We start from the raw sequence: 144,179 nt of genomic DNA, 5'->3' as shown, positions 1-144,179 counted from the left end.
TCTCCTTATCTTAGTTTTGTGCATTGTTGTGCCAAGTAAAGTCTTTGATAGTAAGGTTCATACTAGATTTGGATTCTTGCGCGAGAAACAGATTTCTTTCTTCGTCACGAATCTGGGCCTAATTCTCTGTAGGTAACTCAGAAAATTATGCCAATTTACGTGAGTGATCCTCAGATATGTACGCAACTTTCATTAAATTTGAGCATTTTCATCTGAGAAAGTCCGGTGCCTCAATAAAATTCGTCTTTACGAACTGTTACTGTTTTGACAGATTCTGCCTTTTATTTCGCATTGCCTGTTTTGCTATGCTTGATGGATTTTTCTATTCCATTGACTTTCGGTAGCTTTGTGCGGTGTCCGGAAGTGTTAAGAATGATTATGTCACCTCTGAACATGTAAATTTTAATTTTGCACTAACCCTCTAATGAGTTGTTTTGAGTTTGGTGTGGAGGAAGTTTTCAAGGATCAAGAGAGGAGGATGATACAATATGATCAAGGAGAGTGAAAGCTCTAAGCTTGGGGATGCCCCGGTGGTTCACCCCTGCATATTTTAAGAAGACTCAAGCGTCTAAGCTTGGGGATGCCCAAGGCATCCCCTTCTTCATCGACAACATTATCAGGTTCCTCCCCTGAAACTATATTTTTATTCCATCACATCTTATGTACTTTACTTGGAGCGTCTGTATGTTTTTGTTTTTGTTTGAATAAATTCATGCTTGTGTGGGAGAGAGACACGCTCCGCTGGTTCATATGAACACATGTGTTCTTCGCTTTATCTATAATGTTCATGGCGAAGGTTGAACTGCTTCGTTAATTGTTATATGGTTGGAAACGGGAAATGCTACATGTGGTAATTGATAAAATGTCTTGGATAATTTGATACTTGGCAATTGTTGTGCTCATGTTTAATCTCTTGCATCATATACTTTGCACCTATTAATGAAGAAATACATAGAGCTTGCTAAAATTTGGTTTGCATAATTGGTCTCTCTAAAGTCTAGATAATTTCTAGTATTGAGTTTGAACAACAAGGAAGACGGTGTAGAGTCTTATAATGTTTACAATATGTCTTTTATGTGAGTTTTGCTGCACCGGTTCATCCTTGTGTTTGTATCAAATAACCTTGCTAGCCTAAGCCTTGTATCGAGAGGGAATACTTCTCATGCATCCAAAATCCTTGAGCCAATAACCATGCCATTTGTGTCCACCATACCTACCTACTACATGGTATTTCTCCGCCATTCCAAAGTAAATTGCTTGAGTGCTACCTTTAAAATTTCCATTCTTTACATTTGCAATATATAGCTCATGGGACAAATAGCTTAAAAACTATTGTGGTATTGAATATGTACTTATGCACTTTATCTCCTATTAAGTTGCTTGTTGTGGGATAACCATGTTCCTGGGGACGCCATCAACTACTCTTTGTTGAATATCATGTGAGTTGTTATGCATGTCCGTCTTGTCTGAAGTAAGGGAGATTTACCACTCGTTTAATGCTTAGAGCATGCATAATGTTAGAGAAGAACATTGGGCCGCTAACTAAAGCCATGATCCATGGTGGAAGTTTCAGTTTTGGACATATATCCTCAATCTCATATGAGAACATTAATTGTTGCTACATGCTTATGCATTAAAGACGAGTCCATTATCTGTTGTCTATGTTGTCCCGGTATGGATGTCTAAGTTGAGAATAATCAAAAGCGAGAAATCCAATGCGAGCTTTCTCCTTAGACCTTTTGTACAGGCGGCATAGAGGTACCCCTTTGTGACACTTGGTTAAAACATGTGTATTGCGATGATAATCCCGGTAATCCAAGCTAATTAGGACAAGGTGCGGGCACTATTAGTATACTATGCATGAGGCTTGCAACTTGTAAGATATAATTTACATAACACATATGCTTTATTACTACCGTTGACAAAATTGTTTCTTGTTTTCAAAACCAAAGCTCTAGCACAAATATAGCAATCAATGCTTCCCTCTGCGAAGGGCCTTTCTTTTACTTTTATGTTGAGTCAGTTCACCTATCTCTCTCCACCTCAAGAAGCAAACACTTGTGTGAACTGTGCATTGATTCCTACATACTTGCATATTGCACTTGTTATATTACATTACATTGACAATATCCATGAGATATACATGTTATAAGTTGAAAGCAACCGCTGAAACTTAATCTTACTTTGTGTTGCTTCAATACCTTTACTTTGATTTATTGCTTTATGAGTTAACTCTTATGCAAGACTTATTGATGCTTGTCTTGAAAGTACTATTCATAAAAAGTCTTTGCTTTATGATTCATTTGTTTACTCATGTCATTACCATTGTTTTGATCGCTGCATTCATTACATATGCTTACAATAGTATGATCAAGGTTATGATGGCATGTCACTCCGGAAATTATCTTTGTTATCGTTTACACCGCTCGGGACGAGCAGGAACTAAGCTTGGGGATGCCGATACGTCTCCGACGTATCGATAATTTCTTATGTTCCATGCCACATTATTGATGATATCTACATGTTTTATGCATACTTTATGTCATATTTATGCATTTTCCGGCACTAACCTATTAACGAGATGCCGAAGAGCCGATTCTTGTTTTCTGCTGTTTTGGTTTCAGAAATCCTAGTAAGGAAATATTCTCGGAATTGGACGAAATCAATGCCCGGGGGCCTATTTTTACACGAAGCTTCCGGAGGACCGGAGGACTTACGAAGTGGGGCCACGAGGCGCCGCCACAACGAGGCGGCGCGGCCCGAGTGCCGGCCGCGCGGCCTCGGCGTGTGGGGCCCTCGTGTGGCCCCCGACCTACCCTTCCGCCTACATATAGTCTTCGTCGCGAAACCCCCGATGCGAGAGCCACGATACGGAAAACCTTCCGGAGACGCCGCCGCCGCCAATCCCATCTCGGGGGATTCGGGAGATCGCCTCCGGCACCCTGCCGGAGAGGGGAATCATCTCCCGGAGGACTCTTCACCGCCATGGTCGCCTCCGGAGTGATGAGTGAGTAGTTCACCCCTGGACTATGGGTCCATAGCGATAGCTAGATGGTCGTCTTCTCCTTATGTGCTTCACTCGTCGGATCTTGTGAGCTGCCTAACATGATCAAGATCATCTATACTGTAATGCTATATGTTGTGTTTGTTGGGATCCGATGGATAGAGAATATTATGTTATGTTGATTATCAATCTATTACCTATGTGTTGTTTATGATCTTGCATGCTCTCCGTTATTAGTAGAGGCTCGGCCAAGTTTTTACTCTTAACTCCAAGAGGGAGTATTTATGCTCGATAGTGGGTTCATGCCTCCATTAAATGCGGGACGGTGACGAGAAAGTTCTAAGGTTGTGGATGTGCTGTTGCCACTAGGGGTAAAACATTGATGCTATGTCCGAGGATGTAGTTATTGATTACATTACGCACCATATTTAATGCAATTGTCCGTTGTTTGCAACTTAATACTGGAAGGGGTTCGGATGATAACCTGAAGGTGGACTTTTTAGGCATAAATGCATGCTTGGATAGCGGTCTATGTACTTTGTCGTAATGCCCAATTAAATCTCACTATACTCATTATATCATGTATGTGCATGGTCATGCCCTCTCTATTTGTCAATTGCCCAACTGTAATTTGTTCACCCAACATGCTATTTATCTTATGGGAGAGACACCTCTAGTGAGATGTGGACCCCGGTCCATTCTTTTACATCGAATACAATCTACTGCAATACTTGTTCTACTGTTTTCTGCAAACAATTATCATCCACACTATACATCTAATCCTTTGTTACAGCAAGCCGGTTAGATTGACAACCTCACTGTTTCGTTGGGGCAAAGTACTTTGGTTGTGTTGTGCAGGTTCCACATTGGCGTCGGAATCCCTGGTGTTGCGCCGCACTACATCCCGGCGCCATCAACCTTCGACGTGCTTCTTGGCTCCTACTGGTTCGATAACCTTGGTTTCTTACTGAGGGAAAACTTGCTGCTGTGCGCATCACACCTTCCTCTTGGGGTTCCCAACGGACGTGTCATCTACGCGCATCACTTGGCCCTTACATCGGCACACAAGTAATAGAAGGAGGAGCGTACAGGATAAAGGACAAGAAGAAGGGGGCTCCCGAGAAAAACCCCTGGAACGTGGCACAACTCAGGCGTTTTTATGCCTAGAGTCGAAATATAGTCATCCTTGTAAAAATAGAATGTACTGAAACGCCCGCGAGTTTTCAGACGCACTCTTTTCCTTTTTCAGGGCACCGCGTGGGGCTGGAAAAGGTTTTTAATGAGGCGGGCTCGCGGTGCTGCAATATAGTAAAGATAGTGGAGATATATATCTTTTTCTTCGACAAGCTCGGGGGCTTGTGCCCAAGAGTTACAATATATATTACCGAAAATATTTCGCCTTGGTGCAAAACACCTCGCAAAATAAACGAAGATACAAAATAGCGATCAGCAAAAAAGACCCGGGGGATCGTACCCGCAAATATAGTATACTCAATATAATTTATTGGCCTTGGTTTAAACCTCGCATACACAATAAAGAAATTCGCCACCGAAACACTCGGAGGTTCGACAAAAATTTAAGGAAAATATATCCAGAGGCTTTACAATATAGATTATGTTTACAATATACAAGATACAACTATTGAGAAAATTCGACAAGATAAAGGCAAAATTATCAATTGATGCCTAGTATGTTATCTATGGTTATTCGCTCATTATTTGCAGCACGAGTACTAAGTTCAGCATAGTTACCCTTCACGAAGAACTCAGCGTCCATCCGAAGCAGTTCATCCATCATATCTTCTGCTACAGGGGTTACAGCTTCATCGATTTTGTCAATATTTCTTTTCCTCTTCGCCATTTTGACCAGGCACCTGGCAACAATCCGACTCATGTCCAACTTCGGATAGCAGATTTTTATCATAATCATAGCAAACCTTGCACCGGCAGACATTTGGGCCCGTACAAATCCATGGATTCGAGGTGCATCCCAAAATTTATCCATCAAAGCAGGAAGGGTTTCTGGCATCTTGTCGCGCGGGAACATGGTGCGGTAAACTAAGGACAACGTCCTTGTGCAGAAGTCGAGAAAATCGCGGACTTGACTCGCGCGCTCCTGGAATCTGACAATTTGTTGGGTACGCTCCGGAGTAGCCCAGAAAAGAACTCCATGGTCAAGTCCCAGGTTGACAAGCAAATTGGATCTTGTGTCAACTCTTTGGTTTTCGGCGTCAGCATCCAAGAAGGAACCTATTTGGCGATAGTATACCAGTTGGACGCAGAATACATGCAAAGGAAAAAAGGAGAGGGATCAGTTTTAGGAACATACCCGCCATATCCAAGCTTGCTTCGATCATCAACTCAAGCATGGTATTTTCTCGAGAAGCAGCCTGCGCAGCTTCAGCAACAGCGGTTTCTTTAGCAGCTATAGCCTCCTGAGCTTGTTGAAGCGCAATCTTTTCCTTCTCCGAGGATTTTCGAGATTGCTCCATTATTATAAGTGCCTGCTTCTTCATAGATTGAAGCTGTTGACGAAGTTCTGCCAAGTCTTGTGTTGAACCCCTACTCGAGGAATCTTCGGCAAATTCATCATCGACAGGCATTTTCTTCGAGTAGGATGAGGTGGGAAAAGCATCGGCAGGACAAGGAGTTGAAGTGTAGTTGTCAAAAATCAACTGGAATGAAAGTCTCGACATCAATCATCAAGCAAAATAGATTTCCATTGATTCTCAAAATATTTACAAGTCATTACATAAGAAGGATATCCTATCGAACTAATGAGATAGGTGTCGCCAAAGCTATTTTGGCGACAACATCAAAAGAAAAGAGAAAACAAAAGAAAGAAAGGGTGGTCTACTTGACCTCCGGCTTCGATGAGCTGGGAGCAGGAGTTGGCTTGCATCCGAGGTAGGCAAGGATTTTCTTCGCATTAGGACATGGCAGCCTTGATCAATGATTGCCACCTCTTCGTCTCCATCGCTGTTGTGTCGCCAACTCTCGTCCAGTCGACATCTTGTTGGCTGTCAGTGACCAAGGCGATAGTGCCTTCGACGCCAACTTTCAAACCTTCTTGGCGAAGTTTGAGCCCAAGGTCTTCTTGAGACTTGAAGCATTTGGCGAGAGCAACAAAAGTGTTGGGCTCTTCCTTCTTCGGGAAGAAGTAGGGAAAAAGCTGCGACAGACCTACTCTGGCATCGGTAAGGCCTTCGCGCGCCTCGTCCCCATGGATCTCAAGGAGAGAAAGCGCGTCGAGAAGGCAATCACCTTCAGGATTGTCTAGCTCATATTCCTGCTGCGTCCTCCCTGAATGAATAACAAAAAGCATATCAAGAAAAGGCAAGCAAGGACAAAGATGAGGACCCGAAGAAATAGCAAGGATATAAGTACTTACTAACAAAACGTCGACTCTGCGACTCCAGGCGAGTAAGGATCTCTTTCTCGCGAGCAGCCTGCTGAGCCATGTTCTCGCTCAATGAAGTTTCCGCGTCATGAAGTCTTTTTCGAAGATCTTCGACAGCGGAGGCATCTTTTTCAGCTTTTTTGCGAGCTTTTTCGCTTTGCTCTAACTTGGTAGTAAAAGCGCCAGCGCGATTGTTAGCTTCAGCAAGGGATGCTGGCAAAATAAGCGACAGTAAAATGTCATGACAAAAGAAATGAAGGAGTGCGATCGACAAAAGAAGCAGGAAAAAAGAGTACCTTCAAGCTTGGTGGCATAATCACGATACCCGATAAATTGGGTACCGAGGCGGATAAATTCCTTCATGGAAGGCTGACGAGAAAACCACAGAAAAAAGAAATCAACATAGGAAGCAAAAGCTCGACAACACCAAGCAAAGATCGGGAAGGAGTCCAAAGCAATGCAATGGTAAAAGTATATAAAAAGAGAGAGAAAAGATAACTTACATCATCCATTAAAGGAGCCGTGGAACTGACAGTCAGCAAGGAAGGTTCCTTGCCTACCTCGACCCTAGCCCTCTTTGGAGAAGGGGCACGGGGGCTTGGAACTGGAGTTGGATGCTCGACGTTTTGCTGAGGAGGCGAGGTTTCCTCCACGTCAGGTTGAGCATCCGAAACAACTAAAGTACGCGGCGTACTCGTTTGAGCAGCCGCGTCAACAGGTGGATCTTCTTCCTCGTCACCACTACAATAATACGTCGACAGTATAAGAAATAACACAGACAAAATATCGAGAGCAAGCAAAAAGAGTAGCAAAGACTTACGAGCTGACAAGGGCATCCAAGTAAGGGTTGAAAGTTGTCCTTTCTTCAGTAGGAGCAACTTCTTCGGCATGAGGTGCGCCGGTGTTGGAGGTGCCGGAATCGGCAACTTCGTCCCGTTTTCTCTTGTTCCTTGGAGAAACAGCAGAGGGAAGGGAGTGTGCCGATTCGGAAGCCTCAGAATCAACTTCTTTTTCAGAGGAAGCCGCAGATTTTTGAGAACCTGCGACTTCACTCTCAGGGTGAGAAGTACCCTGGTTGTCTTCGGTGACAACAGTCCGTTCTTCGACTTCTCCACCTTCAGGAAGAGGAGGAAGAGAAGCTAGAACTTGGTGGTTCTACAAAAAAACAATAAGTGCCGACAAAAAGTTATGAACGCCAGCAAGATAGTAGTCGATAAATATTGAAAAATCGAGAGGACAAGACAGTAGTCGAGGGAAAAAATTACCTCGGGGAGGGGGTTGGTGCTACTATATGGTTTCACGCGGCAAGAGGATGGAATAGTATCCTTCTTGCTAAGCGATGAAATTTTTCGGATTAGCTTCTCCAAGTCCTTTACAGGAAGATCTTTGGAGAGCCTTTCGACATCTTCTTCCCCAGCATACATCCAAAGGGGATTTTTGCGAGCTTGTAAAGGCTGCACTCTAATCCTAAGGAAGTAGGCTGTGATCTGGATACCCGACAACTCCTTGCCACGGGTGTTCTGAAGCTCACGAATGCGAGTCATCAGCGCCTCTGTCGCCGATTTCTCTTCTTCGGTGGCTTCAGCATCCCAAGATCGGCGGCGAAGAATCTTGGCTCCTCCATCAAAAGGAGCAATGTTGTAATCCACCGAGTCGGAGCTTTCTTCATGTACATAGAGCCACTTTTTGCGCCACCCCTGGACGGAGTCGGGGAATTGGACGTCGAAGTACTCGACATCAGGGCGAACGCAAATGACAACGCCGCCTATGTTGTAGGCGACGTTGTGATGGCCATTGCGGCGGCAGTAGAAGATGCGCTTCCACAGAGCCCAATTGGGATGGACTCCAAGGAAGCACTCACAGAGAGTGATGAAGATAGAGATGTGGAGGATGGAATTGGGCGTTAGCTGATGCAGCTGAAGCCCATAGACAAAAAGAAGACCTCGAAGAAACTCGTGGATAGGGGAGAAAGACCGCGGATGAGATGGTCAACGAAACTGACCTGGTACTCGATTGGAGGCGATGGATAGCTCTCCTCCTTGGGGAAGCGCAGCGCGTTCTCCTTCTTGGTGAACCCAAGCTTCTTCAGCAGGTTCATATCCTGATTCGAGATCTTGGATCTCTCCCACTCCAGATCTTCGGTGGCCATCTTGGATTCAGGAGTGCTATGCCTGGTCAGACGCGCGCGTGGTGGCATCAATGAGCGTGGAGGAGAAAGGTGTGAGCGTGGTTGAGCGCAAGAGGCAATGGGAGCAGTGGAGGATTTTGCAGAGAAGAAGCAGAGGTGCGGCGCGAGCGAAAGTTTACAAGGAGGAAGACGATGACCTTAAATAGAGGTGCGGTGAATCGACGCACCGTTGGATGAAGAGATTGCGGCATAGATGGTGTACACGTGGACAAGGGGTAAAAAGTAATTTCATTCAGATGAGAAAGAACAGGAGCTACAGTACGTGCGCCAGGAAAAGTGGAGGACGTGTGTCCCCCACTTGCACGACGTGTTAACTTGATGAGAAATTTGGGCCCGCAATGTAGCGAGAGAGCAGTTCTCGCGTTTTCCCGATGCAGCGGTCGTGGCTGTCGTCAGCAATGATGTCACCTTGGCAAGAGAAAAATTCGGCTAAGCAGCTTCATAATAATGGCGACAGCAGAAGATTGATGATTATTTCGAGAGCCTTTGGTCAAATACAAGTTTTTGATCAAATGCTCGGGGGCTACTTTGGAACAATGAAAACCTCGAGAGTGACAAAATAGAAATGGCGAGAGCCTATGATCAAATACAAGCATTTGTTCATAGCCTCGGGGGCTACTCCCATCGGGAGCGCTGGTCGTGCACCCGATAGATATGAAAACTTCGAGAAAGAAGGAAAATATAGCAACATAAGGCGTTGAGCCTACACCCAAGCACAAGTCCTTGGCTGTAGCCTCGGGGGCTACTCCCATCGGGAACGCTGTTCGCGTGCCCGATGAAATTATGATACAAAAGAGAGAGAAGGAAGAACAAGTGAGCATATTTCGAGTTATATAAGTAACTCTACATATACTCCCATCGGGAAGGCAATATAAGTCATCCATTGACTCAATAAAATGTGCTATTCCAGCAGCCGAAAAAGCACTCGACAATATATTCTCAGAACGCCGAAGTTGCGAACAATTTCTGAATGCCGCAAAACTTTGCGAAGGTAAGACCCAGATCCGTTCGTGTGGCGTGGCGCCGTCTCGACGTCGGTTTGCTACTTTTTTCCGTATCAACGAGATACGAAGAAAAATCCTAACGGACGCGTTAGGTACCCGATAAAATATAACTGGGACTCGACAGAATGGTAAGACCTTAAGCGGCACATGTCGAAGTTTACACCAGTATCCCGAGATCATGTCCAGGGACGTGATCTTGAAGTAGGTTTTTGCGGATTGCCACTAGAGCAGTTAACTAGTACCTGATCCGTTAGATGAACTAGCCCCAACTACCATTATCCCTGTACAATATATAATTACGTATCCAAAGATATGTGATAAAGTTCGGCAGAGCTATTGAATGAATATAAAGTTGGAGATTTTCCCTGATTCTGCGATTCAAGCAAAATCTCGGGGGCTACTGACATAGGCATCCCCAATGGACCTGCCGAAGATGGTACCCGGGGTTTAATGAAGGCCCATGACTCGAAGGATAAGGAGAATCGGAAGCCCAAATTACTATTAAGGAAAGCTAGAGTTGTATTAGGAAATAATACTTGTAATCTTGCGGGATGGGTTAGAAACCCTCCCGGACTCTGTAACTTGTGTATTACGAATCCCTCGGCTCCGCCTCCTATATAAGAGGGAGTCGAGGGACAAATAAAGCATCAATTCATTGTCTCACAAAACCCTAGTTTTCATATCGTCGAGCACTTTTCGGCTGAAACCTTCGAGATCTACTTGCCCTCTACTTCCGACTAAAACCGTAGTCTACAACTTGTAGGCATTGATAAGTTAATCCCTTGTCAGGTGTTGTACGCCGAACTGGTCGACGCGGAGCAGGCGCCGCACACCCCTAGGCGGGTTATTGGGCCGGCCGAACATTTTCAATCCTTTATTTTTTAACTTTTTTGTTTTTTCTGTTCTATTTTTCTTTTTACGTTTTTTAAAAGCTGATTCTTTTTAGACCTGATTTTTAAAATTATTTTAGTTTTTTCTGAAATTTAAATATTTTCAAAATTTGAATATTTTTCAGATTTGAATAATTTTTAAATTGGAACAATTTTTAAATTGAAACAAATTATCAAAATTTATTATTTTTATATATATGAACAACTTTCAAATTTGAAAAAAATCATATTTAAACAATTTTCGTATTTGAACAATTTTTATACTTGAACAATTTTCGCATTTGAACAATGTTTATACTTGAACAATTTTCGAATTTGAATTTTTTTTCAAATATTTGAGATTGAACATTTTATATTTAAAAATTAAATCTTAAGAACGAAAAAAAAGAAACAGAAAAAAACAGGAAAAAACAGAAACAGAAAAGAAAAAGAAACAGAAAAGAAAAATAAAACAAAAAACAAAAAACAAAAAATATCACGAACTGAGCCGGCCTGGCTGGCCCATACCGCGCGCACGGTGGTGTGCGGCGCGCGGTAGCCACCGACCTGATCGGCATATAGGATTTGCATGTTTCAACACGCTGGCCATCTAATGGGATCACTATTTTTAATGAAGAGGCCCAAACCATCAGGTAGACGAAAACATGGCCGGCCAATATATCAAGAAGTCACGGAAAATTCTAGAAAAAGGCTGACTTTCGCGAAGGAAAGACAACTCGCTTCGCACGCGACAACTAGCGCGTTGTGGTGCCAGAAAATCCTTAGGAAGTGGTCTCCCTGCTCGACACGTGTCGCAAGGGGAAGCAAGGTGGGGATGAGGGAGGAGAGAGAAGACTCGGTTGTGTCAGTTTTCCTTTTTTCTTCTAGATTCGTTTTTCAAAATGAAATATCTTGAGAACCGTAAGTTCAAATTGCGAACCGTTTTTTACTTTTGAGTTCCTCGCGTCGAGATCTTCAAAACTAGATCCCATGTTGATAGGTTTGGAGATACTTTTTTTTCCGTACTTCCAATGATATTACGATTGTACCTGTGGTGTGTACCTAACTGTACTCGTGTTTTAACTGATAAGTACTTCTGTTTTTAGTGTATTTGGTGTAATTTTTTCCTTTACTCGCTAACTGTACTCGCCCATGTGCGGGACTGTACCTGTACTTACGCGACTGTACCTGCTCGTGTGCTCCACTGTACTTCTGTACATGTACTTGCTCGTGTTCACGACTGTACCTGCTCGTATGTGTGTTTGTACCTACTCGTGTGCGTGACTGTACTTGTACTCGCTCATGTGTTCAACTGTACTCGTGTGTTGTGCGTGATTGTACCTGCTCGTATGCGCGACTGTACCTGCTCGTGTGTGCGATTGTACTTCTGTACATGTACTTGCTCATGTGCACGACTGTACCTACTTGTATGCGCGACTGTACCTGCTCATGTACGTGACTATACTTGTACTCGTGTGTTTGCATAACTATACTCGTGTGCATGTTTTTACTTGCGACACAATGCATATACATGCTAGCGTATTTGTGCGCGCGGCAATGGACAAACTGTTCAATTTGGAAAAGAAGAACTCCTGGCTCGCTAAATGTAATGCGTGACGCAACTGTACTTATTGTTAACTGAGCTATACCTGCACGTGCTACTCAATTTTCACTTGTAGTTGCACTTGTGTGTATTTTTCTTGTACCCGCGGCCGCGGAGCGAACATTCACGTACGTACGTGTAGTACTCCCGCGTTCGTCGCGTGCGTCAGGGAGAGGTACGTGCGCGCGGGCCGTTGCTGGTTGTACTCATACGCGAGCCACCACGTGTCGACCAACGATCGCTTGCCGCGACGCGAAGTGATCTTCGGGAAGGTTTCCCTTTAGGTAGTACCCAGAAGTCACGCTTCCCGTACTAGGATTCCCACTCTTGGATTTGCGCTTGCGTCGATCTTCTCCATCAAATTCATGGGCAAAATAAATCACTACCTCTAAATATAAATTAGCAAGTTCTATTTTTCTAAGATGATCGGTCAACTCAAGCATTGAGTTTGCGAAGGTTATGGTGTCTGGCTCGGACAAGGCAGTATCGGGCGTTTTCTCGGCCGGCCGACTAGGTGATATCAGGCGAACATTGCATTTGTACATTTTTCTTCCAACACTCGTGATTCATCATGAATGTACTCTTGACTTTCTGACGGCCGGAGTAGGTATTAATTTTCAACAAATACTGCTCTAACATTGATTATGATACAGCAAATATAGGTATTACAAAGAATAGGTATTAGTTTGAAATAAGAATGAACCTACATTCCATTCCAGCATAGGTATTTTTGTTGCTTTACAAAAAAGTATGTGTAAGTTTTGAAATCTAAAAATCATGCACATATATTGAGTTGAAACTTAGCGAAATAAATTTTCTTGAAACAATTTTCTATTTTTGAAAAAAATATATATTGAGTTGAAAGTTCAGATTTTTTATTTACGTGCAGAAGTTTTGGATTCTCTTGAGAGTAATTAAGCTATTAATAATACATAAAAAAACATGTACCTCTATGTATCTTCCAAGTTACATGGTATCTACTGAAACTCCACCTGATGTTCTCCAGTAAATCACCAATTCATGCCTTACTCTCTTTATGAACTTATTAAATTATTAAAAGTCATACTTTATTGAATACATGTATCTTACTATTCAATCTCAATGGTTCCTAATCCTTTAAAGTTTAAAACAATGTGTCACTACAGTAAAAAATAAAAAATCTCATTACGATACATATGGTATGTTTTCCAAGTTGACGCATTCATGTCGAATGAAATGTAAAATACGTGTGAATGAGAACATATTTTAAGAGTGGCAAGAGGGGCTAGGAGGGATAAAGTTACAACAAAGAGAAAGAAATAATTGTTGGTTTGTTTTAAAATAGATGATGTTCTAAAGACGCGCAACCAAACTTACCAATTATTGATCACCGATATATGAATATATTAGAAAAACACGCCAAAATAATATAAGATCATTAAATTTGTGCTGAAAAACAATTTAGGATTTTATTAGGATTTAATTTATTGTGACATATTCATATAAAATAAAATTTAAAGCTTCGTCTTGATACCACCCGTGCCCAAAATTTCACATGTTTCTCATTGGATTGAGAACATTACATTTTAAAGCAGAGGAAATAAATAACAAGTACACCGATCCACTGAAAGAAAATGGAAAAAAATACAGTTTGTATGGCCTAACTCTCAATTAGGAACATTTATTTTTCTATTATAAAAATCGTCTAGCCCTTGCTTAGGTGAACCTTACTTATAATTGTTAAGTGGAGCAAACTATAAAAAGGGTGCAAATGACTTAATATTATTCACTTCAAAATTAAAGATGATTAAGAAGTTTGTTAAAGCACAACATTTTATATAAGCAATTATGTTATATTATTTCTTGCATAGTCCATAAAATGGTAAAATAAATATTTAAATATTTTTTAGAGAGAGTGGCCAAATGGCTCCTGAGCTACATGTAGCTCGTTTTTTAAATATTCGGAAATGAAATTTGTTCCAAAAAAACTAGGACAGAAATTCTTGATGTAGATAATAATAAAGTCTACTAGTGTGCAGAAAATCTGTCAGAAATTCATTGTATTTTTGTCTCAGCAAAAATGACAAATGCATGGATCTGGGTGTGTTGAACAGTACACAATTTGAAAAGTTTTTATTTTTGTGTAGCCTAGAATATAACGAATTGTTAATCGAGATTTTTCACAGTGGTAGAGTTCAACAATGTCTACACCAAAAATTTTGTTTCCAATTTTTTTGAAACTTACAAATGCCATGTACACTACTAGGAAAACCCTAATATGTGGCGCACGTTTTTGACTTTCTGTGGCGCATAATCCGTGCGCCACATAAGTCACGCCACTAAATTTTATTTCTGTGGCGCATATCTACATGCGCCACCGAAATTTCAAACTTCCGTGGCGCACCAGACATGCATGCACACTAAAAATATTGCCCTCGCATTTGCGAGGGCCACCGTGCTAGTTATTTGATGACAGTAGTATGTGGGAAGATCTAGAAACAATTGAGTAACGAATGCAAAAGACTCCCTAAAGTGAATGAAAGACACTATAACGTGCCAAATATCATTGAACACGAATTTATTATTGCGTGATGCATACATATCCGCATCCCGCATCTGATGGGGGATCATTGCTGAGTTAAACAACGCGACACCACGATGAACGAAAATGAAGGGAAATACTTTGGTAGAGGGCTGCTTTAGTGCTTACACATACGATGGAGATAACTGGAAGACAGTTAATAAGGACGGGAAATTAATACAAGTTAATAAGGACGGGAAATAAAGGTACTGGAACAACGAAGTAGACTGTAGACACACCATGCATGGTGAGGTACTGAGGTGCATGCTCGTATCTCCCACGCTCGCGCATGTGGTGTTCCTCCTTGTCCGGCGCCTCAGATCCAGGTGAGCTTGATCTGGCATACGCCAAAGGCGTAAACGTTGCACTGCACAAATAATGTGGGAAACTCGTAGCAGAATGCATACTGAACGCCGAAGCACCCGTCCTTGCATCGGAAGCCTGGAATGGTATTACATATACTCGCGTCCATCGGCACAGACCCGTATGCCGCCGCCGGCGTCGCCATCAGCAGCTGTACAGTGAACAGGGCTAGCACGAGGACGGCGGCCATCTTAAGCACGGAGCTGGAAGCCATTGCAAGAGCTAGCGGATGGAAGCTCTAGCGAACTGGAAGTGTTTGCTGCTGGCTAGCTAGCTTACGTTGAGGTTGTTGCAGCTAAACTAGCTGGGGGTCCTATTTATAGGCACAAGGAGGCATTAACTAGTCCATCTCCTTTGCCAGGCTTGATCTCACATCTAACTAGATTTAGATGTGCGCCTTGGCGCACGACCCCGTAGAATTCGCACCAACTTATACTATGATTAAAATTAGATGGGAAATGATAATATATGAAAATTTTGAATTACCAATTTCAAAGTCCTTAGCTTGTGAAGTTCAACACAGACTAAGCATTGGGTGGTATATTGAAACCAGATGCATACGCGTGTAAGATTTGACTAACAAAAATCACAATCTGTTTCTCATATAAGTATATAATGTCATAGGTTCATAGCTACCTATTAGATACACTTTTCTAGGTAACTAAGCCGCAACCATAAACTGGAGGTTCATAAGAATGAGAAAATTTTAGGAATAGTTAGGCCTTTGCTAGAAAGAATAGAAATAATCGAGCACAAAAGAATGGAAAAAAGAACAGCACATAAGTAGCACACGGGGACTGTTGCAGAACCTGGTCAATCATCATCACAAAAGAAATACATGATCCTTTGTAGATCACTACAATACATAGTTTTGTAGATCACTACATTGATGATGACGAAAATCTATTATAAGCAAGCAGCATAGACCTGCCGGTTCACAACATAACACTTTCTTTTGAAATGACAACAATCATTTGATATACTTTAAATCACAAACTTTATTTCTTTTAACTAACTGGGAACAAGTAAATAAGAGGGAATTAGATCTCTAGGATGAAGTACAAATTTCTAAGAGGGGTATGCAAAATGTACATGGTGGCCTAGATCGGGCTCCAGCAAGCCAAGTCGCAAGGCAAACCACAATTGTCGGCTCGCGCCACCCAGCGAACGGAGTGCCGCCCTCCAAGGTGCACACCACCACAACACTGTCCGCCAAGCCACCACTGAACATGCCATACCATGGTGCCTGGCAACCATGCCGTGCCAGGCCCGAGGTGGTCGTCCCGCACCGACGATCTGCACAGCTGGAGCATCATCAAATTGTAGCTCAAGTAAAATTACAACTTGCAGCAATGATGGGTCTCAGTTAAGCTCAGTCTTGAGGAACACATGAGATCATCATAACAAGTACTTGCAATATTATGTTAGTTAAAGTTTAGTAGAAAACACAAAATATATCTTAACAATGACTATTGTACTTGCGTAAGGATAGCGGTAGCACGAGAAACCAATGTTTAGCAGCTAATTAGTGGTACATAACAACATGGGAGTATTGTATTTTGTTACTGAACCTTCCACAAACTGGTTGTCATCCGTTGAATCTTCAGACGACAAATCTAATACAGAAACATAACAGTCAGGGATGTAGCATTATAGATTGGGACATGGAAGAAGTAATCTACATCAGATGGCAAAACACCCGGAAGAAATAATGTCCAGCAAGCGTGCAGCTGTGCTCACTATCAATTTACAAAAATTGAATGATTAGGTGGAGCGGAAACCTGAACATTACATGCCAACTTTACTTTCAGATATTTAGGAGAAGATAGAAATTCTCCTAGACAATAAGGAGTATGAAAGGAGTATATAAGAAGTATAATATGATCTAACCTGTTCTTATAAAACTCGAAGAACTAATGTAGTGAAGCTCTTAAATCAACAGTTATCTCCAGCAGTATAGAACCACTGAAAAAAGGCGCATATGAAGCTGAACGAAGAGAACTTGTACAATGCATTTACTTGCTTCCTGCAAATATCATACTCAAATCTTGTCAGTTGGAAAAAACACCAGCGAGTGTTCAAATCAAACATAGATGCAGATAGACAGTAAAATGCAGACAAAAGGTATGTGCCAATGTTTTGAAGTGCAGCATGATAAATATGCAGTTTTTCAGTACTACCAAAGTACTCAGAACAAACAACACGAGCAATTTGGGAGTAAGTCATAGTAGATTAATGCAGTTGAATCATGCAGTGACGGTAAATCTACCTACTAAGCATGCCCCGAGAAAGAACAATCAATATAAATTACTCTAGAGTAGATACTACTGTATTCCAAATAGACAAACAAAAAATGGTGTAGACATGATGCATGCAGTAGGCACTCAAACTCATGTATCGATTCGGACGGCGTGTACCACTCCTAACATGGACACACATGAGTAGGCATACTGCATCAACATTCGTTGTGTGCATATAGTAGATAATCTTGCAAGTTAATAGCTGGTACATGGATAAGAACTTACAATGGTTAAGACTACCTTGCATATAGATCTGTGTTGGATATACCATAAATAAATAAGATGAGAAACATCAAACCTTGGTAAAAAAAAGACAATAATCCTAGGGAAATAACATAAAGAGCATAGAAACTTACTGTGGTTTTGTCTCTCTACACTTGCACGTAGTAGACATGATCTTTCAACAGTTGTAACCACCAAATGTGACATTCGACATCCCTAGACAGGGCAAATATTGTTTAGCACCTGAAAATCCAAAACAGAGCCACAACATAGAAAAGTTTAGAAAGTTAATTCAAGAACCCGATTATGAAGGATGCACATAAATAAGCACTAAAGCATAGGTTAGTTGCCTATTTTTTCTGGCCTACTGTAATGCTAAATTTAATTTGCATCAACAAACTTAGTAAGTTCAGTCTAGAAGTATAAATAGTGGAAACATTCTAACTACATGACAGAACAACTTATATAATGCCCAGTTGCCCAGAAAAATTGGTTGGGAGGAAGAAATCAGAGGAAAAAAACATTACCAGACAACTCTTGTACATCCCAACAAAATACAAAATTCAGTACAAAGAATTACATTTTGTAATAGAAATACAAAATTCAGTCTTAAGAAACTATATACACATATAAATCAAGAACTACATTTTGTAATAGAAATTCTTTCCGTTAGAACACTGCAGTGGTCTAGCAGATTCAAGATGTGCTTCGACCATTAATAGAAACTTCAAATATAGATTGGTACAATGCATCAACGTCAACCAAAAACTATATTTATGTTCACTGAGAACTTCAAGTTTGGAATATAGAGGTTTATCTAACCACCCGACTCACAAATAGATTATTACTTTCTTATTTACATGTGGTAATATACATAAGCAATATCAAGCATATCACCCACGTCCATCAGAGCTCAAAGTCGGATCGCACACAAAAAATCAAAGGAGAGTAAATGAGAGAATGGGCAGACCATCAATACACCCTCAGATCCAATGCAACAACATTGGTGGATTGAGAGGCCATTACCAATAACTTCATATAATTCTGGATCAACCAATTTAAAGGCATAGAAAGTGAAGTGCAACTTAAATTGATCACGGTCCATTTTGATGTGCGCAATGCATAAAATATCATAAAATTTTCAAGTCTTATGAACTTTTCTAGCTAACACAAACCCAGATCCGTTTAGTAACCTAGGTGTAGATTTCAGTTTTTCTAGTGCCTGAAGTCAAATAGTTTGTGACAAAATAAAGGTGGATTCACAAAAATACATTTTAACACATTAGTAAATCTAACCAGTGATATCTTTATAATGTCCTATTAATTATTGAAGAACGATGGTGGGTCAGAAACCTGGCAAATCGTCAAACTACCATCAGATGAACCATAAGCAAGCACATCTGAAATGGCACGATCAAGTTTCAGTATTGTAACTGCCAAGAGTAAAATCAATAATGGATGAGTATACTAACTCAGGAGTATGAGAAAACTTCATCTTTAACAGAGAACAAAATATATAACTATCATAAAATAACCTGATGTTTTGCAGTTATCGAAGATGCAATGCATTCGAACAAAAGACATGGCACCCACGTTCACTGCTTTGAACTGACACTTACGGTGCGGCTTAACACACCGTCGTTACTTCTGAGGTCCTGCAGCAAAGAAGTTACATGTATCGGCCTTCACACCAACATCCGTATTGTACTGTAATTTTAGAGCTCAACACATTAGGCACACCTTGGAACTAAGATGATTATAGAAGTGTATGCAAAACAAGGTTCAGTTCAGTAAACCTGTTCATTTATGCTGACATTCATTTCTTCACAGTGCTAATGCAAATGCGTTCCTCTCTGTAAAAAATGATAATTTGTTAGGCATCACATAAACGCATGTATAATGAAAAAGTAGCATAACCCGTAGAGGGCTTGGTGAAATGTACCTCGTTCTCAAACACATGAAAGTTAAGTCAGCAAGAGACCTCCTAGGATTGTTCCGCTGCCTTGGTCCACAAGGAGATAACGTTAGGCACCACAATAGCCGTGATGGGCTCGAAATAGTCTACCAAATTGTGACAAACCCCATGAGTATTGTATATCTCATTCATGTAACTTGATCTACATACCATCACGTCATTCTTACATCACTCGTGAGAAATGAAACAAACTCCAACAGAGGGATGAAGCCTTACATGTTGTTAATCTCGATCTACTCTAGGAAGACAAATAGGTTCTTGAGAAGAGTCATATTGTGCTGCAAATCAAGCAAAAATAAAAAAAAATTAACAGGTGATAAGAAGGCCTCGTACCATGGCTATCTACTGCAGAAATAAGGGGATCCACACAAACAAAGACATAGAAGAAGAGAGAGGAACCTGGCCATTGATGGATGGAGATGTGGCTAAGAGGATTGAAGAGCAGCTGCAGCAACAGCGCCACCAGGGGACCGTGCTTCTGGCCAATACCACGCATCCCCGCGCCGGTCGCCATCTCCCCGCGTGGTCCGCCTCCTCATCCATGACATCTTTCTTCCCTTTTCCTCTCCCAGCTTCAGCCATGGAGACAACCAGGAGGTGGTGACGAGAAAAGGGGAAGAACACATGGGAGAGGGGGTTGTCGTTGGGGGCTGGTGGGGGAGAAGAGGAGGTGAGATGGGTCGGGCAGGGAGGAGGAGAAAGGCGGGCGGCGGCCAGGGAGCCGGAACGGCGCCGCTGGAGGAGGAAATTGGGGAGCACAAGCACGGGAGGGATTGGGGCCGCTTCTATTTCTGCTCCAGCCATGGAGATGACCAGAAGATAGGGTGACGGAGGAGAAGGGGATTGGTGCATGAGGGGCTTGGGGGATTGGAGGGGCTTGAGAGATTCCACCAGTTGGGGATTGGGGAGAGAGACGAAGAGGGGATTGGGGGAGAGGAGAAGGTGGGAGACGCGAGCAGAGGAGCATCGCGCGAGGCGGCGGCTAGCTTTTGTGCTGCCCTGGAGCCTGCGGGCGCGGAGCGGAGGCGGCGGCTGGGAGCGGAGGAGGAAGGGGCGCGACGGGAGAGTCTGGGCCGAGCGGGCTTCACAGGACCCGTGGATAAAATGCGGGTCTGCGGAAGGGCCTCGCGCTCTGGATGGAATGGCTGGCCGAGATCGCGCCACATCAGCTCGATCGGACGGCCCAAAATCCAAACGCCTGTGAGAGCCCCATGGGGGTGCAGCAATCATACCGTGAGATACTTACTTTACTGAGTATCATACTAACATGATAATGCACTACTAATATTATTAATCCTCGAAGGCATCCATGATAGTGGACTTTGGAGTTTTCCCATGCACGCATGCATGTAAGTATGTAACATATCTCAAGCCAGCTAGCTAGCTGCATGCATGCTATAGTCATACTCGACTTAAGTACCAATAGGCAATAGATAACCATCTCCGTGTGCCATGAAGTGAGTTTAAAATGGTACATCAAGATTCAAGAAGATTTCCGCCGGATTGCATCAGTACAGAAGAAACAGTAGAGTGTTCAAGCCTTAAAGGACGTGACGGACTTACTAAGGAAGATCGCACATACTCCCTCTATTGGATCACTAACTGGTTTGATCATAAGTAATCTTTTGCCCTTCTCTAACTACGTATATCGGTATATGCATCCTGAAGAAAATGGCTGCTGGCAGGAGCTACTATAATGCTCTGTTTTGATCATAAGTAATCCTTTTTTTAGATGTCATAAGTAATCCTTGTGTGAGTGAATGGCCTGCAAAAGTCTCCTTGGAAAAACAACTTATTATGTACTGTTTCAAATTTCTAAGAATTTAAAGGTTGCTATTGGATCACTAGTTTAAATTTGTTATACTAAATTACATAGGCAAGAGCTTCGCGAATGGGATACCAACGCTGACAAATACTGACGCAACCTTTTTGGGTAATCCTCGGTACACAACCTCTCACATTTATCAGGAACAACAGAAACTGGTAGCACATTAGATTATGCAATTCCCATGTTTTGTTACTTCCATTTTTCTGCCACGAGCCTCTTGCAAGATCTATGTGGTATACTTCGGTATATATCTAGGTAAAAATACATGTGTCAAAATTTTCAGTTGTACACATAATAAGGGCACAAAGCAACCCCTTGTGAACATCTGCATATATCCATTGTTTTCTAGACAAAATGCAACTTCCCAGCAATTAATGATGGGCACGCTATAAGTACAACAAAAAATGAACATATACCAAGAATAATCCAGCATACTGAGACAACGTAGGTACTTATATACGGCCGCAAATCACTGATATGCTGGATCTCCGTGTGCTCCGGTTGTATACGGCCGCAAATCACTGTGATATGCTGGATCTCCGTGTGCTCCGGTTGTATGGGAATTAGTTTACCACCGCCAACTGCTTGCACATTTTGATCATCAGTCAAATTAATTTCTTGCATTGAGCTTCAGGGGATGCTCTTGAAAATGGATGCACATTTTGATCATCAGTCAAATTTTTTTATTTTGATTTACACAGAATCGATCCACCTTGGAAGGTGACCATTCCACCATTTGTTTAGTGAGTTGAATGCCTATGTTCCAGGCATCAATAGTTGGTCTAGTCTTCGATCCTTGGTAGTTCAATTTGCTAATTGGTTGCACCAAAAGTTCGAAATTGGCCTCTTCTGGCAGTTAGTTTGTCATTCAGATTTGCTCGATTTTGATGCTTAAATTTAAATTTAGAGATCGTGTACCTCGATTAAAATTTGGGTTTCTGCCTGTTGGATCATTTGTTGTGCAAGGGAAATGTACATAAACATAGTCTTTGTAACAAGGAAAAGGCAGTCTACCCATGTCCTAGTGTTGCACAAATTTTTTTGTCCATCGGGACATCAGAAATCGTCGTAAGTTTATGCAAGTATTTCTGTGAAGAATTTAGCTCATCCTGTTTTCTCCTAGGTGAATCATATTCTGCCATATGAGATCGACCTTACCTTCTGTTACCATGGTTTATCTGTTGATTTTCTCCTCAAGATGTGTCAATATTGAGCACAAATTGTACCCCATTCAGTATATCACAGCGATGTAGGAGCATCGATGCTAAACTGTTCTAAAGATTACTGCTGTTTTCAACAAATTGTGGCATGGAGCTATTCGACATCTGAATATATTTTGTTATTTGTTTCACTCTTCTTGTACTTGCTGACCTTCGTCACCAAAAGCGTGGCTGCATTGAACAAGATCAGTCAGATTACTCCAGTAACCAAAATATTGCGTCACATCACTAGTGGAGAAGAGGCCTTTGGTCCCAACCAAATGTCCCAGTGCAGAACCAAACCGGGACTAATGTGGGCATTGGTCCCGGTTCGTTTTGCCCAGGGCGACCCCACTAGCTCAGAGCTTGTCCGGTAGTGGCCTTTGGACCCGGTTTGTACCGGGACTAAAGGGTCCACGGCAGGGCGCGGCAGGCCGTGTCAGGCGTGGGAAACCTTTAGTCCCGGTTTGTATTACAAACCGGGTCCAAAGCCCCCCCTCTGGACCCGGTTTGTGTTACAAACCGGGACAAGGTCCCCAATCTGGCTATATTACCTTGCCCTGCCCAAGTGTGAGCCACACTTGGCCATTTTTTCACTTTCTTCACAAGAGGGGTGTATTGCTCTCCTTTCTTCTTCACATGCACAAGAGGTGTTTGATGAAATGCTTAAGAGGATTTGCCACTTGAGTTTACACAAATCAAGCCACACTTAACTTGTTTTTTTTTCTTCATCGAGGTTAACAACTTTATCCTTTTCATCTGTAATTGATAAAATGCATGTGTATATATACATCGTGATGTTCTGTAATGATTTTGATCAGCTAAATTATATCATGGCAATGGATGTACATTGACCGACGGTTTGACGAGTTCACTTCGGGCCTGGATAATTTTATGGCCGTGGCGGAGGCAAACAAACATGGTGGCTTCATGTATTTTCCATGTGTCAACTGCAAGAATACCGCCTTCTGCGATCCGGTTTCATGCCCAGTTACTATTGTTGGACCAAGCACAGAGAAAGAGGGGTTATGATGGAAGACAATGAAGAAGAGGAAGAGGATGATGACGGTTATCCCAATTTCCCTGAATACGATGATACTGCAGAAGACAATGAAGACAATGAAGTAGAAGATCAAGAGGCACCAGATGAGCCTGCTGATGATGATCTTGGTCGGGCCATTGCTGATGCAAGGAGAGAATGTGAAACTGAAAAGGAAAGGTTGGCCTTCGACAAGATGATAGAAGATCACAACAAATTGTTATACCCAACTTGCGAAGATGGCCATAAAAAGCTAGGCAGCACACTGGAATTGTTGCAATGGAAGGCAGAGAACGGTGTCACTGACTCAGGATTTGGAAAGTTGCTGACAATAATTAAGAGGAAGCTTCCAAGGGGTAACGAATTGCCCGCCAGTACGTACGAAGCGAAGAAGATTGTCTCGCCCTCTAGGATTAGATGTGCAAAAGATACATGCATGCATTAATGACTGCATCCTCTACCGCGGTGAGTACGAGAATTTGGATGCATGTCCGGTGTGCACTGCATTGCGGTATAAGATCAGACGAGATGACCCTGGTGATGTTGAGGGCGAGCGCCCCAAGAAGAGGGTTCCTGCCAAGGTTATGTGGTATGCTCCTATAATACCACGGCTGAAACGCTTGTTCAGAAATAAAGAGCACGCTAGGTTGTTGCAATGGTACAAAGAAGACCGTAAGAAAGACGTGATGTTGAGGCACCCTGCTGATGGATCCCAATGGAGAAAAATCGATAGAGAGTTCCCAAACTTTGCACAGGATGCAAGGAACTTAAGGTTTGGTCTAAGTACAGATGGCATGAATCCTTTTGGAGAGCAGAGCTGCAGCCATAGCACCTGGCCTGTGACTCTTTGTATATATAACCTTCCTCCTTGGCTGTGCATGAAGCGGAAGTTCATTATGATGCTAGTGCTCATACAAGGCCCGAAGCAACCCGGGAACGACATTGATGTGTACCTGAAACCATTAGTCGAAGAACTTCTACAGCTGTGGTCCCTAGCAGGTGTACGTGTGTGGGACGAGCACAAGCATGAGGAATTTGACCTAAAAGCGATGCTTTTCGTAACCATCAATGACTGGCCTGCTCTTGGTAACATTTCAGGACAGTCAAACAAGGGATACAATGCATGCACGCACTGTTTACATGAGCTCGAAGGTGATTATTTGGAAAAAGGTCAGAAGGTCGTGTACACGGGGCATCGTCGATTTCTTAGGACTACCCATCCCGTAAGAAAGAAAGGCAAGCATTACAACGGTGAGGCTGATCGCTGGAGGAAGCCTCCCCATCGTGATGGTGTTGATATATTTGGTATGGTCAAGGATCTAGATGTAATATTTGGAAAGGGTCCTGGCGGATGGTCTGTTCCGAATGACGATGCCGGACACGCGCCCATGTGGAAGAAGAAATCTGTTTTTTGGGAGCTAGAATATTGGAAAGTCTTAGAGGTCCGCTCTTCAATCGATGTGATGCACGTGACGAAGAATCTTTGCGTGAACCTGCTAGGCTTTCTGGGCGTGTACGGGAAGACATAAGATACACCAGAAGCACGGGAGGACCAGCAACGTTGGAAAGACCCCAAAAAGCTGCATGAGAGAGTTAAAGGACGTCATTTCTCCAGCTACGCTCTTACAAAAGCAGAGAAGGAAATATTTTTTGAATGTCTCGCGCAGTATCAAGGTCCCGTCCGGCTTCTCCTCCAATATAAAGGGAATAATAAATATGGAGAAGAAAACATTCCAGAACCCGAAGTCTCATGAGCTGTCACGTGATAATGACACAGTTGCTTCCGATTGCATTGAGGGGGCTTCTACCGGAAAATGTTCGACTGCCCATTGTGAAGCTATGTGCATTCCTCAATGCAATTTCTCAGAAGGTAATAAATCCAGAAATTCTACCGAGGTTGCGGAATGATGTGGTCCAATGTCTCGTTAGTTTTGAGCTGGTGTTCCCACCATCCTTCTTCAATATTATGACACATCTCCTCGTTCACCCGGTCGATGAGATTTCCATTCTCGGTCCTGTGTTTCTACACAATATGTTCCCCTTCGAGAGGTTCATGGGAGTCTTGAAGCAATATGTTCATAACCGTGCTAGGCCGGAAGGAAGCATCTCCAAGGGCTATGGAACGGAGGAGGTCATTGAATTCCGTGTTGACTTTATTCCCGACCTTAAGCCGATTGGTGTTCCTGAATCGCGGCATGAAGGGAGACTAAGTGGAAAAGGCACGCTAGGAAGGAAATCAATGATATGTAGGGACGGGATTTCTTTGACTCAAGCACACTACACCGTTCTACAAAGTTCCACCATGGTGGCTCCGTATATCGGTGACCACAAGAACTTTCTACGCTCCCGAACCCGGGGCAGTCGAACGATTGGATTAGACGTGAACACATGTCGACTTTCGGCGGTTGGTTGCAAAAACATCTCCTGAATAACAAAGATATTGAAGATCAGCTGTACTTGCGCAAGATAAATGGGAATACATTTTACACCATCTTCGACTGTAGTTACTTTCCAAGGGTACGAGATAAATGGGAATACATTTTACACAATCGCCCAAGATAAAAAGAGCACCAACCAAAACAGTGGTGTACTGACTAGATGCATTAAGCCGATGTTGATCGACTAGATGCATTAACTAATTAAATTGTACTGACTATGAATTATTTCTTTTTTAGCCCTCCGGATCGAGCACTTCTTCTGTAAAGTCGAGGAAGCGAGGCCCGGCCAAAAAGTTGGACGACGGTGTTAGGCACGACATCACCCACATCGCTACGGATGGTAAACCGATTGCTCCGAGAGAAAGGTGCAAAGGCATTTATAGCTCAATGCGGAGTGCTTGTTAGGGACCACGTCCCGATCACCGTTCGAGAATGGAACAAGCCGAAGGGACTAGTGTCTGTCTGCAGAGGAAGAAGCTCAAGGTCTTTATATCGATGATGTAGCCAAAGACAGCATTCGACCAAGCTCATGTCACATTTCAACATAGTACCCGAAGAGGGGATGACGCTGAAAAGGCCAAGATGGAGCAGGCCCTCCGCGTGTTTGCCAAGAAGAAGATGGCCGAACTATTCAAGAACCACAAGAAAATATTGCGCGGCCTTATCAAGAAAAAGAAGACTCGGACGGTGAGAAGGTAAAAAATCACCGGGACGAATTCGTGAAGTACGAGCACGGAGTCGAAGAATTTACGAAAAGGTCGGAAACAAATAAGGCAAATGCTGCGTTGAAGCTATATCACCAAATTCCGGGTCCAGGTGGATACGGTGCTAACCGTCCTAAGTGGCGGGCAGCTGAGGCGGAGCCGACCGAGGAAAGGGATCAGATTAGGGACACACGGTTGGATCGAACGGTGTAAGGAGTGGTTCTACGGGATTGGGGGAACGTTGCATCCAGAAACGAGGGAAGTGCATCTATAAGAAAGCTCATCTGAAGTTTCCCATTGATGCCCTGGAAAAAGCACATAAGGACGTGGAGGAGGGGAGGTTCCAGCCCGAAAGAGAGAACGATGAGCTGACACGCGCCCTTGGGAACAAAGAACACGACGGACGAACACGAGGCACGGAAAGGAAGAGATTTCCTGATAAAAGCCATGAGAGGAGAAAGGCAAGGGAAACAGACCGCATAGCGTCCTTAGAGGAGGGTATGAGCACCATGAAAGCCCAATTAACCATGGTAACCCAAGTACTTACATCCCAGATGGCTCGGGGGCAGGCTGTAGATCCCGCATTGCTCAATGCCCTCGTCCCGCTGCAATCTCAACAACACCGGAAAAGCGGCGTGGCTTCCTCTCGGCGAGGTGGATAATGATGATGATGACCAGGTGGTCGAGCCTCCTCGCTACCCCCCCCCGTGGATGATCTCACTGAGAGCCGTCCTTGTGAGCTGCATGTTAAAGTTTTCAACCTATCCTTCAAGGCGGCGGTCGGCATCCTCTTACCTACAAGGTCTTACCATTGCCGTCCGGTCCAAGACGACTTTGCTGTTGTGATGGTGGATGAAGTGTTGAGAGATTATGAGGGGTTGGTGCTTGAGCACCCTGCGGGTGAAGATGGGGAAATCAAAGAATTGGGAGAAGCCCGTAGAACCACCGTGCAATGGCGGAAGGAGAACATTGTGTTTCCGGGTGAGAAGCCACCAAGCGAGGCCACCTCCTCCGCCTCCTCCGCCACTGCGCGAGTCTCCTCCGCGTGATGATTCTCCTCTGCACGATGATGATTCCCCTGTGCATGAGCGAGTCTCCTCCGCGTGAGAATACTCCGCCGCCTCCTCCTCCTCCTTGTCGGGAGACTCCGCCGCCTCCACCTAAGCAAAAGAGGAAGCTAACCGCGGCACCTCCTACGGCTCCGAAGAGATCATCAACTCCGATGAGGGAACAGACTCCGAGTTGTTACCACATGAGCGGATCGAAGAGCAAAAGGCGTTTCTTGCGCGAGAAGAAGATGTTTATTCCACCGCATACGGTGAAGCACTTTGCCGAGACGAGAATGAAGAGACCCGAGCTGAGAGCTGATTATGACCGCTCTCTTGGACGAGTCCTCTAGAGCGAGCAAAGAAGCAAAAAAGTCGCCCGGCTTGGACAGCGGGACATTCAGGCCGTAGCCCACTTCGTCGTGGAGCCCTATCATGATCCGGAGACGGCATCGATGATCGAACGGGATGCTAGAGCTCGGGGAGCATCGGTTGAGTACGAAGATTACTATCCAACGGCTCAAGTGGTAAACAAGTATAAATACGGAAAAGATCTCGTCAAACCTGGCGAGCTCGCGCGTCTAGGGACTCAGATGCGAAGGTTGCATGACTGGTACCTGAAAGCATGTCGAAGAGGTGATCGCTACCTCACGGTGTATCTTAGAGATGAGCATTACTTCCGGGGGTCGAGGAGATAAACCTTGAGTTAGAAGAAGCTGTTTCGATTATTCAATCAAGACGCCCTCGACAAAGCTGTCATCAGTTGCTACTGCCTGTAAGTGATTTATTTATGTAATTAAGTGTGTAGCTCAGCGCTCATTCATTTGCACTAACAATTATCCTTACTATATTCTTTGTGTACGCTATACATTTAATTATGCAGAATGAAGAAGCTCGAATACAAAAGAGGCAAGCTCCTACCGCTGGGGTTCATAGACCCGGACACGGTTCATGAAGTTACGGTTCGAGACTTCCCCAAGGACACGAGAGGACAACATGTTAATGTTTTTAGTGAAGCAAGCAAACAAACGAGGATATATTCTTTCCCTACAACTTCAAGTGAGTGTTATATATAACATACATTATGCTTGTGCACCTTCCACTTTATTCTCGTAATCATTGAGCTATGCTTGTGCAGATTTCACTTTATTCTCCTAATCATTGATCTTCACAAAGGAGTCGTAAATGTCATGGACTCGAAACGTAAAGAATATGCGGAATGGGCGAACATGGCTGCCATCCTCCAGAGGTAATTTCAATCAATTTCGTATTGGCATCTTCATCTGTTCTAATTCGACGATATCATCAACTAATCAATAACTCATTTACTCATTATTTCTTGCCGGGCAGGGCCTGGAAACGGTTCATCAATAATGTTCCGGGTACATGGAAACCGGAGCTTACATTTCAAGATTACCCTGTAAGTAGTACTATATATCTATGTCCGTGAAACTCTATATATATGATATTTACTTTCAATACGATGCTTGATTATTAGTTTGATCGAACTATTTTTTCGTAAAGTGTATGAGGCAGGAACCCGGGAATAACTTATGTGGATACTACGTCTACACCTTCATTCGTGACATGGCCTGTCCCAAGGGTGGGGATGCCCGTATACACCACACTCGTGTACGATAACAAATTCTCACAATTATCTTAATTAGTACCATCTATTCTATTGAGTTCCATTCATATATTGATCTCCTTTTTTAAATATAGATGAAACGCCTGCGGGACACTCTCATAACGGAGGCCCAAATACGAGCAATTCAAGAGGAAATCGCGGGATTCTTTATAACCGAGGTCATTACCCAAGGTGGAGAGCACTATGCGAAGGTCATTGATATGGAGGAACTCCGTAGAGGCTAATAGATTTAGTAAAGAGATCCGACTAGTTTTATATTGTAAATATGCATGCATTACGTGTACTGTTGACGATGTCTATATATATTCACGACGATATTTTGTGGTTTCTTGAATGATATATATCCATTGCTGAAACTCTGCCGCGGCAGAGAAACGCCTTGTTTCTCTGCCGCGGCAGAGAAACGCTGCTACAGCCGAAACCTGTGCCGCGGCAGAGAAATAGCAATCTCTGCCGCGGCGAGAGCTACTGAGCCCGGTTCGTACCACGAACCGGGACCAAAGGCCATCCACCGCGAGCTTCCTAGCCACACCACGTGGCGCCGCCTTTAGGCCCGGTGCAACTTTGAACCGGGACTAAAGGGTGGACCCTTTAGTCCCGCCTTAGTGGTCCCGGTTTGAAAACCGGGACTGAAGGCCCAAATGGACCGGGCCTATAGCCCCACTTTCCACTAGTGCATGTAACTGCCAGCACATAGGCTGCTTTGAACAAGATAAATACGATTGCAAATCTGCGATATTTCTTTTCACATAAACTTGAAGACCTAATTTTGAAGATCTGAAGACCTAATTTTGAAGAAATCGATTTGTGCAAACCGGTGAAATGTTGCGAAGAGCGAACTTTTAGAAGGAAATTGTAAGGGCATCTCCAACGGAGGCGGAGCGACCATTTACGATCACACGGTCGAAAAATGCGTCTACATCCAGCGGCCCGACACATAGTGACCAAGCTGTCCGCCGAGACGCAAACGCGGTGCCAATTTGCGCCTCGGATGCGTAAGCCGAGACGCTGCGTGGTCGCGCCGCGTGACCGCTCGCTTCTCCCACGAGCCCGCCTAGCAGCGTACACGAGGCATGTTTCGAGTGTATCGCTCCGGTGGTCTTTGCTTCCGCGTCTGCACCGCAACCTTCGTCATCATTGGCGCCGCTTTGCTCTTCTGCACGCACACCAGGCCTGCCAGGCGGCGGCTGGACTTCTGGGGCTGAACAGTGTGCCGCTCCCATTCGACCTGGCGTGGCTCATGCACTACGACTGGACGTCGTGCCACCGCTGGGGGGACCTGCACATGCCTAGCAGCGGCTGGCGGTTCAGCTGCCTCCGGGTGCCTGTCCCGTCGGTGCCTCATCGCGAGCGGGAGAGGACACCGGCGGACCTCCGCGGCAATCCTGCCTTCGTTGTGGACTCCAATGTATGGCACACCTGGCGTGAGATCGATGAGGATCCGAGGAGGAAGGCGGATTTTCTCGGTGACCGAGACTACCCGTTTGACCAACCTCTGAGGCATGAGCAATACAAAGAAGAGGCCAAGGATGGCCCAGACGACTTCATCGGATGTCTTCCACGAGTAGCAGACGGCCATGGCGGAGGGTCGGAAGTTCAAGCTGCCGACAACGATGACTGATGAGGAGATCGAGAGGCTCGGCATCCTTGTGTCGGAGGTGGACGGATTGGTGCGGCCGCCACTGCCCAGGTACGTCACCGACATCATGCCACTAGGTCTCACGGAGGATGAGGCTCTAGAACAAACATTGTAGAACTCGGCTCCGCACCCGTCGCTGCCTCCACCTCGATCGTTCAACCCGTGGGCTGCTTCGGGCGCTCCACCTCCACCTCCACCTCCATCACCGGCATATGTTTCGTCGGCTGCCAACTGACTGTGGGCAATACCGAATTTCGTCGTGCTCGGAGGAGTAGGCTAGTGTAGCAGACGGTACATGCGCCAGCCATTTGAACTGACGCAAACAAATTTGCGTCCTCCCCGTTGTTTGAAATGCCCTCCCTAGGTCACATGGAACGATCGATGAAAAAAATGCTTCGCTCGGGTCGTCCCCCGCGGGCGATGACCCGAACCCTAGCTCCCCTCGCCTCCACTCCCCCCTCCTCCCCCCTCCTCCGCCGCCGCCGGCGCGGGCCGCCGGGCAAAGCCCACGCGGTGCCGGCGGCGGCGGGATCTCCTTTACCCGCTCGCGGTGCGGCTCTGCGCGGGGCAGTAGCGGACGGCGGCGGTGCTCCTAGGGGCTCTCCGAGCTCGGTCCAGCGGCGGCGGGACGGCAGGTCGACGGCGGCTCGTGGCGGAGGGGTGGGCGGACGCGGCGTGCGGCGGAGGGCAGCGACGGAAGGCAGCGGCGGAGGGAGATGCTGGTGGCGGCGCCGCTCGGATTGGGGCCAGGTGGGCCCCGATCTGGGCCGGACGGGCCTCGTCCTGGACCAGGAGGGTCTGGATGTGGCCAACGCCGGCGGAGGCCCCCATGCTGCACCATTACTGGTTCCGGATCTGGGCCAGGTGGGCCTGGTTCCGGCGGACCTCGGCGGCGTGGCCCGCGAGGTTCCTCCTACGTCTGAGAAGGTGGAGGCGTTGCTTTGGCTGCTGTTCGGTGGCGAGTTTTGGGATGCCGACAAATTGACCGGCTTGACCGGCGGCGTGGTGGCATCCGTAACGGCGCGGCTATGTCCCCGGGCGTCGTGGCGGGGGTGCTTCTTTGCGGTGGTGCGCGGTCTCGGCCGGGCCATCTTGCGAGGAGTGAGGTTGCGGCGACACCGTTCATGGCATATGGCTAGCACATGGCGGCTCGGTGGTGGCTTGGGTAGGTCTGGCATGAAGCTGCAGTTGGATGGCGGCGGCAGCCTAGGCGCAGCAGCGCGGCGGCTTGGCTAAGGGGCTTGATCGTGGCCTGGCAGGCGGCCGGGCCTAATCTAGGCCTCCTCGGCCATGCTACTGCGTCCGGACGGCGTGCTCCTCTGGTGGCGGTGGGTGGATCCCCTCCCCTCGGATGCCACTTGCTTTGACGGTTGCATGCTATGGTGCCGTCATACCCTGCCCGTTTCGTGTTGCGGCGTGCTGATCATGCCATGGGCTCGAGTTCGTGGGGATGCCGGGGTGGCGGCCTCGGAAGGTGGACTGCGCGGGTGGCTCTACGGCGGGCAACGTGTCGGTGGTGGTGGTCTCTCTCTTCGGTCATGGGGATGGCGAGGAGCAGACGATGGGGGATCCTGGTGTTGGCGGCGCTTCGGCTTTGGCAACTCCCAGATCATGTTTTGGAACCCTAGCTTGGGGACCAGGGCGGCTTAGTTTCGGGTGCGGTGTGCGGATGCTTCCGGGTGAAAACTCAGCGCCTCGGCGCCAACGGCGGCGATGCCTGTGGGTGTCGTTACCCTCTTGGGGGCGTTGTTGTGGGTATCCACCCCGTGGTATGGCTCCGGGTGAAAACCTTAGACCTCGCGGTCTCGACGGCGGCGGTGCGCTGCGTCGTTACCCTCTTGGGGGCGTCGTTGTGGAGTCCGGACTCGACTTGGTTTCGTGCAACTATCCCAATGACAAGTTTAGGTTTTCTGTGTTCTTCTTTTGTTTTATCTTTGATCTGCGTTGTAAGAGGTTCTGCTCTCAACCTTGTATCAGTTTGGCTGCTGCGGCTATTTCGAAGAGGTCACATGGAACGACCGCGCCAGCGCGCGCGGCCGAGCGAGCCGCCGCCGGCGGCGGATCTGCTGGCCTCCCTCCCGCCGCCCCTGCTCGACGCCATCCTCGCCCGCCTCGACATCCGGGACGCCGTCCGCACCTCCGCGCTCTCCCGCGACTGGCGCCGCCGCTGGGAGGCCCTCCCCTCCATCTCCCTCTCCTTCCTCGACAAGCGCGGCGGCACGCCCACCTCGGTGGCCGTCGACCGCGTCCTCGCTCGCTACCCGGGCCACATCTCCAGCTTCTCCTTCCACTTCGACAAGTACTCCGCCGCCCGCGTCGCCGACTGGCTCGTCGCCCTCTCCACCCGCGGCGTCAGGTCCATCAACCTCCAATGCTCCTACTACCACTACTCCTTCACCCTCCACTCCTCCATCTTCCTATGCTCCCAGCTCGTCCACCTGGAGCTCAACGGCTGCCGCATGCCGCCTCTCCCGGCGGGGTTCACCGGATTCCCTGTGCTTGAGGAGCTAAAGCTCTACGCCGCCCAGTTCCCCGAGAACGGGGAGAGCCTGCTGGGGGAAATTCTCGGCGCGTCGCCATTGCTTAACACCCTGAATCTTTCCTATCTGTATGTCCGTGACGACGGCCCAGCCGATTGGACGATTGGGGGATGTAACCTACGGAAACTTACGATAATTTCGGATAAATCTTATGGTTGGCGGATCACGGACCTGCCGCGCCTCGATGAAGCCACCATCGATTTTGGAAAGTATGTGAGCTCTGGCGATTTTGAAGGATTCATTTCTGGGTTTGCACAAGTTAGTAAGCTCATTCTCCATACGTGCTACCCACTGCCACCGGTACATTTTTCATCCTTACCTCTTAATTACTATGTTGCTACTTGCTAATTGTGATCAATCAAGAGACACCACTAATGAAATTGAATTATATCAATCAACATGGAGTGTGCTTGTAAATCCAAGTTCTGTGTCTGTAAACATCTGCAGTAGTTTCAATGCTTTCTATTGCTCCCATCATTTTTTTTTTTATTTTGCTTTTTATTGCAGTTAGTGGTCTGATTAGTTGATGCTTCAGATTATTTTTCTAATCAAATATGCTTGAAATATAAACTGGATGTTCTGTATATGCTTCTTTTTTGTTATTACTTGACTTGATCTTCAGTTCCAAGGCATCTCAACATTTCTAGTTGTAACCTGCTTGATTCTTTTTATGAGTGGGTTTCGGTGTTCTAAAAATAGGTGTGTATTTGTTCATTTGTTCTGCTACTCGGTGCCTACACGTGCTCTGAAAAAATGTTCTGATAATTTTTGTATTATGATGCTAACCTTTTTTTAGTGGAATGGATAATGCCAATTGTGCAATAGTTCTCCTAGCCCTCCTTTGCATTGGGATTCACGATGTTTGTTTCCATTTTACAGCTAGCGAATGGTCATTTAATGGAAACACTTCCATGTACCTTTTACAACTTAAAGAGCTTAATCCTCTGGACACATTTCTGCGAGAGGCCTGCCATTTTGGCAACCTTTTGCTTACTAATGAATGCTCCTAATCTAGAAGTACTTGAAATTACGGTATGAACTAAGAACACCCCTTTTCAACTTGTCATATTTTTTGTGCTTGAAGGTGATCGCTGCTATTTTTGATGCTAAACATATTTTTGTTGTTTTTCAAGATCGAGCGTACTTTCTTGGATGGAATTGAAGCAAATGCAGAGAATCATAATACACAATGCACTGATGCCTTCTGTGCCAACCTTCAGGTTGTGAAAATAAAGGGTATTGGCTGGTTGCCAAGTGAAATGTGTTTTATCGAGCTCGTTTTATCTAAAGCAATAGTTCTTCGCACAATGTATCTTAGACTTGGTTATGAAAGCTCAAAGTCTAACGAGGATGCACTGTGTGAACTAATGACATACAGAAGGGGTTCACCTCATGCTCAAGTCTTCTTTAATGGTAAATGACCCTTAAATTTTAGTCATTTATCCATGTCATGTATTTCCATTGAACAGTATGGAGTATAATATTCATTTTGCAACTAAAGTTAGTCCTTGGGTTACTACAGTTGTGAATACTGTTATCTATACCCGACAGAATAGTATTGATGCTTAGGAGGAAGGGATGGATGGTAATACAAGAATCGTGTGTCATGTCAACAGAAATCACATGTGAGAGGGGATTGGATCCATCCTAGTTTTCTTTAGAATATCATGACTTGCTTGTTTCTGTACAAAATAAGTGGAGTTTTTTTATTATCTTTTCCAGACGACTACTACCTATGTTCCTATGCATAAGGCACACATGCATTTCGGTGTGAACTTTGACCAAACAAATTAGACAACTATCTCGATTATATAGTACATAAGTGATATTGTTAGAATCGTATTGAAAAGTACTTTGTAATGATACCAACTTTATATTAAATAGTTTTTATATAAATAGATACATTTTGGTCAGAGATAAAACATGAAAAATGAGGGTGCCTTATTCATTTGAATGGAGGGTACCTTGTAGTTGGATTCCATTATCATCACATAAAAGAACATGGGTTTTGTGCTAGTATCTATCTTTAGCTTAGTTGCTGTCTAATGCTAACAACCTCCCTTCAGTCTTTACAAAAGGAAAATTAAAACAAGACAGAAGTGCATATTTTATTATTTTTACATCGGAACATCAGTGATAATCTAGCTTTATGCATTGACAGCTGACATCGATTTAGAGTAGGGCACACTGGGATGCACATTGGCTGAGTCTTGTGGATGTATCTTACAGGGAAAAAAGTTGGTATTTATCCAACACCCTGTTGACTGCAGCGGGAACCTGACATTTGAGTTTCATACTTCACTGAATGCATTGTAGATTTGTGAACTACCACATGCTGCTAATTCTTTATTACTCTGATATTTTTATCACCTGCTTGATATCTTGTAACGAGTCACTTAAATTTCATGTATTGACCGCTATCTTTTTGCAGGTGAGATTGAATAGATTGTTAATTGCAGACTGTCTTTTGTGTCTTGCTGGGAATGGCTGCATAATACATTTAGGTGGCTTACTTGCATACGTTGGTGTCAAACCCTCTTTTGATCTTCTCTAACTACGTACCCTTGGAGGCTAGATATGCATCCCGAAGAAAATGGCTGCTGGCAGGAGCTACTATAACGCTCTGTTTTGGTCATAAGTAATCCTTGTACGAGTTGGACGCCTTTCCTGTGCTATAATGGCCTGCAAAAGTTGCAAATAACTCTTTTATTTGTTGTTTCGAATTTTCAATGAGAATTACATGGTGTCGCTGTTCGATCATTTGATTAAGTTTGTTACTACAAATTTGTTTGCAAGAGCTTCAGGAATGGGATACCAGATATGACAAATAGTTAAGTAACCAGAAAATATGGGTTCATTACTATCGTTTTTTGAGCAATTGTCGGAATACAGCCTCTGCACATAACTCTCTGGAAATGCAGAAATTTTTCCAGTACCAGTTTAAGTTATGCAATTACCATGTTTTTTTTTTACTTCCATTTTAGTACTCCAAGCATTCTGCAAGATCAAAATCGTATACCTCTGTTTATATCTGAAATTACCATGTTTCCAGTACCAGTTTAAGTTATGCAATTACCATGTTTTTTTTACTTCCATTTTACTACTCCAAGCATTCTGCAAGATCAAAATCGTATACCTCTGTTTATGTCTGAAATAAAATAGTGTCAAATTTTTCAGTTATACACACTAGGGCAGGCAAGCCCCATCTGAACATCTGCGTATGTCCAATGTAATACAACTTAGCAGCAAATGTCCTCTCTACCAGTTCCATGTGCGGCCTAGAAGATGAAACAGGGTATCATGCTACTATGACCTGCAGGAAAGCGGGCCTTACGACAACGCATCAGAGATGTCTGTGTACTCTCTCCAGGATTTGTTCAGTAAAGGGCGAGAACGTTTGGGAGCATTGGTATATCGATCGTAACCTGAATCTGCTTCCAAGCTGTTGGAATTTTTTCAGTCCTGATCTACCTTTGTATGGGAATGACTGGTTCATGGGCTACAATGTTACTGAATTGTTTGTGCAGAAGAACTGGGATCCAGGTAGTATGTTGCAATCAGGCTGTGCACCTCTTGCTTTCCCAAGATGCTTTTGCTTGTCGTGGGATCCTTGTTTAACTAAGGCAAACCACTGTATGGTGCAATTGAGTTTTAACAAGTTTGGCTCAGTATGCAAGGCAACATGTACTGGTACACACTAATTCGACCCGGGAGTACTTGTTGGCATCTCTCATGTGCATTGAGTTGGTACTCTGAAATTCGTCATGGTACGTATTCCTGGAAAGTGCAAAACAATGATTATCTTCCGTTTGGGGATAAGGAATGAGTGCAAGATATCCAATCCGTGGAACCTATCAGTGTAGTTTATCATGCTCCTGCATTTTGGCGTGAACAACACAATGCTGGAACTTAGTTTCAAGTCTTGTCAACGCTTCAGTGTTGAAACTTCAGGCAAGAGAGTTGTGTATGAGAGATGTTAGTGCCGATTTCAGTAATTTGAAACATATTCCGGAGATTGTGCTTTGGGTCTGTTCAAGAAATGAGCCGCTCTTGGCAAAGTGTTGCATCACATGCATTTGTGGGAATCACTCGGTACATGGGCTTTTGGTGAAATGGGGATTCAGGTTGAGTTCTGCTAAAGGGCGAGGTGAACAACTTGTTTGTAGTGGCGGAAGGTCAGTGGAGGTACAGTGCCGTATCTTTTATCCTCGCATCATGAGCGAGTTGGTGCAGTTTGCATCAATCAACATCCTGGAACTTCCCCATTGCAACGTTTTAACTGGAACATTGTCGAGCTTGCTTACTACACTCCTGGTGTCCCATGGGTTCTTGATGCAACCTTCAACATGATGATGATGACAAGAGCAATGAAGGCTACTGGTCGGACTTGGTTGAGACAAGGATCGTGTTGCAATAGTTGGAGCTATCATCTGCCACCACCAGCTCATGACATTGCTTGGGGACAAGCAATGTTTTTTTTTTTTTTGAGGGAAAACAAGCAATGTTTCTTGGGGGGTGGTATTGTCACACCCAGTGCCATAGAAGAGATGGGCCTGGATGCCAGGGACCATGGGCCTGGCAGTCATGGGCTGGCAACGTCGGTTGGGACTACAAAAGAAGCAGCTGCATTCGGAGATGGCATCGATGTAAGTCTAAACTTCGGAATAGAAGGAAAACCTCTACTCGCTATCTCTCTCTGTGTTCTTCTTCCCCTCCAAGTCAGGCGAGTCTAATCCAGGACCTCATGTCGGCAATCACACCGGCAAGGGGGCGAGTGTAACAGAGAGGTTAGGAACTATGTTTGATTCATCGGAGTAACTGTAGGTATATTTCCTTGATCTATCCATATGCCCACATTATATTCTCTCCCCCTAGGGTGTAACTTCTATATTCTATCACAAATCAGAAATTAGCACAGAATAATGATGTGTTTGAAGAAAAACACTTGCTACGAGGTTGAGCAGGAGATGAAGGGATTGCCGTGCGCAACACCGTGCTCGGTTAACCTTGGGCTCATCATCAAAGACGATGGCAGCAGTCGGGCCTGATCTAGAGGCGGTGTGGTCAGCGAGTCCTCCGCCGGAGGAGGCGAGGACCAGCACGAGGTTTCATAACTTCAAAGCATTCAGTAGTTGATCTTCAGGAAATGTATTAAGAGCATTGTGCAGAAGTTCACGATTGTTTGACTCAGTTATGGAAAATGAAGCACATGAGCTTTTCACGTATTCTTGTTTGTAGCAAAGCACAAGGGCAATAATTTTTCAGAAGGCTGGCTTATTAACATTTGTAAAACGATGGAGATGTTGCTTGGTCCTTCACCATACAACATGCTTCAAAGGGTCGAGCATGTCACCATCCTCAATCCATGAGTGTGGTAAGCATTCGGTGCTTCATGCTGATATTCCATATGTGTACGTCGAAAAATATGGAAGGCTGAACCGTTTCAACTTGCCTGAAGCATGCGCTTCAAGAGCATGGGAGGTATGAAGTTCTTGCTTACCATGAGTGTTCTATCATTCCTCTGAATCTGGTTGATTCTCTTTTAAGTGGAAGGAGTCTGGTGATGCAAGATGAAGAATTTTATATCATTCCGTTTGGGATATTTCATTATATTTTCAGGGGATGCTTTGTTATACTGTGAATAGTATACCTTTACTCGTTACATTGTGAACAGTATAATTTATCATTTTTGTGTAGGTTGCATACTTCTATATTTTAAATTCAAATTTGAGATCAACACGACTACATGCATGATTTATGACATGTATTTATATTATATTTCTGATATATGTTTATATGGGTTCACGGGCACCCATGTGCCAAAAATTTATGCCCCCATATACAATCACTATCTTGCCTTTTATGTCCAATTTATGGTGATGATCTGGTTGTTCACCACATCTCTGAGTGGGTTGTGACACTGTCCAAACAAACTATAAAGGTAAAGTTACATGTTCAGCATGGGGGCAAATACCAAACTGCAAGTCTGTAGCTATGGGGGAAGCGTTGGCACATCTTGAGGGTTCAAGATGGCATGTGCAAATTCAGCAAACAACCAGGTGACTGAATCAGATTGCACTTTAGTTGTTCGAGCCTTCAGTCAACCGATACGTGATAGATCTGATTTAGCACAGCAAGAACACCATATGACTTTGAACTACTGTAGTAGAAAGAGCAACAAGGTTAATCATAATATCTGTCAATTTGGTCCTGGGAGTTGTGTTTGGGTGTGTTACAAGGTATTGTTCTGGCATCAGGGGCGGCGCTAGGGGTATTCTTGCGTATGCAGCTGAATACTCAAGATTTTGACAAAACCTTAGAATTTTCTCATAAATCAGGGAAAAATTTGATAAATACATGAGAATTTGGTAAAATGAATACACAGGTTGAAAATGAATACCCAACACTTCATCTCTGGCGTCGCCACTGTCTGTCATGCGCGATGAGATCAACCCTACATGATTGTAACTCAACTAATTCAAACAAGTTAATACACAACACCCTTTCAAAAAAAAGAATGCAATTTTACACGGTAACAACATTAAAAATATTTCTAATCCAACCTCACTAATCCAACAATCCACGTTTATCTTAAAAAAAGACATAAGCGGAGGTGTTGAATATAATTGACTAACCTCTCTCATCGCATCAGTCTTTTAATTAAACTGGCTAGCCTGCAACCTACAACGCCAAGTTTTCCACACTTCCTTTTAAGAACGATGTTGTCCACAAAAAGCAAGCGAGTGATCGTCGAAACTGTGCTAAAGATCACTGTTGTTTTCGAACAAATTGTGGCAAGAAGTTATGTGAAATCTGCATATAATTCTCATTGTTTTTCGCTATTCTCGTACTCACTGATATTTTGTTTAACCGAAGGCAATAATTTTGTCTTACCATTAATTAAGAAGAAAGTGCCTATTTAATTAGCGAAAACGGGCTAAAACCATACAACATCAACACCACAGGAGGGAATAGCAGTTCACACCACATGTTGGTGCAAAAGTTGCACAAAACCACAACTTCCGTTTTGTTTTGCACAGAATACCACTTTTTTATGCAATTGTTGGCAGAGAACACAATAGTACTAATTAGAGAGCCTAAGGGCATCTTCAACGCGGCGACCCATCCCGCGCTTGCGCGTACGGATTGGTCGAACCGGACAAAAACCCGGCCCAGCGCGTGGATCCATCCCTAAAACGGATGGCCGCGCCGTCCGGAATGACCCAAAGTCGTCCCAAATCTAGACCGCGTTTGAGTGGCCGCGGACTCCTATCGCTGGCCGCTCGCGTCCTCCCCTGGCCCGCCTGTCTACATCCCAAAACACACCCCCCTCGCACACATCTCCCACCGCTCCGCCGCCACCCCAGGACCGGCGATTTGGGAGCGCTGTCGATGCGGGCCACCATCGTCGAGACGCTGGCAAGCGGTGCGGAAGCAATGAAGGAAATCCCAAAGAAAAAAAATGCCTAGAGCATTTGTATCGTTTTACATTTTTTTGAATAATATTTTGTCATTGAATATGTGGACAATAAACTTATGTAATAAATTTTGAGCATTTAAACTTATTTATTTATTTATTATGATTTTTTATGCTTCGATTGAGTGAGGTGAGTGGCAAGAGAATGACGATTGAGGCTCTTATCTCCGTAGAAGGGAACAATAGGACATGACATCCTTGTTGGGGTTTGCGGGAGATAAAAAAATCATATAAATTGGCGGCAGCAGTCAGCCTGGGAGTCAGTGCAGCCAGCTGTTGCCTGCATCATCGTAGCATGCCGCCATAGCTGGTGGTGGCACCCTGCCACATCAGCTTGCCGCCGTCGGCTATAGTGGCAGGGCCTACCACCTGACGACGCTGTTAACGGCAACACGGGCTGCCCAACGTGCCGCCACGGCTAACGGCGGCAACCTCCACGTGTCGCCTAGCCAGCATGTCGCCACTGTACTTTTGGCATTTACACTGGTCTTTTCTGGCATTTTACTGGGCAGGTGGTCTGACCTGTCAAAATTTCCCTCTAGCCTAAACAAAGATAAAAGCTGGTTATTGTTGTGCCTAATTAAACTTTGGTTCAACTAAAAATGAGGTCAATTCAACTCGCTGGATCGCCGGAGCCCTGGTGTGGGTGGCCACCCGTGTCGAGGGTTTCGTATCGAGTGGAACGGGTCGGTCGCATTGAGTAGAGGCTGAGCGTGACTTAGAGGTGGACTCTAATTTGTTAATGGCCTATTAGGCATCCTAATTAGTACTATTGTGTTCTCTGCAAAGAATTACATGAAAAAGTGGTGTTTTGCGCAAAAGAAAACTGAAGCTGTGGTTTTGTGCAACTTTAGCCCCAACATGTGGTGTAAAGTGCTATTCCCTCACACCACCACTCTCCCAAAGGGGCAAACCCACTCAAGGTCCAAGAATAACCATGACCAAACTCAAGACACCACTCCACCCTAGATTAGATGACCTCACACCATTGCCGGAAAGAAGACACCATAACTGCTATGAGAGGAGCAAACACGGGACACTACAACATAGATGAAGAGACCAACACCTGGGGAGGTTGCGCCAACGTGATACCAACAACGAGCATCAAGGGCAACCTCGTCGACCGCACGACACAAGGTCGACGTCCTCAACAAGGTCAAACTTTCGGGGCCACCAAGCAACACCCATCAGACCGCCAACACCACCTTCCGGGACCGCCGTCCCGACGTGCCACTGCCTGCTCTCGAGCCACAACGCTGCACGACCCAGTCTCTCACAGCACAAGCTCCACAGGGCAAACCGCTTGTAGACCTCGGCCGTCGCACCAACATCCGTGGCCACCGCCCTGGCATATAGTCAAACCGCCTTCTCTCAAGCGTGTCGACCGAGCCGACAACCTGCCGCACTAGCGACACAAGAATGTCACCCAAGAATGTCGCCCAAGCCACGCAAGCAACTACCACACCCCATGAGGCTGCTACCCCAGCATGGACCCCGAGGTCGTCGCCTCGACACACAACCACCATCCGAAGCTGCTGCCCCGACATCGACCAACCACAGCGCAAGAGAAGCCACGGACAACCGCTAAAGCTAACTCTCCAAAACGACGCCCACAAGAGGGAGGCGATAATAACGCCATCAACGCCCGCTCCGGCTAACCAAAGCTTGGGTTTTCACCCGGAGGACTCGAGCCATTCTCATAGGAAGAGAGCAAAATCCTACAACGATGCTTCCAAGGAGGAAAACGAGCATCCGTAGACGATGCTATCATCGGCACCGACACAAAGGTCGAAGGCAAACCTTTCGCCTGGATTTTCTCTTCTTCCATAGAAGGCATGCAGGAGCTCAACAAGTTTTGCCGCACATCTCCGATCTTGGTCACCAACAGCCAAAAGCGTGTCTGATGTGAACAAAATAGTCGGATAATATCTTCTTCAGTAATGAAAATATTGCGTCACGTTTAACAGCCACAACATCAATACGATTGCAAACCTGAAGGCCTACTTTTGAAGAAATCTATTGATGCAAAAGAGGGAGGGGTCTTCTCCTCTCCTCGATGAAATGTTGCGAGGAGTGACCCCAACTTTTAGAAGGAAACCCTAACACTAGGGTCACAGACTCACAGTATACTGATAAATGGCGCCACCGTGCCACCGCGCGCGGTCGAGCGAGCCGGTGGCGGATCTGCTGACCTCCCTCCCGCCGCCCCTGCTCGACTGCATCCTCACCCGTCTCGACCTCCGGGACGCCGTCCGCACCTCCGCCCTCTCTCGCGCCTGGCGCCGCCGGTGGGAGGCCCTCCCCTCCATCCCCCTCTCCTTCCTCGACAAGCGTGGCACACCCCCGGTGGCTGTCGACCGCCTTCTTGTTCGTTACCCCGGCCACATCTCTCATTTCTCCTTCTATCTCGACGAGCACTCCTTAACCCGCGTCGCCGACTGGCTCATCGCCCTCTACAACCGCGCCGTCAAGTCTATTAACCTCCAATGCTCTCCCTACCTCCCCAACTTCAACCTTCACTCCTCTGTCTTCTTATGCACCCAACTCGTGTACCTGGAGCTGCACCAATGCTGCATACCACCTCTCCCAGTGGGATTCACTAGTTTCCCTGTGCTTGAGGAGCTGAAACTAGACTTAGCCAGATTCCCCGAGAATGGGGAGAGCCTGCTGGAAGCAATTCTTGGTGCGTCACCCTTGCTTAATACCCTAAATCTGTCATTTCTGAGTATCCGCGGTGATGGCTCAAACGAGTGGGTGATTGGGGGACCAAGCCTACGGAGCCTTACGATAAATTGTATGGCTTGTTATGGCTGGAGAATTGCGGATCTGCCATGCCTTGATGAAGCCAGCATCGATTTGGTTAACTATGTGAGCTCTGGCGATTTCGAAGGATTCATTGCTAGGTTTGCTCCAGTTAGGAAGCTCAGTCTCCATACAAGCTACCCACTGCCACTGGTACATTCTTTTTTTCCTTACCTCTTATTATGTTGCGAGTTGGTAATTGAGATCAGATATCCCAGGTTTAGAGGCAATAAAATGAGAGGACACCAAAGTGTGCATTGCATTCATGCATAGAAAATCCGGGGAATTTTCGCGCTTCAAATAAAACTTACCACAGTAACTGAAGTTTCACTTGACTTGCTGGAATTGAAGTAGATCATCAAGTCAAGCGCTATAAACTTCACTGTGATCTTTGCTAAAACCTTATTTTGGGTAGAGATGATTTGATCTATGGGCTAGATCAAATAGAAGTAGATTTACAACAAACAACACCTTAAGTAAGGGTCAACTATAAGATCTTATAAAGGATCTCAACATGACATTCCTTACAACAACACGTTCTTTAAGAATCAAACACTAACTTATTAACACTTCAAAGTTAGCAACTACTTTTGTGTGTAACTTAATTCACTTCTAAACTTATTAATAAATAAGGTAAATCACAGGGTCTAAAGTGCATAAAGGCTACACATTCTTATTTAAATCATAAATTATTAAATATATGGAATATCATAAAACTAAATCCATTTACATTACGAATTATAGTTCAAACTATTTGAATAAAATTAACTATGAGTACTTTGAAACTCATATGACCATGCCTTGGTGAAATCAAACAACAACTATCCAAATTTGAGGAATAACCTTCAATTTTAATCTTTTCACCAATATTATAATATAAATCCAATCCAATATGATATAGTGACTCATCAACAATAATAAAACCATCCACAAGATATTTAGTAGCAAATGCCACTTGGCTATCCAAAAATAAATCATATGAGGGGATAAGGATCATGCCTCATGGGATGAAAATATCTACATGACTTGCTTTCCAAGCTTTGCCACCTCATGCTCAAAGGATTGCTATGGATGAGGGCATGACAACCAAGCACCTTACTCATAAAGCCAACACAAGAGTCACCACCTATGTGTCATGATACTAGAGCTTGCCCAAGCCTATAAATAGGCCACACCCTTCATCCATTTGCTCACCTTGTAGCATGATACAAGTAAGAAAACACATAGAGCCACTTCATGTGAATTAGCTAGGATCAAGATGAAGAAGCTAGGAGGTGGAGGCATACCACAAGATGCAGGTTTATCAGATTTCCTGAAGAACAAGCTACATAAAATTGCAAGGTAGAATCCCTAGGCAAACCATATATTTAGAGGATCATATCATCATATCTTGAGTAGGACCCTAGGCTATTACAAGACATTTAGAAGTGAGAGAGATTATAGATGCTAACCATAGCCATGTCTATCCTAGAGAATTTTAGACACTACAAGAGATGGGAGATTTGTTGACGAAAACCCTGGTGACAAAAATGCATACCGTCATGGATGTGTCCTTATAGGTGACGAATTCATCTTTCGTCAAGCATTTAAGGTAATGCTTGACGGTATGATTTCTCGTCAAGAAAAAATCGTCACCCATTACCCAAGCGGGAAGGGCTTCCATCGTGTCCGTTAATAGGTGACGAAATCAAAGATCGAGGTGACGAAATATTACTAAGTTACTTTATTAAATGTTATTAGTTTTATATATCATGCGTGACCCGGTTGTCGGGAACATATTTAATTAAGTAAAAATTGTGGTTTGGAAGAATCGAACAAGGGCTTCGGCGTGACCGACGCGGAGTCTTACCGCTAAGGTAGATATGGAATTTTGATCCGGATCCGTAAGTAGTCTATTCTACATATTTATTTCAATGGTGTGATCTAGATGTTACGACATAATAATTCCCTTATTAATATTTATGTCGGCCGAGGGTGCCTCGTTTAAGTCGCGCCGCTATGCGGACACGGCCTATATAGGTGCTCTTGCTAACGGTCGAATCGACTAGGGTTCTCGTCGAGGTGAGAAGAATTCCGTGAAGGCTCCATTGTGGTGGCGGCGAGACGCATCATCGGTGAGTTGTCCCGATTGTTCGTTAGGTCTAGATTTTTTAATCAGTTGTCAAGATCTGTTCTGAAGAACGTTGGCATGTTCTTAACTGAATTGTAGGCAATGGATCGAAGTTGGATAACTGATGGCACCCAGAAGTTCACAACAAAGTACATGTTAGTCATTTTTTCAACATACATAAAAAACAAATGCTCATTTGTGGACGAAGTGCACAATTATACCAAAGTAGGCATCACTTCAACACATCAAACTACACCAAACCTCATGAAAAATTTAAATTTGAATTTTGCACATGAATGTCACAACATTTACTCAGTCCCACTAGTTACCGATGATTTTACATTGAATTTAGCATTTATTATGAGTTTTACTCGTTTTTCGTCATTTTTTAATTAAAATATACATGTACGAGTTCCATTTTCGGAGTAATATTTTTTCTTTCACGGCAAAAACTTGTTCCCTCCAAATTGTAGTACGCCGGCTGCCAAAACGCCCAAATTTTTTGTTCCCTCCAGTCCTCCCGCGCACCCCACCTATCAAATATTTCGCCCTCCCTTATATACGTCGTGCCTCTACCCCATGATTTACGAGCATCTTAACTACCCACACACCCGACCTCATCCTCTCGTGCTCACCCCGATCCGGTGTCTTCGCCGGACGTTCATCCATCTCGCATCTATCTCCCCGGCCGGTGGTCGCCATGGCCGGCCGTCGTCGAAACGTCGGGGTGAAGGAAAATCGCACACACACGCCGAAGAAGGCGCCCGGCTCGAAGAAACGCCAAGGTAAATCTGTCGGTGATCGGCTTGTTGTTGTGTTTTTCGGATGGTTAGATCCGGAGATCGGTTTTACATGTCTACCACGCCCGTTTGACCTATATCTAGATCTTGCATATTTGATAGATCCAATCCCGACATCATACGTATAGGGTTTATCGTTTTTATTGCGTAGACAATCATGCCGTGCTATACAATCTTTGCCATCCCGTCGCTGTACAATCTTTTGCATAGACAATTGTTTGCCGAAACACTTAACCGAACTAATTCCAGCCGTTGCCGAAAACAGCTCGACGAGCTACGGTGAACAACGACATTGCTTCGGACTTTTATTCGTCGGTTTCGGAGGGAAGCAGAGTTTGATCTAGAACAATTGTTTGCTTGTTTTCTATGGAACTAGTTAGTTTGCACGTGCAATGCACGTCTTAACAATGTAATGAAGTTTTTTTAATCAAGTACTTTGTTTCATCAGTCTATTTATTTCCACAATTTTTGTTTATCTATGTCTTTCAAAAGTCAAAAATCAAATTTCAGCACATATCCGAACTTCTATCAGCACATATCTGAACTTCTATCAGCACATATCTGAACTTCTATCGGTATAGGACTGAACTACCGATACCTCATTATGTGTCAATTATTTGTTACGAGTAGATATCTAAAAGCACATGATGTCCCTTAGCCTGCCATATGCCCCCTCTTATGTTTTGTTCGCCGACATCATACGTAGACTCTTATGTTTTCAATCATTTGTCATTGTACAATATTTTGGAAAGACAATTATTTGCTCGTTTTCTATGGAATTGGCGCCCTCTTATGTTTTGTTCACGCTCCGCTCTTCCGATTATTTCAGCGGAGACACAAAACCCCGTCAAGCCGGCATATGAGCTTGCCAAGGAGAAACAAATGCAAGAAAATGTAGTACGCATGGAAAAAAATTTCGTTGAAAAATATGGACCTGCCCACAAATTTCAGAAAGATTTCTCTGGTTTTGCACGTACATTAGTGTATGGTGGGGTACAAATAGGAACTAGTAACAATCTAAAGGACTCGCTGCGCGAAGAGATGGAGGTCGAAGAGGACCCTTCGTATGAACCGAATCCGGAAGAGATAGCTACTGCCGATGATGATCTTCATTCGGATGAGGATCGGCGCACCTGTCGGCAAAACTTCAGCTCGAGTCTGTGGAACTATGTCTGAACTATGATAGGAAATACGTACATGCTAAATGTTTCCTACTAATGTAGTCTCTACTTTGCTTGCAGATAGTTGCTTCTTCTGCAATAGTTGCACAGAAGAAGCGATCGATACCTCAAGTTGCACCATCCAACATTGCAACAAGATCAATGGCAACAACCGAACCTGAAGCTGGGTCATCCGATGAGCCGACGGCCACTGCTGGTCTGAACACTGAAGGAGCACCCTCACCTAACCAGATCATGACATCTGGAGGCAGCACCTCATCTCCTGAGGACAATCAAATTGTAAACTTTGAGCGGCAAGGTATGAAAATTTGTAAAAACTAAACACTGTACCGCATATTTTCATATAAAAGAGAATCATTTCATATATCTTCTTTCAGAGACATTGACAACATCTGGCGGTAGTAAGAGAAAGAGAGGTGGACGCAGACGTACCATGGGCCATGGACTACATGAGTACACAAGAAGACATGGTGGCAATAAGATGCCAATTGAATTCACTCCTGGTGTCAGGAGACCCAAGGATTATGTCCGATCGACAAAGCTGAGCAATGAGGTTGGTATTCACATCCGTGAAAAAATGCCGCTTGCAACACACTCGGACACGAGTACAAGAAAGATGACACTCTCAAACATGTCATTCCTCATGCTATAAGTACGAGTAGCGGTGAGTCCTGTACAATCTTGGTTTAACCTAATTAGTATGCTACATGATCATCTATCTAAGAATCTATCGATTAATGCATCACTATTTTGAAGGGAAAGTTTAATATGGACAAAAATGATGAGGTGGCTCAAGATGTGTGCACTCGATATGCTGCAAGTTAGTATTCGGCGGTTCCGATATAGGCTTAAAAAGGAGTATTGGCCGAAAATTAAAAATCTCACACTCGGAGCAAGCATATCTCAAGAAGCCGAGGTCATGTAGAAGAGAATAGCTGGAAAGAACTCGGTGAAAAGATGGTTTGATGAGAAGTACCAGGTACATAAACGTTATTGCTTTCGAGTAATGACCTATCGAATTCTTACATTTCTCTGATCCGGATAAATAAAATGCATGTACTCGAACATAGGGACTCGTGTGTAATAAATGGAAAGAACAGAGAAGGCTGTGAAACAGGTTCCATACCACTCGGATCTCGAAGCTATGTTGCTCACTCGGGAACATCTAGTAAGTGTTCTGAATTTCCCAATACAGTTCATACTTCGTCATACACGAGTGTACAATGGTAATGTGCATTCTACATTTTTTCAAGCAGAAGGCTAAGCAGCAGGAAGAAGAAACCTCTCCAATTGAATTTTTTAGAATCACACACACTAACAAGGATAACATTATGAGTGTTGAAGCAAAAAGTGCATATGTAAGAAATATTTCTTATTAGCACAATATAATATAATCCAGTTTTGTATGTTGTCCATGCAATGATTGTAATCTTTATGCAGGATCAAATGGTGGCAAAAAGCGGCGCCACGCAATGAAGATGAACCTGATTTGACTCGATTTGCAAATTGTTCAGCTAGTTCTGAGCGAGAAAATCCCATCCACCACCTCGCAACGAGCACATTCCTACCAAGATTGGGCGTCGCAACAAGTTCCGGGAAGTCTTCCGTCTCAGCTACACGCATCGAGAGCTACAACAAAGGCGGCGGATCAAGAGCGGAACTCCATACGAGCAGCTGAAACGTACCACGGTGACATGCGGGCAAGACTGCAAGAACAAGATGAAAAATTTGAAGAGATCGGGGAAGAAGCAGGAGGAAGAACTTGAAGCCGTGAAGAAAGCCCAAGAAGAAAAGACTCTGGCTTATGAAAAGAGGCTGACAGAAATGGATGCCGTGCTTAATTTGCTCTTGAGGACATCCCAGCCACCATCCATGTCTCAATCCCAGGGCAACTAATCTATTGCACCACCGTCCTACAACATTATTAATCATAGGTCTTTTAATTTCTTTGTGTTCCAATTGTAATTTTCTTATGAATCTTTCGGTCTGTGAGAGACATATATAGTTCTTGCGCCACCATTTAAGTATGATATTTATTGTCTACTTTTTGATATTTCGCCAGTTTTTTTGTTTCCCAAATTTCACAAATAATTCAAATGCTCTCAAATTTTGTCAAATTCAAAAGGTGACGGAAAATGTCACAACGTCACTATTAAATGAAACCACGTGGCACCAATTTCTGGTCCCACTTGTCGAATTTGTGGGTCCCACCGATCAGCATTATTGGGACCCATATGTCGGCAACAACCTGGTCCCACTTGTCCGAATTTTGTGGATCCCACCGGTCGAATATTGTGGGTCCAGCTTGTCATAATATTTTGTGGGTCCCACCGGATATCCATGTCGGCGTCGTCGGACCCATGTTGTCGAAGCCAAATGGACCCACATGTAAGGCCAAGTATGCTTTTTTGGACCAATCGAAGCTTCCCAAGATTTAGATATTGACGAAAGTTGCAATTTTTCGTGACAAACCCGTCTCGTCAACAATGAACCTTTGATGTTGACGAATTTGTAGGTCGTCACCATCAAACATTTGACGTTGACGAAAAAATGCATACCGTCACCCCCGATATTTTATGACGGAGCTTCCTTGACGAACCCCATGACGATCAAATTTTGTCACCGCGAAGTAATCCTTGACGAAAATTGGCCTTAACATGACAAAAGTGATTTGTCAAAAAAAATGTCTTCCTTTGTAGTGAGAGTAGTATTACATCTTACTTGTTTAAACCAACCTTTAATCTTGTAGATAAGAGCCATGTTTCATTAGTGAAACATAACCAAAGCTTATGCTCATATTCTAATCCTAGTTGTGTATCACATTGGTGATCACTACTTAAACCCTAAACTACATTTGAATTCCAACCCATGGATTAACTTGGATTATAATTAGAACCCTGCCATACCTCATGCCTATTTATACTTCAATTTAGTGAAGCTTATGCAAAACCCTAAACCTTTCACATAGAACTCACTCCACATAAAATAATATGTCCCAACTTGTGCATCATGGATCACAAGTATAAACTAAGCCATATGTACTTAGGACTAAATATCATTTGGTGAGTTGAGTGAAACCAATATCCAAATTACTTTCTTAAATCTTAAGAACTATCATTCACATAAAATCATGAACCAATTCCATTTCCTTTACCATTTGTTAAACCCTAGCCATAATTAAATTATATGTGAATGATCACTATGGGTGAGTACTAGAAAAATAGAATGTGTTCACCATGCACATGTTCTAAATTTCAAATCAATTAAAACATGTTTAATTCCTTAATTAACAAAGCAATTGAGATAAACCCTAAAATCATATCTATCTGAAAATTTGAATTGTGTCTCATAAGAACACAAAATAAATCAATTATATAATAGTTGTTTGAAAACAAAACAATACAGTAGGTGGCATTATCAAATGGTTTTGATATTCAAATATATTAGAACCTGCAAAGTAAAACCAGGATCAAAATTTGAATTCAAATTCAAAACAGAAAATAAAAACAGAAAATGGAAAAGGGAAAAAAGAAAAGAAGGCTCACTTACCTTACCTGGACCGCAGCAGCCCGAAGCCTACCCCAACAGCAGCCCAGCAGCAGCCCAGGACCAGCACCACCTCTACAACCCAGCAGCAGCCCACGTTGAAGCCCAGAAGCAGTCCAGCCCAAAACCACTTACCGTTTCGCCTGCTTTAAGAATCGTGCAAGGGGAAAAACGTCGTCGTCTTCTTCTCCGGCGTCGACAGCGCGGCATCGCCAGTAGGCACCGCTCTCGTCGACGATAAGGATGCCCGGATGTCGCGGAAGGTTCCGGAACGTCACCCTAATCGTTTCGCGTCCGAGTCTATCCGCGGAGAGAAAAGATCTTCGCCGGACCATCTTCCGGAGACCGCCACCTCTTCACCGTCGCCGTCGTCGTGTCGAGTCCTCGAGGCTTCCCTTGGCCTATAAATAGGTGGAGAGCGTCACCGTGTAGTCCTTGTTCATCACCGCCCATCCAATCTCTCTCAGACGCCCTCAATTCCTCGTGTTCTTTCTCTACTGGTCGCCGGTGACCACCACGGTGCCGTCGACTGGAGTCACCCCGGAGGCTGCCGTTTGGTCGTGGAGGAGCGCCTCGTCGAGAGGAGCATCTGGGCGCAAGCAATCGTCCAGGGGAGCTAGGAATCGTCTCAATTGCATCGATCCCTTCTGTGGCACATCACCGGGAAATCGCCAATCGCCGTCGTCTCCGACCACCTCAAGCCTCGCCGAGGGTCTTGTCGTCTTCCTGGTGAGCACACGCATCTCCAGCATCTACTCTTGCTTCCTAGAACCCTCGGTAGCTCGAGATTCATCATTCACCGGAGTGCGCCGCCGCAGCACATGGATGCCGGTGATGCTCCGGTGGGTACTTCGGTGAACCACCACCACCATCATGCTCAGTAGGGTGTGGGGGTTCGGAATATGCTAGCTTCGCGTCTCGGGGAACCCTAAACCAGCGGCGCGCCGCCGTTCGGCCGCCGGCGTCAAGCCGCCGGCAAGGGTCGACGTGGCGCGTGGGGCCCGCTGTGCTCTTTGACCTGGTCCACTGCCACATGGCAGCCTGACGTGTCCTGTGATCCCACTATGTCAGTCTGCTAGAGTTAGATCTATACCGGTAGATTTAGTATTTTTGTTTAATTCCAAATTACAGAAAAATGTTGAAACTTTGCAAAATCATATAAAATTCATTTTAGCTCAGAAAAATATAAATGATATATCAAAATGCTCACAAAAATAAACTCTACCCAAATAAAATATAAAACAAAAATGTGTGTCAAAATAAAAATTCACTTATTTTTAATCTTATTAATTATGCCATTTCATTTATTTAAAATACAATTTGAATTCAATAATTAGTGAAGTTATAAAAATTAAATTTTAACTATTCAGTAACTAAGTAAAATGTTAAGATTAATTTTATTTACCATATTTGCATTAACTTAATTATTAGTGGTAATTCATAAACCCTAATTTGCAAATTACTATTTTCTATTTTCTTTAAATAGTAATAAAGCAAGAAAATATTAAAAGCCAATATCATTTTGGTAGCTTAACAATTATTTACTTAAACATTCTTTAGTTAACAAGTTAATTATTTTAAAACTCTAATAACAAATTATTAAACCCTGATTCTTAATTAAACCAAAATAGGAGTTACCCTAATTATTAATTCTTGTGGAAAATTAATAAAATGTTAAACCAATACTAATTTTGATTCAAAGTAATGAGTTACCACACCTCTATTATCAATTATTATGTTAGGAGATTGTATCATAACTTAGAAACCCTAGTTTTAATTTAAGTAAGACATTGATCCCATTATTTCATGTGATCATACCAACTTAGAAGCAACTCCAAAACCCTAATTATGTGTCACATGTGATCATGTGAGATGTACTTGACATATAGAACCTTAATAAGAAACCAATGAATGCATGCTTATGATCCACTAGCATAAACCCAAGTCACATGAAATTGTCATTTCATGTTCCTATTCTTAATTAAAATCTATATGATTCACTAGTATCACCTAGGTATAAACCCTAGCTTGTTACCACATGTTAGCACCATTGATCATCAATCCTATATACCATACCATTAGGATCAACCTCAACCATCAAACCCTACTTGAACCATAATGATAAACCCTAATACCAATCTTGTGTAGTAATGCACATCACATGTTCCTATTCCACTCAACCCTACTCAGGAAATGAGAAACCACTTAGCTTGGCAATCATTAGTGACTACTTAATGAAGCAAATGTGAAGCCATAGTAAACCTAATAGCAAACTTATGGGACCATCTTAATAACCATCCTTATATATAATGCTTAGAAGAAACCATAGCAATAAACCTACCAATACTTGTTATATAGAAACCCATTCCAAGTTAAGAACCAACTAGTTCCTATTATTGAAACTAAATGAATTCAATAGTAAACCCTAGAAAGCCATAGCTCCTATGTATAGTAGATCATATTCATATTTAACCTGTTCTTCAAAAGTTATTCTTTTGAAGTACAAATGTTAATCAAACCTTAGAAGCCCAATCCTTCTTTGAAATACTCATTAATTCTTAATCAACATGTTCTTCAAAAGTTATTCTTTTGAAGTATAGTATAAGTAATCATCAACCATGTTCTGCAGAACTTAAAATTGACAACTGATCTTACATATTATTCCACCACTATTATTTATGTGTATGATTATTATGATGCCTTATATCACTTGGTTATGATGCTAATATAACCAAACCCTAATAAGAACCTTGTTTGAGAACCATTCTAAAAAGTGCAACCAACCCTAAAGAAATCATTACAACTCATACATCCTAAATCATCGAGGTTAGGTTACGCTCGGGACGATTGCATCTCATACTATGCATTATAGCATCTTTGCCAGTTCTTTAAACATTGTCCTTACCGGACGATGATGGTATTTCAGAATTTGGAGTTATCACGTATCGAAGCTTTTGCCTGCATAATCTTGCAGTCAAGAAAGGCAAGTTCATCGCTTGCTCATGTCATTTGATTATTTTTATCAAACTATATGCAAAGTACTATACTTATCACTCATGCATTGAAAAGCAAAGTATTATTTTACAATTATGAATATGACTATGTGGTGGGCAATGGAACCATGGTATGTGTTGATATGGTGGAGGTTCCATTGCATGGGTTATATCACCCTAGGATTAATTACCAATGCCGTCCGGTGATTCTAGCGCCGTACATATCGCGTTGACCATAAGATCTATAATGGCTCTGGGGAAGCCAGTCGTATCTTTTCCCTTCTGCACGCCAACGGATTGGTAGAGACGGTGGGGTGTTGGAGGCACTGCCGCAATAGGTTGGGATATCCTTTTAAATCCCCATCCATTAGTGATGTTAATCTCTACCATCTATGAGGGATTGTCCGGAGTACACCATGAGTAAAGCCGTATTATCGGGGAAGTCTACCGGAGGTGTACGGTTGGACAAAAGGGTGGGTTTGCGGGGTCGCGGAGAAGGCGGTGATTGGCTTGGACCTTACACCTGGCCCCACACCAAGGAAGTGTGGACGGGAACGATCACCCGGTTGGTATCAAGGATAAGTTCTCTTATGGGAAAAGTAACGCACCTCTCGCAGAGGATATCGAATTGTGACTCGTCACTCCCTGTTCCGGGAAGGAACTGCGAACGCGGCAGAAAGGAACTCCACGAAGTTCTGGTCAACTCCGTGAAGACCGACGGGCATAGTTTTCAGAATAAAATAAACCTTTTGAAGAAATGTTTACAAAAACTTGCATTGGCCTATGACTTTCCGGTCTATGGCTGTAGCTAGTGCATGATACACATATTTCCTAATATGAACTTGCTGAGTACGCTCGTACTCATTCTATCTCGTTTGAACCCCCTTCTTAGAGCAATGCACCGAAGGAGAAACTACCGTGGAACTCGAAGACAAAGGAGTCAACCGCAACAAGATGAAGAATCCAATCAACGAAGTCAATGGAGTCAACTCCTGCATCGGTTATAATGGAAACCTAGACTAGCAATAGAAGGGAATCTTTCCCTAATCCTAGCACCTAAGTAGCTAGATTTCTATAGCAAGCCAAGTAGCTCTTGAACTTAAGCTAGCAATAAGATAGATTACGAGTCGTTCTTCCGGAGCTTTATTTGAAGTTTTACCTCACCGTAAAGTAGGAGGGTGTGTGGATCTTATGTAAACTGTTCGTGTGTACTTCTATAGACATACCTTGGACTCGCATATGTTTCGTTGTACCACTCGAGAGATGTAATATGGGTGGAACGGTGTTTCACTTGTGTTATGTCAACGACTTGTGTACTACACCATGCGAGTGGTACGTCTGGGTCATCACAGGCTGGTATCAGAGCAAATGCTTTGACCCTAGGATTAAAACCCTTTAAAGGAGACCTATAGGTTTGGTAGTGTCTATAGGAAGTGTATTAGTTAAGTCAACTATGCTAAACCAACTATTCTTTTGACTTGAGATGGGTATTCACTTGAGAATAATCCTGACACACTTGAGTCAATTTTTCTTATCTATCTTTCTTAAGTAAAATTAGTTAGTTATCTTGCTTCATTCCAAACAAATAGAACACCATTGGAGCTTAAGATAATGGGTGGTAGTAGACCACAGTTGGTATACAATACATGGTAGTCCAAAGAGAGGATACAACCACAAGGAAGATATCCTATTGGAAGAAGTATACCAATGCAAGTTATGGTTAAGTAAGAGTCATTTAAAATGTCAAATACCTGATGATAACTAAAGGAGATAAGTTATGTGAGGTAGTATAGGTCTATGATGAGTCAATCATAGGAGGTAAGGAAGAGTGATAGGAGTATTTAAGTCTACTTTCCATGGTAGAGTTGGTAATCATATATGAATCACTTGGGAATCATGGTATGATGGAGTAGAACATCATAAGTACGATAACAAAAGGATGATAAGGAGTAGGATTTAGGGAATAGTTCGAAAGCTTAGGCCTTAAAATCCTAATAACTGTGCCAAGTATTCCAGAACCATAGTACTTAATTTAAAGAAGGCTTATTTAGAGCATATCACATAGAGAAATCCTAGAGTTATAGGTGGTATATTCTAAACAATCATGTGTTTAGAGTAGACATATTAGAAATAATTGTATTATAGGAAGTAGTTTTCAATAGCACATATATAGGGTATACTATTTTGTTAGTACTTCCAAAGAAAACTAGGTTAACTTCAACTATCCCAGGCCATTTTGTTTCAAGTTGTCTCATTGCAAATGTGCAATTGAGATAAATGTTGAGACAAATAGTAGAAATTCACGTATTCATGCTAAGTATCACAACCTAAACCTATCTTATGTGGTGTTATATACTACACATCTGATCCTGATGTTTAGGGATGTCTTACCCAACTATTATATTCAGGCATATAAGGATGTGTATTATAAACACAAAGCTGGATTTTCTTGGATTTTCTTGAATCTTCATTGATTGACTAGATCCATACATGAAGTTTGACTTTGATATGCAAATGCATGTTGCAATATCAAGCTCTTACTTGATGTTATAGGTCTAGAGGGTAAAGGTATTCGTGTGAGGAAGTGACGAATTATGAAGATTTTGAAGACAAGATGAAGGTTCACTTAAAGAAGGAAGTAAAATTGTGGGAAGCAACCACAATACTCTAAAGGAAGGACTAATCAAAACTCACTTCTATCCTTAAACAAGGAATACTTCAACATGGAAGTATCATGGAAGTGAGAAAAATAGTGAATATGGAGCAGTAGAAGCGGAGCCATATTCCTTATGGAAGAAGGGAATGCAAGTGAAGTCACTTAAAATACTATTTTCATAGTGTCAACAAGTGGTTCTCTTGCAAAACAAACCCTGGAAGAAGCAAAATAGACAAGTGAAGTCGTAGCTGGCATAATAAGACCGCAGCTGATATAGGATAATCATGAAGAGAAAGTATGTGAAGTGAGGTATATCTTAACTAAAACTAGGTAAGTAGCCACAACTGGTAAGTAGATGTTGACTAGAACCATAGCATAGCTACAGCTGGTATCCAATAAGCCACATCCGGTACTAGGTAGTCTGCAACTGGTACCGTATAGCCCACAACCTGAACATTTCTTTACCCTAAAAGAAAGGGGGATTCCGCAGCTAGTATTTTACAAACTGGTATTCCATAGCTGGTAAATATTTAGTTGGAGGATTCACATCGGATATCCACAACTGTGTGGATACACCGCAAAGAATTCCTCGTGAGACTTTAGATAGGTACAAAATATAAACCAGACTTAAACCAACTACCTAACCTTGGAGTTTAATGATTAGAAGAAAGGAAGTTGGAAGATCATTAGTAAACTCCAAGGGGGAGAGGAAGGCTGAATGAGAAGTATTAAGATATAATATTTGGAGTATGACGGACCAAGAAGAAGGTCTGAACTGAGAGGAAGTCCGATCCTATTTTCATAAGATTGGTGGAAGTATCCATATAATAGTACTCTCAGGAGGTTGTCAGACCAGAAGCCGAGGTTCATATCTCGAGGAAGTAAAGGTTAGACCTTAACTTGAGTGGGTAATTGTGATTACTCGAAACCAAGAGAACTCAAGTAAGTTTAATATGATGAAGTTGGATGAAGAAAATGTCGGAGGACAATCCAAGCTTAAGAAGATACTATACGAAGAAGTTTGACCATACTAAAACATAAGCCTAGTAGAAAGATTCCTTTCATGGAACCTAAAGAAACCAAAAAGAGGATAACTAGTATAAACTAGAAGCCATGATTGGATGGACTAAATGAGTCTAATCCATTCGTAGGAATAAACCACCAGGACCATGCCTATTGTAAATACCTTACCAAGTACCATTACTTTAGTTATGGTAGTAAGGGAAAACAATACCTTACTTTAAACAAATCCTTTAGAATTAGGTTTGGACATCGCAGCTGGTACACCATAGTGCCATATTACATCGCAGCTGGATTACCGCAGCTGGTAGAACCAAGTTTTAAGTACCTAAATAGGAAGATGTCACCATAGCCATTAGTAAAGTCCATTAACTCAATAAGATGTCCTAATCCAAGAATCTTTGGAGAGTAAGCCTATAAGCTTAGAGTGTTGGAAGAAACCATAGAATTGAAGAAAATATCAGTGCCGGTCATTAGAAGATTCCAGGAAGGATCTGGATAAGGGATATATCCAATTATATCTAGTATGATCACCATGGAGTTGAAGGATGGTGATCTGTTCAAGATATTTCAACATTCCGAAACATGAGAGCGTTCGAACTTCGGGACGAAGTTCAGTTTAAGGGGGAGGCTGTAATATCCCAGGTTTAGAGGCAATAAAATGAGAGAACACCAAAGTGTGCATTGCATTCATGCATAGAAAATCCAGGGAATTTTCGCGCTTCAAATAAAACTTACCACAGTAAATGAAGTTTCACTTGACTTGCTGGAATTGAAGTAGATCATCAAGTCAAGCGCTATAAACTTCATCGTGATCTTTGCTAAAACCTTATTTTGGGTAGAGATGATTTGATCTATGGGCTAGATCAAATAGAAGTAGATTTACAACAAACAACACCTTAAGTAAGGGTCAACTATAAGATCTTATAAAGGATCTCAACATGACATTCCTTACAACAACACGTTCTTTAAGAATCAAACACTAACTTATTAACACTTCAAAGTTAGCAACTACTTTTGTGTGTAATTTAATTCACTTCTAAACTTATTAATAAATAAGGTAAATCACAGGGTCTAAAGTGCATAAAGGCTACACATTCTTATTTAAATCATAAATTATTAAATATATGGAATATCATAAAACTAAATCCATTTACATTACGAATTATAGTTCAAACTATTTGAATAAAATTAACTATGAGTACTTTGAAACTCATATGACCATGCCTTGGTGAAATCAAACAACAACTATCCAAATTTGAGGAATAACCTTCAATTTTAACCTTTTCACCAATATTATAATATAAATCCAATCCAATATGATATAGTGACTCATCAACAATAATAAAACCATCCACAAGATATTTAGTAGCAAATGCCACTTGGCTATCCAAAAATAAATCATATGAGGGGATAAGGATCTATGCCACATGGGATGAAAATATCTACATGACTTGCTTTCCAAGCTTTGCCACCTCATGCTCAAAGGATTGCTATGGATGAGGGCATGACAACCAAGCACCTTACTCATCAAACCAACACAAGAGTCACCACCTATGTGTCATGATACTAGAGCTTGCCCAAGCCTATAAATAGAGCCACACCCTTCATCCATTTGCTCACCTTGTAGCATGATACAAGTAAGAAAACACATAGAGCCACTTCATGTGAATTAGCTAGGATCAAGATGAAGAAGCTAGGAGGTGGAGGCATACCACAAGATGCAGGTTTATCAGATTTCCTGAAGAACAAGCTACATAAAATTGCAAGGTAGAATCCCTAGGCAAACCATATATTTAGAGGATCATATCATCATATCTTGAGTAGGACCCTAGGCTATTACAAGACATTTAGAAGTGAGAGAGATTATAGATGCTAACCATAGCCATGTCTATCCTAGAGAATTTTAGAGTAGTATTACATCTTACTTGTTTAAACCAACCTTTAATCTTGTAGATAAGAGCCATGTTTCATTAGTGAAACATAACCAAAGCTTATGCTCATATTCTAATCCTAGTTGTGTATCACATTGGTGATCACTACTTAAACCCTAAACTACATTTGAATTCCAACCCATGGATTAACTTGGATTATAATTAGAACCCTGCCATACCTCATGCCTATTTATACTTCAATTTAGTGAAGATTATGCAAAACCCTAAACCTTTCACATAGAATTCACTCCACATAAAATAATATGTCCCAACTTGTGCATCATGGATCACAAGTATAAACTAAGCCATATGTACTTAGGACTAAATATCATTTGGTGAGTTGAGTGAAACCAATATCCAAATTACTTTCTTAAATCTTAAGAACTATCATTCACATAAAATCATGAACCAATTCCATTTCCTTTACCATTTGTTAAACCCTAGCCATAATTAAATTATATGTGAATGATCACTATGGGTAAGTACTAGAAAAATAGAATGTGTTCACCATGCACATGTTCTAAATTTCAAATCAATTAAAACATGTTTAATTCCTTAATTAACAAAGCAATTGAGATAAACCCTAAAATCATATCTATCTGAAAATTTGAATTGTGTCTCATAAGAACACAAAGTAAATCAATTATATAATAGTTGTTTGAAAACAAAACAATACAGTAGGTGGAATTATCAAATGGCTTTGATATTCAAATGTTTTAGAACCTGCAAAACAAAACAGAATTCAAATTTGAATTCAAATATCAAAACAGAAAATAAAAATAAAAACAGAAAATAGAAAGTTTGAAAAGAGAAAGAGAGGGAAACTTACCTGGCAGGCCGAGCAGCACCGCAGCAGCCCAGTACCGCACCAGCCGAAGCAGGCCAACACAGCCCAGACGCGGCCCAGCCCAAAACCACTTACCGTTTCGCCTGCTTTAAGAATCGTGCAAGGGGAAAAACGTCGTCGTCTTCTTCTCCGGCGTCGACAGCGCGGCATCGCCAGTAGGCACCGCTCTCGTCGACGATAAGGATGCCCGGATGTCGCAGAAGGTTCCAGAACGTCACCCTAATCGTTTCGCGTCCGAGTCTATCCGCGGGAGAGAAAAGATCTTCGCCAGACCATCTTCCAGAGACCGCCACCTCTTCACCGTCGCCGTCGTCGTGTCGAGTCCTCGAGGCTTCCCTTGGCCTATAAATAGGTGGAGAGCGTCACCGTGTAGTCCTTGTTCATCACCGCCCATCCAATCTCTCTCAGACGCCCTCAATTCCTCGTGTTCTTTCTCTACTGGTCGCCGGTGACCACCACGGTGCCGTCGACTGGAGTCACCCCGGAGGCTGCCGTTTGGTCGTGGAGGAGCGCCTCGTCGAGAGGAGCATCTCGGGCGCAAGCAATCGTCCGGGGAGCTAGGAATCGTCTCAATTGCATCGATCCCTTCGCGGCACATCGCCGGGAGATCGCCAATCGCCGTCGTCTCCGTCAGCAATCGTCGTCGTCGACCACGCCGTCGTATTCAGGGTGAGCTCACGCATCTAATGAGCTAGATCTTGCTTCCTAGAACCCTCTGTAGCTCGAGATTCATCATTCACCGGAGTGCGCCGCCGCAGCACATGGATGCCGGTGATGCTCCGGTGAGCTATTCGAGTAGACGACCACACCATCGTGCTCGGTAGGTCATGGGGGTTCGAAACATACTAGTCGATCATCCCGGGGAGCCCTAATCGCGGCGTCGCCGTCGCGTTCGGCCGCCGGCGTCAAGCCGCCGGTGATGTCGACGTGGCGGTGGGGCCCGTTGATCACTTTGACTCGGTCAGCTGCCAACGATGGCAGCTGACCTAGTCAACGACCCCACATGTCCGTCTGCTAGGGCTAGATACGAATCGGTACGTTTAGTTTTTGTTTAATTTCAAATTCCAGAAAATTACTGAAACTTTGCAAAATTTTATAAAATTCATTTCAACTCAGAAAATTATGAATAATATATCAAAATGCTCACAAAAATAAACTCTATCCAAATAAAATATAAAATAAAAATGTGTGACAAAATAAAAATTCACTTATTTTTAATCTTATTAATTATGCCATTTCATTTATTTAAAATACAATTTGAATTCAATAATTAGTGAAGTTATAAAAATTAAATTTTAACTATTCAGTAACTAAGTAAAATGTTAAGATTAATTTTATTTACCATATTTGCATTAACTTAATTATTAGTGGTAATTCATAAACCCTAATTTGCAAATTACTATTTTCTATTTTCTTTAAATAGTAATAAAGCAAGAAAATATTAAAAGCCAATATCATTTTGGTAGCTCAACAATTATTTACTTAAACATTCTTTAGTTAACAAGTTAATTATTTTAAACTCTAATAACAATTATTAAACCCTGATTCTTAATTAAACCAAAATAGGAGTTACCCTAATTATTAATTCTTGTGGAAAATTAATAAAATGTTAAACCAATACTAATTTTGATTCAAAGTAATGAGTTACCACACCTCTATTATCAATTATTATGTTAGGAATTGTATCATAACTTAGAAACCCTAGTTTTAATTTAAGTAAGACATTGATCCCATTATTTCATGTGATCATACCAACTTAGAAGCAATTCCAAAACCCTAATTATGTGTCACATGTGATCATGTGAGATGTACTTGACATATAGAACCTTAATAAGAAACCAATGAATGCATGCTTATGATCCACTAGCATAAACCCAAGTCACATGAAATTGTCATTTCATGTTCCTATTCTTAATTAAAATCTATATGATTCACTAGTATCACCTAGGTATAAACCCTAGCTTGTTACCACATGTTAGCACCATTGATCATCAATCCTATATACCATACCATTAGGATCAACCTCAACCATCAAACCCTAGTTGAACCATAATGATAAACCCTAATACCAATCTTGTGTAGTAATGCACATCACATGTTCCTATTCCACTCAACCCTACTCAGGAAATGAGAAACCACTTAGCTTGGCAATCATTAGTGACTACTTAATGAAGCAAATGTGAAGCCATAGTAAACCTAATAGCAAACTTATGGGACCATCTTAATAACCATCCTTATATATAATGCTTAGAAGAAACCATAGCAATAAACCTACCAATACTTGTTATATAGAAACCCATTCCAAGTTAAGAACCAACTAGTTCCTATTATTGAAACTAAATGAATTCAATAGTAAACCCTAGAAAGCCATAGCTCCTATGTATAGTAGTTCATATTCTTATTTTAACCTGTTCTTCAAAAGTTATTCTTTTGAAGTACAAGTGTCAATCAAACCTTAGAAGCCCAATACTTCTTTGAAATACTTATTATTTCTTAATCAACATGTTCTTCAAAAGTTATTCTTTTAAAATATAGTATAAGTAATCATCAACCATGTTCTGCAGAACTTAAAATTGACAACTGATCTTACATATTATTCCACCACTATTATTTATGTGTATGATTATTATGATGCCTTATATCACTTGGTTATGATGCTAATATAACCAAACCCTAATAAGAACCTTGTTTGAGAACCATTCTAAAAAGTGCAACCAACCCTAAAGAAATCATTACAACTCATACATCCTAAATCATCGAGGTTAGGTTACGCTCGGGACGATTGCATCTCATACTATGCATTATAGCATCTTTGCCAGTTCTTTAAACATTGTCCTTACCGGACGATGATGGTATTTCAGAATTTGGAGTTATCACGTATCGAAGCTTTTGCCCGCATAATCTTGCAGTCAAGAAAGGCAAGTTCATCGCTTGCTCATGTCATTTGATTATTTTTATCAAACTATATGCAAAGTACTATACTTATCACTCATGCATTGAAAAGCAAATATTATTTTACAATTATGAATATGACTATGTGGTGGGCAATGGAACCATGGTATGTGTTGATATGGTGGAGGTTCCATTGCATGGGTTATATCACCCTAGGATTAATTACCAATGCCGTCCAGTTGATTCTAGCGCCGTACATATCGCGTTGACCATAAGATCTATAATGGCTCGGGGAAGTCAGTCGTATCTTTTCCCTTCGCACGCCAACGGATTGGTAGAGACGGTGGGGTGTTGGAGGCACTGCCGCAATAGGTTGGGATATCCTTTTAAATCCCCATCCATTAGTGATGTTAATCTCTACCATCTATGAGGGATTGTCCAGAGTACACCATGAGTAAAGCCGTATTATCGGGGAAGTCTACCGGAGGTGTACGGTTGGACAAAAGGGTGGGTTTGCGGGGTCGCGGAGAAGGCGGTGATTGGCTTGGACCTTACACCCGGCCCCACACCAAGGAAGTGTGGACGGGAACGATCACCCGGTTGGTATCAAGGATAAGTTCTCTTATGGGAAAAGTAACGCACCTCTCGCAGAGGATATCGAATTGTGACTCGTCACTCCCTGTTCCGGGAAGGAACGCTGAACGCGGCAGGAAAGGAACTCCACGAAGTTCTGGTCAACTCTGTGAAGACCGACGGGCATAGTTTTCGGAATAAAATAAACCTTTTGAAGAAATGTTTATGAAAACTTGCATTGGCCTATGACTTTCCGGTCTATGGCTGTAGCTAGTGCATGATACACATATTTCCTAATATGAACTTGCTGAGTACGCTCGTACTCATTCTATCTCGTTTGAACCCCCTTCTTAGAGCAATGCACCGAAGGAGAAACTACCGTGGAACTCGAAGACAAAGGAGTCAACTGCAACAAGATGAAGAATCCAATCAACGAAGTCAATGGAGTCAACTCCTGCATCAGCTATAATGGAAACCTAGACTAGCAATAGAAGGGAACCTTTCCCTAATCCTAGCACCTAAGTAGCTAGATTTCTATAGCAAGCCAAGTAGCTCTTGAACTTAAGCTAGCAATAAGATAGATTACGAGTCGTTCTTCCGGAGCTTTATTTGAAGTTTTACCTCACCGTAAAGTAGGAGGGTGTGTGGATCTTATGTAAACTGTTCGTGTGTACTTCTATAGACATACCTTGGACTCGCATATGTTTCTGTTGTACCACTCTGAGAGATGTAATATGGGTGGAACGGTGTTTCACTTGTGTTATGTCAACGACTTGTGTACTACACCATGCAGTGGTACGCTGGGTCATCACATCAGTGATCACTCTCTTCTTACCATGTTCAGTAGCTACAACTAGATAACTAAGACTATCGAGTGAGCCAGCCAATCCTAAACAATTTCATAGCTACACAATGTAGTTTTCATCAGAGATGAGCACATGATACTAAACAAAAGCAGTGCCACTACAAAAAGTTAAGCAGCACAAGCAAACTCTGCTGACATAGACCAGCAACGCAAATATCATGCCAATATAACCACACCGGCACAGTCCTAATTGAGAAGAGACAAGAGAGGAACCTGACACTCACCTAAACTCTCACAAAGTCGAGGACGGAGACTAGCACCGTCAATCGGATAGATCCGGCAGCCATCGCTACCTCCTAGCCAGCTCCAACAACTGGAAATCCCCTAAGATACAGAAACACAGAAAAATGAAGTGGTTAGAAACTAGTACAATTCTTATGTTATTACAAAAGGAATTACTAAAGCTAGAAAACATTAAAGTCAGGCAACAATTTCCAAGCTAAACATACAAAGTACATGTAGATGTCATTTCCAAGCTAGGCGAAGGATATACAGCTAAGAGAAGGCATCAGAACACACAGAAGAATAATGAGTATACTGTATAGAGCTAGATTGTTCCATCCTTTCATATCAGTTGATTCCTACTAACAGAAGCATAATATATTTTATCAAGCACAATGATGTTTACAAGCTTGAGAATCATGAGATCCGATTGTTACTATGTAAAATGGCCAAGGCAAAACGAGATAAGACATACTTTTCCAGCACAACATATAAGTTGCAGATTCTGAGTTATTTGGTGGACAGGTTCCTCTAGCAAAAAGATTTCTAGCATCAGCAAGAATCAAGTATGCTAAAATCTACACTTTCTTTAGGTATCAAACAACATGGCTTGATACAGAGTATCCCAGCAGCCTTTTCCTAGCACTCGATGCCCTAGCATATGTCCTCGATGACGTTAATGACTAGCTGCGCAAAATCAAACATTGGCAATGCAAAAGAGAAAAGTGTTGGCTGGCTGGTAATACATGTGTTCAGTAGTAAGGGTTCATTGTGGAACTCCCGGCACTTGCTCCAGCCGTAGACAACGGCTGATGGTAAGAACATTAGCTGTAGATATCAAAATGTGAAGGGTAGCTTAGTTGCTGTCACAAAATGAATGGCAAGAGGATTTCTTTTTAAGACATAAAAACTTCTGTTTGACAGCAAATAAGCATTCAAGCAAGACCGTGTGGTAGACCTAGCTGTTCAGCATCAAGTATCAAAGTTGGCAACAAAACAACACTAGGCAAACACTTGAGGAATTCACAACCAAGCAAGACACAAAGTGTGGTTCCTTTCTATGCTCTGCACACCAACTAACCAAACCGACCACAACAACCTTGATATATTTGTACATCGAAATAAAACATTATTGTTCAGCTACAGGAAAAGAACTAGTCAGACCAAAGGTCTGATACATCTCCATAGCATGTATGTATAAATAGGTAAGCCTGGAAATGGACACCACAAAAGCATGCAGATACAACACTACAGCAACAGCAGCATGAACATTGTTTTGCAACTGCTCACCAACCCAGGTAAAAAGATTGATGCATGAACATTGCAACAATTCACACAACGTGCTTCCAAATAGTAGACTGGCCTCTCCTAAAAAATACAACCATGCCCAGCTCAATTCGAATGAACCCAGCTATGGCAGCCCACATACATTCAACCTAATTATTTTTATCAAGCACATAACTTGAATACCACAAAAAATATAATACTTGACTTATACCTGAAAATGGGACAAGCACATCGACAAAGGAACAAACATGCAGCAGCAGAAGCAGCCTCACATCGTCCTGCAGCTACACCAGGGCAGGGGTGCCCTCTTAGTTCAGGCGGCGGGAAGGCCCGAGCAGGATTGTGCACGGTGTGGCGACATCGTAGTCATCGTCGCTGGCAAAGATATCGCTGCCGCATGTGGTCGCCACAGCTAGCCGAGCTATGCACCTCCTCCTGCTCAACCTCTCCGTCCCCCACATCAGCCCGCCCATGCAACAGCTGCCCAGACACAAAAAAAAATTAGAATTCTAATCTCAACTAGAAAGTTCATCGCAGGTTTCATTACTTCCAGATTCTGTTTATTAGTAAAGCACTCATAGCTTCTTCTCTAGAAATCGGAAATGGGATCTTTTAATAGAATATCTAACATGTGAATAAACCATATGTGTCAATAACGATCAATCAGACTACGCCAGAAACAGAGAAATGGTTGTCCGAAAAAGAGCAGCCATCCAGATTCTTTGGAAACCTCAAGCTAAACAAACAAACCAGGAATTCAGATTATGAGTACGTTCTAATTTTGAATTTACGAATAAAGTTTCAATCTTTCTACACAATATCTAACATTTGAATCAGCCATATGGGATTATTGAACACTAAAATTGATACATTTATATCAGTATTGGTAAATCACACTTCCAATACTGTGGACCAAAACAAAATTATACCCAACAATGAATGCCAATAATTAGAGCACTAAAAATCCATTTTTTGAACAAAGCGCAAAAGGGTAGCAGGAAGCCCCTAACCAAGTATAAATTCCGACATAAACCCAGAGATGAAACATCCATAAGCAGCAGCGACCAAATGGCTATACACTACATACATTGTGCAACATCAATGAAGTACCAACGACCAAATTCAATACACAAAAAACTTGAACGTTTGTTGCAGAAGCAACCTATTAAACATTTTACAGAGCCTAATGAACACCTTTATTTTCACTAACATAGCAAAGTATCAACCATACACAACAGGCACCAACAAAGAAAATTCACCTTTACTCTCGGTGCCAATGGTCAGATGTCAAAATTACCAATGCCGTGCAAACAATAAGTAACACTTAAGTATCACGAAACCATGCCGCTCTGCTAAATTATCCAAGGCAAGTCGCTGCTGCACATGGATTTAATTCACAATAACAATGCCACAGAAAACATGGAACATCCTTGAGAAGTTGAGGATTACCCAAGGCTTGTTCAATCCTCTAACCAAGACACCCAAAAACACACACAGCGCTGCTGATGAGATCGATCTGTCGATCACACCTGAAATGAACCTTGTGGGGTTTTATACATGCAAGCTTTTATTTACTACCGACATGCTCAATTCAACACGAGAGAAAGAAATTGTAGCAAGGCTTCATGGAGGAGGAGAGAGAGCTCACTTGGAGAAGCTAGCTTGTTGGGGTGGCGTCCTGCTACGACACGGAATGGTGGCCGGCAACAGGAGATTGCCGGCGGTGGCTCCCCATGGAGCCCGGCAGCAGCACCTCGCAAAGGCAGCCACCGACCAGCTCTCCTCCGCGCCTCCATGCCGCTAGCCTTGCGCCACAGCGAGCTTCTGACGGCCCCACTCCTCCCCCATAACACGGCCATCGTCCGCGTCGCTCGTCCCGACTATCCACCAGGAATATGACTGCAGCTCAGGCCCTCCATGCCCTTGGCCCGCTCGGGCAGCCACAGCAAGGAGCGCGAGCATGGCAGACGAGCAGCAGGCAACAGACCATATCTCTGCAAAATCATTTTATGTCAGTTCACAGTTGTCCAGTAACAAAAAGAACAGCCAACCAGAAGAACGGTTGCATGGAGAATTTTTTTGAAAGAAATAAATGCTTATAAGCCAATGAGGTGGCGCACCATCAGGCATGTCAAGCTCGCTGCGAACAGAATGGTGGCCGACAGCTGCATCTCATGGAGGTGTCAGGAAGGTTGCCGGTGGCGGCTTCCCATGGAGACCAACAGCAGCATCTCGCGAAAGACAGCCAGCTGCTCGTCCTCAATGCCTTCCTCGCCGCCGGTCTTGCGCCACGACGAGCTTCTGATGGATCTGCTCCTCCTCCCGGCCATGGCCATCGCGGAACTTCGTCATTGCCTGCATTGCCCATCCCCATATCAGATGCAGGTTATCACGCAATCGAGAATGTAATACACTGTATATTTGACAACAAAAGAAGCACCTCAGAATCACAATGGCATCCATTAAATTAACCTGTCCACTCCTCTACCTGGACCAAATCAGACCCTAAAACCAGTGTTTTAATCAATTCATGTGACCCGATGTCCCACATAGAATGCAGAGTTTAATGGATTACAATCGTATTATGCTCTGATAGTGGGCCAGTGATGGTTAAAAAGATCGATGAAAGATAATCAAATATGATCGGTTTTGCCGTTTGGACCTTTTTGTTGCTGTTGAAGAAACACCACATGGAAAGATAAACCGGGGCAGTTGCCCAGTACATTTTCCGTGTTTGGATATCTTCAGAAATGTTCATGCGCAAGACAAAAAAAATACTTCCATGAGGTGGGTCGGTGGCCTCGAAGTGTTATTATAGCTCCAAATGTCGTGAAAATAGTGATGCGAAAGAATGAGCGAGAGGAAGTTCCCGAAGAATAAGAACGTGAAAGAATGGTGCGGGAGAAGAAAGAAATAGATGGGAGAAAAAGGGTTGGAAAGTATAAAGCAAAGTGTGGATGGGAAAGCAAACATATTCTTTCTCCCCGGCGGTAATATCATCATCATTATTGTCATCGCCGGTGGCGACATGAAGTCAGAGACGCGTGTGGTCAGGCTTGCCTCAAAGTAAATCAGCAAACAATTTTAGCTAGGTGCACGTGTGAAAACTCTATACACGTGTGATGTATCTAGCTAGGTGCATGTGTGAAATACGACTCCAAGTCCATGTAAAATTAAATTCATGCATACACAATCTTGCCGGGAAAACTTTCACGTATCCATGAACACAGCTGATGGTTGCTCTCACATTGATCGATTTTTGCTCATCTTCACTACAAGTATAAAGCTATACCTAGCTAGCTAGCTCATTGTTGTGAAGTCGTAGTGCGAACAAATAAAACCATGCATGACTATTCTAGCTAGCTACTCCAGCTAACCTTGAGCCAAAAAAGTTATACGCGGAAAAGATGCACACCAAATTAATTAAGCTGTCAGTACGTATTTACCACTGCTAGCTAGTGTCGTGCTCGATGGAAGTGTGGCGTGACAGTTTGCCACATCAATTTTTCTTCGATCGGCTCAATTGATCAATCATGCATGACTAACCTTAATGTGCTCATTGGTAGTACGTGGGAAAGATGCACACCAAATTATTACTATTTTGATGGGCTCAAGTAGTCAATCGAATGCCACGCACGGTGGAGCGCAGCTCAATACTGTAGTAGGTTGATTAATTAGCGCAGCTGAATACGTCTCGCTAATCAAGGAGGTGCGTCGCTTCGGCGAAAACACAAATGCGTCGCTTCAACCGAAACGCACGCAATTCTTGCCTCTCTCACTCACCCTCCGTCTCCATCTCAAGATGGATGCTGCAGCTCCGCAACTTCGCCCCACCTCCGCCGCTCCAGCCTCGATGGCTGCCGGCCACCCCGACACCTCCTCACCGTCAGCCTTAGCTCCGCCGCCGCCCACCTACCGAATCACTCGCCGACACACCTCCAATCGACTCTAAAAAGGCGCCGCCGCGAAACTATAAGTGGTCGCCGGCCGTCCCGTCGAGGATGCCGCAGGGCGCCAGGCCACGCGCGGAACTTCTCCCCCCCGGTCTTCCGCGTCCCTGTCCTCGCCTCGCCTCGCCTCGCCGCTCTGTCCCCCTGCGCGCGCGCCCTTCACCGCCGGGTCCTCGCGCGTCTGGAGGCTGCGGCGCTGCGGGTGGAGCCGTCCAGCGGCGTCGACCACCGCAGTTGCTGCTGGATGTACGAGTCGTGCCCCCAACCAATCCCCTAGCCCCCAATCCTCTTCTGCCCATTCTGAAAAAAAAAATCGCTTCTTTCTGTTGCAGGTAGCCGGAGGAGCTGAGGCGGGATGCCCTGCTGATGGTCGCCGCCGTCCGCGGGATGCACTAGTAGCACGATGCAGGTGAGACTAATTCATCGACGATTTGTAGCCGCAGGACGTTGTGGTTGCATACAGAGGATAATCAATGCTATTGTGCCAACATTCTGTACATGTATACTTAATTTTGAGGTCTGCTGCTGATTACTAATATTAACCATGCTGCAAGTTTCGGTGTTAACCGAGCTTCTGTACTTCTCTGCATTTAACTTTAGTTAACCCAAGCTGAAATGTTCAGTTCTAGTTTCCTGGCCCGATCCCTTATCTTAGAGAGGAGGATAGCTTAGTGGTATCAGCCACTAGTTTTCTAGCTTTAGCATGGCTGGAGCTAGCTTCTTTTGTAAATCAGTAGCTAGTTATTTCATTAAAGTTCACTTATACTATTTTGCTACCTATTCTCTCTTGAGCAGCCGGTGGTAACAGCCTGAGGCGAGGGCGGCAGCAAGGACGGGAGCCGGCGGGTTCTTCAGGACTGATGGCTTGCCCTGCTCGGATGACGCCGCCAGGGACGACAAGGACGGCGATGGCTGCCTGCTAGGAAGGTGCCTCATGTCCGCTGCCATCTTTTTCCATTTTGTACTAAATCGCTCCATCAACTCTCTAGGTTGGCCAGTAGGTAGCTGTACAAGGCCTAGTCGCCATTGTTCAGATTTGTTGCAGCTCCCTATGTAGCGATTCATAATCTTCTATCCACGGACTGAATATTTTTCTAGTCATGCACGCTAGGTAGTAGTCCTCCAATTTTGTGTGTGCTGATGGAGTTATTTCGGTCTCAACATGCATAGTTCTTGTTTCCTTTCTTGTGCTTCTGTTGGGCTTGTAAATGTTGGTACAAGGTGTCCCTTGTATTTGTTAGGAACACTTGACTTTCCACAAAAAAGTAACTAATCTCTAGCTTTAAGGAGATGATTTTTGCTGTAAGGAAAAGGATTTGATCTGTGTGAATATTCTGTGCATGTATACTTTTGAGTAATTGAGAATGAAAATTTAGTTGCTATATGGTCTCATGCTAATTAGTATATTAATTAATCATGCAAGTTTGGGGTTGTTAGCTGCAGGAAGATAAAAATGGGTGGAGAAACATAATTGCTTGTCACGCTTTGTTGCACATCGATGCAAATCAGTGCTATGTGAACCTTCTGTACATGTCTAGTTTGAGAAATTGAGAAAGGGGATTTAGTTGCTATGGTTTGCTTCTTCTCGCTATATTAATCATGTAATTTTTTGGGAAGAAGAAATGCAAGCAGTTTGCACGTTTGGTTGCATATTCAGTGCAAATCAGTTCTGTGTGAACCTTCTTTACATGTATAGTTTGAGCAATTTAGAAAGGACAGTTAGTTGTTATGGTCTGTTCTGGTTAGTATATTAATCATGCAGTTTTTGGTATGTTCAGACTTGATGTCTATGCATGGGCCAGAGTTCATCCTCCTGTAGCTCTTGTAATTGTTTTGACACTGTTTAGTTAAAGAAAATTAGAATGTTGGAGATTGAACTTTTGAAATGAATGGTTCATACTGTTTATGTGTGTATGCAAAGCTGCATGGCTGAAATTAGTGGTGTTAAGGGCACAATTTAGTCTTAGCATATATGATACAAGTATGTTGAGAAAGGTAGTGTGTTGGTGTGTGTGTGTTGTAACATTGTTAGCATCTTGATTATTTATTCTGGTATTGGACATGAATAGCTTTTACTTCTGTGGCTTGCCTAAAATTCTTTGGGCATGAATTCTGTATGTTATTTCTAATGAGCACGCTTTGACTTGTCTAATTTTTTGTGGCCAGACGCTGATGGGTATATCACACAATCTGTGACACGAGTTCCGCAGCGGCGGATGTGGCGGGCTGCTCATATTGCTATAGAGGCCGCCGGCACCGACGGCGCCCAGCTGCTCCATGGCTACGACCAGGACTTCCTGGACCATTAGATGTCCAGGATGTATGGTGTCGAGGTAATCTCATCCTCTCCAGCGTGTCATGGCTGTGTTTGCGTGTTGTGCTAGCCATGCCCTTGTTGTTTGGCATGGTTACTGCAGCTGGTGAACTGTGTTGGTAACAGTGCTATCTAGCTGTAGCTGTTTTGTTATTTCTGAAGTTGAAGAAATTTTGTTGTTGTTATGATCTGGTGGAGGTAATAGAACCTCTTCACCTAGTTCTGTTTCAAGTATCTGCTATCTTAGTCGTGTGGTGGTGAGATGTTTTTCTTTTCTCCTGCAAAGTAAGTGTTAAGTGTTGATGGAGTAGTATAGCAGCCACAAGCATTTGATTGATCATTATTTGTTTTGTGTAGTTGATCATGTCCTGATGCAATTTTATTGTATTTTGTTTGGAGTAGTGTTGTTTGCTTGATTTAACATGTTTAAATAGCCAGCCAACGAGCTAGTTTTTTTGGAGTAGTTTCATGGGTAGTAAAGAAGCAAGAATCTGCTTTGTGACTATTCTTTTAATTACACGTTCTGGTTTATGAAGGCTATTGAGTTGCTATGGTGTGCTTCATTTGAGTATATTAATCATGCAATTTTTGGTGTTATGAGAGTTGTCCATATCTTCACCTAATTAATTAACTAAACTGAAATATTTACTAACATGATTGCTTCCTACAAATTATGTGTTGTTTTCCATGATCTCTATATGTAGTACTCTAGTGCTTCATTTTTAAGTTTGATGGGATCCTGTGTTGTTTTCCATGATCTGGTGCTATACTGGAATATCCTTTGTGACATCAATATGTGTATTGTGTAGTATTTGCCAATGCTGAATTCACATGGATTTATGGGCCTATGTTGCTGTTTATCTCGAATGATGAATTTGTAGCTTGCTTGTGCTGCTGGTACCATCCGTTCATGTCAAATATACCATGATATCAGCGTTTGCTTTGCTGACCATGTTGTTGTTGAAGGATAACGAGGAGGACTAAAGGACAACGGTAACCTTGTTCTTCGACTCCATGTTGTGTTTATGTAAAGTTTTTGGTTCCTCTATATATCTTCATGATAACAGGATTTCTAGCTTTATTTGAATTATTGTGATGATGATGATGATCTGGACAACCATAGTATCTTGTGTTACTGAGAATTTGACATGTGGTTAATCCTGGATAATTTGAGGTCAGATGGTCATTCTCTCAAGAAGAAGAGTTTCCGGGATAGCAAGTTGGCGTTGGCTAGAGCTCTGTGTTTGTGATGTTTACCTTCTTGATGTGTACATATGCACGAGTTTGTGCTTGCCCTGTCTGTAGAGCTTTGTTTTCTGTTGCTTGCTTTCTTTGTGTGCTCCTGTGCATTACCATTCATTGGTGTTTGCTGCTCGGTGTTATGGAAACTCTCGTTCATTGTGTTTGAATGTCCTATCACAGGTTGTGCTGTAGGCAGTAGTCTAAATTGAAGCATACTGTTTGTGCTGGTTTTGATGTACAAAGAAAAAACAATTTCATACCGAAATTTTGAGCACTCACTGCTTATTAATTTTGATCCATTAGCTAGCTTAGTCGCTAGTTTTTATTATTGGTTGGGTAGTGAATGAAGCATACACGTGTGTTCATTACCGGCTATTATTTGGAGTTACAATTTTTAAGTGTCAGTGTTTGCTTTTTGTTGAGCTGACCATGGTTTGTTCTTTTATAAATATGTCAGTTTTTGGTTTACTGGGTCATTAGTAAATGAATGAATGATGAGAACAAGTGTGTTTAGTATCCAATGGACACACTTGCACTCGTAACCAGCCAGCTTATAAGAACAATATATGCTCGTGTTGGGTGTTTAAAGAACTCTACTGTTTGGTTTGATTTAAATGGATTTTATTCAAGTTGCCCAAGTCGTTTTCTCACTTTGTTGTTATCAATCTGATAAGAAGAGCTGGTGTTATGATTTATTCATTGCATTGACAGTTACTAATTTAGTGTCATGTCTAGGACTTGTCGAGCATGCTTCTTATGTTCAAGTGTTTTTGCTTGCCAGGTGAAGAATGCATTAATGCAGGGTACAGTTGTGTTTATTAGCAGCAGTTATTTTGGAGCCTTTTTTAAATATCAGTATTTGCTTTGCTGACCATGCATTGTTCTTTTCTCTTTTTTTTGAGAAAAACCATGCATTGTTCTTGTTCAAGGATAACGAGGAGGGCTAAACAAAACTCTCATGGCCTTCGTCAAGCGACTCCATGTGTTCTTTTAGGGAAGTTTCTGGTTCCTAATTGTTGTGATTTCTGTTTGAAGTAAAAGATTTCAAAGAAAGAACACTTGCTTTCATTGATGAATAGGGGGTATTTATACCCCAGGAACAGGTGCCAATCAGAGGTGGTTTACAAGGTTCGCGCCCTCTCGGAGGGACGCGGCGTTTGGATAAAATAACTGTCTACTAAGCTAATCTTACTAACTGCCTAATTAGCTTATGATCTAAGCTATATTCTATTCCTAACAATTTCTTTGTACCGATGCATTCCCATTGCTGGCCTGGAGTTTCATGTTTTGCTTGTGTCTAAATCATGCATTTGTATGGCCCAGCAGTTGATCATCTCCTCATGTTCTATCTGTTTTTCATTCTATTCTGTCACATCAAATTATTGGAATGGGTGATGTCAAATCGTTGGTCCTACACCTGGGATCATTTGTGCTATTTTTCTTTCTTTCACCTGGTAGTTTGGGACCTCTCTAACTAGCTATATACAGAGATCAAACTAGCTATCTGCTGCATGTACCAAGTTAGTTGTTTACCTTTTACTCTTACTTTGACATGCTCAATTCTGAATCCATATTATTCAAGAAAATTGGCCTGTCTTATTTGCATGTGAAGTTTTGTGACTGGGTACTACTTGCTGTGCAATGTTAGTTTCCTTTGTTCATTGATTGAATTGGTGGAGTATTTCCATTGTCTGTACTCTTCCTGGATTGTGAAGTCTGAGCTTGTGGATATACCATGTTGGGTGAGTGCTAACATGATATATGCCAACCTGAATTCGTGGTTTATAAATTTCCAGGAATGAAGGAAGTTCATGACAAAATTTCAATCTTTTTTACTTCAATAAAAATCTGTTTGGTCATGTCATTAGCATATATGATATCTGCGTGATTGATAGTTTTGATAATGACCAAATTATTAATGTATTTTCTGTTTCTTGCCAGTCCCGCTTGGTCTGGTATAGTGAGGGTGACATCGCTCGGCGTCGAGGATGACGTGGCCTGGCAGGTTCAGGCAGCAGCGGCCTTCTACTCCGCCTCCAGGTCAAGTTTCCGGTTCCTATCCTTTCTTATTTGTGTGCTCTCTGCTCTGTGATACCCCAGCCATGGAGCTGTAGCTGTAATGTGCTCCAGCCATCGAGCAGATGAAGTGTTGGTTTAGATTTTGGTGATGGTGGGATGGTTTCTAGGATTTGGTCATGGCATGATCTTGGTGTTGTGCTGGCTATTAATCAGGTTACTACCTGCTGTTTTGGTTCTATAGTACAGTCTCTGGAGCTGAATTGCCCATGCTAATAATTCCCTAAGTTCACTTTGTTATTGTACTTTAGCCTTTGGGTGGTCATGATAAGAATTTCAAACTCTGTTATTATTACCTGTCACTCTTGCAGTGCTTGGAATGAGATCTCTGTTCCTATTTCAAACAACTCACTTGCTGTTGGTATTCTTTTTCGTGTTGATAAATCCGGAACGGATAGAATCAAAGGTTCATGTATTTGTTTTTTTACACGTTAATGCCAGTTCTAGAGGTTTCCATATCGAACAATTTGGTAGCCTTTTGTTGTTGTTTAGAGCAGCGTATTGATTTGTGATTCTTGGCACGGCAGGTGTTGATGCTTCGAAGGGGTCGTATCGTGCTGATGGACCAAGTTACTGATTCCTGTAACTTCACCTCGAAAATGATTTGATCTGCTATGCTGTTGTGTTCCAGCTCGTCTTCATTGCATTGCTAGAGTGCTTCCAGGCTTGCGATACATGATCTGCTACCCTATTGTGTTCCAGGTTCTTGGATCAGATTGGTGGTTTCGAGAATGAGATGCTTGCGAGGATTTAAGCAGCAGCAAGCACTGGACATGAACTCCATTGCTGACCGTCTATGCATCTGGCCACTTCGGTGTCCGCCACGTGGGTCGCTGCATGTATAATGTTCCGGTCCTTGTGATGCTGAGTAGTGTCGGATGGTAGTAGCATTATTCAGGAGCTGTGATGCTCCAGGTTCAGGAACTGTGTAATAGAGTAGTATTAACTGTTGTCTCCCTTTGCTGCACCGTTTGGTGGCCCTAACTCTGCGTTTGTAGCAGAGAGTTGGGTTGTACGTGTGCCACTTATATTGTTGATTTATCTGCTGTGAATCTTGAGAAAAGTGGCAAAAGTCGTGGCGAGATTTTGAGTGAGCAATCCTTTCCTTGATGAATTGGCTCAACTAGTAGTACTAGTTGTTTGCCGCTGCAGGCACATATCCTTGAGACTTGATGGATTGCCCTTGCGCTGCAAGCAGAGCAAGACATCACTGCATCGGATCAATCTTGTAAATCACAGTTTCTGGCTTACCGTTACCTGAAGAGAAACTGCTCAGCCCGTAACGGAGATTCAAGATTGTAGACAAAAAAAGAAGCAGATGAGAGCTGTTCAAGAGCCGGCTGTGTGCTTCCTGTGACCCCCCCCCCCCCCCCCCCGCACGCACACAGAGGAAAGCCATCGAGCGGGCCAAGTGCATGTCGTTTTGTTTCTTTCTTTTTGTTGTATTTCCCTAGGTTTTGTAGTAGCTGTTCTGATCGATCATTCCGTCGTTGCTTTTGCTTCCTGAAAATATCCTTTCCTAGAATTTGTTTGGTGAAGGAATTCTGTGCAAGATAATTGAATTGTATTCTTAGGAACACAAGAAGAGGAAGAGATCGACAAAGCATGCTTGCTCCGTACGAACACAAATCTCCCAGTCGAGTGAGTGTGAGGTGCTGTTGTTTAAATTTATTGTGTGATCGATTTGCCACCAAAGCAAAGCAACCCGGCAGAGGAAATGGAGGAGAGCTGATGGAGTCGGCAGCGCTCCATGCCCTCCGCCTCGCGCTCAACCTCCAGGAGCTCTCCCAGCTCGCCGCCGCCGCCGCCAGCAACCAGGCATCCCAGCCGATAGAGAGTGGCCTCTCCTGTGGGTCTGGTCTGGTCCTGGCGAGTTGTCGTCGTTGTGTTGGAAAATGTACTGAAGGTGTCTCAAGTCACGCTGAGGCCCTTGCTGACGGTGCTCTCCTCACCTCCGCCGTCTGCTAGCTCATCCCAGCCGATGCGAAAGCGCCCTCTCCTCTGGTTTGGTCGCCGTCGCCAAAGTCCAAAGTCACAAGTCGCGCGATAGCCGACGCGCGGCATGGTGGCCATGGCCTTGTACTTATAGGTAGTGGAGGGGCAGCTGGTTAGAGCTAGGTTTGAAATTTGGAGGGAGGTAGGGGCGGGAAGAAGGAGAGAGAAAACCGAGACGTCGTGCGCGGTTGAGAGATCAAGTCGGTGCCAAAGAAATGAATAGAGAGATAGATAACCGAGGGGTTCCTTGAGCTTGGATGATCGTGTGCGCGTGCCCATACATGCACTTGGCTTCCCTCCCCTTTAATTAGTTCTTGTGATTTAAATATGTGAAGGTGATGTCGCTGCATGTGCCAATACACGCCCAGCTATTGGAGCTAGCTAGTCTTGATCGAGAGAGAAAAAAAGAAGAAAGAAGCGGGACAGATTAGTACGGTGATGGCTCCATGCATGTGCACGCCAGCTGCCGAATTTAGTTGCGCGCGTGGTTGTTTACGGTTTACTGATCGATCGATCGATGGATGGATGCGTGCGCGGGCCGGCATCCTTCCCCTGCTGTGTCGCGGTACAAGGATTGGCACCCGGTGGAGATGGCAGCGCGCGGGAGTTTTATGCCCGTTGCCCTCTCTCGTCTCGTGGTACCCTTGTGTTGAATTGCGAGGAAAAAGGATCTCCATTTATGTCTCGGCTCTGCTGGCGCACGGCGCGAGATTAGAGTATGTAGTATGTGGTTGATTAATTCGTGAGCAGCTGGTTGTTGCGTTCCGATTTTGATTTTGATTTTGATTTTGGTGGAACGTGACGACCGACTCGACTCCTGCTGAGATCCATGTTTACGCGTCACGCCGTACATACACGCGCACGCGTTCCACCCTGCCGGCCGGCCCGCAAAACAGAACGAGACGCGACGCCACGCGATCAATCCGGTGCGAGGAAAACGAGGCGCGCGGGAGGTGCGATTAATTATACGATTGCAAATTTAGAAACCTGAAGGCCTACTACGTTTAAAGAAATCTATTGATGCAAAAGCGGGAGGGGTCTTCTCCTCTCCTCTCCTCGATGAAATGTTGCGAGGAGTGACCCCAACTTTTAGAAGGAAACCCTAACACTAGGGTCACAGGCTCACAGTACTGATAAATGGCGCCACCGTGCCACCGCGCGCGGTCGAGCGAGCCGGCGGCGGATCTGCTGACCTCCCTCCCGCCGCCCCTTCTCGACTGCATCCTCACCCGTCTCGACCTCCGGGACGCCGTCCGCACCTCCGCCCTCTCTCGCGCCTGGCGCCGCCGGTGGGAGGCCCTCCCCTCCATCTCCCTCTCCTTCCTCGACAAGCGTGGCACACCCCCGGTGGCTGTCGACCGCCTTCTTGTTCGTTACCCCGGCCACATCTCGCATTTCTCCTTCTATCTCGACGAGCACTCCTTAACCCGCGTCGCCGACTGGCTCATCGCCCTCTACAACCGCGCCGTCAAGTCTATTAACCTCCAATGCTCTCCCTACCTCCCCGACTTCAACCTCCACTCCTCTGTCTTCTTATGCACCCAACTCGTGTACCTGGAGCTGCACCAATGCTGCATACCACCTCTCCCAGTGGGATTCACTAGTTTCCCTGTGCTTGAGGAGCTAAAACTATACTTAGCCAGATTCCCCGAGAATGGGGAGAGCCTGCTGGAAGCAATTCTTGGTGCGTCACCCTTGCTTAATACCCTAAATCTGTCATTTCTGAGTATCCGCGGCGATGGCTCAAACGAGTGGGTGATTGGGGGACCAAGCCTACGGAGCCTTACGATAAATTGTATGGCTTGTTATGGCTGGCGAATTGCGGATCTGCCATGCCTTGATGAAGCCAGCATCGATTTGGTTAACTATGTGAGCTCTGGCGATTTCCAAGGATTCATTGCCAGGTTTGCTCCAGTTAGGAAGCTCAGTCTCCATACAAGCTACCCACTGCCACCGGTACATTCTTTTTTTCCTTACCTCTTATTATTTTGATTTGTATCGCAATTAGTGTTCTTATTAATTGATGCTACAGATTGTTTTCTGATTAAAAGATTCTCAAAATGGAAACTGAATGCTTGGTGCTTATATTAGTACTTGAATTGATCTTCAGTTCCAAGGCATTGGAACATTTCTCGTTGTAGCCTGCTCAATTCTTTTTATGAGTGGGTTTCCTTGTTCTAAAAGCAGCTGTGTAATTGTTCCTTTGTTCTGAAGATATACACACGGTGCCTACATGTGCTTTAAAAAAATCTGATCGTTTTAGTATTATGACAATAACCTTTTTTAGTGAAGCTAATAATGCCAGTTTTGCAATAGTTCACCTAACTCACCTTTGCATTGAGATTCACAATGTTTGTTTTTATTTTACAGCTAACCAACGGTCATTTGATGGAAACACTTCCATGTACCTTTAACAACTTAAAGAGTTTAATCCTCTGGACACACTTCTGTGAGAGGCCTGCCATTCTGTCAACCTTTTGCTTACTAACGAATGCTCCTAATCTAGAAGAACTTGAAATCACGGTATGAACTCAGAACACCCCCTTGCAAACTATCATATTTTTTTGGTGCTTGGAGGTGATCGCTGCTATGTTTGGTGTTTGACATTTTTTTTGTTTCAAGATCGACCGTCGTGACGTGGATGGAATTGAAGCAAATGCAGTGTATCAAGATACACAATTGACTGATGCCTTTTGTGCCAACCTTCAGGTTGTGAAAATATATGACATTGGCTGGTTGTCAAATGAAATGTGTTTTATCGAGCTCGTTTTATCGAAAGCAAAAGTTCTTCGCACAATGCATCTTAGACTTGGTTGCTTAAGCTCAAAGTTTAACGAGGATGCTCTATGTGAACTAATGACATACAGAAGGGCTTCACCTCATGCTCAAGTCTTCTTTAATGGTAAAGAACCTTCAAATTTTAGTCATTTATACTATCATGTATTTCCTCCAAAAAAATATGGAGTATAACATTAATTTCATAACTAAAATTAGTCATTGGGTTATTTCAAGTATGACTGTATGAGTACTATTATCAATACCCGGGAGAATGGCATTGATGCTTAGGAGGAAGGGATGGATGGTAATACAAGAATCATGTGAGAGGAGATTGGATCCATCCAAGCTTTCTTTACAAGATCATGACTTGTTTGTTTGTTTAGAAAATAAATGGAGTCGTTGATTATCTTTTCCAAATGACTACCTTCTGGTTGGATTCCATAATCATCACATAAAGAACATGGGTTTTGTGCTAGTATCTGTCTTTGCTTAGTTGCCGTCTAGTGCTAACAACCTCCCTTCATTCTTTACAAAAAGAAAATTAAAACAAGACAGAAGTGCATATTTTAACATCGGCCACTGAACAGACCATTAAGTGATAATCTGGCTGCGTGTCTTGACAGCTGACATAGGTTTGTACTGCACATTGGGATCCACAGTGATAGCATTGTGCTGAAGCATGTGGATGTACAAAAAATTGGCAGTTTTCTAGCTCCTTGTTGACTCCAGCGGGAACCTGACATTCGAGTTTCATGTTTCACTGAATGCACTGTAGATCTGTGAACTACCATATGCTGCTAATTCTTCACTAGTCTGATATTTTTATCACCTGCTTAATATCGTGTAACGAGTCGCTTAAATTCATATTGACTGCTATCTTTTTGCAGGTGTGATCGAATAAATTGTTAGGCGGAGACAGTATCTTTTGTGTCTTGCTGGGAGTGGGTGCATACAATTAGGTGGCTCACTTGCACAAGATGGTGTAACACCTCTTTTGGCCTTCTCTAACTACGGACCCTTGGAGGCTAGATATGCATCGTGAAGAAAATAGCTCCTGTCAGGAGCAACTATAAGCTCTGCTTTGGTCACAAGTAATCCTTGTACGAGTGAACGGCCTGCAACAATCTCCTTGGAAAAACCTCTTATTATGTATTGTTTCAAATTTCTGAGAACTTACAGGTTGCTATTGGATCACTAGCTTAAATTCCTTACAGGTGTGTTTGCAAGAGCTTCACGAATGGGATACTTATGCTGACAAATAGTGACGTAACCATAATGTATGGGCACCATTACCCTTCATTGTTACCATTTCTTGGGTAATTCTCGGCACACAGCCTTCTGCACATAACTCAGGAACCACGGAAATGTTTCTGGTAGCACATTAGATTATGCAATAACCATGTTTTGTTACTTGCATTTTGCTGCCACAAGCCTCCTGCAAGATCTAAGTGGTATACTTCTGTATATATCTGGGTAAAAATACACGTGTCAAAATTTTCAGTTGTACACATAAGGGCACAAGGCAACCCCCATGCGAACATCTGCATATATCCAATGTTTTCTAGACAAAATGCAACTTAGCAGCAGCAATAATGTGCACACTATAAGTGCAACAAAAAATAAACATATACCAAGAATAACCTAGGTATACTCAGACAATGTAGGTAATTATATACTGCCGCAAATCACTGTGATCTGCTGGATCTCCATGTGCTCTGGTTGTATGGGAATTAGTTTGCCACCGCCAATTGCTTCCGCATTTTGATCATCTGCTTGCATTGAGCTTCAGGGGATGCTCTTGAAAATGGATGTGGAAATGCCCCATGTCTCGACAATGAATGATCAGCGTACATGCTGCAGCTGGCAGGAAGCAGAGGGCCTCAGGCAGTTTGTCAGAGAACCATCGACTGGGCTGGATTACTTGTTCATTGTTCACTATGTTTTTCACATATACAGCCCGGCATGGGGTTTGCGAAGAAAGACTCCTCTAGCTTTGGGAATTCTCCAGGCTCCCGAAAATATGGAGCTCCTGTTCTATCTTTGTGCAACCTTTTCACTTCTGAACTGAATTTGTCCCAATCGATCCTTCCTTCATCAAATTCATCTACCAAATTCACAAAATCCATCCTGCAAGAGCTCTATACATTGAGAAAAGAGTGGAAACCCAAAACCATAACATATAGTGCTTCTTATAAGGGGAAAAAAATGCAACACATAAAATTGGGTTTCTGCCTGTTGGGTCATTGGTTGTAGAAGAATGACCATAGGAAAAAGGTGTTACCTATCTGGGTTAATTGTCTTCCTGAAGTCCTCGAAACGCCTATGGCCTTGTACAGCTTTTGCCATGTTTCCATCGTATGTGTACATAAAGACATCACTCTGAAGAGCTACACTATAGTCAAGACCAGCAAGCATGTTTTGGTGATTTTTGAAGGGCTCAAGTTCCTCTTCTGTTGCAAGGGTAGAATGAGAATAGATATTGGGAAAATCGTCCAGCAGCGCTTGCATGCTTCCATTCCCAAAAGCTTCACCTGCAACTAAGTAAATTCTGGTGCTTCGTGTGAAACCCAATCCCTTCAACAGAAGTGAAGTTTCCCTTGGAGTCAGAGGACATCCACCGATGCTTCTTCTCTCGGTTCCGTTAATTTCTTTCTCTTTCCAATGACTGACCTCATAACGCATCTTTTGCAACTCCTCTTCCTCATCCGATGTCAAGCCATGACTACAACCAGTAAAAGCTAGCATATCCTTCTCATACCTGCAAAAATTAGTATTGTTAATTTAGAAAATCTCATTGTAAATAAAGAATAACTAACAACTCAGATGTTAGCCCATCTTATTTTCGTGCAAGTGAATACCATAATGTATACTAGTGCATGGTTTCTCACCTGTAAGCTTGCTAAATGGTGCATCTAAAAAGAGTTCAGTAAGTCATTATATGTTATGAAAGATTTCAAGATAAGAGCTACAAGAGCTACAACACAGCTCAAAACTTCTGGAATTTTAGCAAAATGGTTGTGTCGCATGGTTTGCTGCTATAGTTATAAGAACTCAAGAGTAGAACTTCGCAACCTAGTTGAAGCAATCCAAAACTTTCTTCACAAGATTATTTTGTGAAATGCCTGTCAAGTATCACGCCTAACATCATTGACCAGTGATTTACATAGGCAACCTATTTTATCAATAAAACATCACCGCAATGAGACCCACTGCACTTCAAGGTTCACAAGGACACCTATCTTTACTGAAGAGATCAACGGTTGATTAACTTGTGGTAGAAGCTACCATAGACAGAACGATTAATGTGCCAACAAAAAAACAATATGCTCAAGCCCATTCTACTTGCAGTATATTTGGAGACAGGCAAACCAATATTTCATTCCTTGGTATGACTGAAATGATAAAAGCTGCAGCTACAACACAAATTGCGATAATTAGGATGAAAAAAAATACTTACTAAGAGAACAATGTCGGTAAGTAAGTATGCAAAACAACAAAAAATAGTGCAGACAAGAGCATACTGAGATAAATGTAGGAGCATAAAACTTGCCTTAGATGAAGAGCAAGATATGGGATTCCATCCTGGTGCATCCTCGAAACTAAGGTAGTACCAAGATCTTCGATTGTATGAGAATATTTCAAAGATCTATAGTTAACTCGGCATCTTAGTTTCTGAATATAACTAGGAAGCTCATTATTTGCTAAACGAGAATCTGTATGTGTGAAGTAAAGGACTTTGTGTTTCTTCAAGAGCGGGAGTATTTCATCTCTGTAATAATTCACCTGTCAAGATAAAATAGTGAGTGACTGTTTCCAACATATATCAATGTAAAATTATATGGATCAAAAAATATCTAGTTTTAACCTTTGACCAGGATATTGGAGCTTTAGCCATAGGTTCGATTTGCTTGTATGCAGGAGGTAGCGTTTCAACAATATCAATGTCTTCTTTCAGTGACTCAATGAAGTGTCTCCAATTAAAAAGATCCTTAAATTCACTACAGAATTGAGGAGCACAATAGTTATAAGGAGCACACTGAACCTACAATGGATGAAGACTGAAGAGTTAAGGTCAAAGGGGCTAACCTGTCATCTGCCCAGTAGGATGTATGATCAAGTGAAGGTAGAACCAATGTTGCCTTCAAAATCTTAGCAACAGCAACCATATCACATATCTGATATGTGAAAAATAATCAGATATCAGGCCAAGGAATTATAATAGCTACAAAAAAAAATCAATATATAGGATAGCAATCACACCCCAAATCTCATTTGGTTCAAGCCTCCATTTGCGTTTATGAGAATGTAGCCATTCGTGCGAGAATCTTGCTCTATACAATCAAGAACAGGCAGGCATATCAGTTAACAGAGGTGTCAAAGAATGATAAACAAACGTATCTAAGAGATAGAAACCAACCTACTTTTATGAGAGTTTGAAACAATACATTGTCTGAAGTTTGCACTGCTTGGCTGGGACCAGACATCAGAGGCCTATACGAAGCATAAAAAAAGAGAAACAAATGTTATTTTCACTAATTATGGTATCAACAAAGGAATAGATCTAGCAGCGATATATTACTTGCCTCACCCACACTGCCTTGTCTTTCACCAATGCTAGATTCAACTGTCATCAACATCCTGTCGCGCTCTTTCCCTCCCATGTACCCGAAGTGGTGATGCCCTTTATCACTGAAGGAAACAGAGAGATCCTAGAATCATGCACAAAAGACAGCTAGGTTACACTTTAGCACGAAAGCATTTCATTCCTAAATGTTACGACGTAGAGTTGTAGATTGAGTCAATAACTTGGGATAACAGCTATGTCCAGTCATATAAACTTCATGCGATGTCAAAATAATTGAATAAGCTCAATAGCTCATCATATTCATAATATAACTGGGAAAAGAATACAGGCCAAGCACAATACTATCATGTAGATTTTTACCCTACACTAAAGTCAATCGAAAGTATATAACCCATACTTGCAATATATGCACAAATTGGATTTATCATCAGCTTCCAATATCGCAGCTACTAATACAAATGTAATCAAAGAAAAGATAGGTGATAGCTGCGAACTTTTAACGTAAATGCGGACATTTGCAAAAAGAGGACAAGGTATTAAAGATCAGGTGTACAATATCCTTTTATGAGCAACTGAGGAATTATCTCTCCATCTAGTTCTGGTTGGTCAGGGCCCTAAATGAGAAGATTAGTCTTATGAAACCTGATGCAATTTTCAACTTGATATTGCTTGATTCTGCCAATTAAAAAATGCCCAGTTGTGGCTCTACACACTATCATGTTATTATTATTAGTTTCGACCATAATTTCCTCTTGAGTAACCAGCAATGGAACATTTTAATATTGCGACAGCAGACTCATAGATGCAGTATATCCACACTATGAGTAGATATTATATCACATGTTAGCAGCTAATTTCTTTGTTGAATAGCTTGGCTAGGCACACTAAAAAGCACCATGTGTATATAGTTTTTTATTAAAATTTGCATCGTCAAAGCACTATCTAGAACCAGAGCTAAGGACAATTTGGAACCGGTGGGATAATTTAGCAATGAAGTTCTGGAATCATAGATGTTTGATCTGAATAAACCCAACTAAGCACACCTACTAGCACATTATACTCCATGGAATAAGACAGTAAAGCGTACTTCCTGAGATCCTATGGACATAAAGAATATTCTGCCCAACTCTACAACAACCAACAGCCAACAACTACAAGTACCAAAGTGGCAAGTGTTTTAATAGTAAACCAACTTGAGAAGGGCTCCAAACCTACAACAAGTGAGGAAACGTCCTCTAAAAGGTTAAGTGTCTGCTAAAACACCCGTGCTTGCGGAGTTCCAAATAGAGCTATATAGCTCAAGCTGAAGGAAGACAAGGAACCAATCTAGCGGTTCTTCAAGCAGACCAACTGCTTCAGCGTGGCATTACACTATGAGGCAGTCCGGTGCAGGAACCGCGAGACAGTCTGGCTAGTCTCGTTCGCAACGCGACGGACAGACAGTGGCTCGTGGCCGTCCAGCACCACCTTGTCATCCCTCCCGCCTGGCGGCCACGACCACCACCGCGTGGAAGAGTCGCCGCCAATGATCCGCGTACGTACATAACCATATACATGCGTATGCAACATATTCGTACAATTTAGTTGGGCCATATGGGTTTTATACAAGGCTACGCATACCCGTTTAGTATTAATAACTAAGGGGTATCAAGTGACCTCAGCCGTCCTTGTGTTCAAGTTTGCTCTGAGTTTGGGGGCGGGGGTTGTACACTGGAGCAATCGCAGTACAACACTACAGAAACACGCCCACGTTCTTGCTACATTTTCAATATCAGACAGTGAGAATTCGATCCCATCAGATCTCTCTTTCCACCCCTTTTGTCTTTTCCAGAACGTTGAAATATGGTAGAAGTTAGAACATTACGCCGGTGGCTGAGTTGCAAGGTTTCAATTCAGAATGTGAGTGGTCATTGCAAGTTATTACTACTTTGCAAGAACGTACATACGTATTCGTGGTAAGAACTAAAGAAGCGAGAAACAAATGCAGAGTTCTCGGAGCACCACGTGGTGTTGATCGATCCTAAAGAAGGAACATTACTACCAGATGGCAGCTAGCAGCGTAAAGCAGAACGCAAGTTTCCATACCTGCAGATCGTCGCCAGCCGGCAGGGCGGCCCGGCCGCCGGCCCAGATCTTGGCGACGCCGAGGAGGAGGCAGACGCCGCAGAAGGCGAAGAAGAGCAGGTTGCCGAGCCTCCTCCGCTCCCGGACGCCCAGCCCCAGCACGACCTCCCCCGCGGTGCCGATGGAGCCCGGGCGCTTGAAGAGCCGGAACCGGAGCTGCTGCTGCTGCTGGTGGCCGGCGCCGGAGGTGTAGGAGCTGGAGGAGGAGGTCTCCGCGGCGTCGGAGGGCGGGCTGCCGAGGGCGTCGGCCCGCGGCGAGCGCGGGGAGCCGGTGATCTGCAGCTCGATCTCGCCGCCGGGGGCGCAGCGCTTGAATGAGCTGGCGCGGCGGGTCATGGAGCCGCCGACGCCGACGCGGGGGCTGTGCAGGCGCGGCAGGTGGTCACCGGCGCCTCCGCCGCCGGTGGCGCCGTGCTTGGGTTGGTAGCCCATGTGGCGTGGGGAAGCTCCAGGAGGCAGTCCCCTCCGAGGACGTACTAGCTCGACCCTGGAACTGGTGGCGGGCTAGGTTCGGCGTACCCCGACTTGGTGGCGATGTTATAGTATGACGTGATTGCTAGATTAGGGGAGGCGCCATTAATGGAGCTCGGTTGGGCAGTGAAAGGGGGAGTGAGGTGAGGTGAGGCGTGAAGGAGACGGCAGGGCGCGACTGCGCGTAGTGGGAAGGGGCGCGGAAACGGTCGGACCGGAACCGGAGGCCACAATTACGGCGTTGCCATTTGGACGCGTCCGATGATTATTCTCCTCTTCTTTCCTTTCCGTGCGATGAGGTGATTAAAGGCCGTTTTTGTCCGAACGGCGGAAAAGTCGGCTTCGTCACGTGGGCCCCACCCCCCGCGCTGTAGCATGGTGCGTGCATCTGGATGGGTGCGAGACGAACGGAACGAGCTAGCGTTTACTTTGAAGGACGCGCAAAATGTTTCACGTGCTTCTGGTTTTTTCTACTCTTGGTTTAATCAGGCTCACGAGCTATCGCTGTCCGCTGGTCGAACTATTTGTATACTGCCACCACTTGGAGTATTGCGGCAACATGCATGACTTTTTTTTCTTTCTTATTACTAGCCACTTGGATAGTGGGATTCCTGGAATGTAAGGGATCTCCAACAACTAGCGGAAGTGTTCTGTTTTCAGAGTTGGATCATTTTCACCAACACGTACTAAATAGATGTTGGCAGATGTGTCGATAGTGTCTTATTAGAGGTGTCAGACACCTGCTACCTTTATTTGGCGAGGGGAAGCCCACATTGGCGACCTCTGTAATTTTTAGGGTCAAGGCAAATTCAAACAGAGACGGCAAGTTTCATTTAAGTTCAGTTACATATTACAAAGTTGAATGAAAACGGCTAAGTTTTAGCTAAAACCTAGCCTACTCGCCACCCAATCGCGCGGGATCTCGGAGGATGGCCACGTTGGTGTCCTCAAGGACAAGGGCTCTGGTCCTTTGGTCATGTCCCATGTTGAAGGAGCCTAAGGATCCCCAATTGCTTCAGGACCACCGGCTCCTACACGGCCCACTGTGCCTCCTCCTCCGCAACCTCGGCCTCGCGTTCGCCATGAACACCTCGTTCCACTCATTGAACTCCTAGTTGTTAGAGTTGCCGTCCGAAGCGGCTCGGGCTGCAGCACGCCAACGGCGTGCGGCCGTTGCGGTCCAACATGGCGTAGGCGGTGCTGAGCCGGTGAGACATTATGGCGAGTGTGGATGCAATTCATCGCAAACGACTCATCCCCCATCCTCATGGTATGCGATGTAATTAATGGTGGCATGCCCCGTCGCCAACCACCCTGCCGGCTTCCCCCGGCGTGCGATTGCTCGTTTCCCGCCATGGTCATGAGAGGAACGACGCGGTGGACGGCCAAACCCTAGGAAGCAACCATGCCTAACCGAGGTGACACCTGGGTGACGATCAGCGAGATGGTGCGCGTCCGCTTTCCGGAGGACGTGGGCACGGCAGAGATCACCCGCAGGAGGCGTTCGAGGCGGTCTAGAGGGGACCTCCGTGTACATGGCTGAGGATTAGCGTGAGGCGTTGTACGGGACTTACCACGAGGGATGGGGGAGGTGGCGGAAAACACCGAGTGCAACATATATCATAGATGCACATGTTCATACTCTACCCTCTTATTCATCCTGAGACTGGTTCTCAAATTGAAGTGATTAAAGGGGGGAAATAGAGTTCTTATTTGATCAACAAAAAGTTGCAAACCGGCTAGAAGAGCATGATGATGTTTCAATCCAGGGGCTTTCTGAACATCAGAACAGATTACATTTCCACACCACAAGCTGCTCAGTTTGCACTAGGTCTAAACACAAGCCCGACAGGATCTTGATACATGAATATATTTATGTTGAAGGTGTCGTACACCAATTAGTTAAGTCTGGAAACCTATGCCCCTATACCTCCGCAGCATCTTGCCATGATCCCTCAGCCCTCAGCAACAGATGCGCTATGCCCAAAGTACTGTTAATCCAACGAACATGACAGCAGCAAGTGCAAAGCACAGCCCTACGATTGTGGCAAATGCCTACAATATGGTAAATGTAACACAAAACGGTTAGAAGATCAGTGACTAAACCTAACACATGCTGCTCCTTTTGGTTTGAAGGAACTGTTTCACCCTCAGAAGGGAGTTTGCAAGGATTGCTTAAAATAGAATTTGAAGGGGTTGCTTCATGTTTACCTTTCCCTCTGACTTGAAATTGAACTTGATTGTGAACCATTTTAGCCCTCTGTCAACAAACGGAGCCATTGCCAGGGCTCTGGAATATACCAAATGAACCATCTTTCAGGATACAGGGCAACGTATTTCGAACCATACATTCTCTAAAATTTAAAGAGGTGTGTGCACGAGGATGTTCCTCAAGTACCCACTAAAAAGTAATAGCCAGCTATGCTTCACTACACTGATTGATTAAACAGGTTATACAATAAGTTGGATACCGACTTACCCTCCTGCCCGAAGAACTTTAGTAACTTGACTGCCAGCCCACACCATTGCCATTAATTTAAGAAACCTGCTTTAGTTTGTTTAGAATACATTATTACAAGAACTGCTGGAAAAGACAGATTTTGCAACGGTTTACCTCTCAACTGCCGCAGCATAACCCATTCTACCAGGAGCAGGAGAAAAGCGGAACCTGAAAAGTAAGTCGTTGAATAACTCCCTTCCCACCCAGTTCTCCTATTGTATATATGCAGTTGTTTTGGCGCATTGAAATGCATGAAGTGAAACAAGTGTTTAAGTGAATCATGACCAATGAGTTGCCAACTTCACATTTGATGTTACAAAACAAAATGTTGCTTTCGAAAGTAACGATCCCATAAAGATAAAACTTATGTAAAACCAGCACGGCGTCACCAACCGTGCATTTACTTACCAAACTAATAAAAAGGTTGTGACATAATACACGGTATTAAGCAGTCCATATGCCAAAACTCCAGCAGCACCATATCTCTTTAATTTTTCTAGCAACCTGAACCAGCAACATGACATGAGGAATGATGAACTATCACCTTATCTCATAAGATTAAAAGAGTACACTGGGCGCACTTCATTTCAAGTATTATTGATATAATAATTCATGAGAAGTGCTGAGAGATGGAAACTGGCATTTGCTAGACTCAAAAACAGATATTCATGAGAAAAACAGATCATGTTAAGTTCTTTTGTAATACATTCAAGGTTACTGCTCATGCTGCCACTATGCTATATCTTGGCCCCAGCCTCCCATCCAAGCAATTTATTTTTCTTCCAACATATATTTGCATAAAACTAAAAGACAATTCTGTATTTCACGCGAAGCCAGATAAATACAGGAGAACCAACTTATGTGATGACTTCTGCCTCTTTGACTGAGTACATTCTAGTGCACAGTACAAGCTTAACTGTTGAACTTATTAAATGCATGTACATAACTACTGAAGAACTATACCATGAGAACAACATAAAACAAAAGATGTATTACTGTCTTTGGATTTACAGTTAGTTGTGAATACTCTTTGGGTTGGAAAAATCTCAAAATATCTTTGCCATAATTTCTTGTGCCTGTATGAAAGAAAAGGAAACAACAGTTCAGCCCTATCCTGAAATGTGGATTGGTGAAGCAAAGTGAGTACTTCTCACAAATGTCATACCAGTGGAGCTTCCTAGTGGCTGCTTGGTTTCTTCAATATTGAGTGCGTCAACCTAACAAGGAGATGCATATCAGCATATACATCAACAGAAACATGTAATGAAATGTTTTTTTTAAAATGCATTTTAGTGATCTCTTATTCCCCAAATTAGTGGCTTACTTAACAATGCTGCAATTTCCTCGTGTTCTACCGACACGACATTTCATTGGAATTTTCACGTGTTTTGCAATCCTTTGTTCCTTATCAAATTCCCATGATTTTTCTATTCCTGTTCCCATTTTCACATCAAATTAACTCAACTGGACGATATGCACAAACAATCTTTAATAAATAAAAAGCTAAATTTTCCATATGAGAACAAAAGGGTTATTGCTAACATATGAAAGATGAGACTCAAGAAAATCTTATTAACTGGATACTGTGCTATCCAAACAAACAAGATTTTCTTGTGGCAATTAACTAATTCCTGAACTAATAAACAGGGTAATAAGTAGAAACCATCCGCTCCAGCATATTCATATCTCCGCAAATGAGCTGACCTAGATCTCTAAGAAAGGTCATATCAACACTGATAAACTGAGCCTAGAATGAATAGTTAATATAGTGATTAGAGAGACAGCATCCCTCCCAATATAGTCCAACCGAAAAGGAAATCTATTCATATCTATTAGCATTTGATTAGGAATGATCGAGTCAGAAAATTCGCTACCTCGCCTGAGCTATCAGAACATCGGATGGGACTCAGCACGCGCGGCCTTCCGGTGATAGGGGATGCTCGCCGTTGCTGGAAGGAACCGGATACAGCCCTCGAGGCGCCGGAAAGCGAGATGAGACCGCGCGAGGAGACAGCAGGGGGCGAGGATACGGTGGTGTTGGGCCGCGCGCCGGCGGTGGGTGGCGGCGGAAACGACGCCGACGACCGCATGTTCCGTGCCGGGTCAAGGTGGAGGTAGCCAGGTAGCGCGTTGGGAGCTGATGGATATGTATGCCCGTGGGTGTGGCCGTGGCGCCGTGCTACACTGCTACTGCCTGCGTGGTCTGGTTACTGCGACCTGAGAATGCTCTACGATTTCTCAGAAACTTTCATGGTGATCCGTTCAAGCGACAGAGGTAAAAGTTCTCGATCGAACTTCCATTCCTGAACTTTCAAGTTAACATAGAGCTGGGAATGCTCTACGTTTTTTTTCTGAAAAAGAACTCATGGTGATTCCTTCAGGCGCCGGGAGAGGTAAAATTCTGTACATGACTTCCAATCAGAAGCGTTGTTTGTGTACACTCACAGGCCTAGCAACTGTGCCTTTGCTTTCTGTTTCATTCAGACTTCTTCAAGAATTTAACAATGGAATTACACGGGATAGGATAAACACTTTACTGAATATACACGATGCCATAAAGCACAACACTTAAGAGTCTATATTAATGATTTCTATCCCAACATCATTCTTATCACACATGTTTGACAGCGAAACCACGGTAAGAAATCATGGCAATGACAAAAAAAAACTTTAGAGAAACAGGAGGGGAGGAATAGATCTCTGATAGCCAATTCAATTTTGAAGCTACCATACATCAAAGTGAGACAATAATCATTGTATAGGTAGCAACCCGAACAAACAATCTGACTGCCTAGGGCTCAACAGCCGTCACTTGCTGCCATTCGCCATCAACAGCTTCCTTCCACAGGGTCACATTGTTATTGCCATCAGAAGCAGCCAGAATGTTCCCAGTCAGCGACCACGACACCCTCCACACAGGGGCTTCGAAGTCATGCAGAACCCTGCCTTGCCACTGCTCGCCTTCCTTCGGTTCGGTCCAGATGACAACAGTTCCATCCTGAGAGGCGCTGGCGATCGTAGATTTTGGAAGGCCGAGGTTTGGAGCCCAGGCTACATCCCTCACCCAGTCCTTGTGCATCTGGAGAGCAGGGAAGCAATCCATCCTCCAGCTTCCATTGGTGAGCTTCCATACCTTGACAGTGTTATCACAACCACCAGATGCAAGTTTCTGAACATACTCAAACTGGCCAGAAGGTCCTGTGGTGATCAGGGAACCAGGGGCCATTGCTGGAGCCCAGGAGACGGATGTCACCCCCACTGGATGCGCCTGGTCAATGCGCGAAGTGTCCCAGACACCATCAGAGCGAGCCGTGAAGACTGAGATGTTCCCGTCAGACGACCCACAGGCTAAGCACAGCCCAAGCTCATGAGGCGCCCACGCAATGGAGTTGACAGAGGACTTGTGCTCAGTGAACGTATGCGCCTGAACCCACTCATCGGGCTTGTTGCCTTCCTTCCAGATGATGACGCGGCTATCGTACCCGCAGGACGCGATCATGGAGCCGAACTTGGGATGAGCCCACGCTACCTGCCAGACTGGCCCCTGGTGCCCGCTGAGAGTTGCGAGCAGCTGGTGTGAGTTGCCACTGACGCCGATGACCTTGATGGTGTTGTCCGAGGAGGCCGTCGCGACACGCTTACCGTAGTAATCCATGACAACATCGTGCACCACATCCTGGTGCCCGGTTTCTATCTTGTGGGGAGGCATCTTCACAATGGGTCAAACCCAGCAGCTAAGCACCCCAAAAATCTTCTCCTGTTACGAAAACCTGTTTCATTGAAACAAAGCATGAATAAATTACAAAATCCTCGTCCATGTTTCCTTTCATAGGAGGGAGTAAAGCAAACAGCAATACAAAATTGTAAAAGAGTAAATCTTGTGATCCCTTTTGACTCGTCCAAATCTGATCCACTAATGATGAACATATCGGTCTCCTCGAAACGGATAGAGAACTAGTGCGGTGTACGGGATTGTTGTCATGTCAAAGTCGATAAGAAAAACTAGTACAAGCGCATACGTGATTAGAATCTGCATCAAAATTTCCCGTGTGAATCGGATTTGGGGGAGGCAGAGCCGTGGGCGTCGCATGTGGTGGAAGGGAGGAATCCGACTCACCGTAAGCGGCGCGGCTGTCGCCGTAGTTGACGACGCGAGACCTCCTTGTCGCCGGAGTTAGCAGGAGGTAGGGCTTGGGCGTCGTCCCCCGCCGCTAATCAGAACCACGGAGAAGAGAGCCGGCGAACGGATCTGGCTCGCCGAGTCGCCGTGGTTGGGTCGACACACCATGTTAGGACAGGTCCACATTACAACCTGGCCCAATGGGGTAATGGGTAATGGATGAGACAGACTGGACTGGCCTAAGCCCAAAGGAGGCCCAAATGGGCATATTTGTCCTTTTTCTTTAAGAAATCCAATGTGATTTGTAATAGAACGAACACTTTTCTTTAAGAAATCCAATGTGATTAAATAATGTGATAAAATGGATCCGTCTCAAATTTGTTTTCGACCTAGGGCTCTGGCGACAGAGCGACTAGGGTTTACGACTCCGCCACCGTGATCCGTCGGAGGTGAGGCTCGAAAACAATCGCTTTCAGATCGACGTGGAGGCTTCTGATCTAGGGAAGGACGGGACTTGGCTTAAGCGCGGCATCTCTCGGGCTCGTCTGGTGGTTTGCCATGGCGACGCCGGGGCAATCTTCGAATCAGGCCAGTGGGTCGGGGTGCAAGAAAGATGAGACGATCGGAGAGATGATGCATCGTCTGGGTATTGAAGAAGATGAACTTGATGATTTAGTGTTTGAGGAAGAGCGATCAGCTCCGAAACAAGGACTGAAGTGGATGGCTTTGGTCAAGGTACATACAACAAACCCTTTTAGCCCTCTTACTTTTGAGCAACATATGAGGAACGCTTAGTCTCCGGCACAGCAAATTGAGTTTCGCCATCTAGAGGGAAATCTCTTTACAGTACAATGTTTCTGCTTGGGAGATTGGCTTAAAGTTAAGGATGGAGGACCTTGGTTATTCCGACGGAACGCTGTTTGTATTGAGGAGTATGACGGACTAATGTCACCTGATTTGATTGACCTAAATTACTTCAGGTTCAAATCCATAAATTGCCAATTGGCTACCGTAGTGAAGCTCTAATCAAGAACCTTACGGAGAAAAAAGTTGGAAAGGCTCTCAAAGCGGAGACTAATACGAATGGCATGGGAAATTTTGTTCGTGTTCTAATAAAGTTGGATGTCAGGAAGCTTTTGGCCCGGTTTGTAACCATCTCTAGAACTGGCCAACGTGAATTTTACCAAGTGAAATACGAAAAGATTCCTAGGTTCTATGGGGCTTGCGGATTCTTTGGGCATACCCACCTAGAATGTGGCTCAGGTGAGCATGATGAGACACAGCTTAAATGGGGCGACTTCTTAAAGGCAGATTGGGAAACATGGCACGGCCGTGGTGTTGGTCTGGGTCGTGGAGGAGGTCGTGGCAGTGGTACTGGCAGATACGGCCGGGGCTGGGATGGAGCAAGGTTTGGTAGAGGAACTGAGCATGCTGGGAGGGCACAAGCGATGTTGGCTCCCTGGAGGCATAATGCAATCGGCCAAAAGCCCAGGCCGATAGATGGGGACCTTGAGGATACTGCTTCTAGTCCAGGGAAAACAAAGGAGATGGAGGTTGATTCACGTGAGACCCCAAATCCAAATGCAAAAAGATCTCTTGATATGAATGGGGAGGATTTATCTGATACTGAAGTAGAAAAGGAAAATGACAAAGCCAATCTTGCAGGGGCTATGGCTATAGAAGGACAGACTCTTACTGATGATACTGAGGTTGATGAAGGAAAAGATCGGAAAAAAAGAACAAAGAAGGTTGGAGGTGACTCCACTTCACTAGGATCGGCGGGGTCCCTGGAGGCCTCCGTCCGGTCGCAATGAGGATCTTTGGTCTGAACTGTCAGGGCTTGGGTAACACCCCGACAGTTCGAGCTCTCGCCGATGTGAAGAGGCGATGTGACCCCGAGGTGATGTTTTTGTCGAAAACACACCTTGATGCGTATCCGGCAGATTGTCTGAGGAAGAGGTTAAACATGGATTTCAAAATTGTCAATCCTAGCAATGGTAGGAGTGGTGTGATACGTCCAAAACGTATCTACTTTCCCGAACACTTTTGCTATTGTTTTGCCTCTAATTTGTGTATTTTGGATGCAACTAACACGGACTAACGCTGTTTTCAGCAGAACTGCTTCCGGTGTCTCGTTTTTGTGCAGAAATCCAACTTTCAGGAAAATCCTCGGAATTTATGCGAAAGGTCCTATTTTCCCAGAATATCGACGGAGCCGAAGGGCAAGCCGGTGGGGGCCCGAGGGCCCCACACGCTAGGCCGGCGCGGCCCAGGAGGGGGGCGCGCGGCCCTAGTGTGTGGCGGCCTCGGCTGGCCTCCGACGCCCTCCTTCGGACTACTTATTGCCTTCGACCTAAAAACGCACGGGGGGTTAGACGAAACTCCAGAAAGACTCCAGGGGCGCCGTCACCATCGCGAAACTCCGTTTCGGGGGACAGAAGTCTCTGTTCCGGCACCCTGCCGGGACGGGGAAGTGCCCCCTGATGTCTACGGGAGCTTCTATTCATGTAGACAGTGTTGGGCCTCCAAGAGCAGAGGTTTGTAGAACAGCAGCAAATTTCCCTTAAGTGGATCACCCAAGGTTTATCGATCTCAGGGAGGAAGAGGTCAAAGATATCCCTCTCAAGCAACCCTGCAACCACAAAGCAAGAAGTCTCTTGTGTCCCCAACACACCTAATACACTTGTCGGATGTATAGGTGCACTAGTTCGGCGAAGAGATAGTGAAATACAAGTAGTATGGATGTATATGAGTGGTAATAGCAATCTGAATAAAATATGGCAGCGAGTAAACATGCAACGAACGAGTAAATAAACGGAGATTCGATGTTTGGAAGCAAGGCCCAGGGATCCCGCTTTCACTAGTGGACACTCTCAACATTGATCACATAACAGAATAGATAAATGCATACTCTACACTCTTGTTGGATGATGAACACATTGCGTAGGATTACACGAACCCTCAATGCCGGAGTTAACAAGCTCCACAATTCAATGCTCATATTTAAATAACCTTAGAGTGCAAGATAGATCAACACAATTACACCAAGAACTAACATAGTGCACACACTCGTCCACATTACACTATGAAGGAGGAATAGATCACATCAATACTATCATAATGATAATTAACTCCACAATCTACAAGAGATCATAATCATAGCCTACGCCAAGAACCACACGGTGCACACACTAATCACCTTTACACCGTGCAGGAGGAATAAAACTACTTTAATAACATCACTAGAGTAGCACATAGAATAGTAGTGATACAAAACTCATATGAATCTCAATCATGTAAAGCAGCTCATGAGATTATTGTATTGAGGTACATGAGAGAGAGATGAACCACATAGCTACAGCGGAGCCCTCTGCCTCGGGGGTGGATTACTCCCTCCTCATCATGGAGGCAGCGATGGCGGTGAAGATGGCGGTGAAGACGGCGGTGGAGATGGCTCCGGGGGCAATTCCCCGCCCCGGCAGGGTGCCGGAACAGAGACTTCTGTCCCCCGAATTGGAGTTTCGCGATGGCGGCGGCTCTGGATGGTTTTCTCTGTTTCCGTCCTTTTTGTCGATGTTTTTAGGTCAGGGATGATTAAATAGGCCGAGAGTCGGAGTCGGAGGGCTGGCAGGGTGGCCCCACCATAGGCCGGCGCGGCCAGAGGCCAGCCCGTGCGGCCCTATGGTGTGGGGCCCCCCTGGCCCCTCTCCGACTCTTCTTCGTGTTCTGGAGCCTTCCGGGAAAAATAGGAGGTTTGGCGTTGATTTCGTCCAATTCCGAGAATATTGCCCGAACAGCCTTTCTGGAACCAAAAACAGCAGAAAACAACGAAGCGGCCTTTCGGCATCTCGTCAATAGGTTAGTTCCGGAAAACGCATAAAAACGATATAAAGTGTGAACAAAACATGTTGGTATTGTCATAAAACAAGCATGGAACATCGAAATTATAGATACGTTGGAGACGTATCAGCATCCCCAAGCTTAGTTCCTACTCGTCCTCGAGTAGGTAAACGATAAAAGATAATTTCTGAGGTGACATGCTACCAACATAATCTTAATCATACTATTGTAAAGCATATGAGATGAATGCATCGATTCAAAACAATGTTAATGCAGTGAGTAAACAATTGAATCATATAGCAAAGACTTTTCATGAATACTACTTTCAAGACAAGCATCAATAAGTCTTGCATAAGAGTTACTCATAAAGCAATAAATTCGAAGTAAAGACATTGAAGCAACACAATGGAAGATAAAGTTTCAGCAGTTGCTTTCAACTTGTAACATGTATATCTCATGGATAGTTGTCAATGCAAAGCAATATAACAAGTATAATATGCAAGTATGTAAGAATCAATGCACAGTTAATCACAAGTGTTTGCTTCTTGAGGTGGAGAGAGATAGGTGAACTGACTCATCATAAAAGTAAAAAGAATGGTCCTTCAAAGAGGAAAGCATCGATTGCTATATTTGTGCTAGAGCTTTTATTTTGAAAACATGAAACAATTTTGTCAACGGTAGTAATAAAGCATATGAGTTATGTAAATTATATCTTACAAGTTGCAAGTCTCATGCATAGTATACTAATAGTGCCCGCACCTTGTCCTAATTAGCTTGGACTACCGGATCATCGCAATACACATGTTTTAACCAAGTGTCACAATGGGGTACCTCCATGCCGCTCTGTACAAAGGTCTAAGGAGAAAGCTCGCATTTTGGATTTCTCGCTTTTGATTATTCTCAACTTAGACATCCATACCGGGACAACATGGACAGGAGATAATGGACTCCTCTTTAATGCATAAGCATGTGGCAACAATTATTATTCTCATATGAGATTGAGGATATATGTCCAAAACTGAAACTTCCACCATGAATCATGGCTTTAGTTAGCGGCCCAATGTTCTTCTCTAACAATATGCATGCTCCAACCATTAAGGTGGTAGATCTCTCTTACTTCGGACAAGACGGACATGCATAGAAACTCACATGATATTCAACAAAGAATAGTTGATGGCGTCCCCGTAAGCATGGTTATCGCACAACAAGCAACTTAATAAGAGATAAAGTGCATAAGTACATATTCAATACCACAATAGTTTTTAGGCTATTTGTCCCATGAGCTATATATTGCAAAGGTGAATGATGGAATTTTAAAGGTAGCACTCAAGCAATTTACTTTGGAATGGCGGAGAAATACCATGTAGTAGGTAGGTATGGTGGACACAAATGGCATAGTGGTTGGCTCAAGGATTTGGGATGCATGAGAAGTATTCCCTCTCGATACAAGGTTTAGGCTAGCAAGGTTATTTGAAACAAACACAAGCATAAACTAGTACATCAAAACTTACATAAAAGACATATTACAAACATTATAAGACTATACATTGTCTTCCCTGTTGTTCAAACACCTCACTAGAAAATATCTAGACTCTAGAGAAACCACTCATGCAAACCAAATTTTAACAAGCTCTATGTATTTCTTCACTAATAGGTGCAAAGTATATGATGCAAGAGCTTAAACATGAGCACAACAGTTGCCAAGTATCAAGTTATTCAAGACATCATACCAGTTACTACATGTAGCATTTTCCGTTTCCAACCATATAACAATTAACGAAGCAGTTTCATCCTTCGCCATGAAAATTAAAGCTAAGAACACATGTGTTCATACGAACCAGCGGAGCGTGTCTCTCTCCCACACAAGCATTTATTCAAGCAAAAACAAAAACAAGAAACATACAGACGCTCCAAGTAAAGTACATAAGATGTGACCGAATAAAAATATAGTTTCAAGAGAAGAAACCCGATAATTTGTCGATGAAGAAGGGGATGCCTTGAGCATCCCCAAGCTTAGAAGCTTGAGTCTTCTTGAAATATGCAGGGGTGAACCACCGGGGCATCCCCAAGCTTAGAGCTTTCACTCTTCTTGATCATAGTATATCATCCTCCTCTCTTGACCCTTGAAAACTTCCTCCACACCAAACTCAAAACAAACTCATTAGAGGGTTAGTGCACAATAAAAAATAACATGTTCAGAGGTGACACAATCATTCTTAACACTTCTGGACATTGCATAAAGCTACTGGACATTAATGGATCAAAGAAATTCATCCAACATAGCAAAAGAGGCAATGCGAAATAAAAGGCAGAATCTGTCAAAACAGAACAGTCCGTAAAGATGGATTTTATTAGGGCACCAGACTTGCTCAAATGAAAATGCCCAAATTGAATGAAAGTTGCGTACATATCTGAGGATCACTCACGTAAATTGGCTTAATTTTCTGAGTTACCTACAGAGAATTAGACCCAGATTCGTGACAGACAAAGAAATCTGTTTCTGCGCAGTAATCCAAATCTAGTATCAACCTTTCTATCAACGACTTAACTTGGCACAACAATGCAATAAAATAAGATAAGGAGAGGTTGCTACAGTAGTAAACAACTTCCAAGACACAAATATAAAACAAAGTACTGTAGCAAAATAACACATGGGTTATCTCCCAAGAAGTTCTTTCTTTATAGCCATTAAGATGGGCTCAGCAGTTTTAATGTTGCGCTCGCAGGAAATAGTATCCGGAGCAAAAAGAGAGCATCAAGAAGCAAATCCAAAACACATTTAAGTCTAACATGCTTCCTATGAAGAGGATTCTTGTACACAAATGAATTCATGAAGAGCAAAGTGACAACCATAAGAGGACAAAACACGAGTAACTTCAAGATTCTCGACATAAAGAGGGGAAACTTAATATTATTGAAATGCATATAACCATATTTCCCTCTCTTATAATAACTTTCAGTAGCATCATTGATGAAATCCACAATATACCCATCACTTAAAACATTCTTATCATGATTCATATGCATAGAAGTATCATTAAATTTGGCATAAGAAAAGTTATTCTCATTAATAGTAATTGGAGCAAGATTATTATCAAGAATTTGAACATGGTAAACAAGTTGCATATTAAGGGAATTGTTTGTGGTAATCCAATCATGACTATGACAAGTTTCATAAGGATAGTTATAACCTATATCATAGCATTCTTTATAATAATCATCAAAGATCGGAGGCACGATGTCGTCAATAGAATAGTTATCTTTCACGATCGGTTTATCCGTGTCCACACCATCATTGTTATTAGAAGGAGATGTATCAAACACATAATGATCAGTAGCAAAAGGATTTTCAAACACCTCTTCCCCAAGCTTAGAGCTTTCTATATCATTATGGGAGGAAGCATGGATAGCACCGACACTATGGCAATTATTATCATCATTTTCAGAATTAGTTTCCCAGAGATTTGTAATATCAAAAGTAGTGTGCTCATTCAAATCATGATCGCTAATGTATGTAAAGTGCATAGAAAGATCATCGTATTCAGATTCATTATCATAATAATCATTAGGAGCAACATACTTACGGTTACCTAGCGTTATCTCATTCACGCGGGGATACGCCGTTACCTCTTTCTTTTTATTCTCCTTCTTCTTCTTCTTCTTTTTCTTCTTCGTTCCCTTCTTCTTCTTCTTCCTTCTCCTCAATGCTTGGGGGACTAAAAAGATCATGAAAACCAGCTTCCCCAAGCTTAGACTTATCCATATCATTAGCAACAATGGTATTCAAAGTATTCATGCTAATATGTTCCATGGGTTTTTTAATTTTCGGATCAACACATCCATGTCTTAAATCAGGAAATAAAGTAAGAAGCTCATTGTCCATTATGCCTAACTAGTGTAAACAAGAAACAAAAAGATGCAATTGCAGGATCTAAAGGAAATAGCTTCGAGTACTTACAACGGCGAAAATAGCTTAGTAGCCGAGATCCGGAGTGTGAGTACCTTTTACCTTTCCTCCCCGGCAACGGCGCCGGAAAAGTGCTTGATGTCTACGGGAGCTTCTATTCTTGTAGACAAGTGTTGGGCCTCCAAGAGCGAGAGGTTTGTAGAACAGCAGCAAATTTCCCTTAAGTGGATCACCCAAGGTTTATCGATCTCGGGGAGGAAGAGGTCAAAGATATCCCTCTCAAGCAACCCTGCAACCACAAAGCAAGAAGTCTCTTGTGTCCCCAACACACCTAATACACTTGTCAGATGTATAGGTGCACTAGTTCGGCGAAGAGATAGTGAAATACAAGTAGTATGGATGTATATGAGTGGTAATAGCAATCTGAATAAAATATGGCAGCGAGTAAACATGCAACAGAACAGTAAATAAACGGAGATTCGATGTTTGGAAGCAAGGCCCAGGGATCCCGCTTTCACTAGTGGACACTCTCAACATTGATCACATAACAGAATAGATAAATGCATACTCTACACTCTTGTTGGATGATGAACACATTGCGTAGGATTACACGAACCCTCAATGCCGGAGTTAACAAGCTCCACAATTCAATGTTCATATTTAAATAACCTTAGAGTGCAAGATAGATCAACACAATTACACCAAGAACTAACATAGTGCACACACTCGTCCACATTACACTATGAAGGAGGAATAGATCACATCAATACTATCATAATGATAATTAACTCCACAATCTACAAGAGATCATAATCATAGCCTACGCCAAGAACCACACGGTGCACACACTAATCACCTTTACACCGTGCGGGAGGAATAAAACTACTTTAATAACATCACTAGAGTAGCACATAGAATAGTAGTGATACAAAACTCATATGAATCTCAATCATGTAAAGCAGCTCATGAGATTATTGTATTGAGGTACATGAGAGAGAGATGAACCACATAGCTACGGCGGAGCCCTCAGCCTCGGGGGTGGATTACTCCCTCCTCATCATGGAGGCAGCGATGGCGGTGAAGACGGCGGTGGAGATGGCTCCGGGGCAATTCCCCGCCCGGCAGGTGCCGGAACAGAGACTTCTGTCCCCCGAATTGGAGTTTCGCGATGGCGGCGGCTCTGGATGGTTTTCTCTGTTTCCGTCCTTTTTGTCGATGTTTTTAGGTCAGGGACGATTAAATAGGCCGAGAGTCGGAGTCGGAGGGCTGGCAGGGTGGCCCCACCATAGGCCGGCGCGGCCAGAGGCCAGCCCGCGCGGCCCTATGGTGTGGGGGCCCCCTGGCCCCTCTCCGACTCTTCTTCGGTGTTCTGGAGCCTTCCGGGAAAAATAGGAGGTTTGGCGTTGATTTCGTCCAATTCCGAGAATATTGCCCGAACAGCCTTTCGGAACCAAAAACAGCAGAAAACAAGAATCGGCCTTTCGGCATCTCGTCAATAGGTTAGTTCCAGAAAACGCATAAAAACGATATAAAGTGTGAACAAAACATGTTGGTATTGTCATAAAACAAGCATGGAACATCAGAAATTATAGATACGTTGGAGACGTATCACCCCCGGAAGCCATCTCCATCGACGCCACCGCCTCCATCATGCTCCGTGAGTAGTTCCCCCATGGACTACGGGTTCTAGCTGTAGCTAGTTGGTATTCTCTTCCCCATGTACTTCAATACAATGATCTCATGAGCTGCCTTACATGATTGAGATTCATCTGATGTAATCGGTGTTGTGTTTGTCGGGATCCGATGGATTGTTACATTATGATTGTCTATCTACAAAGTTTATGAAGTTATTGTTGCTGCAATCTTGTTGTGTTTAATGCTTGTCACTAGGGCCCGAGTGGCATGATCTTAGATTTAAGCTCTATACTTATTGTTTAGATTGTATCTACAAGTTTTTTGCACATGTCTATGTCCGGAACCAAAGGCCCCAAAGTGACGAAATTGGGACAAGCTGGAGGGAAAGGCTTAGATATGAGGATCACATGTTTTCACGGAGTGTTAATGCTTTGCTCCGGTGCTCTCTTAAAAGGAGTGACTTAATTTCCAGTAGATTCCCTAGAGGCCCGGCTGCCACCGGCTGGTAGGACAAAAGATGTTGTACAAGTTTCTCATTGCGAGCACGTATGACTATATATGGAAAACATGCCTACATGATTAATGATCTTGATGTTCTGTCTTAATGCTATTTCAATCCTATCAATTGCCCAACTGTAATTTCTTCACCCAACACTTGTTATTGGAGAGTTACCACTAGTGTAGATAGCTGGGAACCCCGGTCCATCTTTCATCATCATATACTCGTTCTACATGACATTGGAAGTAGTATCAACTATTTTCTGGTGCCATTGCTCTCATATTACTATTACTCGCTGCTGTGTTATCTATTATCTGTTGCTCTCATATTACTGCTACTTTCACATCACCCCTGTTACTAGTGCTTTTCCAGTGCAGCTGAATTGACAACTCGGTTGTTAAGGCTTATAAGTATTCTTTACCTCCCCTTGTGTCGAATCAATAAATTTGGGTTTTACTTCCTCGAAGACCGTTGCGATACCCTATACTTGTGGGTTATCAAGACTATTTTCTGGCGCCGTTGCCGGGGAGCATAGCTTTATTTGGAAGTTCACTTGGATTGATATTGTTCGCTGCAAATTCTCCATCATGGTAATCCTCGCGATCCTAAAGTCGCCATATTACCATCCACTACAAGAAAAGGTACAACTCTGAGTACCTCTGCTGCTCTTGATTCACCGTCTGTGATTGATAAACTTGTTTCACCACCACATGCTTCACATGCTGGTACTTCTGCTAGATCTGAAAATTGTTATAATATTGATGATGCTTCTGCTGTGTTTGATGATAGTGGTTCATTGGGATCTTTTCTAAATGCTACAATTGCTAGGTCTAGACAAATTGAAAATGCATTGGGGTTCTCTGAAAGATGGATTCTCCTTATCATGGCCTGTGTCGGGTCGGTTCGGTACCATGTGAGGTTTAAGTCGGAAGAGACGGACATGTTTATTCCGTCTAGAGGCTTGCGACAGGGGGATCCGCTATCTCCTTATTTGTTCCTTCTCTGCGCGGAAGGTTTATGTAGCTTACTGTTGTATGAAGAAGAAGTTGGTGGTATCGATGGGGTCAGGGTGTGCAGAAATGCACCATCAGTTTCACATCTCTTATTTGCTGATGATTCCCTTATCCTCATGAAGGCATATTTGACTAATGCAACTTCCTTGCAACAAGTTCTGGATACTTACTATACGAATTCGGGACAGTTGGTGAGTTTGGCTAAATCTAGTATTTTCTTTTCCCCTAATACTAATGTGTTGATTAGAGCAGAAATTTGTCAAGCCTTGCACATTGATACAGAGGCTATATCAGACAAATACCTTGGCCTACCAGCAATTGTAGGTGTGGATAGGAGTGACTGTTTCTTGCATTTTGTTGAAAGGATTATTCAACGGATAAATGGATGGAAAGAAAAACTTCTCTCTATTGGAGGTAAAGAAATTTTACTTAAGGCAGTGGCTCAAGCAATTCCAGTTTATGCAATGTCAATGTTCCAAATCCCTAAGAGTGTCTGTAAAAGAATGATGGACGCCATATCCCAGTTCTGGTGGGGTGATGATGAAAACAGTAATAAAATGCACTGGTATGCTTGGTGGAAATTATGCTATCCTAAGAGTGATGGAGGTATGGGCTTTATAGATTTTCATTCCTTTAATCTTGCTATGCTTGCAAAACAGAGTTGGAGACTAATCAATGAACCAGATTCTCTATGTGCTCGTGTTCTACGAGCGAAATATTATCCGGATGGGGATATTCTAAAAGCTGGTCCTAAGGCGGGGCTTCTTTCACCTGGCAGAGTATTCTTGCTGGGATCCCAATTCTCAAAAGGGGAATCATTTGGAGAGTGGTTGATGGGGAGTCAATTAATATATGGTCTGACCCTTGGATACCGACTAGTATGGATCATAAAATTGTAACACCAAGAGGAAACACAGTGGTCTCCAAGGTTTGTGATCTGATTAGCCCGCTCACGGGATATTGGGATGAGGAACTCCTTAATAGTATTTTCTTCGCGGTGGATGTTGGCCGGATTCTTCAAATACCAATCAATAACCAGGGCTTCAGTGACTTTATTGCTTGGCATTATACAAAACATGGAAAATATGCTGTCCGTTCTGGTTATCATATTCAATGGAAGCATCAGTTTGGACCAAGGGCTTCTCAGTTAGCCCTCCTGAGAAGTTCAGCCAATAACCCGGTTTGGAAAAATGTTTGGAGATTGCAGGTACCAAGTAAAATCAAGATTTTTATATGGAGATCTTTACATGGCATTCTACCGCTAAAAGGAATCCTGGCTAATCGCCATATTGGAAACAATGCATCATGTCCGATCTGTAATATGGGTGTAGAAGATATTGTTCATCTTTTGTTTCGGTGTCCAAAAGCTCAAGAAATCTGGATGCAATTAGGACTCTCAGATATTATCGAAGATGCTATGAATGCTGATAGAGCGGGTTCAGCTGTTCTAGAGCACATTCTAAAGGAAATGATCTCTTGGTACCCGGTGACATGGGCATACCCTTCGGGTACCCATTATTAGTATACCTGGCTCGGCCCAATATGGAGAAGACCAAATATGGAGAAGGCCCAACAAGGCAACCCGAAGGAGTAGTCGACTAGGACTCTTATAAAACCCTAGGCTGGTTGCATATATAAAGCTAGCCAGGGCACCCGAAATAGGGAGGACAACAGATAGATAGCATAGCTCCGCTTATGGCGGCACCCTGTAAACATACATATGATCATATACTGGATTGCTAGCAGCACGTAGGGATCCTCCACCGAGGGGACCCGAAGCTGGGTACGTCGTGTGCCTAATCTCGCTCCCGGAATCTCCATCGTCGCTCTCTCCCGAAACCCTAGTCTACAATACGTAGGCATTGCCGAGGTGTTCCCTCGTCAATTGGCGCCGACCGTGGGAATCGCGGCGACTGGATTTCGTTATCCGGGCGGGATTTTTCGTCGGTAGCATCATCATCAACATCGGAAATCAGAAAATTTTTCGACTGCCGGTCAAATTTTCTTCGGCGGGATCTGGACATCGACTAGATCACATCTGGTCAGCTCGGCCCGCGAGTTTTCTCATCAATGTCCATACGGAAGCAGATTGTATCTTCGCCAGCTCGAGCTCTCGGACTGAAGGCGAAAAAGAATCGGTCGACGCACCAGATCGGTTTTCCAGTCTCCAGTTGGTTTTCCAGCGGTCAAATCAAGTCCCAAGGCGTAATTCATTGCCTGGCAGATAAGTCTGGGGAACCACCACGTGACCATGTTCTCCTGAAGGCCAGCACATAATTCAATCATCTAGATCTATTTCTCTTCATAGACATTGTTGACATGAAGGAATCATTGGGAGAGTTCCAAAGGAGCGCACGAACGGATCATACTCAAACAAAGCTAAGTGTTACTTCCATGCACATATACATACAATTACTAGTTTTCTTTGATTCGTTTTTGGTAGTGCTTTTCGCCTAGTTTTGCCAGACATCGAAACGGCGGCTGCCCGGCCATTAAAACACATGGAACATGGCCCGAGAAAAAGAACTGCACGATATCCAGTCTCCAGCAAGAAAAATGTCAGTGCATGAAGAGAGCTTAATTTAGTACGAAGGATAAAGATCAAGGATACATACGACGCACCCGTCGGGCAATCATACCATCATATGAAGATCATCGACTGCGCAATATCAACTCCTTCAGGCTAATCGTCGCACGACTATGACGCACGACCATGTCCGCCAGACTCGTCATGCCAAACTCGTCATCCGACATAGAGACAACCAGCGTACACTTGCCACACTCGGAGGATGGCCCGTCGTGGATCCGCTACATTGGTTGCATCCTCTTCATCGACTACTTTCGGCCAGGTGCCGCGTGACTACATCGACTACTTTCGGTCAGGCATCGCCGTAGCCGATAAAAAGCTAAGTGTTCCTCTTCAAAGTGTCAATTTTTATTTATTTTCACCACACCGGAATACTCGGGGGCTGCAACATTGCATCATTACAGCAAATTCACCCGACATCTCGGGCTGCGCCATTACTTCGTTACCACAAATATACTCGGTTACTTGGTAAATTTATTTTCTTCGGCTATGGTTATATCTTCTCCGGCTCAGTGGAATTATTTTCTTCGGCTCAGTGGAATTATTTTCATCAACTTAGTGGATTTATCTTCTTCAACCTAGTGGATATATCTCCTTCGGCTCAGGGGATTTATTTTCGTCTTAGTGAAATTACCTTCTTCGGCTCAGTGGATTCATCTTCTTCGGCTTATTGGACTTTTTTTTCGTCGGATTCATCTTATAAGATTCATCTATATGGATATTACTGGTTTACTCTTATACAACATTACTCGAGGCGTTTTGGGTAGTGGATTTATCATCGAGGATTATTACTGGATTTATTTTCTTAAGCGGATTCATCTTCTATGGTTATTAATGGAATTATTTTCTTCGGCTCAATGGATTCATCCTCTATGATATCAGCGGATTCATCTTCTATAAGTTATTACGGGATTCTTCGGGTAAATGGATTCATCCTCTATGATATCAGCGGATTCATCTTCTATGGTTATTACGGGATTCTTCGGGTCAATGGATTCATCCTCTATGATATCAGCGGATTCATCTTTAAAATATACTCTATATTTAATGGCGTAATCTTCAATATGGATTTATCTCAAATACTTCATCTTGGATTCATCTTCATGGGCTCATATTATATTATGGACAATGGCTTCATCCTAAATGGCTTTACCCTATACGACGCCGCGACTCCATCAATTTCTTTTGATACCATAGCAAACACTTGGGGGCTCGACCATGGTTTCGCCTCGGGTCGCAACTGCGACACAACATCTAAGCAATAATCATCATACCACCCCAGGAGCGCTCGGGGGCTCGGCTATTTCTTCATCAACATTTTCGCGGCATCCACTCTTGCTATTTGGTGGTTTCTATTTTGGCTAGATTTCTTAGCTCGAAGACTTCATCATGCATCGACTTCGTCGTGTACAAAAAGCTAAGTGTTATTTTATTTTTCACAAGATTGATTATCGTTTAATTTCGTCGCACCCGACACTCGGAGGCTGCGCGGCATATATTCACTTTACATATCATCGAAACTGAGCATCTGACACCGCATGCGAAAAAGAGAGTCAAGGGAAAGATAGAAAAAGTTTGTTTATTTATGCAGGAGAAAGCCGACGAAATTGTCTACAAAAGAGAACCCGACGAAATTGTCCAAAGGGAGAACTCGACGAAATTGTCTTCAAGAAAGAACAGAACCCGAAAAATTATCTTCAAGAAGGTCCCGAAAAATTATCTTCAAGGAGGTCCCAAAAAATTATCCTCAAGGAGGTCCCGAAGAATTGTCCTCAAGGAGGACCCGAAGAATTGTCCTCAAGGAGGTCCCGAAGAATTGTCCTCAAGGAGGACCCGAAGAATTGTCCTCAAGGAGGACCCGAAGAATTGTCCTCAAGGAGGACCCGAAGAAATTTTCTTCAAGAAAGAACTCGACGAAATTTTCATCAAGGAGGAACCAAAAAAAAAAAGAGAGATGGACAAATCTTCGGGTCCATTGACTCGTCATATTCTTCCGAGCAAGAGCATCGGTGATGAACCCGACAATATAGAAGAATCCAATATATTCGGCTGTCTCATCACGCCTGAGAAAAATATAGAAGATCCCGTAAAATGGGTCATTGCATCAGCCGAACAAGGCACTCGACAATATATTCTCAGAGCGCTAAAAGTCGCGAATAATCTTTGAATGCCGCAAAACTCTGCGAAGGTAAGACCCCGGATCCGTTCTGAGCGGCGTGGCACCGTCTCCGACGTCGGTTTGCTACTTTTTTCCGTATCAACGGATACGAAGAAAAATCCTAACGGACGCGTTAGGTACCCGATAAAACATGGCTGGGACTCGACGGAATGGTAAGACCTTAAGCGGCACTCGTCGAGTTAACACCGATATCCCGGGATCATGTCCGGGGACGTGATCTTGAAGTAGGTTTTTGCGGATTGCCACTAGAGCAGTTAACTAGTACCTGATCCGTCAGATGAACTAGCCCCAATTACCATTATCCCTGTACAATATAGATATGGATGTCAAATAAAAATAGCAACGGCCTGGAGTCGATAAAAAGAGGGGTTGCGCCCAGAAATATAGTCAACTTGAGCCTATGCCTAGGTGCAAGCACCTGCCCATAGGCTCGGGGGCTACTCTTATCGAGAGTATTTTTCACCCTCCCGATAAGATACAAGAAAGAGGAAAAATTATGGTGTCGATTAAAGCAAGTTGAGCCTACACCCAAGTGCAAACACTTGGCTGTAGCCTCGGGGGCTACTCCCATCGGGAGCGCTGGTCGCGCACCCGATAGAAAGATAACTTCGACAGCATCTACGGCAATTAAGGTTTGTAGACTCAACTCGATTCTACGACTCGAGTGGAGCCTACTCCCATCGGGAGCACATGGATTTCATCAAGTCTTCCGGAAATATAGTTAAGTTCTTCATCGAGTAGTACAACTTGAGTCTATGCCTAAGTGCAAGCACTTGCCCATAGACTCGGGGCTACTCCCATCGGGAGCGCTGCCGCGCACCCGATAATTTCAAGAATCGTCGACATCATCTACGCTACACATGATCTACGACATGGACCTCGCCTTGTATTTCTTTGACTTCGGAGATGGTTATGCTTGGAGTTTCTACGCAAGTCTTCGACTTCCCTATAAACTCGGGGCTATCGACATGGGCATACCCTTCGGGTACCCATTATTAGTATACCTGGCTCGGCCCAATATGGAGAAGACCAAATATGGAGAAGGCCCAACAAGGCAACCCGAAGAAGTAGTCGACTAGGACTCTTGTAAAACCCTAGGCTGGTTGCATATATAAAGCTAGCCAGGGCACCCGAAATAAGGAAGCCAACAGATAGACAGAATATAGACAACATATCTCCGCCTATGGCGGCACCATGTAAACATATTATGCTCATATACTGGATTGCTAGCAGCACGTAGGGATCCTCCACCGAGGGGACCCGAAGCTGGGTACGTCGTGTGCCTAATCTCGTCCCCGGAATCTCCATCGCCGCTCTCTCCCGAAACCCAAGTCTACAATACGTAGGCATTGCCGAGGTGATCCCTCGTCACCCGGGTATGATCACATTAAGGTGAAGGAACTCATCTCTGTTGCATGCTGGTACCTGTGGTGGATGAGGCGTAGTAGAACTCACAATGAAGAGGTTCCTCCCCTGTTTAAGTGTATTCACTCTATTCTATCAATTACATCAAATGCAGCTGCTGTCGGCAAGAAAGGGCTGCATAGTAACAAGGTATGGACGAAACCCGAGCCTCGTCAAATTAAGCTAAATGTAGATGCTTCTTTCAATGAGGAGATAAGCTAAATGTAGATGCTTCTTTCAATGAGAAGATACATGCTGGCGCAGTCGCTGCAGTCCTTAGAGATTACCAAGGAACATTTGTAGCGGCAAAGTGCGTTTTTATACCGCATGTGAGCTCTCCGGCGATGGCTGAAGCTATAGCTATGAAGGAGGGATTGCTACTTGCTATATCTATGGGCTGTATTACTATTATCGCCGAATCTGATGCCATAGAAGTGATTGAAGAATGTACGGGAAAGGAGGTTTGGTGGAGTGAAGCTGCCGCCATTTTTGCTGATATTGTAGACTCCACTATTACCATCGGCGAGGTTAAATTCATGCACTATCCGAGGGAAGCAAACAAGGTGGCTCACGAGTTAGCTAAGTTTAGTTTTTTGAATAAGAACTCTTGTAATTGGGCTAGTGAACCGCCTAGTTTCCTTCTAAACAGTCGCATCTTTGATGTAACGATACATTGATGTTGAAGCAGCAAGTTTCAGACGCACTCCTTTCCTTACCAGGGTACCTAAGGGGACTGGAAGGTTTTTAATGAGGCGGCTTACTGGCTTAATATATTTCTTTTTACCTCAAAAAAAGAAATCCAATATGATTTGTAAAAAAAAATCGTAATATTTGCAAAGAAACTTAATATTTTTTTGCAAAAATAATTGATCTAGCGGCTAGATACACACAGTGGATACACATATAACCTTGATGTGATGAGTAGAATCCTTTTTTTGCAGGAAGGCGAGTATAATAAGTGTTTTTTGGGGGTGGGGGTGGAATAAGTTGAGGAGATGTGGCACACTAACAGAAGACAGAAATAGAAATATTTTCTCAGTTTTAAATGGAGTAGATCCATAAGGATGTAGGACTTTGTATACTTCCTCCGTTTGTGTATGTAAATGACTTCCTAGAAAAGGTGCAATTAAACTTATCTAACTTTGACTACTAACAGATATAAATCTTTTATATATGTAAGCTGATATACCATCAGATTTAGTATGCAACTTTGACTACTAATAGATGCAAAATGTTTATATATGTAAGCTGATATACCATCATATTTAGTATGGAAAACATTTTCATAACTTTCTGTTATAACATGCATCCACAAAAATTACGGGTCAAATAAGTCAATATCTAAAACATCATCTATATATGAAAGCATGGAGTATTAAGACACATGGATATTGTCAAAAATTAGAACCTGGCATGTCTGTATTTTAACAAATATTTAGGTTGAGATCTTGGTAATCAGCCGAGGCCAATATGAACATTATGTTGATTTTTGTTGTATTGGAGAGATAACTTTGTCAAAAACATCAGTTCATGTAGAACTAGACGGAGCCTGAGTTGAAATAGATGTTGCTAAATTTAGGATAAATTTGGACACTAGCATTCGCAAAATGGTTTCTGTGACCGAAATAAAACCAACCGAGGCATTTTGATATTAACATATTATGTTAATTTACACATCATCAAACATGCTATGTTACACGCAATACAGCCACCATGCTTACTCCCTCTTATTTATGCAAGCACCTCCAAAAGCAACCTTAGGTTACAAAAGGAGAGATGAGGTATACTGCCCCCCAGAACAAACAAACAAAACAAGACACGAAAAAATGGAATGTCTGTGAGTTGCTTGTTAATCAGCCTTTGGCTCTTCTTTCAGGCGAACAGATGAGCAACGCCTATGCAAACGGTGCAGGTTCATCATCGAAAACGACCTCATGGGCACGGGCACAGGCAATGGCTTAGGCGCGCAAAAACCAAGCCAAGGTGCGGGCATTGCTGGAGAAGCACAATGTGAAGTGTGATCAGGTGACTGAAAAAAGATGGACTGCTGAGGCAGCTCGTTTTCGTCACTGCTGAGGCTGCTGCAGCTGCTGTTGGGGCTAATACTGTCCAAGGGCCTCAGCCTGCTTAAACTGGCAATCCTCTTGGGGAAGCCATTTTCATATGTTTCAGGTGCTGTGGTCTGTGATTTATCGTACATGATGCTGTGCGCGAGAAGGATTTTCCGTTTCCTGGTGTAAGCATTGTCTGCCTTGGCGATGACCTTTGCAGAACCAGATGGCCCAATAGCATCCTTGAGGATTGTGAAAGATCTTGACTTGCCATTGTAGAACTGAGAGATGCCACGCCTGCCCCACAAAAAAGATGAGGACGTTAGAGATAGCATCTGGATAAACATTATTAATCATGCTATGAACACCCTCACAATGCATTTATGCATGTAGTGCAAAATGGTAAAAACTAACAACATAGTAACAGATGTGGCGATAAGAAATGACATTCTGCGTTATGCATTATTTATGAGCAAGCATAACAAAATCAGACGGAATCAATGTAGTTTATGTCAATAAACAGAATGAACTTAGCACTGCCATACTGCCAAGATAATTGTTAAGCTACTTCTCATAGGAAACGCAAGTTATTCAGTAGACAAGTTGTTAAGAAACGTCTGTCTTGATCTGTATGAAAAACAAGTCAAATATGGTTCCCTGAATGGACATGGTTATACTTGTTATCGTAGTGGACATATTTCATCTCCTGTGGAATAGCGTCTTCTAATGTAGCTAGAAAAGACATGTTATCAATAGATCCTGTTGCTCACACCAGAAATTCTGATAGTTGCCCTCATTTTTTATCATATTACCTGCTATCTTTATGCTACCGTCAAACTTTTTCCAGAGTTCATATCCCAAAATAAGAAAGTTAAACAAACTTTGTGCCGTCTTAATCTGTCAGGTTGAGATTTACTACTCTAGAGTTCAGACAAAGTTAAGCATGAAATTAAATTCTTACACTAAATTGTTCATCTTGATTCACCACTTTCCTGTCTGAATGTACATCAAAGGATCCCAGTATGCCACTTGCATCAAGCAAGCATCATGTATATTTTTCTTTTGCGGCTAAAGCATCATGTATTTTTAGGAGCCCGACTGTACAATTTCGAGCTGATAACATGCTTTAGGAGTAGAAAAATGTGCAAGCATTCACGTCAAGATTGGTACGCCTCGCCAACCTCACACAGATAAACATTACTTGCTTACTACTAAAGCAGAACGGACATGAAAAGGACGCAATAGAACAGTCATCACCACGCAATTCATGAATTTAGTAGTAATATCTCACGATCATCCCGGAGGCTAGCTAGCACATACGAAACTGGCCCCTACCATCAATAAAAACAATTCGGAGCACTCCGTAGAATCGCAGGACTGAATAATGGTCAACCAATATCCTAATCAAGAACACGTACAGGGGCCTGCGACGTGTCGGTAGCACACGTCGCCTTATCTGTTCAATCCGATTAATTAAACCCTCCGTTTGGACCAATTCTGCGGAAATATCATTATCGCCGGCGATCCTTGAACACAATGCATAAACATGTTGGGCATCCTACTATTCGATTTACAGTTGCAGAATAAAAACAGAGCATACAGATATGCACAAATGCGGCAGAACATTCGAGAAAGAAATTGTAGCGAAACGAAACGATGATGTAAGAGCTCTGCTCACCGGATGGGAAGCGCCTCCTCCAATGCGCCGAGCCCGGCGAGCCCCGCCCCGCCGTACGCGCTCTGCACCTCCTCCTCCCCGTCGTCCTTCCCCGCCGGAGACGGCCCCTCGTCGCTGTCCTTCCCCAGCGACGACGAGCTGCACGCCGCCGCCTCCGCCGCGACGCGGTCCTCGAAGGCCATCCGCACCCGACCGATCTGGGACCGGCTCCGCTGATCCGCCCACCGCCGATAGGATCACCCGCCCGCGCGCAGAGCACAATGCCAACGAAACGAAACGAAACGCTGCAGTGTCGTGGTCGGGGTAAAGAGGCCGGATTTAAATACGCGCGAACTGGGAGGCTGACCTTTCTTTGATGAGCAATAACGACGCCACGTCAGCTGCAGATCAGCTCGTAATCAATTAGGAAATGGATTGGTCGGCGATTGGCGCAGGAGCGACGACGGGGTTTTGGGTTACCGGGGCGTGAGCTGGAGGGGACGCCGCGCTATCGGCTTATCCACATATCTACTAATCCATACACTAATTTTCTTCCCGAGAATTCCAACCATCTAATTAATAATCATCAATGGCAATACAAAAAGTCTTTAAAATGATTAAAACAAACTAGAAATAGATAATTGGTTGGATGACGACTATAAACACTAGCGCGAGCCAAATGTGCGCTGCCGTCCACGCCCCTCCATCACCGGAATCAGGCGAAGCTTGTCGTAGTAGAGCTTATTGTAGTAAACACATGGAAAATCATCGTGCTAAATCTAGAGGACCATCGCACCAGAGCAGAAAGGACTACCAATGGTGTCAACCGTAGATCAGAAAAGACTGTCATGAAACCACACCACCAAACACGCAAACCGATGGAATCCTAGGAGATCTGTCGAACAGACAACACCACGCGTCCTCCGCCGACGCTAGGTGCAACACCACAACGAGGATAAGGCGAGAAGAACCTTATTCTAACTTCAGGATGTCGCCACCCCCTCACCATCCCGAAGAACACACAAAAAAAAACAAGAAACAAGAACCCTCCCATCATCGAGAAGCCAGTGTCCGTCGTACCTACAAGGCCCGAATGGCCATCGGACGTGGGCGGCACAGCTCAACGCCGGTGGAGGGTATGGAAACCCTACCCGCCAAGGGGGTCACCCATACTTTCTTCTTTTCCTCTCGTACCTATTCGGGGATGTAACTTCCGGTCTCGACGTTTGTATTTTTATGAGGACATAACATAATTTTTATGGGTGTACACAGATTGGATCGGATTTTGCTCGCACCATATCTTTTACAATATTTGTTTTCACGAATTCTGATCGGATCAGATATTGGCTGGTTGCAGATCAGATCACGGATTCGAATCGAAAATAGGACAGACTCGGTTATTTGATTTGATACATTGTGATCCTTAAGGTTGATGAATTAAGAAAAATGGAAAGAGAGGGATTCGAACCCTCGGTAAACAAAAGTCTACATAGCAGTTCCAATGCTACGCCTTCAACCGCTCGGCCATCTCTCCTACATAATCTTATTATGGAAAATAAACTGAGTGAATAGCGAGTTTTCTTATTCTCGCAGGACATGTATAACCGCAAACTGCTCGGGGGTTCCATAGTTCTATTGGAAAAATCCCTTTTTTTATTTCTCTAATTAGCAAATGCATTTTTCTATATAGAATGGATTTGATTCCAATTTCTATAATGGAATTGGATTTCAGATATTTTCAATTTGATATGGCTCAGACGAATAATCTAATACATAGAAAAGAATAATATATATATTAAAGATATAATAAAGAGAAAATACAAATTTATTGGCATTTTCATTCGATCATTATCGAATTTATTTTGAGATATTTTTTATTTGTAAATAATTTTAGAATTCCTATTTAATTAAGGAGAACATAGAGTCATAGCAAATAAATTTGCTAATTCTGATTTTGAAAAAAGAATTAATATCAAGCGTTATAGTATGGTTTTAAATACTCTAAAAAAGTCATAAAGGGGGTCGGGGAGAGAAAAACTTCTGGATATATTGATTCAGATTGAATGGCAAATACATCTTCGATCACTTACTTCGCTCGCCCTTTTTTGATCGGTTTTTTAATGCAAATTGATTCAATCTAGTAATTTGTTTTAGATTAAGTCTTAGATCTTGTTTGACCTGTGAAAGAAAGACCTTCTTTGTTGAAATGTTCCAAAAATTCCTAAAATAAAAGGGAAAAACTTTCTACTTTCCTAAACTAAGGATGGGAAGGAAGAAGGCGAGCATTTTCATTACTATGGAAAATAATGGATAGAAAAATCCACAATTGATCATGTCCTTCAAGTCGCACTGCTTTCTGCCACATCGTTTGAAACAAAGTTTTACCATAACAAACATTCCTCTTTTCATTGCAAAGTGGTATAGAGAATTGATCCAATATAGATGGAATCGTGAATATCATTGGTTTAGTTTTGTGTATACTAATTCAAACTTGTTGTATATGGAGTAATTTCCTAGAAACTCAATTCGGCTCCCGGGTGCGTATGATCCCTGTACCAGAAAAACATATTTCCAAGTGTCAAAAAAAATTTACATGTACATCTCCATAATATATGTGTGTTCGTCAAGTTTCATGAAAAAATAATATTTTTTGTAGTCTACGAGAAAAAGAGAAAATTTATCTTGTGACAAGTCTTTGTTTTAGCACCGAATTATGTCTTTTTTACACACGTCACATGACAAGTCGATTTTTCATGAAACGACTTTGTGAGCGCGTAGCACATGAACATGTACGTGCGAAATTTTTGTTTCAAATATTTTTACATTTCAAAATATGTCCAACATGCATTTCAAAATAAAGGGAGCACACGCTCCCATGTGCCAAAACATCAATCCCCTTCGTTAAGCCCAAGTCTGACGAGAGTAATATTCTACAACTAACAACTCATTTATTTTGAGACCGACCCACTTCCTATCTAGAATTTTATTTACTAGTCCTTTATATTCTAATGTGTCAATCGTCAAATGCTTTGACAATTTCCCTGGATCGGATGAAGCCATCAAAGTTTGAAGCCATACAAACTCAAAATATTTTCCGGCGATATTCATTTTCCAGCAACCACATCAGTTTTCCTCTCGGCCACAATCATTGTGTCTACTAGATGCTGCAAAATATTGCTAGCAAATAGGCAGGTTACGACCATGAATGCTATAGATTTTTTGATACTGTTGATGTTGTTTCTCAGGTTGGCGATGTCAGATTGGTTGTTCGGGTGTGTTTGGTTGGAGAGGAAGACCAGGCCGCCGCCGTGGAGGAGGGGCCGAGCCGACCTCAGGCGCGACATAGAGCCGGCAGACACGACGCCGCGCTAGGATCGTGCTCGCTGGAAGATGCTGCCGTCGTCGTGGAGGAGGACGCGGAGCCGGCAGCCACGGGGGCCTGAGGAGCCGCGCCGGCCATCCTCTGGTGGCGGTGCCGCATGGAGCAGCGGTGCGCTCCTGGGGCCGTGGAGCCGACCGCCGGTGCATCGCATGGTCGCGGTTGGCGGCGCGAACAAGCTAGACGGCGTCTTCTGTTTGCCCCACGGCCGACGCGGTGGGTCGCTGCCTAGCGGGCGACCTCTCCTGCCTAGCCAGGTCGTCCTCATCCCCACAGCCTTAGCCACCACCGTGGGGGTGGCCAGCCCACCGCTTGAGCAGGCTGGCACCCATCGACACTGGCTCCGGTGCATGCATCAGCCGCCTGTTCACATACTCGAAGCCCTCCCCGTTGACAACTCTTGCAGATCAGTTGCCCTCCGTATACTCGAAGCCCTCCCCGTTCACATATGCGCCACACCATCCTTCGAGCAGCCTCCTCTGGCCGACAGTAGTCTTCACCCGAGATAACCTCACGCACCGGCGTGGCGGTGGGCGCCACGAGCTCGGGGAGAAGTATCGGGCGCGTGGGTCTGTGTGGAACGTCATGTGCAGGTGGTCGCGTTGGTGCACTACAGCGTGCCGGAAAGTCACCACCGATGCCCACCTGCCGGCGCCGGCTGAAGCCGCGCCGTCGTCGTATGGGCCTTCCTCCCCTTCTTCGCTGCGACGGCTCCGCGCCCAGCGCCTCTGACCGTTGGCATCGCCTCAGTGTCACCTCTGCAGCAGCGCCCTTCGAGCGCGAGGTCCTGGCTCGGTACCAGGAGGTGTGCCGTCTGCGCGAAGTCATCGCGACAATCCAGGTTCTCCAACTTTTTTCAATGTTGACATTTCGATCTTGCAGCTACATGGTCAATGCAGCGCTCCGTAGGAATATGTGAAGTGGCTTGGTCTTCTTAATTTATAAATCTTTTCTTTACCGATACTCTGAACGATAGCTGAACATATGCGGCTAATTCACCAAATCTATCTAAACTGAAGACATCATGTATAGTTGTATACACACTCTTGCAGAATCAGTTGCAATAGGTTGCAATCTGACCAGCTCACAAACACAAACACACAGATTATCCACATTCTCTTTGCTTTGCTCTCCTGCCAGAGTTTAGGCGTTAATTGGTGGTACTTTAGTTGATACTTCCAGGCGTAGTTATTAGTCCTTTGTTAGGGCCTTTCTGCTCGGAGTCCATATATTTTGTTCAGCAGAATGTTATTCCTTTTGAATCCTCAAAGATTTCGCAAGAAGTAGTATCATATAACTTCCCACTTGCGAATGCAGAATATTTGAAGTTCATTCTCTTCTTCGTTACAGGCAGCCATGCTAAGCAAGCTGTCGTGAAAAGGTGGCTCGAAGAACTGGATTTGTTCTTGAGGTCAAACATATTTCACTTATTGTAAACCTGAAAGGTGAGAAGATCAATTGCAAAAAAAAAGTACAAACCTCCTAAGCAACATATACAAGCAACAAACTCTAAAATAGTATTTGTATTTTTCGAAGATGCATGTACCCTTTACATAGATTGATTGTAAGTTTGTGTCATGGTGGAGTGGGACTGTCAGATTTTGGATGCCGGTGTTCATCTAAGTAAAATCAGAAAACTTAGCCGTTTAAATATATTAGGAGCTGATACATTAACTAAAGAGTTTCTACAAATGACAAATCAAAGTGAACGCCCAAATTCAAGTTACCTCTCCCAAATTGTTTATCCAGGGTGTGGCTAAAGATTCTTGGGTTTACATCTGGATTGGTCACCTATAAGTAGGAAGGGCACATTTTTGCCTGCATGCTCTAAGTTTTATAATTACTCTCAGGTAACATATTTCATGTACACATGGCCGAACTTTTTTGGCAAAATATTGTGTGTTCTTTTTTGTAGGAAAAATAATTAATCCATGTATGCACCTCAATGGTTAGCAAAAAAATTGAAATGGAGTTTTTCGACTCGATCTTTATTGAAAATAGTTTTGCTTATCACTTATAGGTAATTGTCTTGATTCCCTGCATCTAAATTTCAATAGATATTTTTCCTGCAACTGCAATAGTTTGGTTGGTTTTGACATAATGAAGTTGTCTGGCATAGCATTAGTTTTTTATTGGGTGCTCACTGATTCGAGGACGTGTAGTTTGTTCCAAACTATTAGCCCTTTTATGCCCTCGTTGTTTTTGCAAAAGGAGGTTGTATAATCTAGCTATATTTCTTTCTACAACTCCTGAAATACAGTTATTTTTCTCTAGAACCATCCTGCAGCTAAGAAGCACTAATGGATGGGATACCAGGGAACATCAGCACTACAAGTCTTACCATCCTACTTTGCTACTTCATCCAAGCTTTGGTAACCAAGAATATGTCTTACTTCTGTTTAAGTAGAAACTCATATCTCTTTCATGTATCCTATATGTAAAGTTATCTCACAAACTATGTTGTCCGACCTAATCCCTTCAAAAAAGTGTTGTTAGATCTCATTATATATTAGTGCACTTACTACTTATGCAAGGCAATGATATGTGCTCAGTAACCAAGTCTAATTGTATATTAGTGCTACTGCCTCTCCATTGGTTAATAGCACTAACACAAAATCTTTACTATCATCCACGGGTGACGTCTTTTTCTGTGCCTTCCCGCAATCTGTGTATTCCGTGTCCAAGTTAATTACCAGTTATTTTTATTCCCTCCTTCTTAATGTGGGTAGAATTCTATAAATACCACTTATTTACTTGATCTTAAGGAGTAAATGTTCATGCACCTAATTTCAGTGTATAATATATTTAGATTCATTGCCAACCATTGTGAAACCTACTTGTTAAACAAGAAAATATTAATTACTTTCATCAATTCAAACATGGTCTTAAAGATATTACAACAATCGCATTATCGCAATCGGCGCGGCGTGCCGCCGCGCCCATCCATTGCTAGTTACCCTTACCCTCGGACAAAAGTAAGTTCAGAACCGCGTCATGGCTCTCTTGCCCGTCGCTTTTGCAAGATTTTGGGACCGGACGGGATACGGTTCTCCTATATTGGCATGCCATAACTAAAACTCCTTCCGCCTAACCTAGCGGGCTGCAATCAGCCATGATCCTCATTGCTTGGGCGCTCTAGAAAGAAAGAAACTCAAGAGTGTTCAACAACAACAACTCGACATCTATGGCTCTTAAACAAAAGATTAAGCATCAGAGCATAAACTCAATCCTAGCCGGCGCAAAGCATCTTGCGGAGATCACCACATAGTCCTTGTCGTGATGTTGTTGTTTTTTTGGGTTTGCTTTGGCCGTGCTATGTTTGCTTCTTCTATATCAATATAAAAGGCAAAACTTTTTTGCCTCCTTGAAAAAAAGGTTTAGAACCGGTGGTTATGATTATGACTTTTCATTTGCTCAACATCAACATGGCAGATTTGATTCTCAATTTCTTTTTTGACGAAGTAAGCAACCCCACTTCTATAGACGTATCATCTCGACGGTAAAAGTTTCAAGAATAGCACGCTACTAGCTAGATGTTTATGGCTAATTAATCCAAAATTGCATATTTTGCTTCGTCACATTCATCCATGTCCTTCTAATCCTATATGATCTAATTGAACGGGCACTACCCCTCAAGGTCCTGCAACGTGTGCATTTACCTCTGCGTCGCTGCTAACGCTGGCAACGTGTCCTGCACCGACAAGGTTATCTCTGATCTCGTCATTCTCCTCGCAAATGTCTAGTGGTTTTGGCTCGATGAACCACAAGCTCCTGCAAAGCGGACACGTGGTGCCCCTCTTAAGGACGAGCTCCAGGCACGCGCCATGTAAGACGTGCGGCTTAGAGCATCCCGGCCAGGCGACAAGGTCGTCGCCTTCGAGCAGCTCCCAGCAAACGGCACAATCCTCGCCCGCGCCGCACTGCGTCGGCTGAGGCAGTTGGATCTCCAGGTGAAGCTCCGGGTGGAAATCCTTGCGCGCCATGCCCTCCAGTGCGGCGCGCATTCCCTCCATGCGCTTCGGTGTTTTGTCTACCGTCCGGAGGATGCCAACATCGACAAGCACCTCCACGAGGGAAGCCCGTGTCGGGACGCTCACCTCGGTGGTGAGGGTCGACCATAGCCTCTGGAGCCGCTTGTAGAAGCGGTCGGGGTATAGCAGCGAGGCCTGAGACGCGCCGACACATAGCAGAGACCTCGCCGTGTCGCCTGCGGGTGGGACGATGAACTGCAGCTGGTACACCGTCGTGTTTTCGTGCACCCGCACGCCTCCGCAAGACGCGCCCAAGAAGTGTGTGCAGCGGTAGAGCACCAAGATCTTCCTGTCGCAATTGTCTCCTTCTTCGATCTCCAAGGCAGCTACCCGCATGAAGCCGGCCGTGCTCCCGGCGGAGGCGAACCGCGGCTCCAGCCCTCCAACGAACTGCCCAACCGGGACGAAATTCCTTCGTTGTAGCATCACGTCCTCGCCGGCGCTGCATGCCATAGCCGCTTGTCCATTGACCTCGCCGTCGATCTCCTCCTCGGTGCTGTATTGGTAATCCTCCTCGTCGCTGTCATTATCGTCCTCGCTGCTGTCTTGGTCCTCCTCTCTTGGAAATCGCCCACAGATGGATCCCATCCCGCTCTCGAAATTTTGCCTCACGGTGCTTCACAACTCGACACAGCTTGATTACATGTGGCAGCAAACCTAATTCGTGTGTTCTAGACCAACTAACTAGAACACCTAAACTAAACTTGGTATATAACTGAAACGATCAAGAGTTCTACACCAACTCCAAACCCATTGTATGACTCTGATGACTAACAGTACTGGTACAGCACGGCCGGGGCCGATAGATTCGGATACCTGCCTTGCCTAATACTGTACGTACAACACTAATTCCTACTTGACCTACCGTGTAATACTACATATACTAACATAACCATAGACTTTTCGTATGTGACTCGAACTTGTTTAAGTGATTCAGATTTGTCTAAATTTGGATATATAACCTCACAAAAATGTGTCTAGATATATGCAGACCCAGACAAATTCGACCACCCGCAACAATCTCCAACCCTAGCTCGGGGTTGCACGACGGCAGACGCTCTCTCCGTCGACTTCACTGGTGCTTCATGGCGGTGGTGACCACGCGCGTTGACAGACGCTCCTGGTCGCGACTTGGCACAGGTCCAGCGCTGTGTCGTGTTTATGCTTAAATGGAAACCTATCTACGCTCCTATGTTGTTTGGTTGTTTCAGTTATATGGATCAAAACATGTCATTTGTATTATGTGATTGTTCTACTATTACTTGAGCATGCATGTAAACTTTTCCATCTAGTGGTTGGTCTACTTGCTTATTTATGCATTAGGATTCCTGAAACTGGTCTCTTTGTGTTTATATTTTTTTTGTTGAGGTGATCGACCTCTAACTACATTATGGTCGTTAATGTGCTCAACAACCTAGAAGAGCCAATCCTATTCAGCTTGTGATCTCTCTCAGCAAACATCTAATGTCCAATCCCAGTTGCATTCTCTTTTGGTTATGGTTATGATGATGAGTGCAGTATCCTGAGGTGTTAGTCTGAATTTCTTCCATGACCCATGGATGGCCTCTAGTAGCAGAAGAACTATTGGCAAGGCAACATGGCGACGTGGGTGGTTCGTGCTGTGATTGCTCCAGGTCTCTTCTTTCCAGACAGTAGCTGCTGCATCAGGGGCTTCCATGTCTGACCGAAGCCAGAAGCCTCCACGTACCACGTGTGTAACAATTGAGTTACGATTCTCTTTATTCTCTCCCATGATTTGTTTGCTAAGTAATTGTTTGTTGATGGCGTTATATACATAAGAGTGCTAATTGTATGGGTGGTGTAGTTGAGTTTGTCACCCTTGTGGAGCTAGTCTCCATTACAGATCAACAAATATTCTTATCTACAGATCTATTCAATGCCAGAATTGGACCGCTATTAATGTGGGTATTTCTATTTCCAGAGTAGGCTCCGTGGCTCAAATTAAAGCCATGAAACAAGTAGCTGGCAAATCAAAATTCAAACTAGTTCAATTCACAGAGTTACAAGCCTTTTCACAATCACCTTTGCTCTGAATAAAACAAGTCAGAATCAATTGGCGGGTCGACGTTTAAGGGATTGCTTAAACATTCTCAGGCAAACACTTTCCCAATGGAAGAACATGTAGTAAAACTTGAGAAGGGTTTAACCTTGAAGCCTTGCAGGAGTCAATTAGTTAAGTACATAGAGACACAACTTATGTTAAACCCAAACATTGACAAGATTGTATAATACGCAATATAAAGTAAATATATTAACCATTACTCTACATGTGGTAAAAAAATTTAGAGCCTAACATGCTCACAAATGAGCTCGGTTTCTCAGTAGCTACTAACCCTATGAGATTGGCTTTGGCTTTTGACATACAAAATTAGGTTATCTGGTTTAAAACATTTGTATACTTTTAATTTGTTTTTGGATAATCTATATCTATATGCTAATTGTTATATCATACTACCTCCATCCCAAGGCTTAAGGTTTATATTTTTTCAGAAATTCAAACTATGTCAAATTTGACTAAGTTTTTATTAAAAATCATTAACATGAAAAGTACAAAATCAATATCATTCAATAGATAATGAAATATATTTTCATATGGTACCTACAAAATATCATATTAGTTCATAAATTCTTCTAAAAGTTTAGTCAAACTTTACTTCGTTTGACTTTTTGGAAAAAATAAGCCTTAAGCCTTGGGATGGAGGTAGTATCTTATACTCCCAATGTTCCTTGATATAAGGTGTATAGTTTTTCCGAAAAAAATTCCAAAATATAAGGTGTATTGCGTAGAATCATTCATTTGGACCTTTTTTTACGGATTTGATTGCGTTTTCTTAACTCATTTCAACTCCTATATTTTCTCAAAGCAACAATTCAGGGGTAATCTTACCCAAAACTCGTGTAACTTGCTCTCAATATGTGTTTCTTAATTTCTGTGCCAAAAACTATAAACTCTATATCTACGAACGGAGGGAGTATATATTGTATCTGGGGTGTCACTTCGGATCCGGATATCTTTATCCTCAAAATTCATTAAAACTAAATATGACTATATTAAAACAGGTTAGGAATTAAATTCGGTGTGAAAATTATTCTATCTATTTACACAATTACCACCCCACCAATGTTGTTGTTATTACTACTCCTGAGTCCAACCATAGGCACATATGCACATCCTTTCGTATGGAATATTAGGGTGCTCCTAACGCAATCCTAAATTGAGTACCTCTTCATGCTTGTCATTTAATACGCCTATATGCGCATATACACATCATTCGACGTTTCCATCGACAGGGAGATGTTTTTAATAACTTCGTCAATCTCAAAAAATGTTGAATCAGTTTCTTGGACTTAATCACTCGGAGGTGCTCATAAGGATATGGTGTGCATGCATTCGTAGGGCGAGTGTATGTATGTTTTTGTGAGCGTCTGCGTTGTAATGGATTTCACAAAAAAGGAACAAGTACGTTTATTTCAGACATGAGAGTATTGCATAATAGGATCTTGACGTTTTAAGATTGAAAAAATATCATAAAAATATTGGCATAGACTGTCTTCTAGGAAAAAGGTGAATTCATTTTTTTTTGCAGAAGGTCCACCTATCTGTTCATAGTCTTAACATGCAGTACAAAGAATTCTAAAATTAGTAATATTACAAACTGATTCTTGAACCACCTAGTAACGACTACAAACACTTGAACTAGCTGAAGGCAGAGGCAGCGCTGGGGGTATGCCCCTGTATTCCATGGAATACCAATGATTTGGCCCAAAAAAATTCTATGTACATTTAATATACGTGGCTGGCTGGTCCATTAGAGATTTAGAGTCCGCACAAGTCCAGTTTTGCTTCAGCCTAGCCCACCCCACGTCCACGATCCATCAGATCGCTAGCTGAACCGTCGCACGTCGCTCCGCTCCTGGCGAACTGGCTCCTTCCGATTCGATCGACGAAACCAGAGGTAGAGGCACGGGCGGCGGCACACCCATACACGAGACACCCAGCAGAGAGCAGACCAGATCGATCGAAGCTGCGGCACCCAGCAGCAGGCGACGAAGCTCCGGCACCCAGCACAGCACGCGACCGTGCTATCCAGGTACTTTCCCGCAAATTCGATATTCTTTATGTTTTGTAGATGATAGTACCCTAACCCTTATTTCCTAGATAAATTTTAATTTCCCCTCAATTTTCTGTGTTTCTTTGTAACGTAGATGAAGAAGAAGGTGTTGCGGTCAGAAACCCACCGGCGGGCAGCGACTGGCAACACCGTAGAGCCGGGAACAACTAGGGCTGCGGCTGGCCCCAGTCCCTCAGAGCGACGGCCCGCAAGTGCCTCTCGGTCACACGTCCGATGCTGTCGCAAGGGCGTGCCACCTGACCTATACCAGGAAGGTGTTGGATGATACCTCGCTTAGTTTCCTGCATGGCATACACGTAAACGTTAAATACGAGCCTCGATCGGCTCTCAGGTTGTCCTGTGAATCGGCTCAAAGAGCCGATCCACCCATGATTCGTACGAGGTGCATGAATATATGGTGGTCCTGCTTGATCAAGATAAAGCTAATGCGATCTACAACGATTTAGGGTTTTCACCGCATAATCGGATCATCCTACTCACGATTGGGCCTCGCGCTCGCGCACGGTGATCGTAAGCCGATCCTAGACAGGGCCTAAAAACCAACACAAGGTTGATCCCCGGAACGTCCTGTCTAGGGCTAGCAAATTACACCCTACACGCCGCTGGATCCTCCAACCCTTTCTAAGGCCTAACTATTGCGAATGTTAAACTAATCCTTGAAGAACAAGAAGCAACCGTAACGGATCGAATCTACTAAACAATGATCAAGCGGGGTGCCGCCCCTACACCTAAGATAGGTGTAAGGGCGGCAAGATGTGTAAGGGTTGCACTACGACAGCATATGATACGAAGAACAATGCTAACCCTAACACATCTAAGATAACTACGTTGCTCGCCATCAAAAAGGCTTCAGCACGAGCAACGCATGAACAACGTAGGTAGACTTTTGCTGCCTAGATCGCAAGATGCGATCTAGGCAGCATGGTGCTTACCGGAGAAACCCTCGAGACGAAGGAGTTGGCGATGCGCCGAGATTTGTTTGTGTTGAACGTTGGTTGTTGTTTATTCCATAAACCCTAGATACATATTTATAGTCCGGGGGACTTTCTAACTCAAGCGTGCACCTAACCGTGCACGGGTAAAACTCTAACTCCTAACCGACACGTATCCTACTATGGTACAGATACACGGGCAATTAGCCCAAACTTGGTACATAAGGCCGATTCACGCATTTCTTCCATGTATATTCTTCAAACCCATCTTGATCGCGGCCCACCTCTGACTCGGTCAAATTCTGGTGATAACACATGCCCCCCTGGTTTTGGAAATGACATTTCCAAAATCATTACGCTTTTCTTTCGTCGGGTCATGTCGTGGCAGAGCAGAGCTGCCGCAGAATCTTCCATTATTTCGCCGCGCCTCCTTGGCTATTCTGCAAAATCTTGACAGCCTCAGCATCACTCCCTCGGAAACTGCAATAGCATTAAATTTCCACTAGGCTCCTCCTTTATTTAACCGTGCCGACTGATTAGCCCTCTTCATCCTCTTGACGTCGGAAGTGATCGTGAACTTGCTCAATGCTCAAAAGCTGATGTTAACATCACTCCTTCACGATCTATCTTTCGCCTTTCCGACCGATGACTTTGAGCTCTGGCGGACAACGAGGCAGATCAACGCCTTTACGAGAGCCCCAGAACTGCTGCTGAAACGACTTGATGCTGAAGCCGATACCTCTGGACATTCAGATATTCAGTGATACTCTTCAAACCTGCCCAATCCTCTTAAAAAGGTCATGATGGAGGGCCATCCGATGAAATCTCAATCGGCTACTTAAGAACAGAATATCTACGTAGTCAGTTGCCCCCCGAGCCTCCATCAAGGCGAGAACAGCAGTGGGCTGATCAAACGTGTCACCATCGGTTTCCAAGTCATGATGCAGCAGCCAGCCGATTCTCAACAAAATCGGCTCTCCAGAGCAGAGAACCTTCAGGGTGAGCTGCCCCCCGAGCTTCTTCAGTCCACTTCTTTGTCTTTGCAGGTCAGATCGGCTCCTTTCCTTCGGTGGATCTGACGCAACCCATCCTTAGCCTGATCTGCACATCCATGCTGCTCTTGGCATTGTTCTTGAAGAGGGGATCTGAGCCATTAAACCACTCCATTGAGGAGTTCTTCCATTAGAGTCTCTCTTCGTGGCCCACTTCCTGCTCCATTGACCCTCTGATTATAACAGTTATACCTCTTGAGTCGATGGCCATGCATCAGCTTTATATCCTTAAGTCGATGCCTGCTGCATCGGCTGTGCTTAAATTTTTTTTGAATTTTTTACGGCCGATTTATGTATCGGCCCCCATACTTCAATACCCATCATCAAAGAATATCTTGGGCTGCTGGGTATTTGCAAGACACTCCTACTGCATATCCTCGTGTTCTATCCACCTAGGTGCCCCCCGAGCCGATTCTTTCAAGGGATTTGATGGTATCGGCTCTTCAGGTATTCCCTGTTGAATCAACTGCTGAACCCAGGCAGAATGTATGATGATGAGGATAATTTTGGCCGATTGCTGGAATCGGCCTCCATATTGTTTGCTTGATGAAGGTTTTGTAATGTTCCTCCATAGATCCTTGGAGCTGATCACATGGATCGGCATCGATGTTGCTCTTGTTACACGGTCAGGCCGGTGGATAAAACCAGCCTAACCCCGTCCTTTGTCATGTCGATGCGTTCGCAGTCGTCCAAATTGATGCCTGAGAGTGGCTCTTGGCCTGATGTCTCCCAAACGTTCATGCCAGCTGTTAAAATCTCAGCTGAATCATCTGCGTGGACGACTTCTACTTCATCTCCATCCCACTGTATTAGGCATTGGTGCATCGTGGATGGAATGCAACAGTTGGCGTGGATCCAATCTCTCCCTAGTAGTACAGCATAGGTGCTCTTGTCTGTCGACAATAAAGAACGTCGTAGGGACAGCTTTTCCTTCCTACGGTCGGATCCACATTCGGAACACCTTGTGCGTCGGATGCTTGGCCGTTGAAATCGCTCGGTGTTACATTGGTCTTGATCGGATCCGAGCTGGAGCGTCCCAACCGACGTAGCATGGAGTATGGCATAATGTTAATTGCCGCTCCGGTGTCCACCAACATCTTGTTGACAGGCTGCCCATTGATGTAACCTCGCAAGTACGGTGGCCTTCGGATGCCCGTAACTTCTTTCTCGTGGCTTCTCAAAGATGACCGGCCGTGGGCCGCAGTCCAATTGTGCCACAGGTGCTTCATATAATCTTGGAGCGCTAAACTCGTTGGAAGGATGAAGACCATGTTTGTGCCGGCCGATGTCTCATCATCGGCTTTCCTTTGCTTGGGGCGCCACTCTTTTCTTTGTGGCCGACCTTCTTCGTCCGTGGTTCGCTGAATCTTGGCGGCCGGATCAGGCCGTGCCTTCCTCAACGTGTGCGGTATAATCTTTCAGCCTTCCTCCAACCCACGCGGACGCCGAACCCTTCGCTTTGGGAACGGCTGAGCCCATCAGGGCACCACCTTGGCCGATGATACTTATCTTCTTCATCATCGTCCTCTAGTTCCTCGAGATCTTCCACCCGAGCGGACTCAGCATGCTTGTTCCGAGGCGGGAGAGGCCCTAGACGCTTGAACACGGACACGTTAGCCGCATCCTTCTTCCTTTGTTTACATTCTCGGGCAATTGCCGATTGTTGGCAATCGGCTCATTCCTCGAATCCCAGCGAGTGTCCGAAGAAGGGGCAGTCTCGGTGCCTATCCTCGTCGTCTTGCTCCCTCGACTTTTCCTTGGCGTGGCGCTCGTATCGCTCCTCGTCGTGATCATGCCGACGACGTCTCCCGTCGTCCCTAGCCGGACGATCTTTTTCATCATCGTCTCTCGTATCGCCGGCGTTGGTCATACCGACTCACATACTTGTTGAGGAGGTGATCGGAGAGAGGTCGTTGATATCTTATGTTCTTCACGTCTCCTCTCGTGACGTAGCGCTTGCCGTCTTGGCGGAGCCGATCGCGTGGAGCGGCTTCCTCTGTGTCTTTGCTATGAGAGCAGCTGCCCTCATCTCCGTCCTTCCCGCAGTGGTGCCCAGGTCCCACCATGTTGATATTGAACAAGTGTCCTGGTTGGCCATGGGAGCGGGTTCTGTGGAAAGAGCCGATGAGGTCGGCCTCGAGGACTGCCTTGATCTCGTCATGCTTCTTCTTGAGTTCGTCAGTCAGATCCTCGTACTTGACCGGAGTGCTTTCCGCCATCTCGGATGTAGATGGCGATGGGGTGGATGTCGAAGATTGTCCCACCGGGCGTGCCGTAATGTGTTGCGGTCGAAACCCACCGGCGGGCAGCGACTGGCAACACCGTAGAGCCGGGAACAACTAGGGCTGCGGCTGGCCCCAGTCTCTCAGAGCGACGGCCCGCAAAGCCTTCTGGTCACACGTCCGATGCTGTCGCAAGGTGATGCGTGTAGTTGACACGTCCGTTGGGAACCCCAAGAGGAAGGTGTGATGCACACAGCGGCAAGTTTCCCTCAGTAAGAAACCAAGGTTTAATCGAACCAGTAGGAGTCAAGAAGCACGTTGAAGGTTGATGGCGGCGGGATGTAGTGCGGCGCAACACCGAGATTCCGGCGCCAACGTGGAACCTGCACAACACAACCAAAGTACTTTGCCCCAACGAAACAGGTGAGGTTGTCAATCTCACCGGCTTGCCGTAACAAAGGGTTAACCGTATTGTGTGGAAGATGATTGTTTGCAGAGAAAACAAGAAAACAAGTATTGCAAGCAGATTTGTATTTCAAGTATTAAAAGAATGGACCGGGGTCCACAATTCACTAGAGGTGTCTCTCCCATAAGATAAAAGCATGTTGGGTGAACAAATTACGATCGGGCAATTGACAAATAGAGAGGGCATAACAATGCACATACATGTCATGATAAGTATAGTGAGATTTAATTGGGCATTACGACAAAGTACATAGACCGCCATCCAACCGCATCTATGCCTAAAAAGTCCACCTTCGAGTTATCGTCCGAACCCCTTCCAGCATTAAGTTGCAAAGCAACTGTACAATTGCATTAAGTATGGTGCGTAATGTAATCGATAACTACATCCTCGAACATAGCATCAATGTTTTATCCCTAGTGGCAACAGAGACATCCATAACCTTAGGGGTTTCGTCACTCCCCGCATTCACGGAGACATGAACCCACTATCGAGCATAAATACTCCCTCTTGGAGTTACTAGCATCAACTTGGCCAGAGCCTCTACTAATAACGGAGAGCATGCAAGATCATAAACAACACATATGAAATAACTTGATAATTAACATAACATGGTATTCTCTATCCATCGGATCCCGACAAACACAACATAGAGTATTACGGATAGATGATCTTGATCATGTTAGGCAGCTCACAAGATCCAACAATGAAGCACAATGAGGAGAAGACAACCATCTAGCTACTGCTATGGACCCATAGTCCAGGGGTGAACTACTCACTCATCACTCCGGAGGCGACCATGGCGGTGTAGAGTCCTCCGGGAGATGAATCCCTCTCCGGCAGGGTGCCGGAGGAGATCTCCGGAATCCCCGAGATGGGATCGGCGGCGGCGGTGTCTCGCAAGGTTTTCCGTATCGTGGTTTTTCGCCTCGGGGGTTTCGCGACGGAGGCTTTAAGTAGGCGGAAGGGCGAGTCGGGGCTAACGAGGGGCCCACACCACGTGGCGGCGCGGGCCCCTCCTTGGCCGCGCCGCCTTGTGGTGTCGCCACCTCGTGGCCCCACTTCGTATGCTCTTCGGTCTTCCGGAAGGTTCGTGGCGAAATAGGCCCCCGGGTCTTCGTTTCGTCCAATTCCGAGAATATTTCGTTACTAGGATTTCTGAAACCAAAAACAGCAGAAACATGAACCGGCACTTCGGCATCTTGTTAATAGGTTAGTTCCGTAAAATGCACGAATATGACATAAAGTGTGCATAAAACATGTAGGTATCATCAATAATATGGCATAGAACATAAGAAATTATCGATACGTCGGAGACGTATCAAGCATCCCCAAGCTTAGTTCTCGCTCGTCCCGAGCAGGTAAAACGATAACAAAGATAATTTCGAAGTGATATGCCATCATAACCTTGATCATACTATTTGTAAACATATGTAGTGAATGCAGCGATCAAAACAATGGTAATGTCATGAGTAAACAAGTGAATCATAAAGCAAAGACTTTTCATGAATAGTACTTCAAGACAAGTATTAATAAGTCTTGCATAAGAGTTAACTCATAAAGCAATAAATCAAAGTAAAGGCATTGAAGCAACACAAAGGAAGATTAAGTTTCAGCGGTTGCTTTCAACTTATAACATGTATATCTCATGGATAATTGTCAACATAGAGTAATATAACAAGTACAATATGCAAGTATGTAGGAATCAATGCACAGTTCACACAAGTGTTTGCTTCTTGAGGTGGAGAGAGATAGGTGAACTGACTCAACATAAAAGTAAAAGAGAATGTTCCTTCAAAGTGGAAAGCATCGATTGCTATATTTGTGCTAGAGCTTTTATTTTGAAAACATGAAACAATTTTGTCAACGGTAGTAATAAAGCATATGAGTTATGTACATTATATCTTACAAGTTGCAAGCCTCATGAATAGTATACTAATAGTGCCCGCACCTTGTCCTAATTAGCTTGGACTACCGGATCTTTGCAATGCACATGTTTTAACCAAGTGTCACAATGGGGTACCTCCATGCCGCCTGTACAAAGGTCTAAGGAGAAAGCTCGCATTTTGGATTTCTCGCTTTTGATTATTCTCAACTTAGACATCCATACCGGGACAACATGGACAACAGATAATGGACTCCTCTTTAATGCATAAGCATGTGGCAACAATTATTATTCTCATATGAGATTGAGGATATATGTCCAAGATCGAAACTTCCACCATGAATCATGGCTTTAGTTAGCGGCCCAATGTTCTTCTCTAACAATATGCATGCTCCAACCATAAAGGTGGTAGATCTCTCTTACTTCGTACAAGACGGACATGCATAGCAACTCACATGATATTCAACAAAGAATAGTTGATGGCGTCCCCGTAAGCATGGTTATCGCACAACAAGCAACTTAATAAGAGATAAAGTGCATAAGTACATATTCAATATCACAATAGTTTTTAAGCTATTTGTCCCATGAGCTATATATTGCAAAGGTGAATGATGGAATTTTAAAGGTAGCACTCAAGCAATTTACTTTGGAATGGCGGATAAATACCATGTAGTAGGTAGGTATGGTGGACACAAATGGCATAGCGGTTGGCTCAAGTATTTTGGATGCATGAGAAGTATTCCCTCTCGATACAAGGTTTAGGCTAGCAAGGTTATTTGAAACAAACACAAGGATGAACGGTACAACAAAACTCACATAAAAGACATATTGTAAACATTATAAGACTCCATACCGTCTTCCTTGTTGTTCAAAACTCAATACTAGATGTTATCTAGACTCTAGAGAAACCAAATATGCAAACCAAATTAGCAAGCTCTCAGTATTTCTTCATTAATGGGTGCAAAGTATATGATGCAAGAGCTTAAACATGAGCACAACAATTGCCAAGTATCAAATTATCCAAGACATTTTAGAGTTACTACATGTAGCATTTTCCAATTCCAACCATATAACAATTTAACGAAGAAGAAACTTCGCCATGAATACTATGAGTAGAGCCTAAGGACATATTTGTCCATATGCTACAGCGGAGCGTGTCTCTCTCCCACAAAGTGAATGCTAGGATCCATTTTATTCAAACAAAACAAAAACAAAAACAAACCGACGCTCCAAGCAAAGTACATAAGATGTGACGGAATAAAAATATAGTTTCAGGGAGGAACCCGATAATGTTGTCGATGAAGAAGGGGATGCCTTGGGCATCCCCAAGCTTAGACGCTTGAGTCTTCTTAGAATATGCAGGGGTGAACCACCGGGGCATCCCCTAGCTTAGAGCTTTCACTCTCCTTGATCATATTGCATCATACTCCTCTCTTGATCCTTGAAAACTTCCTCCACACCAAACTCGAAACAACTCATTAGAGGGTTAGTGCATAATAAAAATTCACATGTTCAGAGGTGACACAATCATTCTTAACACTTCTGGACATTGCATAAAGCTACTGGACATTAATGGATCAAAGAAATTCATCCAACATAGCAAAAGAGGCAATGCGAAATAAAAAGGCAGAATCTGTCAAAACAGAACAGTCCGTAAAGATGGATTTTATTAGGCCACCAGACTTGCTCAAATGAAAATGCTCAAATTGAATGAAAGTTGCGTACATATCTGAGGATCATGCACGTAAATTGGCTTAATTTTCTGAGCTTCCTACAGGGAGGTAGACCCAGATTCGTGACAGCAAAGAAATCTGGAACTGCGCAGTAATCCAAATCTAGTACTTACTTTACTATCAAAGACTTTACTTGGCACAACAAAACTCAAAACTAAGATAAGGAGAGGTTGCTACAGTAGTAAACAACTTCCAAGACACAAATATAAAACAAAAATACTGTAGTAAAAACATGGGTTGTCTCCCATAAGCGCTTTTCTTTAACGCCTTTCAGCTAGGCGCAGAAAGTGTAACTCAAGTAACATCGAGAAACGAAGCATCAACATCATAAGCTCCCCCATATGTAGTGGTACTAAGGGCATTGTCAATTTTAGGCCTATAATAATATTTCTTTGGTTTAGGCACTTTAGAGACATACATAAACTTTTGCTCTTTTCCCACATAAGCTTTCTCTCTAAACTGTAAAGATGAAAAGGTTGAACCCAAGGTTCCCATAGCTTTTTCAAGTATGCCAATCCTATTAATTTGATTATCATGGTCAACACAAGTTCCTAGGACACTAATTCTTTCATCTATTCCTCCTAAGGATTTATCAAGTTTATCAGTTTTATCAAGTAACATCTCCAACTTAGTTTCAACACTAAAATTTTTCTCTATGGTTTCCAATTTTTTCATAACATCCTCAAGGGAGGTTTCAATTTTTATTTCATTAACAGGTGGTGTTCCAAATAAACTCTCAATAATGCAACTAGCCTCTAAAGCGGGAGCACCTAGGAAGTTACCCCCGCGAGACAATCAAGAACATATCTATTCCAGACTAGAGATGCCAACATAAAAATTCCCGAGTAGGATAGTAGTGGAGTGTTTCTTAGTGCACCTATTATGGGCATCACTAATTCTATACCAAGCATCTTTTAAACATTCTCCTCCTTGTTGCTTAAATGAACGAACTTCAACTTCAGGATTACTCATTTTAGCAAGTAGTAAATAAAACAAACTAGATAAAGTAAATGCAAGTAAACTATTTTTTTTGTGTTTTTGATATAGAGTGCAAGACAAGAATAAAGTAAAACTAGCAACTAATTTTTTTTGTGTTTTGATATAATGCAGCAAACAAAGTAGTAAATAAAATAAAGCAAGACAAAAACAAAGTAAAGAGATTGAGAAGTGGAGACTCCCTTGCAGCGTGTCTTGATCTCCCCGCAACGGCGCCGTAAATTTGCTTGATGCGTGTAGTTGACACGTCCGTTGGGAACCCCAAGAGGAAGGTGTGATGCGCACAGCGGCAAGTTTCCTCGCAAGAAACCAAGGTTTAATCGAACCAGTAGGGAGTCAAGAAGCACGTTGAAGGTTGATGGCGGCGGGATGTAGTGCGGCGCAACACCGCAGATTCCGGCGCCAACGTGGAACCCGCACAACACAACCAAAGTACTTTGCCCCAATGAAACAAGTTGAGGTTGTCAATCTCACCGGCTTGCCGTAACAAAGGGTTAACCGTATTGTGTGGAAGATGATTGTTTGCAGAGAAAACAAGAAAACAAGTATTGCAGACAGATTTGTATTTCAAGTATTAAAAGAATGGACCGGGGTCCACAATTCACTAGAGGTGTCTCTCCCATAAGATAAAAGCATGTTGGGTGAACAAATTACAATCGGGCAATTGACAAATAGAGAGGGCATAACAATGCACATACATGTCATGATAAGTATAGTGAGATTTAATTGGGCATTACGACAAAGTACATAGACCGCCATCCAACCGCATCTATGCCTAAAAAGTCCACCTTCGAAGTTATCGTCCGAACCCCTTCCAGTATTAAGTTGCAAAGCAACGGACAATTGCATTAAGTATGGTGCGTAATGTAATCAATAACTACATCCTCGAACATAGCATCAATGTTTTATCCCTAGTGGCAACAAAGACATCCATAACCTTAGGGGTTTCGTCACTCCCCGCATTCACGGAGACATGAACCCACTATCGAGCATAAATACTCCCTCTTGGAGTTACTAGCATCAACTTGGCCGTAGCCTCTACTAATAACGGAGAGCATGCAAGATCATAAACAACACATATGAAATAACTTGATAATTAACATAACATGGTATTCTCTATCCATCGGATCCCGACAAACACAACATAGAGTATTACAGTATAGATGATCTTGATCATGTTAGGCAGCTCACAAGATCCAACAATGAAGCACAATGAGGAGAAGACAACCATCTAGCTACCGCTATGGACCCATAGTCCAGGGGTGAACTACTCACTCATCACTCCGCAGGCGACCATGGCGGTGTAGAGTCCTCCCGGAGATGAATCCCCTCTCCGGCAGGGTGCCGGAGGAGATCTCCGTAATCCCGCGAGATGGAATCGGCGGCGGCGGCGTCTCGCAAGGTTTTCCGTATCGTGGTTTTTCGCCTCGGGGGTTTCGCGACGGAGGCTTTAAGTAGGCGGAAGGGCAGAGTCGGGGGCTAACGAGGGGCCCACACCACAGGCGGCGCGGCCCCTCCTTGGCCGCGCCGCCTTGTGGTGTCGCCACCTCGTGGCCCCACTTCGTATGCTCTTCGGTCTTCTCGGAAGGTTCGTGGCGAAATAGGCCCCCGGGTCTTCGTTTCGTCCAATTCCGAGAATATTTCGTTACTAGGATTTCTGAAACCAAAAACAGCAGAAAACATGAACCGGCACTTCGGCATCTTGTTAATAGGTTAGTTCCAGAAAATGCACGAATATGACATAAAGTGTGCATAAAACATGTAGGTATCATCAATAATATGGCATAGAACATAAGAAATTATCGATACGTCGGAGACGTATCACAAGGGCGTGCCACCTGACATATACCTGGTCAGGAAGGTGTTGGATGATGCCTCGCTTAGTTTCCTGCATGGCATACACGTAAACGTTAAATACGAGCCTCGATCGGCTCTCAGGTGTCCTGTGAATCGGCTCAAAGAGCCGATCCACCCATGATTCGTACGAGGTGCACGAATATATGGTGGTCCTGCTTGATCAAGATAAAGCTAATGCGATCTACAACGATTTAGGGTTTTCACCGCATAATCGGATCATCCTACTCACGATTGGGCCTCGCGCTCGCGCACGGTGATCGTAAGCCGATCCTAGACAGGGCCTAAAAACCAACACAAGGTTGATCCCCGGAACGTCCTATCTAGGGCTAGCAAATTACACCCTACACGCCGCTGGATCCTCCAACCCTTTGTAAGGCCTAACTATTGCGGATCTTAAACTAATCCTTGAAGAACAAGGAGCAACCGTAACGGATCGAATCTACTAAACAATGATCAAGCGGGTGCCGCCCCTACACCTAAGATAGGTGTAGGGCGGCAAGATGTGTAAGGGTTGCACTACGACAAGCATATGATACGAAGAACAATGCTAACCCTAACACATCTAAGATAACTACGTTGCTCGCCATCAAAAAGGCTTCAAGACGAGCAACGCATGAACAACGTAGGTAGGCTTAGTGCCGCCTAGATCGCAAGATGCGATCTAGGCAGCATGGTGCTTACCGGAGAAACCCTCGAGACGAAGGAGTTGGCGATGCGCCGAGATTTGTTTGTGTTGAACGTTGGTTGTTGTTTATTCCATAAACCCTAGATACATATTTATAGTCCGGGGACTTTCTAACTCAAGAGTGCACCTAACCGTGCACGGGTAAAACTCTAACTCCTAACCGACACGTATCCTACTATGGTACAGATACACGGGCAATTAGCCCAAACTTGGTACATAAGGCCGATTCACGCATTTCTTCCATGTATATTCTTCAAACCCATCTTGATCGCGGCCCACCTCTGACTCGGTCAAATTCTGGTGATAACAGAAGGGTACTGCTAGCAGCAGTAGTATATTTGCATTATGGGAAAATGCTTCAAAAACAAAAAAGACAGATGAAACATCCACTCCAAATCAGACTGTTGCCGCATCGAGTTCTTCTTCAGTTAAGGCCGAGAACAACTTGCAATTGGCGCTAGTGAAAACACCGGATATAGAACATAAACCAGCAAGTGAACCGGAGAGAAGAGGTGCAACACCAGCCCCAATTGTAGAAGATGATGAAGAAATTAATGAGGAGGATGAACAAGAAGGAATGCGGGCAGATTTGGGGGCACTCAAACATGATCCTGGGATGCGGATTCCCATTAAGAGGTATGCCGTCAATGACCAAGATAGAGTAAGAAGGAAATACATTGAGATGGGGCCATGTCAACCGAAGAATCATAAGTTTCTGATTACAAATAAAAGTGGAAGAGAGCGTCGTTTTTGTCGTGCTTGGTTTAAAGAATTTCCATGGATTGAGTATAGTGTTGAAAAAGATGCAGCTTTTTGCTTTGGTTGCTATTTGTTCAAGGATAGAACAAAATGTCCTGGTGGAGATTCATTTGTGAAGAACGGGTTTAGAAATTGGAACATGAAGTCAAGATTGAAGAGACATGAAGGTGATGTTAGTAGTGCTCATGCTGAAAGTCAAGAGAAATATAATATGTTCACTACACCAAAAGCATCAATTCAAGAGTGTCTTGCTTCAAACACCTCAGAATACAAGGCTTTGTATAAGCTCCGATTGACATGGACACTCAAGTGTTTGAGGTTTCTATTGCGCCAAGGTTTGGCATTTAGAGGACATGATGAAAGTGAAGACTCACTAAATAAAGGCAATTTTCTTGAGCTTTTAAATTGGCTAGCAGGAAATTTTGAAGAGGTTAACAGGGTGGTTCTCAACAATGCTCCACGGAATTGTAGGATGATTCACCATGATATACAACATGAGCTGATAAAATGTTGTGCACAATTGACTACTAAACTAGTCATCGAATTGAGCAGAGCTTTGCAAAGGAAAGACCAAGATATTGTTAATGCTATTGAGCTTGTTGATCTCACAAAGTACCACTTGGAGGGCTTGAGGTCTGACCCTGGATGGGATGATTTTCTTTTGAAGGCAACTTTCGGAGTTGAATGACAGATTTGATGAGGTAAATACGGATCTACTTTCTTCCATGGCAGCATTCAGTCCACTTCGTTCATTTGCTGCTTATGATCAAAAGAAGTTGGTTAGGTTTGCTACAGAGTTTTATGCTAATGATTTCACAAGTGATGAACTGGCAAGACTTCCATGGCAGTTGGACATGTATATTAGTCATGTGCGCAAAGATGAAAGGTTTAAAAGCTTGAAGAATCTGAATGAACTTTCAGTTAAGATTGTCGAGGCAAACTTCCATGAGTAGTATTATATTGTTTACAAGCTTCTTAAGTTGGTGTTGCTTCTACCAGTACCTACTGCTAGTGTTGAAAGGGTTTTCTCCTCCATGAACTATGTGAAGAATAAGCAAAGGAACAAGATGGGTGATGAGTACTTGAACAATTGTATGGTTACATTTATTGAGAGAGAGTTCTTCAATCAAGTTACGGACGAGGATATCATCAATCTTTTCCAACAAGGCGATCGCAAAGTTATTTTGTAATTTGATCAATTCTTTAAGAAAGAGGTAATGCTTCAATGCTGAATTTTAATTGTACGTATTGGTACTTCGTATGGAATTAAGGTGTCATGGCTTTTCCTGATTGATTGTTACTTGAATGAATTTTTTGTTATCATATACAGTAGTAGTCCTCTGATATATATCAATTGTTATAGTTTACCTCGTATTGCATTTAGAATTTTTTTACAATGAATACCCAGGCTCCAATTCCTGGAGCCGCCACTGCCTGAAGGTGCATTACCGTTCTCGTCCCTTTCTCGTTGGAGTCGGGTAAAACTGGTCGTAGTAGACCTTGTTGAAAGGAAAGTGGTTGTGATAAGGACCAAAGGACCTGTATGTGAGACATGGGCGTACCCACAGGGTGGGCCGGTGTAACATCCCAAGATTTCAAATCAATAAAGACAAGGAGTTTCCATAATTCAAAATTTAGAACCAACAAAAACTTTTATTTAAATATGGGCCATGAAGGAGATATGCCCTAGAGGCAATAATAAAGTGGTTATTATTTATATCTTTATGTTTATGATAAATGTTTATATATCATGCTATAATTGTATTAACCGAAACATTAGTACATGTGTGATATGTAGACAACAAGAAGTCCCTAGTATGCCTCTTAAACTAGCTTGTTGATTAATGGATGATTAGTTTCATAATCATGAACATTGGATGTTATTAATAACAAGGTTATATCATTATATGAATGATGTAATGGACACACCCAATTAAGCGTAGCATAAGATCTCGTCATTAAGTTATTTGCTATAAGCTTTCGATACATAGTTACCTAGTCCTTATGACCATGAGATCATGTAAATCACTTATACCGGAAAGGTACTTTGATTACATCAAACGCCATCGCGTAAATGGGTGGTTATAAAGGTGGGATTAAGTATCCGGAAAGTATGAGTTGAGGCATATGGATCAACGGTGGGATTTGTCCATCCCGATGACGGATAGATATACTCTGGGCCCTCTCGGTGGAATGTCGTCTAATGTCTTGCAAGCATATGAATAAGTTCATAAGAGACCACATACCACGGTACGAGTAAAGAGTACTTGTCGTGAGACGAGGTTGAACAAGGTATAGAGTGATACCGATGATCAAACCTCGGACAAGTAAAAATATCGCGTGACAAAGGGAATTGGTATCGTATGTGAATGGTTCATTCGATCACCGAAGTCATCGTTGAATATGTGGGAGCCATTATGGATCTCCGGATCCCGCTATTGGTTATTGGTCGGAGTGAGTACTCAACCATGTCCGCATAGTTCACGAACCGTAGGGTGACACACTTAAAGTTGGATGTTGAAATGGTAGAACTTGAATATGGAATGGAGTTCGAATATTTGTTCGGAGTCCCGGATGAGATCCCGGACATCACGAGGAGTTCCGGAATGGTCCGGAGAATAAGATTCATATATAGGAAGTCATATTCCAAGTTTCGAAATGATCCGGTGCATTTATGGCAGGTTCTAGAAGGTTCTAGAAAAGTCCGGAAGAAATCACCATGGAAAGTAGAGTCCCGTGAGGGACTCCACCTTGCATGGCCAGCCAACCCTAAAGGGGAGGAGTCCAAGGTGGACTCCCCTAGGGTGGCCGGCCAACCCCCCTCATGGAAGGGGGAATCCCACCCCAAGTGGGATTCCCACCTTGGGTAGGTTTCCCTACATATGGGAGGTTTCATTGTTGGGGTCTTATTCGAAGACTTGGATACAAATACTTGGGGATTTCCACCTATATAATGAGGAGGAGAGGGAGGGGGCTGCCCACTCTTGGCCGCACCACCTAGGGCTGCCCTTGGCCGGCGCCCTAGCCTCCCCCTCTCTCCCCAAACCCTAGAGGTATCTCTCCTCCACCACATCCCGCACGCTTAAGCGAAGCTCCGCCGGATTTCTCCACCACCACCGTCACCACGCCGTCGTGCTGTCGGATTCAAGAGGAGCTACTACTTCCGCTGCCCGATGGAATGGGGAGGTGGACGTCGTCTTCATCAACAACCGAACGTGTGACCGAGTACGGAGGTGCTGCCCGTTCGTGGCGCCGGAAGCGATCGTGATCAAGATCTTCTACGCGCTTTTGCAAGCGGCAAGTGAACGTCTACCGCAGCAACAAGAGCCTCATCTTGTAGGCTTTGGAATCTCTTCAAGGGTGAGACTCAATATCCCCTCGTTGCTACCGTCTTCTAGATTGCATCTTGGCTTGGATTGCGTGTTCGCGGTAGGAAAATTTTTGTTTTCTATGCAACGTTATCCTACAAGTGGTATCGAGCCGTGTCTATGCATAGATGGTTGCACGAGTAGAACACAATGGTTTTGTGGGCGTTGATGCTCTTGTTGTCTTTAGTTTGAGTACTTTGCATCTTTGTGGCATAGTGGGATGAAGCGGCTCGGGCTAACTTTACATGACCGCGTTCATGAGACTTGCTCCTCGTTCGACATGCAACTTGTATTGCATAAGAGGCTTTGCGGGTGTCCGTCTCTCCTACTATAGTGAAGATTCAATTTACTCTTCTATTGACAACACTAGTATCACCGTTGTGGTTCATGTTCGTAGGTAGATTAGATCTTACTCGAAAACCCTAAACCACGTAAAATATGCAAACCAAATTAGAGACGTCTAACTTGTTTTTGCAGTGGTTTGGTGATGTGATATGGCCATAATGTGATGATGAATATGTATGAGATGATCATTATTGTATTGTGGCAACCGGCAGGAGCCTTATGGTTGTCTTTAAATTTCATGTTGAGTAGTATTTCAAAGTAGTTGTAATAGTTGCTACATGAGGTGAACAACCATGAAGACGGCGCCATAGACCTTGACGCTACGCCGACGATGATGGAGATCATGCCCGTTGATGATGGAGATCATGTCCGTGCTTTAGAGATGAAGATCGAAGGCGCAAAGGCAAAAGGGCCATATCATATCACATATGAACTGCATGTGATGTTAATCCTTTTATGCATCTTATTTTGCTTAGATCGCGACGGTAGCATTATAAGATGATCCCTCACATTAATATCAAGATAATAAAGTGTTCTCCCCTAGTATGCACCGTTGTACAGCTTCGTCGTTTCGAAGCATCTCGTGATGATCGGATGTGATAGATTCAACGTTCACA

General features: G+C 43.6%; 6 protein-coding genes, 4 long non-coding RNA genes and 1 other non-coding gene across 11 annotated transcripts; 4 read left to right on the top strand and 7 right to left on the bottom strand.

Annotated features, from left to right (window-relative positions):
• Window positions 1-19,167: 19,167 nt before the first annotated feature.
• Window positions 19,168-19,932, bottom strand: LOC124651882. The gene is made up of 5 exons (XR_006987522.1): window positions 19,888-19,932; window positions 19,705-19,766; window positions 19,456-19,515; window positions 19,310-19,366; window positions 19,168-19,220 (listed from the first exon to the last, which is right to left on the bottom strand). It is a non-coding gene; the product is annotated as an uncharacterized LOC124651882 (long non-coding RNA).
• Window positions 19,933-30,967: 11,035 nt separating this feature from the next.
• On the top strand, window positions 30,968-36,547 carry LOC124656946 (F-box/FBD/LRR-repeat protein At1g13570-like). Its single transcript, XM_047195593.1, has 7 exons — window positions 30,968-31,060; window positions 31,145-31,230; window positions 31,660-31,678; window positions 33,075-33,869; window positions 34,449-34,601; window positions 34,703-34,982; window positions 36,001-36,547. Exons 1-7 carry the CDS (start codon window positions 30,968-30,970, stop codon window positions 36,012-36,014), a joined length of 1,440 nt encoding a protein of 479 aa, XP_047051549.1. The 3' UTR covers window positions 36,015-36,547.
• A 29,305-nt stretch (window positions 36,548-65,852) lies between these two features.
• Window positions 65,853-68,567, bottom strand: LOC124653344. The gene is made up of 3 exons (XR_006987875.1): window positions 68,423-68,567; window positions 66,986-67,254; window positions 65,853-66,315 (listed from the first exon to the last, which is right to left on the bottom strand). It is a non-coding gene; the product is annotated as an uncharacterized LOC124653344 (long non-coding RNA).
• Window positions 68,568-70,930: 2,363 nt separating this feature from the next.
• On the top strand, window positions 70,931-73,043 carry LOC124653345. The gene is made up of 4 exons (XR_006987876.1): window positions 70,931-70,970; window positions 71,057-71,133; window positions 71,520-71,651; window positions 72,891-73,043. It is a non-coding gene; the product is annotated as an uncharacterized LOC124653345 (long non-coding RNA).
• Window positions 73,044-73,073: 30 nt separating this feature from the next.
• On the top strand, window positions 73,074-77,454 carry LOC124653343. The gene is made up of 2 exons (XR_006987874.1): window positions 73,074-76,320; window positions 76,884-77,454. It is a non-coding gene; the product is annotated as an uncharacterized LOC124653343 (long non-coding RNA).
• A 2,034-nt stretch (window positions 77,455-79,488) lies between these two features.
• On the top strand, window positions 79,489-82,030 carry LOC124656945 (F-box/FBD/LRR-repeat protein At1g13570-like). The gene is made up of 4 exons (XM_047195592.1): window positions 79,489-80,307; window positions 80,722-80,874; window positions 80,974-81,253; window positions 82,017-82,030. The coding sequence occupies exons 1-4, from the start codon at window positions 79,489-79,491 to the stop codon at window positions 82,028-82,030; spliced, it is 1,266 nt and encodes a 421-aa protein (XP_047051548.1).
• Window positions 82,031-82,574: 544 nt separating this feature from the next.
• LOC124656944 (O-fucosyltransferase 35-like) lies at window positions 82,575-88,270 on the bottom strand. Its single transcript, XM_047195591.1, has 9 exons — window positions 87,800-88,270; window positions 85,713-85,838; window positions 85,551-85,620; window positions 85,390-85,460; window positions 85,216-85,304; window positions 84,995-85,127; window positions 84,680-84,912; window positions 83,411-83,887; window positions 82,575-83,256 (listed from the first exon to the last, which is right to left on the bottom strand). Exons 1-9 carry the CDS (start codon window positions 88,268-88,270, stop codon window positions 83,055-83,057), a joined length of 1,872 nt encoding a protein of 623 aa, XP_047051547.1. The 3' UTR covers window positions 82,575-83,054.
• Window positions 88,271-89,998: 1,728 nt separating this feature from the next.
• LOC124652679 lies at window positions 89,999-92,914 on the bottom strand. The gene is made up of 8 exons (XM_047191719.1): window positions 92,684-92,914; window positions 91,975-92,026; window positions 91,837-91,885; window positions 91,218-91,313; window positions 90,924-90,977; window positions 90,789-90,854; window positions 90,521-90,599; window positions 89,999-90,364 (listed from the first exon to the last, which is right to left on the bottom strand). The coding sequence occupies exons 1-8, from the start codon at window positions 92,897-92,899 to the stop codon at window positions 90,287-90,289; spliced, it is 690 nt and encodes a 229-aa protein (XP_047047675.1). The 5' UTR covers window positions 92,900-92,914; the 3' UTR covers window positions 89,999-90,286.
• Window positions 92,915-93,364: 450 nt separating this feature from the next.
• On the bottom strand, window positions 93,365-95,077 carry LOC124653986 (protein transport protein SEC13 homolog B-like). Its single transcript, XM_047193034.1, has 2 exons — window positions 94,927-95,077; window positions 93,365-94,579 (listed from the first exon to the last, which is right to left on the bottom strand). Exon 2 carries the CDS (start codon window positions 94,516-94,518, stop codon window positions 93,601-93,603), a length of 918 nt encoding a protein of 305 aa, XP_047048990.1. The 5' UTR covers window positions 94,519-94,579; window positions 94,927-95,077; the 3' UTR covers window positions 93,365-93,600.
• Window positions 95,078-113,610: 18,533 nt separating this feature from the next.
• On the bottom strand, window positions 113,611-115,919 carry LOC124654079. The gene is made up of 2 exons (XM_047193112.1): window positions 115,723-115,919; window positions 113,611-114,341 (listed from the first exon to the last, which is right to left on the bottom strand). The coding sequence occupies exons 1-2, from the start codon at window positions 115,902-115,904 to the stop codon at window positions 113,843-113,845; spliced, it is 681 nt and encodes a 226-aa protein (XP_047049068.1). The 5' UTR covers window positions 115,905-115,919; the 3' UTR covers window positions 113,611-113,842.
• A 1,229-nt stretch (window positions 115,920-117,148) lies between these two features.
• Window positions 117,149-117,235, bottom strand: TRNAS-GGA. Its single transcript has one exon. It is a non-coding gene; the product is annotated as a tRNA-Ser (tRNA).
• Window positions 117,236-144,179: the final 26,944 nt, after the last annotated feature.

The sequence above is a fragment of the Lolium rigidum genome, chromosome 5 (genome assembly GCF_022539505.1).
Source record: "Lolium rigidum isolate FL_2022 chromosome 5, APGP_CSIRO_Lrig_0.1, whole genome shotgun sequence".
In the NCBI taxonomy this organism is placed as follows: Eukaryota; Viridiplantae; Streptophyta; class Magnoliopsida; order Poales; family Poaceae; genus Lolium; species Lolium rigidum.
This window is presented reverse-complemented; position numbering and strand designations above follow the sequence as displayed.

Bases quoted from the DNA above. Each gene is read 5' to 3' on its own strand.
- LOC124656946 (XM_047195593.1), top strand. From the start codon at position 30,968: ATGGCGGAGGGTCGGAAGTTCAAGCTGCCGACAACGATGACTGATGAG. The intron at 31,061-31,144 runs GTGCGGCCGCCA...CAAACATTGTAG, and splicing joins TGTCGGAGGTGGACGGATTG to AACTCGGCTCCGCACCCGTC. The intron at 34,602-34,702 runs GTATGAACTAAG...TTGTTTTTCAAG, and splicing joins TAGAAGTACTTGAAATTACG to ATCGAGCGTACTTTCTTGGA.
- LOC124656945 (XM_047195592.1), top strand. From the start codon at position 79,489: ATGGCGCCACCGTGCCACCGCGCGCGGTCGAGCGAGCCGGCGGCGGAT. The intron at 80,308-80,721 runs GTACATTCTTTT...TTTATTTTACAG, and splicing joins CAAGCTACCCACTGCCACCG to CTAACCAACGGTCATTTGAT. The intron at 80,875-80,973 runs GTATGAACTCAG...TTTTGTTTCAAG, and splicing joins TAGAAGAACTTGAAATCACG to ATCGACCGTCGTGACGTGGA.
- LOC124656944 (XM_047195591.1), bottom strand. From the start codon at position 88,270: ATGGGCTACCAACCCAAGCACGGCGCCACCGGCGGCGGAGGCGCCGGT. The intron at 84,913-84,994 runs GTTAAAACTAGA...TTATCTTGACAG, and splicing joins CTCCAATATCCTGGTCAAAG to GTGAATTATTACAGAGATGA. The intron at 83,257-83,410 runs GTAACACCTTTT...GAGCTCTTGCAG, and splicing joins AAGACAATTAACCCAGATAG to GATGGATTTTGTGAATTTGG.
- LOC124652679 (XM_047191719.1), bottom strand. From the start codon at position 92,899: ATGCGGTCGTCGGCGTCGTTTCCGCCGCCACCCACCGCCGGCGCGCGG. The intron at 91,314-91,836 runs GTATTCACAACT...TTGCTGGTTCAG, and splicing joins AGATTTTTCCAACCCAAAGA to GTTGCTAGAAAAATTAAAGA. The intron at 90,365-90,520 runs GTAAACATGAAG...ACCATATTGTAG, and splicing joins ATTTCAAGTCAGAGGGAAAG to GCATTTGCCACAATCGTAGG.
- LOC124653986 (XM_047193034.1), bottom strand. From the start codon at position 94,518: ATGCCTCCCCACAAGATAGAAACCGGGCACCAGGATGTGGTGCACGAT.
- LOC124654079 (XM_047193112.1), bottom strand. From the start codon at position 115,904: ATGGCCTTCGAGGACCGCGTCGCGGCGGAGGCGGCGGCGTGCAGCTCG. The intron at 114,342-115,722 runs GTGAGCAGAGCT...TTTGTGGGGCAG, and splicing joins GAGGAGGCGCTTCCCATCCG to GCGTGGCATCTCTCAGTTCT.